The sequence below is a fragment of the Gobio gobio genome (assembly GCF_949357685.1).
Source record: "Gobio gobio genome assembly, chromosome: 20".
Classification (NCBI taxonomy): Eukaryota; Metazoa; Chordata; class Actinopteri; order Cypriniformes; family Gobionidae; genus Gobio; species Gobio gobio.
In genome coordinates this window covers 34,049,616-34,193,794 of record NC_137113.1, presented here as the reverse complement: position 1 = coordinate 34,193,794, position 144,179 = coordinate 34,049,616, and the positions used below count along the sequence as shown (strand labels likewise).

The 144,179-nt window shown below is 40.1% G+C and overlaps 1 protein-coding gene across 1 annotated transcript; it reads left to right on the top strand.

Annotated features, from left to right (window-relative positions):
- Positions 1-41,841: 41,841 nt before the first annotated feature.
- grid1b (glutamate receptor, ionotropic, delta 1b) lies at positions 41,842-142,816 on the top strand (the record flags this gene model as incomplete). The annotated part of the gene is made up of 11 exons (XM_079846317.1): positions 41,842-41,925; positions 48,148-48,201; positions 72,554-72,727; positions 94,384-94,545; positions 96,551-96,670; positions 122,137-122,238; positions 122,834-123,031; positions 125,555-125,885; positions 127,953-128,091; positions 138,623-138,818; positions 142,754-142,816. The coding sequence occupies 11 exons, from the start codon at positions 41,842-41,844 to the stop codon at positions 142,814-142,816; spliced, it is 1,623 nt and encodes a 540-aa protein (XP_079702443.1).
- Positions 142,817-144,179: the final 1,363 nt, after the last annotated feature.

The following is a 144,179-nucleotide window of genomic DNA, read 5'->3' as shown; positions in this document are numbered from 1 at the left end:
TTCAGTGATATAAATGGAAACGGAGTGAGTGCATGTCTAATACAAAAGTATGCATCTGTCAAGGTTTGTGTGACGGGCCCCGCTGTCCCCAGAATGGCATGCATACACTCACACACACACAGACACAGGAGTGGCACAGCTAAAACAGAGAGACGTGACATGCAATGAAAAGTGTCCATGAGTTTTTAATGCCGTTATGATTCACATTTCAAGGGCTCTTTTAACTCTTTCCCTGCTATTGACAAAAATTTGAGCTTTCTGTGTTTTTACTGTTATACACTATGACACATTCTGAAAGAGTACTGAATCTCTTGATCAAAAGACATGAGAAGGAGAAACAGAAGCAGAAGCAGAAGCAAGCAATAGCATATGTAAGCAGACGCATATGTAAAATAACGTGATCATCAACATTAACTCTTTCCCCGCCAGCGTTTTTAAAAAACGGTGTCAGCCACCGGGATTTTCACAAAAATGTAATGGCCCATAGAATATTTTGTTGTATGAATAACTGAGCATGTAATATATGAAAAGAAAGAGCTGACCCTCTGCTTTTAAACAAACAAAAAAAAAAAAAAAAAAAAAAAAAAACTTTTATTCTAGCTTCATGAATTTGCTTTTTTTCAACACTAAATATGGGTAAGTTTCATAAAAAAAGCTTCATTTTGAACAAAAAGCTGAGAAAATCACCCATCACGAGTGATGATTAAACAGAGATGGAGTCTGATCACATCCGATCGCTTGTTTTTTTGCGACTCGTCCTGGGTCTACAAAATTCTGTGTTTGGTGGGGGAGCATTTTCTCACAAATAACGGAAAATGCTGTGTTTGGCGGGGTAAGAGTTAAACAGCATATAAAGCCAAACTGCCTAACATTACCGAATTAAATGCATGCATTAAGCTAGAGTAAAAACAGAGGGTCTGTTCCTTTTTTTGATAAATTGCATGTTCAGATACAACAAAATATTCTGGGGGCCATGAAAAAATGATCAAAAATGCTGGCGGTGGCTGGCAACTTCTATATAAACATGGGTTTCAATAGGGTGGGGGCTTATGCTTTGAGAATTGGATAGTTGGATAGTTAAGTGGCCTCTATATAAGGGTCAATGTTTTGCTGGTTTAGATGAGCAATAAGGCACATTTCAAATCACATGCGGATGGTGTATGCAACTGCCGTTGAGATAAATGGGGATGTTTATGGTTATCATGAGAGCATTAGAGGGCTTGGTGACAGTGGACAAGGAAAGACAGTGAAAAATCATATATTTTGATGATTACAAAAACGTATTTTATCACAATATACCTGGGATAGATATTTTTTTCCCCTTTACCCATTGTAGCAACTCATAATGTAATAACTGCACAAAATGTAATAAGTATTACACTATAATTGTAATAAAATGTCCGTAATTAAATAATTTTCTCAATTATTACATTATGAGAAATGTATTACATTATAAACTCACCAAAAACATAATTGTCATAATTGTAATAGCTATATATATATATATATATATATATATATATATATATATATATATATATATATATATATATATATATATATATATATATATATATATATATATATATATATATATATATATATATAATTTTTATATATATATAATTTTTATATATATATATATATATATATATATATATATATATAATTTTTATATATATATATATATATATATATATATATATATATATATATAAATATAAATATATAATTTTTATTTTATTAAACAAAGCATTGGTAATTCTTTACATAAAAATGCAGTCTTAACCTGCCTACAATATCCACCAGAGTACTGATACTACTGCTACTACTAGTAGTCAAGTCAAGTCACTTTTATTTATATAGCGCTTTTTACAATGCCGATTGTTTCAAAGCAGCTTCACAGTGTTAATCAGGAAAATAATATGGGTTATTTTAATGCAACAGAATTTGATTCGGCTCTGCAGCCGCTCTGGAGAATACAGTGATGTCATCCAGCTTAGTTCAGTTATCATATAGTGTCAATGCGGGCAGATCAGTAATATAGTTGAATATTTAGTGTCCCCCACTGAGCAAGCCAACTACTACTACTACTACTACTACTACTATTTAAATCTGTTGCATTTCGCAGGTAGTTGACTGGGATTCGTTTTCTAAAAATGTACTGTAAAGGAATAGTAATTTTTGCTTATGTTTTAAAAGCTATTACAATATGACAATATGACAATATTTTAGGGGAGTTCATAATGTAATACATTTCTCATATTGTAAATTTTTTTATTATATTATGAGGTCAAGATTTTATTATGTTTTGAAAAAAAATATTACATTAAGAACATTGTATTACAATAATAATGTAATAATTATATTATGTGCAGTTATTACATTATGAGTTGCTACACTCATTTAAGGCTATTTCATGCCTTCTGACTTATTTACACTGTTAACGAGTTGGATTCTCATGCTAAACATGGCCAAAATTTAAAAAACTGAGTTGGACGTATGACAGAGTATTTCTGTGGCAAATACACAAATCAGTTTCATTAAAAAAAAAATGGAGTATGGCCCAGATAAGCGTGTGCGCACATCAACCAGAGCGAGAAACAAGAGCACGTCCATCATTGAGCTTCGATCGGGTTACGGAAGCCGTCGGCAGCGCTGGCATTTTGCTTTTAGACCATGAATTCAACAATGTCACTAAAATAAGTGTGTCTCTGGTTGTGAGGGAAAGATAACCTTGTTCAGCTTCCCAAATAACCCAGCATTAAAGAGACAGTGGATGCAGTTTTTTCCGGAGCAGCAACAGAGTTCTGCAAGTGTGTTTGTTTGTTCCCGATCATGAGTCGAAACCTATGAGTGAAATTGCATCAAATGTCTGTTTTGTTGGCAGTCGTGCGTAAGTGCATATAATGTAAACAACACAAACGTATATTGAATAGAAAGTTCCCTTTCGAGGGAACTCGCACTGCATCGAGACGACACTTTGGGGATGCTCCCTTAGCATCAGCGAATCTGAAACCAGAATGCCAACTAGGCCAATCCGATTGGCATGCGTGATGACGTAACCGTGACGGCATACCCGGAAGTATAAAAGGTGAGCTGGAACGTAATGTCAGCAGTTAATGCTCTTCAGCATAGCGCTCTGTGTCAAAACTGTCTGTCTATTTATTGTTGTACGTCAGTGAAAGTGTGTGATTGAAATGGAGTGTGAAAAAGTGAGAGAGTTCAAGCAGTGTGTGCATCCTTGCCCTCGCTACATGTCGGGCTCGGATACACACCTGGGCGTTCAGCATGCTCGAGCGGCTCTCGAGGGAGCCGCTTGTGAGCATTGCGAGAAGCTGACGCTCAGGGTGCCCCGCTCTCGGCTGGCCGTGCTCGATGAGGCCGGCCAGCCTCGTGAGCCCCGTGGATCGGTCCCGCATCCGCCGAGGCGGTGCGGCGAGGCTGGTCATGGGGCTCACGGATGGACTGTCAGCGGGACTGGGACTGCTGAGGCATCTTCCCAGTCTTTGTCTGACAGTTCAGATGTTCTCCTTCCCGGTGTGGAAACCCGCGCTGCGGCTTCTTCCCCCGGGGCGGAGGACCCGATGTGTGAGCGGTCTGATTCTGAGGAATTAGACGTGCTCAGCATCGAGGCAGTCGAAGTTATAAGCACTTCTTAAATATGCAAGATTCCATCTCGCGATTGCTGAAAAAAAGGCAGCGCGCAGGTTATGGGTCTGCAATTAAAGTGAACACACGCGATCGGTGTGCATGAGATACTGGCCGTATAGTACGATAAATCAGTATTGTCTGATATGGCTGCATTTAAGTCTGAGGATTTAAATGAGATATGATCTGACTCTGTGGAGTTAGATATTCAGCCTGTCATTCAGACCATGTTTCAACGTATTGTGTGACACTGTTTGGCTTTTTTTCTCGAGGGATGAAAGCCAGTTGTATTATGTCGGCTTGAACCACGTTGCTGAGGCAACGCAGGGTCTTTGAGTCCGTATAAATACAAATAGAACAGTGTCGTCTGATTAAGTTCGGCTACATTTAATTCTAAGGAATTAAATAAATATAATCTGACTTTGAGGAGTTAGATATTCAGCCTATCATTCAGACTATGTTTCACCTTATTGTGGCTGCATTTAATTCTGAGGAATTAAATTAAAATATTATCTGACTTTGAGAAAGAAAAAAGAGTTAGATATATTTTTATTCAGCCTGTTATTCAGATCAGGTTGCACGGGTTTGGTGATTATGATGGCATTTAATTCCGAGGAATTGAGTGTCATGTTATCCGACTTTGATAAGTTGGATACTTTAATTCTGTCACCCAAGCGTGTTTAACTTTTGAACTGGATATTCATCTAAGATGGAGCCCTTCTGAAGTTGATGACGTTCTCGCCGCCTTGTGGCCTGCGGGACACATCAGTTTCAGGCAATTGCTAATCGCAGTGTCCGCTCTAGTGTTGTGGCCCTGTTGAGCTGCTCCCTTAGATGAGGCCCCTGCTGGCCAGCCCCCTCTCCCGGGTAGGAGGGATCGAGGTTGTCTCCCCTGTGGAGTTTTCGGGAATCGATGCTGTGTTCCCGCCGTCTAGTACGCTTCGGGCCACATCGTTTCCCCGTGCACGCGTGCTGCACCAGCCGCCTCTAGCAAGACTTGCGGTGGTCCAGCAAACGCGTACGCACACCGAAAATCTTCCTCGATTTCGCACTGCCGGTTAGCCGCTTCAGGGGGTCGGGGAGGAGGCTCGGTTGACACCCGAGACCGGCCTCGAGAGGATGTATGTCCCGGGGGTCCAAAATCAGGGAGCAGACATCCTGCCGAGGCAGGGGCTGAGGCCCGGGGAGTGGCGACTCCACCCAGAGGTGGTGGAGGCCATATGCAAGAGGTTCGGCCCAGTGGAAGTGGATTATTTGCATCTCGAGAGACGTCCCACTGCCCACTGTGGTTTTACCTCACGCATCCAGCCCCACTAAGGGGGTTGGATGCCATGGTTCAGACGTGGCCGAGGCTGTGTCTGTGAGCATTTCCCCCGATTGCTCTGCTCCCGGGAGTCCTGGAGAGGGTCAGGCGACAGGGGGTCAGTCTACTTCTGGTAGCACCCCGTTGGCCGACTCGAGTCTGGTTCTCGGAAATCATAGCTCTGCTAGCAGGTCACCCGTGAGAGATTCCTCTGAGGAGGGATCTCCTATCTCAGGCTACGGATACGATATTTTACCCCCGCCCGGAGATTTGGAACCTATGGGTCTGGCCCCTGAGGGGACCAGGTACATAGAGGCTGGGCTATCGGCAGAGGTGATAGAGACCTTGCTCAGTTCTAGGGCTCCGTCTACGAGGAGACTGTACAGCCTCAAGTGGAATGTATTTTCCACTTAGTGCAAGGAGCGTGAGGTGAACCCAGTTAACTGCCCAGTGGCTTCAGTGCTGGAGTTCCTCCAAGATCGCTTCTCTGCAGGGCTTACCCCGTCCACACTCAAGGTGTACGTGGCTGCCATTGCGGCTTTCCACACTCCTATGGGATATGGGCCTCTGGGTAGGCACCAGCTGGTTGTACAATTCCTCCGTGGAGCTCGGAGGATGAGGCCTGCGGCTCATTCCAGAGTTCCAACCTGGGACCTGGCAGTGGTTCTCGAAGGCTTGGCTGAGGCCCCCTTCGAGCCATTGGAGTCAGCTGAACCTAAGACCTGACCCTTAAAGTGGCTTTTCTCCTCACCATTACCTCTCTCAGGAGAGTGGGAGATCTCCAGGCCTTGGCTGTAACGCCAACCTGCCTGGAGTTTGTCCCGGGAGGAGTAAAAGCCATCTTACACCCTAGGCCGGGCTACGTGCCTAAGGTGCCATCAAGGGTGATCAGGTCTTTGGTTCTGCAGGCATTCCATCCTCCGCCTCACGTGACAGCGGAAGAGGGGAGACTTCACCTACTCTGCCCGGTTAGGGCGCTCAGAGTTTATTTGGCGAAGTCTGCACAGTGGAGGAGATCACAACAACTGTTGGTGTGTTTTGGCTCACCTAAGAAGGGATTGCCTGCGTCTACTCAGACAATCAGTAATTGGATTGTCTAGGCGATTACCATGGCCTACCAGGTGCGCAGTTTGCCTTCACCTGTGGCCGTGAGGGCTCATTCCACCAGAGGCATGGCCTCTTCGGTGGCCCTTCTTTCTGGGGTCCCCTTGCAGGATATCTGCGAGGCGGCCGGGTGGACTACCACGCACACATTTATCAGGTTCTATAGCCTGGATCTCCCTACAACGCCTGGTGCTAGGGTGCTCCAGTCCTAGCTGTGCCCGGTCTCCGGCTTCACACTAGGGCAGGCGCTACCCTTCGGTGTGGCCTAGTTGGGATTCGTTCCCCAAAGTGTCGTCTCGATGCAGTGCGAGTTCCCTCGAAAGGGAACTGCTCGGGTTATGTATATAACCCTTGTTCCCTGAGAAGGGGAACGAGCACTGCATCCCGACGCCACACCTCGGCGTGCCTGGAGCGCATGCTTCAGAGCAATTACTGCTGACATTACGTTCCAGCTCCCCTTTTATACTTCCGGATATGCCGTCACGGTTACGTCATCACGCACGCCAATCGGATTGGCCTAGTTGGCATTCTGGTTTCAGATTCGCTGATGCTAAGGGAGCATCCCCAAAGTGTCGTCTCGATGCAGTGCTCGTTCCCTTTCTCAGGGAACAAGGGTTATATACATAACCCGAGCAGTTATCCAGGGAGGGGTATTGCCAATGTATCATGCATGTGTGTGCGTGCTCTTTCTTTAGCTCCGCCCACTGCACTCCTGATAAAACTAAAGACTCTTCGGAGATATGAGCAATAAAGGATGCAATACTACTCTATACTAATAAGAATCTATGCTTCTTACCACAAGTCGAGAGTTGTAGTTACAACCACACAAGTTTGCAATGCTGTTTGAGATTTTTTGTTTGAGCTATGGTTTTGGGGTAAACAGAATTATTGAACTACTGTATGTTGGTAACAACGTAACCTGTGTTAGCTAATGCAGCTTTTGGGAAATGCACTCTAGATCATTCAAAACATTTTGTAATAACTACAAGGTTGTTTGATGCTTTTTATTTAATTGCACAACCGGGAAAAAGCCTGATGCAGGACAAAAAAACGAAGAACAAAACAGGAAATGTGTAAGTCTGAATTACTAAGAAACTCAAAAAAGTCCAGATGGCAGTTGCAACAGTAACCATTAAAGCAACGTTTATAAAGAGAAACGAAAACAGCAGGTGGATCTCTCTCTCTCTCTCTCTCTCTCTCTCTCTCTCTCTCTCTCTCTCTCTCTCTCTCTCTCTCTCTCTCTCTCTCCTTTTCTTTGTGCGTTATGTGAGCTTCCCATCCAGAATGATGGACATGTTACTGCAGTTTCTACTCTGCAGTGTCCCACCAAATTAAGCACCTCAGGATTGGGCCAACACCTCAAGAACGGCTGTTTTTCCAGCTGTTTCAGACGAATTGTCCATAAAAAATAATAAAAAATTAAAAGGCTAGGACTCTACAATTTATATTCTTTAAGTTTCAAAAGAATATGACTTGTTGAATAATGGACATGTTTCCAATTTTTTCAAGTTGACTTAAAAGAATTACATCACAATGCACGTCAAATTGTGCATGTAATATTTTTTATGTAACTGATTTAATAACCTGTCCTGGTCTCAGAAGAAAAATGCAACATTTAATATTACCACAACGCTTTCTTTATCCATAATTCATGCCTCAAGTGTTTTGGCACTCTAGTGAAAGCAGAACAAAAGCATAGCAAACAAAGACCAAAGCAAAAGTGTTTGATGACTAAAATCACTAACACAATAATGCTAAAGCAACATCACCAGACACATCTAATATCAGCTCACAAGTACAAAACTGATAGCTTCTAATTTGGAGGCTTTAAAATAAGTTTTCAGAAAGCAAAGAGTGTTTTCTTTCTTCTTTTTGCTACAGCTGAAAAGACTGTTGATAATAAGGTTCAGTCCAAAATGATACGCCATTGGTCAAAATAGATATTGGTTATACAGCCATAGTCTCTTTCAATCACCCAGTTAATGAATCTGTACCTAATGCAAAAAGCAAGATTGAAAAAAGGCTATAGCCTGTGTGTGTGTGTCCCATTTTGATGCAAACTTACTTGGTACTTTTTCTATCACACAGCCCTGCTGCCTGCCAATTGTTCCTATGACCTGGTTTGTTCATTTTCTCAATAATTATCAAAACAACCTTGATGAGATGGCACATAAGTCACAGCGAGAGGTCATTTGGACTGCAGTGATGATGTCATCATGCTGCCTTACTTGCAACTGCAGTACTTAGACGAAAGCTTTTACCTGCACGCTAAAAATAGACATGCATCTCCTATAATAAGGCACCCACTGCTAGCTAGCTGCTTTGCAGAATGACAGTTAGTTGTGAAAAGTAGGTGTGCTGTATGTTGTGTTGATCATGTATGCATTGAGGTGTAGTTAGTAACTTTATTCTTTAACTTCACATCAAGTCAAATTTATTTGTATAGCGCTTTTCACAATGCACATTGTTTTAAAGCATCTTTACAGCAATTTATACTGTTATATCAATAATGCCTTAGAGTAATTAGAATGGTTTGCTCGATGGTGTCTTGAAGCAGCTCCTTTGTCCTTTCAACATAAAACATACATTTTATTTTGAAATGTATGCTCAGTTCCCATTGTTTCTGTGCTCCCTTCCTGTGTTTGGTTTAGTGTTGTAGTCAAGACCACCTAATCCGAGACCAAGTCGAGACCAAGACCAATGTATGTTGAGACCAAGACAAGACCAAGGCGGGACGAGACCAAGTCAAGACCAAAACTAGACCAGCACTCCTTAATTTCATAAAGATCCATATGACTGTCTGAGAAATGACTTAATTTTAATCAATAATTAGAATAAGACACTATATAGAGCTGTTACCAATCCAATGAAATCATTAAGAACAAAATTCATCTTTGCACTGCAGATAATTTTTTTTATTTAATTTTTTTATGTTTGTATAAAATCAATATCATGTTTGCAGTCATGCTCAGATTTGTGAAAACGGCTCTCTTGCACTTGTGATATTGCTTAATTATTTCACATGTTATAATATAAAAATCCAGATCTCATACAAGTACTTTGTTTGCAACAATAGCATGAATTTTGTGAGAATTTGTATTAATTGTGGTGAATTTTTGGACACAAACCCTCATTAATTTCTGAACCGGCACAATAAATCAATCAATTTAGAAATAAGTTATTTATCTGGAAGGGGGGCTTCTATGATATTAGACTGTGTAGCCTATAATAAAAGATAATGAATTTCAAAACCTGAACCAAACCTATTTTTATTCAAAGATCAACAGTCTGTCATTATTCTTTAGTCTGCCACAAAAAAAATACATTAAAATCATGAACTCAAATGTCATTGTGAAAAAAAACAAAAAAAACAATGACTGTTGTAAGTAACAGTGCGTAAATCAGACCTTTCTGTATAGCCTAACGCTAATAAGCTTAAACGAAAATAACAAAATAATTTGTGAAGTATTTTTTGTACACAGTGCCGCGAACAATCAATCACTCCTTTACGCGTGCATCACTGTCCTCCTCGCGGCTGCAGCAACTTGCGCTCTCTTCATCAAGGCTTAAAACAAAAAGGGGACAAAAAGGTTGTATTGTCTTTACTTTCATCGCTTAAGGCTGTGGCAATCCATGGATACTTCCCCACCCGCTCCTCCCGGTACCTGCAGAGGCGTTTTTGCTTTTTAGCAGCATGTTGGGGTTCCGGTAAACTACACCAGCCATGCCAACGGAATGAATGAAAATTAGCTTATCAATGCATATCTAAATTCGCGCCTAGCCAGTATTTTTTTTTTAACTTAGAAAAAAATGCTGCAGCCAATGAGCAGCCGGCGGGGGCTGGTTACAGGACGACTCAACCTCCGTTCGCAGACAGTTTTTAATGTTTATCAGACAATAACTACTCAAGATTTTGCTTTAGTACAATTTTCGGGACAATTAGGGCCAGATTCGGGATTCGGGACAACAGTTTAGATTTCGGGACGTCTGGTCACCCTACCGGCAACTATAGTTGCCGCGGTGTATAGTTGTCATTTTCCTTTTGTAAGTATCTTTCTAGATAGTATCCATATTTTATATCTCAATGACATGCAAGAAAACAACCAAATAAAGGATTTCAAAAAAGGTATTAACTTTCTTCCTGTCACATGAGACTGCCAACTTCCTACCCCTACTTCCAGGAAGTATAACGAAGGCAAACCCCCCCAACGAAAGGTCATTTTCATGTTTTACTAAGTATTTTTTGTTGACATATATATATATATATATATATATATATATATATATATATATATATATATATATATATATATATATATATATATATATATATATACATAATCGTTAAGGTCTCTAGAATCATCCAAACAAATCAATTCTTACAAGAGATATTTAGTTTTTTGTACACTTAGTCAAAAGTCCAAGGGGCAACTATAGTTAGCCGGTGGGCAAATGACTTGTAAGTACATATAATGGGGAAATGGGGTAGACTGTGTTAATAGGTTAATAAATCAAGATTTTTGGTCTTGTTTAGTGCTTTTTGCTTTCATAATATCCCACCTAAAACATAACTGAACCCTTTAACTGATAGACCTTAATTCGATAGGGAATAATATCATATTTTATGATATTATTTCTTGTAAGGGCCAAAATATTCAGGACCCTTCATCCAGTTTGGAATGGATGTGTTTCATTCTAATCGGTCAAGGACCCTAATTCTTTTTATGACTAGTAGCTTATGATTCCATTATAATGTGGAAATTAATGAGTTTACATTTACATTATTATATGAAATCACCTACAGTCAGCCATTGAGTTACTTTGTTCTGCACTATGTTCCACCACTTTAAGACAAATGTATTTGTTGTTTGTTGTATTTTCATATTCAACAGATTATAAAATAGATGCAGCTTTTTTGAGTTTGCATCGAATGTTCTTCGACTTTTAAACATAATACATTTGTTTGTGATTGTTTGTGTAAAGACTGATCTGTTGAAAGCAGTTATTTTGAGTTAGATGCCAAATTTTCTCATCCTAGTCAAATGTGACATTGAAGGGGTGCATACAACATATTTGCCCACCGGCAACTATGTTGCCGCACATTCAAATACGATTTTCAAGAAAAAAAACTAAAACTTGGGGAAAATAAATGCAGAACACGTTCACATAGGACACTATTAACATGACTATTTCCATGAAACCATTCAGAAAAATTTGGGCACAAATGGGTTAAGACTGGTCTCAATACCAAGACCGGTCTCTAGTACTACAACACTAGTTTGATTACTGTTTCCCTTGTTGTCTTGCCTGCCTTGTTTGTTGCCATAGTTATCCTCATTAGACTAATAATCACAGATACCTGTCCCTTATCCGCCCTTTGTTAACCGGTCTCTTTAAACCTCTGTGCTTCAGTTATTATTTGTCGGTCGTTGATCCTGTATGTGTGTTCCTATTGTTGCTCTCCTGCCTTCTCTGTGTGGATTATACTCTTGTTCTTGGATTGGATTATCTGCATTTGTGTTTCTCAAATAAACTTTTGCTTGCATGTGGATTATTGCTCTCTGCTTCGTACTTGCTCACACGTTATAAGGAAGAGCACAAAGCACTTGGCGTGTGATCCTTACCAATAACATGAGTTTTAGTAGGGGATGAAACCCCTTGTTTTTGAGCCACCACTGGAAGGGCCTCATGTGCAGCATGTCCAACAGTATTACTTTTGGCGGCTGTGGCCATAAGACTCAGAAGTACCTGGCATTGTTAGATGGAAATCTCCTGGCCTTACCTTAGACTGCTTACTATTATAGTACAAATGGAATCCACCTGAGCAGAGAACAGTTGTGCCTGCATTGTGGTTGAATCCCAAGCAATCTGACTTGGAGACAGCACACCACTCTTGTGATTCAACCTCAATCATAAATGCTTGATTATGAGTAAGGTTGACATATTGATGCTGAACCACCATCTCTTGTGACCGTAAATGTAATTTAGTACACAGATGCCCACACTTGAAGTTTGGCTAAATGGATGAACTCAATACAGGTAATCCCCCTCCCCCCAAAAGTAAACCTCTGGAATTTCCTGGGCAGAATTTCTATGTGAAAATATGCGTCCTTCAAGACTATCGTGACAAACCAATCCTCGGATTGGATTTGAGACACTATAAGCTTTAGCGTAAAAATCTTGAACCTGTAAGTCAGCAGAGTTCCCCTTCTTAGGGAACTGGATTCTATAGACATTCGAGGCAACATCAATATCGAGAATAGGACGAAACCCCCGTCTGTTTTGGGTACTAAAAAATACCGGCTGTAAAATCCTGATTCTCTTGCTGGGAGGGGAACACACTCTTATGGCCCCTTAAGAGTTGAAAAGCAAGTCCATGCCAGGAACGGAAGAAATCGCAGAGCTATAGTCTCCATATCCAGAACGGGACCCTCAGAGTCTGTAGAGAGAGCAGGAGAAAGGGCTGGACCCATCTCAGACTTCTCTAACAGCTCCATCTGTGAGCCCGATGATCTCGGCAGACATGGGACCCAAGCCACTTAGAGTGCAGAGACAAAGTCAAGAGCTGATCGAGTGTGCTCAGCTCCCAAACAAAGAACACAACTCATGTCCGTCGTCCCCAGGAATAGATTGGGAGCATATGAGACACATCTCCTAAACTTCTTTGACATTTTTTTTTTCTCAACTCCATCTCTAATCAGACAGAGACAGACAGTTTTGCACACACAGTGATAGACAAAACTGCTTCTGAAGACAAGAAGCTGGTGACGCTCTCGCACATCTTATTCATAGACTTGATTATGCATGACGTTGCATCACCCGACTTCATCCTTGGCCAATGGTGTGGCATGTACTACATGTAACTCAGACACACCGGCTCATACTGAAGCCGTTCCCATAGCACCAACACCATGGCGCAACGTCAATGTTCCCTCAAAAGGGAACCCATATGCATGGCTGTGACTTAAAGAGTAGTCAGTGCTGGACAATATTCATGAAGTGCTTCATCTTTGGTTGTGTGAGAAAGTGAGAGACTGAAACAGAAAGAGCAATTTAACTCCCAAATGCCTCAGAAGCATCACTCTCTTTGCCATCGCAAGGAGGGCTTTCCTCTCCTATTCAAAAAGAAGTAATTGCATCATTTTTCAAGAAGGGCCCCCGCCTGGGACATAAGCTGGCCACATTAATCATACTAATGGAGAAGTAAGTGATCTGAAATATAAGCTTTAATCATGTTTTCCTGCACCCTCATAATTCAAGCCATTCAGTTTTGTAGCTCTGTACACATAAAGAAGAAAGCTATAAGACAATTATTTGTGAGTAAAACTAAAGGGATAAATCCCATAAAGAAATGTTTGGCTCAAATTTAATTATGCTAAAATCAACAATTATATTATATTATATGAATTATATTATATTATATTATATTATATTATATTATATTATATGAATTATATTATATTATATTATATTATATTATATTATATTATATTATATTATATTATATTATTTTATATTATTTTATATTATATGAATTATATTATATATTATATTATATATTATATTACATTACATTATATTATATTATATTATATTATATTATATTATATTATATTATATATTATATTATATTATATTATATTATATTATATTATATTATATTATATTATATTATATTATATTATATTATATTATATTATATTATATTATATTATATTAATTATATTATATTGTACAAAGCAAATACTAATGGTCCTAAAATAGCTTTCTATGCAATTTATAATTTATAATTTATTTCCTTCAATTTTATGGTGACAAACCACCTGGACCTGTTTTTGGCAATTTTCACGAGATTCACCCAATAGCTTTTGTTTCTCTACTTTTGTATTCAATTGAACACTTGAAATGACAAGCAATGCATGTTTGAATTAAGAGTCTAGCTGTCAAACTAGATGAAGATAACAGTGATAACTGGTGTGGATTTGATATCCAACAGCCTGCCTCCTGAGGTTCTGGACCACAGAATAATGATGTGTTTATTTTGTCTAATATAGATACGGGCCAGTGCACAAAGCAGCACTCTGCAGAGAGCCTTAACACTACCCACAAACCCGTTTTGTTTTTCTTTGTTGACCTGATTCGCTCACCCCTAGCCCCTTTCCCAGCGGCCTTGACCCAAACCTGCTCTGAGCTGCTCTCTAATCAATCATTAAAGCCAGATCGCAGTATCATTTGATATTGCTCTGCATGTGTGCTTTCTGTAGTGTTTCTTCCCCTTAGTTCAATTGTATCTTAAGCAGGGAGTCAGAAGTCAGACTGACCTGGTTCGTTGAGGAAAAAATGTGTTCTATTACTTGTCTAAGATATAAAACGTGTGTGATGTGTAAAAATTATGAGTTAATGAGTAAAAACATTGGAATGACTAGACCCATATATGAGTACTAGAGCCTAGGATATGAGTACTTGGAGATGGGTTCTGTTACTTAGATGTGTTGGTTAGGTTATCAGTCATTTTACATTTACATTACAGTTATATTCCATTCATGAGGTATAATTAAAATAAAATATCAGCTATCCGATATTCTGTTACTTTCGGTTCTGTCAAATAAACGTGAATTTCTCAGTCCAGGTAACATGGAGATTGGAAAACAATTAAACATTGTTCATTTACAGGGTTTTTCCTCTACTAACTACTTTTTAATAAGTGTGTGGATGACCGTGTTTGTCCACCACCAAAGACAGAAGACCCTGTTTTACATATACTGATTTAAAACCCTGATTTACATTTACTATCAATAATACAAAGCGGATTGAAAATCTGCAAAGTTACTCTTGATGAAAAGATGACTTTTTTTGACCCACTTACATCTTTAAATAACATTTCATAATTACTTCTAATTACTAAAATATGGTTAAAGTGTACTGCCAAATGTTCTGAACTAATTTATCTAAACGAAAATAATTTACACTAATATTATTCTATAAAATCTTGTCATGTATCAAAATATTTTTGTAATTTCTAATTGCAAAGTTGCAATTCAGTACATGTAAACTATATTAACTTAAAATGTAATATCAAATAAAACACAATAAATCAAATAAATTGTCTCCTCGGATCACTTTGCCCCCAAATTAATTTTCTGTAAATTTTTAAAAAGTAAAGTGTTCATCGGAGTGGTCCAAGACCTTAGGACTTTTGTCGCACTTGAACTTAGAATACACACAACAAAAATGACTGGATTTGAGGAGTTTATGTGGTTGTAATAAAAATATTAACAAATCTTTCCCTTGCGGGTCAATTTGACCCCCATTGGAATACATAGGAAATGAGGGTAAATTGGGACTTTTTTTTGGTCATATTAGAAACAAATTTACACAAATAAAGTTTTTTATTTTATTTATTTTTATATAAAAATCAATCACTAGCAATGCAGACTGGACACAAATACGAAGTGGTTAGATATGAACACATTTACAATGCAAATCAACCACCCACCATCCCGCTGCCAAGGACTTTTGACATTTACATTTACATTTAGTCATTTAGCAGACGCTTTTATCCAAAGCGACTTACAAATGAGGGCAATAGAAGCAGCTAGAGCAGTCCAAGGGCAACAATATCAACAATATGCAAGTGCTGTAACAAGTCTCAGTTAATCTAGCACAGAACAGAATTGTTTTTTGTTTTTGTTTTTTAATAAATAAATTAGACAGACAGACAATGAATAGAATGATAAGTGCTATTCTCGATCGGTCAAGTGTTGCTGGAAAAGATGTGTCTTTAGACGTTTTTTGAAAATGGCTACAGACTCGGCCGCACGAATTGAGATAGGCAGGTCATTCCACCAGGTGGGAATGGTCCAGGAAAAGGTCTGTGACAGCGATTTCATGCCTCTCTGGTATGGCACCACAAGGCGTCATTCACTGGCAGAACGCAAGTTCCTGGAGGGTGTGTAAGTCTGAACGAGAGAGTTTAGGCATATTGGTGCAGAGACAGTGGATGTTTTGAAGGCGAGCACCAGTGCCTTAAATTTAATGCGAGCGGCTATTGGTAGCCAGTGCAGACTGATGAGCAGAGGCGTGACGTGTGCTCTTTTCGGCTCACTAAAGACCAACCTTGCCGCTGCATTCTGGATCATTTGCAAGGGTTTGATAGTGCATGCCGGAAGGCCCGCTAGAAGAGCATTGCAGTAGTCCAGTCTGGAGAGAACAAGAGCTTGTACCAGGAGTTGTGTGGCATGATCTGATAGGAAGGGTCTAATCTTCCTAATGTTGAATAGTGCAAATCTGCAGGACCGGGTTGTTGCAGTAATGTGGTCAGTGAATTTTAGCTGATCAATCACAACCCCAAGGTTCCTGGCTGTCCTGGACGGAGTTATGGTTGATGATCCTTGCTGAATGGAGAGATTGTGATGCAGTGCTGGTTTGGCTGAGACCACAAGCAGTTCTGTCTTTGCAAGGTTGAGTTGTAGGTGATGTTCCTTCATCCATGCTGAAATGTCTGTTAGGCAGGCAGCGATACGAACACCAACCGATGGATCATCAGGTTGAAATGAGATCAGGTTGATTGAGTGTCGTCGGCATAGCAGTGATAGGAAAAGCCATGTTTCTGAATGACCGATCCCAATGATGACATGTAGATGGAGAAGAGAAGTGGTCCAAGCACTGAGCCCTGGGGAACGCCAGTGGCTAGATGATGTGACTTAGACACTTCACCACTCCATGACACCCTGAAGGACCTACCTGAGAGGTAAGACTTGAACCACTGGAGAGCGGTTCCTGAGATGCCCATCTTCATGAGAGTTGACAGGAGGATCTGGTGATTAAATGTGTCAAAAGCAGCAGACAAATCCAGTAAGTGTCTCAAGTGTCTTTGCAATGAAAGGTAGAAGGGATACCGGTCTGTAGTTTTCTAAAAGTGCTGGGTTTAGAGAGGGTTTTTTAAGCAGTGGGGTTACCCGATCCAGTTTAAATGCTGTGGGGAAAGTCCCGGTGTGAAGAGAGGTGTTGACCATGTGAGTGATTGCAGGAGTAACAGAAGAAGAAATGGCCTGAAGGAGGTGAGTGGGCATAGGATCAAGCGGACATGTAGTGGGATGATTGGAAAGGATGAGTTTGGAGACATCTGCTTCGGAGAGCAGAGAGAAGGAGGGGAGCGTGTGTGTGATGGTCGTTGAGATGTGTGTGTCGGTTTGTGGTGTGGAGAATTGGCTGCTGATGGAGGAGGTTTTGTTTGTGAAAAATGATGCAAAGTCATCAGCTGTAAGAGTTGACGAAGGAGGGGGGGGGGGGGAGAGGACAAAGGAGCGAAGAGAATGTTTTGAAAAGTGCACGAGAGTTGGAGCAGTTGTTGATCTTTGTTTACAGCAGACTGGCAGTTCCACAGACCAATTGGAATTGACATTAATGTAGCAGAGGAAATAGGTACACTTCGCAGATTATTAGGATTACGGCGCCTAGAATGTGAGCGTGATTTACGGGTGTATGTGGTAATAGTAGCAATTTGGAAGCACATAGTGAATACGGGTCAGAGAAACAAAAAGATGAAAACAATGAAAACACAAAAGTGGACAAAGTAGAAAGAAAGCTATTAAGTGCCTTGTCGTGTCCTTGCTCGAGTGGAGTCGCGCAGAGTAGAGTCGAATGGTCTTTACACTCTTCGGTCTTCACACGAGGAGGCTGAACGCTCCCGCTGACGCTCCCTCACCAGCGTAAACGAGCGTATTAAATAGATGCTAATCACTACATTCAGAACAGGTGAGGACGCTTTTGTAATTCGCCCAGACAATCAAGGTAACAGCCTGTCAATGGCTCAGCTCAAAAGCGAAACTATCAATCACTAGTGCGAATATCCCGCAATAATATTTCAGTGCGTTCGGCAAAAACAGCACTGCTTATAATTCAAATACAATTATCTTAACCAGTAAAATTATAAATCCACAAAATAACTACAGAATCGAAATGTATCCACTTGATAGCGTGTAATACGCTGAGCAAATCCAGCAAACTGAGTAATTAGAAAAAACACTTACATACGGCTTCAATGCGTTCCTTCACTCTCTGCGCGCTTCTCCTCCTTTTGAGAAGTTTTTGCATGTAATGAGGAGTTATTTTGTATTTAAGTTAAAGAATGTGTAACTGTACTTCTTTAGATCATGGCAAATGATTATTAAAACATAATGACTTAAAATGTTCATTAAAGTAAAACTTGTATTTTGACATTATTACAAAGTGCACTTTTTGAATGTACTTAAGTGCAATAATAAATATACTCATGTACATTTCAGGAGGCAGTGCACACTTCAGTGGCCTGTTGTTTAATTAATTATATATTACCTGCAAGCACAGAAAAATAAATAAATAAATAAATAAATAATAAGCACCATGCGGGTATGAGGTATATTTTCCATGTTTTGGTTTTGATGTGTACCTGAGGCTGGGAACATGAACAAACACACTATGTGCCCAGTCCAAAAGGATTTATTTCAGTTCAAATATCATTTATTGTAATAACCCATAAGACAAGCATAATTGGATCTTGAAATTAAAGGAAATAATAATATCCATATTGTAAACGATATGTGAACAAGATTGTATGGATTTTCTTTTTTTTTTTTTTTTGGTATGACATTTTTTGTTACTTTCTTTTTTGATAGTTTTGATAAATGTTACATTTTGTATTTTTGATTTGTTTATTTACTCATCCATTTTGTTGTGAGTGCGAGCCATGCTCTTCTGATTGGCTGTGATTTGTGATTGATTTTTTTGTATCTTTTACCTGGACCCATGGATTCATGAGGCCCACGAGCCCCCCACAACAAGAGGCCTACTCTTGGCAGTGATCTCAAATGAGGGGGGCACTGTCTCTGGCCCCTCCTGAAACAAGATTTTTGGTGCATATCTATGGACACAGGATCGATGGCCTGTCCTTTTGGATAATTGATAGCATTCTTATCGCTAATAATCCTATCCAGTAGTTTAATGGAGGTCTCCTTTGAAAGGAACCATCGCGAGTCCTTGAGCTGCCAGATACATGATGATGATGAATCTGTGTCCCACAGTCAGTTTCCAGGGGTTAGCATACATTCAAACAAACCAATTCATACGCAAATGTGTCCTCCACACACTTCGGAAGAGAATTTGTATCACTGTGAATTATATTGTTGCCATCCAAGACTGATGGCATATACCTGGATGAACACTGTTCTATCTGCATACTGTAATTGAGGTCAGTCCCCATCTCTCATACACATTTTTTTTTGCCAACCATTTTAACGCATCAGTTGCAGCTGTTCAGTAAGTTGAGTGTTAACTCACTCTCCTGTTGTCTCTATCCGTGTTGTTTCTCTTCTCGTTTGCATTTTAGGCATCCTCTTCCGAGAGATCCGTTTTGTTGTTTATAAAATGCCAGGGCTGGTAACTTTCCAATCAAAACTTGAAACGATTCCAGGGGGAGTCTGTCCTATCTTTGGCCTCTTTGAACACCATCCACAGTGGTGCATGCATTAAGAGTTGGAGCGGAAAAATAATGGATTGCGACAAAGCAATAAATCTCTGATAGTTGAAGTGGAAATAAGCTTGTTTTTGAAAGATAGGCCACAGGTATATTACACAATATTATTCTAAATTCAGTAGTATAAGTTTATTCCTGTATGTAATGACAATCCTTAAGGTAACTTTGTGTTATTGCAGAGAGAGAAAAGTTCATTACTAGAAAGAGATAAACTTAAAAGTGATTACTCCAGGGAACTCTGCTCATTCAAACCCACTCCAGAAGTTGTGGCAAAGCTATCAGATGAACTTTAGCATTTATAAAGTCTTGTTCATACTCGTTCTGTAAAAGTACTGTTTGTGTCCCAAATGTCCCCATTAGTGTGTATATACTGGTTGTAGGTGAAAATATATATATGTGTATATAATTTATAAGTTAAAACTTAAAAGTCATATATTTCAAGGAGAATCAGGAGAAGTGATTGGATACGTATGTGTTCATTTTGATCGGCACCTCAGGAATCATCAACATCGAAGTATGGGTATGATTTTCCCCTCCCATACACAAACAGCAGGCTAATCATAAACATCATTCTGTTTCTGTCATTCCAGACCCCTTTGATAGCCCCTTCTATCAAACACTACACAAACCATGCAGGTGTCTGAGGGAGGGACAGGGTATACACACGTCAACTCTGGTGACAAAACACTTTCGCGATTTCATATTAGAAAGAGCAATATGTTAACAGGGTGACAAAATTCCACTGAATGTGAAATTCAATCAACTTGTTTGACTGAAAGGACAGAGGAATTTTGTTTTCCTATTCTGAAAATAATTGTATTCAACAGATCTATGGAAGCAAAAGATAAGAAAAGATACTAAGAACTCTAATTAAATTTTTCGTTCCAATGTTTAATTCTATTGAAATATAAATCCTAGTGGTGACTACAAGGGTGTGTGTGTGTGTGTGTATTTCAAGAGTGCTTCACATGTTGCTGCAAATATGGTTATAGTGGGATTCATAACCTCAGGCTTTACATGCTTCACATCTAATATGTAATAACAATATAACTATACAAACCTTCATCCAGCTACAAGAATTAAGGACCTTCAGAAACTGAAAACAAGGCCAAGTGGTCTGAGAACGCTTATTTAGCTCATGAAGAATTTGTTGATCTGGAGGGAGTTTGTGTAGGGATGTCTACAAAGCTCACCATTCAAGACACTTTCTCTCTCTTGTGGCATACTGATGAGTGACAATGCCATGTACTGCTGTAGAAGTTTATCTCAAAAGCAATAGTGGTCAACAGTTTTTTTACCCCCAATTATAACTATAACTATAACTAACCATTTTCTCTATAGAGAACTTTTTTATAAGATACATCTTCAACCTAAACTCAGTGGAGTGTGTTAAACACATTTTCTTTTGTTAACGCTATCGGTTAGGTTTGTGGTAGGGTTTAGGGTAGAAAATAAAAAAATTTCATATCAACAGAAAAAATATACCAGGATAACGGCTTCTCTTGAGACTTCACAGCTTCAGAGCGGTCACAGTTAATGATATGCTAAAGCCCGCCGACACATTGATGTTATTGGTTACAAGGTAGTTTTTGACATTAGAAACAACAGCAATTTCAAAACCACATTTTTGAGACTGCCTTTAGATCACTGCAGTTTTAAAGAGAAAATACTCAGCAATGGTGTTGACTTATGAACACATTGCACATGGTTTGTCTTCAAGCATATTAAAAACACCAGATAGACATATAAACAACATTAAAACTTACTCAAACATGTAGAAATAACTCATACACGCAATTGCTCTCTCAGTATTGTACTTACTGTGCTATTTAATTTATATCTGATTAAGAACGAGCAGAAATCTTTAAGAAATGTAATGACCCATAGACAAATAACTGAAGATATTATATGTTATGTCAGAACAATAGTCTTGCGGGCAGTTCTGTGATTCATGCCGCAGTTTAAAAAGTGCTGTCATTTCCCACACAATACATATCTGAACTACTGCGTTGACGCTCATACTCACGCTATCGAATTATCTCACCACCCAGACGTTAGGCCTTATTTATCAATCTAACGTAAAAACGAAAGCAAAAATCATTTTACGATGGGGTTCACGTGTGATTCATGAATCATACGTATGCTGCCATCATACAAATAATCCTGCCATGATAAATGTGGCAGCTGAAAACAATCATAATTTAAATATCTCGCCCCTGTAAATTCACAGTTTAGAAGCCTTGCCCCTCGAGCTTACGAAACGTAACCTGGCCAAGAAGATAAAGCAATCTCATGAAAGAGAAATTGATCTTACACCAAAAACACCCGCTAATCTCATAATTGCAAACATGAACATTTATTATTATATTTATATGTATATTAAATACCGGTAAATAAAACTAAACATTTACAAACATTATAGAAACACTATAGCACTATTTAATTTCCTCTCACTCCATATAACAGTACAAGAATGAAAATAAACAGTACAAGAATGAAAAATAAGTAGCTATAAAAATATAAATATTAAAATATAAAATAAAATACAAATTAGATAATAAGTTAGTCATATGGCATTTATTATAAACAACACGCCAAGCCAAAATGAATGTATTTAAAGCAAAAATGAAACGGCATTGGGCTCATCTCTCTAATTCGGCAAGAATCCAAATATGCTTCCATATTTGCCATGAAACGTTAAGGCCTGTATACAACGGGACGAATATCGCGCGCACTTATCGCCAGCGTTTTTAGTGACATTTTTCATTTTTAAACGTCGGCGATAAACGCGCGCGAAAATCGTCCCGGTGTGAACAGGCCTTTAGGTTGCTAAACTATTATTCATTATGTAAATAAGGCTTTGTACTTTAGTTTAATGATGAAAAGCTGAAATGTCAAATTAGCAACGCTAGAAGTTTATGCTGCTATTTGTGCATGTAAAGCTTTAATTTGACTTTCTAATCTTAATGGATAATGGTCGACTAATGAGCTTTGATTGTCAGTCAAGAAAATAATCTAAATGATCAAACTGCTCAATTCTCCACCAGATTTGCTATGCAGCATGCAAGATTAAGCTAACTCAAAAACTTGCGTACACATAGCCATATATATATATATATATATATATATATATATATATATATATATATATATATATATATATATATATATATATATATATATATATATATATATATATTAGTGCTGGGAATCGATTAAAAATGAACTAATTAATCGAATATTTTCTGTAATTAATCGCGATTAATCAAAAGTTTTTAATATTTTAAGTTTTTAATATTTTGATATTGTAATCATTTCAGTTACTCTCCAAATTAATGTTGAAACAATTTAAAGACAGTATATTTTAAATATGTGTTGTAATGGCATGAATTTTATGAATGAAGGCCAGTATCACTGATACTAAAGTCTCTATGAAACATTAATGACGTTACATTACAGTATAACTGAAAGCTCCCAATTTCAACATTTATTAGGCTTTAAAAAACAGCTTTTAATTTAAGTGAACTTAAAACAATCTTTACATAACCCCATTATAATAAATGTTATTTTTACCTATGGCCTTCCCAGTTAGACATATACAGAAATGTAATAGTTATCAAACACCTTTCTTAACTGCATAAATAATAAATGAAATATAGATTAATCATCATTAAAGCTACAATTTTCTCTGTTCCCGTTGTTCTTTGATGAACATTAATGACAGGCATCATCGGTGCTCCTGTCACTTTAAGAACAGCCGCTGACGAACATGACGCGGATCTGACACGCTGTCCCGCGCATCTCTCTTTAAGTTAATTTAAGACGTTATTTAACTAATTTAAGACTCCTATGAGAATACTCAAAATTCTCTGTGTTGTTGTTATTGTTTGTTCAAGAGCAAAAGAGAACTCGATGTGAGCATCCGTCTCACACGTCGTGTGTGTGTGTGTGTCAGAATGTCCCTCGATTAGCTGACATGAGACGCAGCCACACAGACAGGACATTGACATACATGTTCTCTTGTGTCTTGACGCGCTTGGAAGCATTTACATGAATAAGAGCGTGAGCATATAATGTAATGCTAGGAAAAATGGATATAAAAACGGAGGCTGCGTTATTTGCGTTAAATATTTTTAATGCATTAAGCTGAAAAAATTAATTGCCCACGTTAACGCGTTAATTTGCCCAGCCCTAATATATATTTATACATATATATATATATATATGTATATTTATATATATATATATATATATATATATGAGACAGCGTTTTTTTGATGCCATCAAGCGTTTCCCTATCAGCCCTACTACTGGCTACTGAGGAATTCTCATGAAAGAATCGCTCAATAATTGATCTCTCTGCCACTCACAATTCCTCTTTTTTCAAACATAAACTACCTCATCTCTCTCAAAGAATATTCTTTTCACTATCACAGTTATCCAGGTTTCCTGTAGGGGGAAGAATAGTCTGCCAACAGTATTTTAGTTCACTGCGACAACGAAACAACCATGCTCTGCATTTATAGGAAGCTTTCAAGAACTATATGTCCAAACGACTCCATATTCATATTCATATTTAATCAGTGGCTGCCCCATTCGGATTTTCAGTCACCGGGTGCCCCCATGCCATTTGGAGATAGCCAAGTCTCATCGCCCAGCCCCTTCGAAAGTACTGGTTGAGCTCTCCTGGCCAAATGCAGTTTGGACTCGTGCTTCAGGCAACCTGAGTTTGAGTCCTGGCTCGAGGTTCAGACTTCTCAAGCCAAAATCAAAGCTCATTCACAAAATTTTAACCTCTAGATTTTCTATAGACCTATCCATGGCCTCCGGCTCCAGCAACAGATGCTAGCATGAGGCTGCCTCCACTAGCATCGCAGGCCCTGTCCTCACTGCTTTTTCATCCTGCTATCTCTAACCGCCTTCCCTATCTGAAGCCCCAAGCTCCAGTAACATATGCTAACATGAGGCTGCATCCATTAGCATCGCAGGCCAAGTCCTCACTGCCTTTTCCTCCCGCTATCTGTAACTCTCTTCCCTACCGGTGGCCATCAGCTTTAGCAGTAGCCTCTAGCGTAAGGATGCCTCCGCAGGCAGCGCAAACCCAGATGCCATTTTCCCCCCACCCCTCAACTTCCTTCCTTCGCTACTTTCCCTGCTCCTTCCCCGGGCCCAGGGGCAGACGTAAGAGTGAGGGTGCCTCCATAAATAACCACAGCCCTGCTCTCCCTCCTAACACTATGTTCCAATCCCAGTACCTTACTATTCAGAGCTGATCTTCCCATAAATCACCCCCTTAAACCTCTTCTCAACACATCACTTGACTCCATCCTAAAAACTGCTACCCCTAGAACCCTCCAATCATACCTGTCACCTTGGAGATCTTTTAAGACCATTTCCCAATTTTTCACTGCTTGGCATCCCTTTATGTTATTTTAACAGCATCAATGGCCTCCAAGTTGGTTCCATTAGAGGCTATTTAAGCAGAATCAAATTATTTCATAAATTAGTTTATGGCACAACCTCTCCTGATAAAAACAATCCTCAAACTTCCCTTATCATCAAGGGTATTCAAAAAACCCTTAACTCTGGGCATACTCACGAAATGTATCTCCAGCCCTTGCTTAGGCTATCACTCTAGAAATACCGGCCACACTTGACGCAATGTTCATCTAAGCCTCCTTCGGTTTTCTCAGCTGCTCCGAACTCACCATATCGTCCAAATTTAACCTGAAAGTACATCCTACAATTTTGGATTTATCAGTTTTAGACAGTGAAACCATTTCTTATTTCATCAAACAAAGTAACTGATCAAGCTAAAAAAGGCCATTTCATTTACATATTCAATCCCCCGTCACCTATCCAACCGTACCATTGTATTTTATCTTACTTATACTTCAGAAGCTCACAGGCCAAATCCCCATCCAACCCACTCTTTGTGGATGACTCCAACCAATCTGTCACACGTTTTTTGGTTCCTGAAACACTTCAAGTAAATTTTTTCAGCCATTCATTTCGTATAGGGCCAGTAACTATAGCAGGCCAAAAAGGTCTGTCCCAACAGCAGATTCAAGCGTTCGATCGATGTCGTCCGAAGCTTTTAAGAGCTATATCAGGTCCAGCAGTTTTCATATTAGAAAAGCCCAAGAAACCACACCTCATAAGTTAAAAAAAATTATTGGATGTTGGATACTGCGCAGGTGGTAAGAACCACTTGTGCCACATTTTGAATCACAGACGGGGCTCTCCTGTCAGACGCTGCATGGGCGGTCAGGAATTTGAAGTCTCGTGCACCCGTCCAGCCTCTGGCAGAGATCTTCATCCCATGCCGTGAGCTGCTGGCTCCTGTTGGATGTTGAGAACTCCCGGTCGAGTGACCAAGCTCCTCCTCAATAATGTCACTCATTTAACTTGCAGCACAATTTTTTTTGGGGGGGTTCTTCGTTTAATCTGTCTCCTGGTGGCTGTCCTATGCTTATTTGCCTTTTTTGGGGGGAGAAGTACACTGGGTTCAGTGTTCAGTTAATCAACTCAATTAGCGCGACAGGAAGTATACAACAGACTTAACTCTGTCTCACAAGAGTTTTCCAGCATCCCTCCACCAACCCCTCTCCTCACTCATAACTATTTCTATCCCAGACTGGGCTGGGGAGAGTATTCTGGGTTCAAACCAATTTCCGAGCTCAGAGCCCTCCCCTTAGACAGCACACAAAATACGCATAACCTTTACTATATATGATTATATGTAAGTGTGAACTTGTGAAATGGATGTTAGGACTCTGTGTAAGCCACAGTAATAACGACTCAAGGTTTTCTCAATGTCTGAGTTGTGTCTGAGAATTACAATAGGAGTTTTTTTCTTTCTTTGTCAATGATAGCTATTGAATTCACTAACAATAGTTACATTATCTCGCTAGCTGGCTGCTGATTCCCTTACTTGACATGCATTGCACTGGCTGGTCAGTAGTATCATAGCTACCTTAAAGGTCCCATGGCATGACATTTTCATTTTATGAGGTTTTTCAACATTAATATGAGTTCCCCTAGCCTGAATTTTGTCCCCGAGTGGCTAGAAATTTTGATCGGTGTAAACCGAGTTCTGGCTGTCTTTCTCTGCCTTTGAGAAAATGACAGCTCAGAAGAACTGATCTTGAATTTTCCTGTTATGACATCATGACAGGAACGGATACCTCCCTTTCCTCTGCCCAGAGAATTTGGCACACCCATGTGAGCACCATATTTGTTTGTCCTCGAGAGATCATGGCTTGTGAACGAGTGAATGCTGGCAGTTTCTCAGTATTTGGATGTACAAATGAAAACAGTCTTTTTTCAGTTCCTTCTTATCTGTGATCAGTGATTTCTGATGTGTAGCTAATTATTCAAGTTCACACAGAACTTTATTATTCGTGCACACGCTGTGGGTTCTCTCTCTCCCGTCAGAATGGTGTTTTCGTATTTTCTATCTTGTGAGTCAGTGTTTTTGTACGTCCTCGTCGCGTCTATCTGTTCTAAAATGTGCATACAGTCAACATCGGCAGGGTCACATCCTTAGAGATAAACCTCACGCACGCCGAAGCTCGGGCTGCACTGACCGGTCAGCCTTCAACATCACCGACCCCCACTACTGCATCTCGCCCACAGCGGAGGCGCCATGATACGGGAAGGGGGGTAAGCATGAGGGTATCCGGGCTAGGCTAGCCAGCTATCACCACAATAAACTGGATTACATTCGATTACTGCGCTGTTGTGTCTTTGTTTGCGCTGTGGACTCAATTCGCGTCACTGAAACTTTTCATATGATAGGAAAATATCTAAAAATAATGCTATAATCAACACTTACTCATAACTCGTTCATCTCGACAGCTGTAATGGTACATTACATGTGTTACAAAGTTGGTAGAATAAGGAGGAAGACGGGCTCGGCGTGACTGGGACTGTGTTTATTCAGAACTCTCAGATACAAACAAAATAAACTTGCGCTGACAGCATTCTCACAATTCAATAGTTACAAACACTATAACTTTTGTTAGCAATAGCTCTGTCTCTGGTCCACGATGTCCGGTTCGCAAACGAATCATTCTTTTGAACCGGTTCTTTTTAGTGAACCGGTCGAACCAGTTCACCAAATCGGACTGAATCGTTCTAAACGGTTCGCGTCTCGAGTCAGCGCTGATCCATAATTTACTAAAGTTACTTTCTGACATGAGTGACAGTCCCTCCGACTAGAAATAAACGAATAACCTGAAGTATATGCTAGTAACTACAACAGTTCACTGAACTGAGACGTGCTGAGAGAACTGAAGAGAAGTGAACTCGGGTCCATCCGTCTCTCTGGCAGGCTCGTGCCTCGTAGACCTTGTTAAACCACGCCCCCTCCACTACAAGATCTAATACTCATTTCAAATGCAAAGATGTCAGCCAATCACAACAGTGGGCATTTTTACTGAAGTCTCACAGCGGACACGCCCCTTGAAACAGGGCATTCAGCCAGAGGGCAAACATCAGTATAGAAAAAATGCCTTTTATTTCTAAATTATGACATTTTATGATGTAAAAATCATACTAACAATATAAGTACACCTCAGAATACATTATAAAATATAATAAAAAATCCATGCCACGGGACCTTTAATATTTTAATGGAAATTAAGTAACAGTTGTCTGCAATTATTACAGTGGGGAGAACAAGTATTTGATACACTGCCGATCTTGCAGGTTTTTCTACTCACAAAGCATGTAGAGGTCTGTAATTTTTATCATAGGTACACTTCAACTATGAGAGACGGAATCTCTCAGAATCAAGAAAATCACATTGTATGATTTTTAAATGATTCATTTGCATTTTATTGCATGACATAAGTATTTGATCACCTACCAACCAGTAAAAATTCCGGCTCTTACAGACCTTTTAGTTTTTCTTTAAGAAGCCCTCCTGTTCTCTACTCATTACCTGTATTAACAGCACCTGTTTGAAATTGTTACCTGTATAAAAGACACCTGTCCACACACTCAATCAAACAGACTCCAACCTCTCCACAATGGCCAAGACCAGAGAGCTGTGTAAAATTGTAGACCTGCACAAGGCTGGGATGGGCTACAGGACAATATGCAAGCAGTGTGGTGAGAAGGCAACAACTGTTGGCGCAATTATTAGAAAATGGAAGAAGTTCAAGATGGCGGTCAATCTCCCTCGGTCTGGGGCACCATACAAGATCTCACCTCGTGGAGCATCAATGATCATGAGGTAGGTGAGGGATCAGCCCAGAACTACAAGGCAGGACCTGGTCAATGACCTGAAGAGAGCTGGGACCACAGTCTCAAAGAAAACCATTAGTAACACACTACGCCGTCATGGATTAAAATCCTGCAGCGCACGCATGTTCCCCCTGCTCAAGCCAGCACATGTCCAGGCCCGGCTGAAGTTTGCCAATGACCATCTGAATGATCCAGAGGAGGAATGGGAGAAGGTCATGTGGTCTGATGAGACAAAAATAGAGCTTTTTGGTCTAAACTCCACTCCCAAGAACACCATCCCAACCGTGAAGCATGGAGGTGGAAACATGATTCTTTGGGGATGCTTTTCTGCAAAGGGGACATCATTCTTTGTACAATACGACTGCACCGTATTGAGGGAAGGATGGATGAGGCCATGTATCGTGAGATCTTGGCCAACAACCTCCTTCCCTCAGTAAGAGCATTGAAGATGGGTCGTGGCTGGGTCTTCCAGCATAACAACGACCCGAAACACACAGCCAGGGCAACTAAGGAGTGGCTCCGTAAGAAGCATCTCAAGGTCCTGGAGTGGCCTAGCCAGTCTCCAGGCCTGAACCCAATAGAAGATCTTTGGAGGGAGCTGAAAGTCTGCATTGCCCAGCAACAGCCTCGAAACCTGAAGGATCTGGAGAAGGTCTGAATGGAGAAGTGGGCCAAAATCCCTGCTGCAGTGTGTGCAAACCTGGTCAAGAACTACCGGAAACGTATGATCTCTGTAATTGCAAACAAAGGTTTCTGTACCAAATATTAAGTTCTGCTTTTCTGATGTATCAAATACATATGTAATAAAGTGCAAATTAATTACTTGTAAATCATACAATGTGATTCACTCACAGCTGAAGTGTGCCTATGATAAAAATTACAGACCTCTACATTCTTTGTAAGTAGGAAAACGTCTCGGTTACGTATGGTAACCCTCGTTCCCTGAAGGAGGGAACGGAGACGTACGTCGGAGACGTACGTACCGACGAATTGGGATCACTTCTGGGAGCCCCTATCAGCTTTGAGCTATCTAGAACCGGCCAATGAACAATTGGCGTGCGAGATTTGCATCTTGCACTCCGCCCCGCGCCGCGGGTATAAACAGGAAGCGAGAGCGAATGCACGCTGTTTTTCACTGAGGAGCCAAACGTAGTGGCTCAACCTGCAGTGATGGTACAGCAACTGTGGCGACGGGACGTACGTCTCCGTTCCCTCCTTCAGGGAACGAGGGTTACCATACATAACCGAGACGTTCCCATTCAGTTGGTCACGTTCGTCGTACGTCGGACGTACCGACGAATTGGGATCCCTATGGAAAACGCCATAGTTACTATCACTTCCAGCGCCCAGCGATGAGCCCCTCAGACCCCGATCTGATGCGGGCGGGAAAGTTCACGCAGGGAGAGTCCAAGCTGCTGTTCCACAAGACCCATTCAGCTGACTGTATTGGATAACGCTGGGAAAGCGTGCCTGAGAAGGCCGCTGCAGAAGCCACATCATGCCCAGAGGGAGTTAACATGTGGAGAATACACGTATGGGCTGGCCGTGGGCAGCACAACATACGGAAGTTCCAGGGGTGGCCCCGGCCAATTAGTGGAGTTGGACAACACGTACCTGGGACGGCAGAGGAGACTCTGCCGAGGGAAAGACACAGGCTCGCTGTAGGGAGCCGTACCGTGGAAGAAAACACATATGGGACCGCCGTGGGGGTCACTACATATGGAACCCTGCCTAACACAAGTTCCACCAATGCATACGAGTGTTAGACCTGGCGTCGAACGCTCCACCACGTCCGACTGCCGCGGGTTGCGGAGGACTCAACAGGGTTCGCCGTTCCGGGGAACTCGACTGGAGCAAAATAAGCACACGCATCCGTCTACCATAGGGGAGGGAATGGCGTAGCAAGCCGACACTAGAACAGGCACTTCGGTGTTACTGACTATGGGAAGTGAGCACACAGGAAGATACCGGCTCCACACGGAGGCTATAGAATCTAGCGAACGTGTTAGGTGTCGTCCAGCCAGCAGCTCTACAAATATCTGTTAGCGAGGCGCCACGAGCCAGCGCCCAGGAAGAGGCAACACCCCTAGTGGAGTGGGCTCTTAACCCGAGCAGGCAGGGCATGTCTTGGGACTGATAAGCCAAGACGATGGCATCCACTATCCAGTGGGCCATCCTCTGCTTGGAAACAGCCTTTCCCTTCTGCTGTCCTCCGTAACAGACGAAGAGCTGCTCTGAGGTCCTGAAGCTTTGCGTTCTGTCCACGTAAGTCCGGAGAGCACGGACGGGACAGATAAAAGCTAGGGCTGGGTCTGCCTCCTCCGAAGGCAGCGCTTGCAGGCTCACCACTTGGTCCCGGAAGGGAGTAGTGGGAACCTTGGGCACATATCCAGGCCGGGGTCTCATGATCACATGAGAGTTACCGGGCCCGAATTCAGGCACGATTCGTCGACCGAAAATGCCTGCAGGTCCCCTACCATCTTGATGGAGGCCAACGCAGTCAGGAGTATTGTCTTTAACGACAGAACTTTCAACTCAGCTGACTGCAGAGGCTCAAAGGGTTCTCTCTGTAGTGCAGTTAGCACCAGAGTTAAGTCCCAAGAGGGTATGGAGGGAGGACGAGGCGGATTTAATCTCCTCGTTCCCCTAAGGAACCTGACGACCAGATCTAGCTTACCTAGAGATTTCCCATCTACGAGCTCATGATTAGCTGTGATAGCGGCGACATAAACTTTGAGGGTGGAGGGAGACAGCCTTCGCTCCAACCCATCTTGTAGAAAGGTAAGCACACATCCGATCGAACACCTTCAGGGGTCTTCCTGGCGAGAAGAGCACCAATCGACGAAGAGGTTCCACTTCAACGCATAGAGGCGCCTCGTAGAGGGGGCTCTAGAGGAAGTAATGGTGTCAACTACCGCTTGCGGTAGGACACCTAGAACCTCCGCGTCCCATCCAGGGACCAGACATGGAGTTTCCAGAGGTCTGGACGCGGGTGCCATAGGGTGCCCCGTCTCTGAGTCAGGAGGTCCTGTCTCAGAGGAATGGGCCAGGGAGGTGCTGTCGCAAGGAGCACTAGTTCCGGGAACCAAGTCCGGTTGGGCCAATACGGAGCGACCAACAGGACCTGCTCCTCGTCCTCCCTGACTTTGCACAGTGTCTGCGCAAGAAGGCTCACTGGGGGAAATGCATACTTGCGTTCTTCCCGGGGCCAGCTGAGGAACAGGGCATCCGACCCGAGGGTCCCCTCGGTCAAGGAATAAAACCACTGACAGTGGGTCGTCTCTGGGGAGGCAAACAGGTCTACCTGTGCGGCCCCGAAACGACTCCAGATTAGCTGAACCGCCTGGGGATGGAGTCGCCATTCTCCCGGAAGCACCTGCTGACGTGACAGCTCGTCGGCCTCACGATTGAGCAGGCCCGGAATATGAACGGCACGAAGCAACCTCAAATGCTTCTGACTCCATAAGAGGAGATGGCGGGCGAGTTGCGACATGCGACGGGAGCGGAGACCACCCTGTTTGTTGATGTACGCTACGGCCGCAGTGTTGTCCGTCCGGACCAGAACGTGCTTGCCTCTGAGCGGCACTTTGAAGCGGCTGAGTGCAAGACGAACTGCTAACAACTCGAGGCAATTGATATGTCAAATTGCCTCGATATGTCAAATGTGACAAATAAAACTCTTGAATCTTGAATGTCATTGCAGTTGAGGCCCCGTCCACAGACCCGAAACTGCAAGCCCGTTGTACGTGGCACCCCAACCCGTGGAATAGGCATCCGTGGAGACAACGGAGTGCCTGGACACTTGTTCTAGGGGAACTCCCGCCCGGAGAAACAAAGGGTCCGACCACGGGCCGAAGGTTTGGTGGCATCTCTGAGTCACTTGGACGCGGAGGGAACCGCTGTGCCACGCCCATCTCGGGACTCGATCGTGTAGCCAGCGTTGAAGCGGTCTCATATGAACTAACCCGAGTGGCGTTACTGCGGCTGCGGATGCCATATGCCCCAGGAGCCTCTGAAAATGTTTCAGTGGTACCGCTGTCCTGCCTTTGAACGAATTCAAGCAGTTCAACACTGACTGGACGCGCTCGGTGAGGCGCGCTGTCATGGCGACCGAGTCTATCTCCATACCGAGAAAAGAGATCCTCTGTGTGGGACAGAGTTTGCTCTTCTCCCAGTTGACCCGAAGTCCCAACTGGCTGAGGTGACTGAGCACCTTGTCCCTGTGTTCGCACAACTGCTCTCGCGACTGGGCAAGGATCAGCCATTCGGATGCGAACGCCATGCTCTCTCATGGGAGCAATGGCCGCCTCCGCAACCTTCGTAAAGACGTGGGGCGACAGGGACAGGCCGAAGGGTAAGACGCGGTACTGATATGCCCGTCCCTCGAACGCGAAGCGCAGAAAGGGCTGGTGTCGAGGGAGAATCGAGACATGAAAGTACGCGTCCTTCAGGTCGATCGCTGCAAACCAATCTCGGGGACGGATGCACCTGAAGATGCGCTTCTGCGTTAACATCGTGAACGGCAGCCTGTGAAGGGACCGGTTCAGGAATCGCAGGTCCAAGATCGGTCGTAACCCGCCGCCTTTCTTGGGTACAATGAAGTACGGGCTGTAGAACCCGGACCTCATATCGGCTTGAGGGACCGGCTCTATCGCGTCCTTCGCCAGTAGGACAGCGATCTCCGCCCTGAGCACGGGGGCGTCCGCCTCCACTACAGTCGTGAAGTGAACGCCCCTGAACTTGGGGGGACACCAGGCGAACTGAATCGCATAGCCGAGTCTGATGGTACGGAGGAGCCACCGAGACGGGCTGGGAAGCGCTAGCCAGGCTCCCAGACTCCGAGCAAGGTGGATCATCGGCACCACAGACGTACCCGCAGCGGGGCAGTGAGGGGGAATGCAGGGATCCGGCTTGGACGGCATGGGAGCGGCCCGAAGCGGGATCTGAGTGTGCTGTGCAACACTTACCTGCATCCGCGGAGGGGACGTGCGAGTGTGGGGAGGCGCTTGTGTGCGTCCCGACAGTCGGCGTCCCCTGCTGGCGAAGGGAGAGGTACTTGAGGCTGGCGAGGCATGGGAGCGTCGACCACCGCCAAGCGTACTCTCTTGGCACCCAGAGATATTGGAAACTGCTCTTTTGGCACTGGGGCCAGCGGCGGAACAGACAAACAAAAGATTCTCCCCCCGCCCTCCTCCGGGGGAGGGAGTGGTGCTGCAGCCATCTCCCGTAGAGCAGTTTCCTCCATCTCTGGGCGGCCCGTCTCAGGGTCGCTTGCGACGACGCTTGCCACCTGGCTTGGCAGCGGCCTGAGCGGGCTGGACATCCTTCCCACGGCCGGCCCCACGCCGTCGGCTGTTGTTAGGCTGCTGCGGTGCCTTGGCGGAGGCGGCGGCGGGTGGACGTCCTCGGCGGCAAGTAGCCGGAGGCGTTGCCACCGGCGGCGGGGTGGAGGCAGCAGCGGGCCGCCGGGGCAGGATGTGTTTGATCGCCTCCGTCTGCTTCTGGGCGGCCGAGAACTGTTGGGCGAAGCTCTCGACCGCGTCGCCGAATAACCCAGCTGACGAGATGGGAGAGTCCAGGAACCGATATTTATCGGTCTCCCTCATATCAGCCAGGTTAAGCCAGAGATGCCGCTCCTGGACCACAAGTGTGGATATCGCCTGACCAATGTCTAGAATCGCCGGTTCTTTCCGTTCTTGCTGATAGCAGCGACATACTCAATATTTTGTTGAGAGTCGTCTTCATCTGCCGTTTGGCTCCGAAGTGAATGACAGCGTGCATTCGCTCTCGCTTCCTGTTTATACCCGCGCCGCGGGGCGGAGCGTAAGATGCAAATCTCGCACGCCAATTGTTCATTGGCCGGTTCTAGATAGCTCGAAGCTGATAGGGGCTCCCAGAAGTGATCCCAATTCGTCGGTACGTCCGACGTACGTCAAACGTGACCGACTGAATGGGAACCTGCAAAATCGGCAGTGTATCAAATACTTGTTCTCCCCACTGTATGTTTTTTTGGAAGTAGAATCAACCATCACATCTTCACCACATCTTACTCCATGCATGTTTCTCATTTCTGATATTTTAAATCATTCTTGCTTATTTTCTTTGCATCTTAGCTCTTCCCTCCAATGATGCCATGGAAGAATGCAAGGAAAGGAAACGAGGAATACTAAAGCTTATTAAATTAAATTAAGCAAGAAAAAATATATTTTGTGGTTTACACAAGGAGGTTTACAAGGAGATCATAAAAAGAGACTCCTATGTCACTTGTGAATCCTCTTCAGCGAAAGAATGAAGTTTGATTAATGCCACTGGCACACACCCTGGGAGGTCTGAAAGGCAGAATCCCTGACAGCTGATGTTAGTATGTGGCTTACAAACCTAGGGTATACTAGTGTCTGCTTTCTACTTGAGTGGAACCCGTTTTTGTTTTGGGTGTGGTTGCAGTGAGATTATGGGACCCCTTCATTTTTAAGACTGTTCTGCTTCCAGTTCATAAACTGTAAAATAATATATAATAATATGTAATATATATATATATATATATATGTAAAATTTTGTATTTTAATATTTAGTATTTTACAGTATTTTTTGTTTAAATTTTACAGTAAAATACTGGCAGCAGAGTCACCAGCTGTCTATAGCAAAGTTTACTTTAATTTCAGCCATTTACTGTAAAACAAAATACATGCAGTACTTAAGATTATTTTAATTTACAATACACTAAGAAATGGTGAAGACACAGCTCTAGGTCAAAAAGGAACTCCAAAATAGGTTGAAAATCAAAATCACACAGGAAATTACTAGTAAAAAGACAGGCTACAGTAATATACTAATAAAAAGGTGAACATTTATTTATAAGCAAGAACACCAAAAACAGACAAAAATATAGTAAAATCAACATGAACATTTTTAAGAAAAATTGCAGAAAAGAATACACACTCATACTCTGTTATACAGTTCATACAGTTAAGGCGTTTCAAAAGTTCAACTTAATAATCAATAAAGTTTAAGAACAAATTTGACCAGTTATTTTGTTTATTTTCAAAACCATCAGGCTGAGCGGCAACAAGAAATACACGATCAGGAAGCCTTAATAAACACTCAAATTTAGGAATATATTATGTATTACAGTGAATTGACAGGATTTTACCCTCTCCATTTAATGCATTTATAATCACTCACTTCACTCTCACTCCTGGCTTGTTCAGTTCCAGCTCATCAGTCACCGTTCAACAACTGATTTGGATGTGAGAGTAAACAATCCAACTAAAACCTCCAGTTTTAAAAGAAGGCGATCCTTGCTCTAGTCAGTTTCCTTGAGGTGTCATAAGGGCCGCGAACACAAACAAAAATTTTTGTTTCTTCCTGCTCACAGCTCACCACAGTCACCAGCCCAGTTTTAAAAGAACACGCTTCTCGCTGGCTGCAGTCAGTTTCAACGTTTCCTCTTCACTTTGATTAGTTTTCTTCTATTTTCCACATATATTCCTGTCATGTGCACCGCAAACACAGACAAGAAGCTTGAATTCAAATTCAAACTCCTGTAAAACACCCATTCAGTGCCATTATGCTATTACTTAAAAAAATGCACCAGCCCACTATGCATTTCATACTACAGTATAAAACTGTATACAGAAATGCAGTAGATTACTGTTGAAAATGGACTGTAAATTAAAAGCAGCTTAGCATGAAAAATATTGCCCATAATGTATTGTTTTCTACAGTAAATTGTGGTTTTATTTGGAAAACCATTTCTTAGAACCTTGTGGCCCCCATACTCTGTTGTTCTCTCTCTATTTTGAGGTGAGGCAGCAGCCTACTGAAGGAGTGGTCGCTATGAGATAATGCGACCCCTTCAATTTTGGCTTCCCTGCTGAGGGATGATCAGTTAACCGAAGGCAGTTATGCGACCCCTTTGTGGTGATTGCCCTCCCTCCAGCAGGAGGTGCAAGCAGTTGGCCTCTCAGTAACCATAGCAACCATTGCCGGGATGGCTATGATGTGGATGTTAGCAGGATTATCAACGGACAGGTGCCTGCACTCTCTATCGCGTCTATAGCGCTTCAATGAGCAGTGCTTAGGCAGAATTTTATTTATTTTTCTCCAGTTTCTGGAGTTTAAGTCATGCAGGTGCATTAAATCCCCGGCAATAAAGATACTCTTACTTTGTATGTATCTTTATTATTTTCTCAGGGTTTGGAGCTGACAAATGAGAATTGTTATTATTATTATTAGCGTGGTGGCCATATTGGGACAAGGCTATGGTGTGGCCATGGAATGACATGTAAAATATTTGATTGATATTTTCTCACACAGTGAAAGCAGAGCCAATCAACTTCAAACCAAAGTCAATGTATTGAGTCACTGTCCATTGAGGTGGATGATGTGTCATTGAATGAGGCATATCTTCCATTAAACCAAAACAAAAAAAAAGCGCTGTATCGTTAAAATCTACTTGGTGACATAATCCACAAAAAGCCACCACAAAATCCTCAATGATGACTGCTTTGGCTCATTTTAATGTCTAGCTTTCTGTCACAATATCCACTGATGGCGAGTAATTTAGAATACATGTGCAGTAAATACAAAATAAATGACAAACTTGAGGACTAGAACGTGACTTGAATTGAACAGACTTGACAACTCACCAACAGCAGGGACAAACAAAGCTAAACAAAATAAAATTGGAATATTTGTGACTAACAAGACACAAACTGACCAAAATGCCAAACCAAAATCTACTGCATAGATTTATTTTTTCCAGATATTCTCATTATACATTGATAAAGAAAATTAAATTAAAGTAATAAAACCAAATGTGATGTTGGGTTTTACAAACAGGCAAAGTTTAATTAATATTTCCATGTCTGCACAAGTTGTATGTCCTGTCTATTTTCACATTGTGACTCCCAGAGGATCAGAGGGCTTGTTTTACATTAGATTAATATTCTAAAAGTTTTTTTTTATAAGACTAAAACATGAAAGTCCTCCTCCAGATTCTACTGTCAAATGCGTTTTCAATATTTGCTTGACATTTGAGTAGAAGGTCAGGCTTATTATGTCAGCGTGTAATGAACAGAAATGGAAGGACATGGACTTAGTAAGGGAGAAAATAGTGTCGACCAAAATTTGCATTTTTCTCTAGTCTTAAAACAAGACCTTACATTATGACGGAGACATAATGCTCATTATTGTGGTGGATTACAGTGTTTTAAGATGATACATGATACTAATGTTTTTAAAAATTATATTGTTTGACACTGTGTACAAGTTTGTGTGGTAATCACAATCATATCAAAGTATAATCAGTGTTCACACAGTCATGTAAAATGTGGAAATATTAGAGAATTTTATAGCAATTTATACATTTTTTACATTGTTGCTTTGCTCTAAAAAAGGAGTCAAGGCGAAAGCAAGGTAGCTGTTACATATTGTATAGAATTATGTTGCATAGGCCTGGCCTATGAATTGTAAACGAGGGTTTACAGTATGGGGCTTGAATGATTGATTCTGATGGTGGACAAATGTTCTAAGGTGCGCAATTATTTTTCAGGAAACGCTAAAGTAGTTCCAGGCAGATCTTGACTGCATTACAGTTCACCAAATTATTTCAGTTATTTCAAATATCTGCCTACAAAAGCAAAAGAACCGAAAGACATCGACTAAGCAAATAAATATGACAAACAATAGGATAAAAATAACAAACAATTCCCATGTTTGTCCCCACAAAAATATGATTATCTATGAAAATTGTACTCTCTCCCATTCAAATGCACAAACATACAGGACACATACAGCATTAACTTTTGCTCCGAGCAAGATGATGCATGGTAAACCTTGGATTTTAATACAGTACAGTACGATATAATAATAGGGTCTTGTGTGTATTGTACTATTTATTGTATATTCAAATCCTTTTCTGCTAATAATACCAGATATGTGTTCATGCTTAATATTTCTTGCATAATATTACGTACATACAGAAATCTATTTTGTGTTAGTTCAGTTATCTGTGACGACAATGCCATAGACACTCATCATAATGATTTCTGTGTCACTTATCCTGCTTGAAAAGATTATAAACAATAGGAGCATGCTAAAAACATGCTAGTGACATTCGAACATGCTAGTGACCTGCCTAGGAACATTCTAACAACACCAAGTAATGCCTAGCAGCATGTAATAAATTATTGCATGTGTCTATCAATTTGACAAACATGCAGAACATGATCAAATGTGTCAAAATGTCCAAAACTATGTAGCTAACTTGTCCTGCTGGCCCAGCATAATAACAATATCTAGCAACATGTTAAAATGTTAATAGCATGGTGAGCCTCACAATGACTAGGCACAATGGGAACATATTAAAACATGTTAGTAGGCCTACTTAACAATGCCTGGAACTATGTCAAATGTCTGTCATGCAGCGTTAAATTCTAAGTAAGAGAGGGATCCAATTACAGCCAGGGGCGCCACTAAGGGGGGGGGAGTTAGGACAATTCTAAGGGCCCACACACTTTTGGGGCCCCCAGAGATTGGTTTTATTAGTAGTAACAGTACTAGTAGTAATGTAATAGAAATTATAAATGTATAATCTACCAAATGAGTCACAAATATAACAAAATTATGGCTTATTTCTGCATTTCCGGCAAAATCCAGCAAAACGCTCCACTCATGAACCGCTCACATTTGCTCAAATCCCACTCCGACATGAAATTTCTCTGTACTGGAGGCTACTATAATTGTTGTAGCCATTAAGAAAATGTATTGTTTTATATTTATGTTTAAATATTATAATGTTATTTTTTATGTCTATGTTGATTATGAAAAGTGAACAGCATGAGTGAGAAAGGACACATCATAAGATGCGCAATTCCAGGAGACATGGAGTGGGTCAGACATGACTGTGACCACTTCATTAAGTTTTGTTTTGGATAAATTGTATCTTAATTTTAATCAATGTTTCATCAGCCAATCAGGACATTCTGGGTTGAGCAAGCAGAGCTTGATTGGTCAGTATTATTAAATTGCAGACTAAGATTTTGGATAGCTAGGTTGGTGCGGTAGGGGGCCCAACATCATATTCTTTCATAGGGCCCAAAATTGCTAGCGGCGCCCCTGATTACAGCAGTCTTTGGCCTTGTCAATTAATGAAATAGATAAAATGATCCTGCCAGAACAATTGCATGATAATGTTATGATGTCTGTTCCACCTGTATAATTTGTGAGCTTTATGAGGGTTTTTACACATGCGCAATAAGGTGAATTGAGCATTTTCAGATGTTTCAGTGTGGACGAGAAACTTTTGGAAAACGTTTGAAAATGCTAGTGTGGACGGAGTGTTTTGAAACTAAAACGCTGTTTTTTTTTTAAATATCTGGAAACATGTTCAATCACGTTAGCAATTAGCTAACAATGCCTAGTAGCATAATAACTACACCTAGCAACACAAAAAAATATTAACAACATGCTAACAACTACTCAGCAACATGATAAAATGTTATTAATGTCTAGAAAACATTCTAAATCATCATTGCCTAGAAATGTGCTAAATCATCAATGTCTAGAAACATGTAAGAAAATCCTACTGTGGCTATCAATTTATCATTGTGTATGAAGTGCTGACAGCAACCTCAAATTTCAGATAACTTTTTCTTCAGCACTGTCACAGACCAGGGTATTCCAGAAAGCAAGGTTATCTGACCATCAAACATACTCTGAACTCTTGGTTGATTAACCCAATCCTTGCTTACTCAAGGCATGCTGGTTCCAAAAACGCGTCCGGGAGTAAGTTCAGCCAACCCAAAGTATGTTCACAGTTAACACACAAGACATTTTAATTTTTCCTGATAATCTTTCATCACTGTGAATAAGAACTATATTGTTTGTTTGATAATTATATCATAAAAAGAAAGACTGAATAACAGTATGTGCTTGCAACAGGCTATACAATTTAATTTTTTTATGTTTAGTCATTTGTTTCCACATTGCTTAAAGGTAAGATATATCATGTAGAAAAAAATGTATGAATGCAGATTTTAGCAAGGTTCAAGATAGTGATAGAAAGAAGAAGACAAGATCAGCTTTACTGAGACTCGTGGTAAATTTTATTCACAAAATATAGATCCAACAAAACATAAATCCACGCCACTGGCGCTTCCAACTGCTCAATCCTTCTCAAAGTTCACTCAAGTGCTCTCTAGAGCTTTCTCTGTCTCTCCCGTTCTGCCACAAGTTTGCATTCAGTCTCCCTCTCACTCGCTCTCTCTCTCTTCACGGCCATTACTGAAACAAGACACAGGTGTTTGTCATTTGCTCTTGGTACCCCCCCCCCCCCCCCCCCCACATGCCCCCACCGCCCTACTCAGACCGGAGAGGTGTCCATCCTGCAGCCCCCTGAAACGTGGCTGAAACGTGGCCGGTGCCCCGAACAAGCTGAAAGGAACCATTACAAATTGGTATAATCCAAACGGCGTTGTGAAAGCATTTCGATAAAGGCGATGAGAGGATCTGCCAGTACCCTTTTATTAAATCCAGTGTCAAGCAGTTCGGCAACCATTGGATATGCGTTGGATTTCGACACATCATTAACTTTGTGGTAATCCACACAGAAACAAACAGAGTCGTCGGTTTTACGTACTAAGACTACCGGGCTTGCCCAATCACTGTTGGATTCTTCTATTATCCCCATATCGAGCATCGCCTCTAATTCAATCTGAACCACTTTCTTTTTATGTTCAGGTAATCTATATGACCGGCTGCGCACCACTACACCCAGCTCGGTCTCAATATGGTGCTGAATGAGATTTGTTCGACCAGAAAGGGGTGAGAACACGTCAGCAAATTCTGCCTGCAACTTGGCTACATCAGTGTTCGGGGACGGCAAAATATGATCTCCTTCCGGGGCCAGAGTGAGAGATTGAGGGTTGGTACTCACTTCTGGCCCGAGATCTTCTTCTGCTCTAATCACCATTACCAGCATTACTGATTCTGCCTTGCTCCATTTTTTTAGGAGGTTATGGTGGTAAATTTGACGTGCTCCACCTCTATCCGTTCGAACTACCTCATAATTGAGATCCCCAACTCGCTGTGTGACCTCAAAGTGATTTGGAACTCAATGTGGGGAGCAACACAAGGAATTTATCCCCCGGTGTAAATGCTCTCAGTTTGGTTCCCCTGTTTTACAGCTGGGTCTGTTTGTGCTAAGCATGCAATAAATTCTCCATCGAGAGCCGCCCCAAAGTGTGGATTTTTGTTCTCAGGTCCAGGACACACTGAATTTCATTCTGACTTTCCAAAGGTCCTTCCTCCTGAGTTTCCTTCAGGACATCTAATACCCCCAGGACTAACGTGCATAAAGAATCTTGAAGGGGGAAAACCCTGTGGAGGCTTGCATGATCTCGCGTTTAGCAAATAAGAGGGATTCATGCCATTTATCCATTTAATCCATTTAATTTTGGCGTCTTCATGAACAAACTTACAAATAATGTTTTTTAATGTGCGATTAAACCGTTCCACCAGTCTGTCTGTTTGTGGGTGATAGACGCTGGTACAAAACTATTTAATGGCCAATAATTTGTAGAGTTCACATAAAGTACATGACATAAACGCTGTGCCTTGATCAGTGAGGATCTCTTTCGGGATCCCCACTCGAGAGATTAAGCGGAACCATGACATTTTTTGCGGATATGTTGCAGAGTGCCACTACTTCTGGGTATTGAGTTGCATTGTCCACTATGACTAATGCAAAAACGATGCCCCCGTGCGGAACATTCTAATGGCCCGATGATGCCAATGCCAATTCTTTCAAAGGGGACCTGCATTAACGGAAGGGGGGCGCAAAGGCACTTTTGGGGAGGCCGGCAGATTTACCAGCTGACATTCACGATAAGACGTGCACCACCTACGCACGTTCTCGTGAATGCCTGGCTAAAAAAAAAAACGGGCCATGAGATGATTTAAAGTTGTAGCCTGTCCTAAATGTCCAGCCATGGGATTACAATGAGCCACCTGGAAAAGCATTTCCTGACGGCTTTTTGGTACCAATAACTGGGTTGTATTTTGTTTTGTTTGAGCATCTTGGGTCACTCGATACAACCAATCTTTTACAATTGCAAAATATGGATAAGAGAGCAGATTATTAGGCTGGAGAGGTTGACCGTCGATGGAATGGACCTGTTCAAATGCATGTTTTAGTGACCCATCCTGAGACTGCTCCTGGGGAAAATCATCGCGCTCAGGGAGGATCAGCCTCTCAATTGCACTCTGCTCCCCTGGTTCAGATCTCAGTGGTCCTGGTTCAGCCTCTCCCACCCGCATGGCTGCCCTCCTCTCCTGCTTTTTCTTTCCATCCCCACATAAATACCCAACAGCCATTTGCAGAGGACCTTCTCCGAGTCCCGGAGATGTTGAGCCATCACGAAGGGCAGGCTACTTTCGCCCAGCTCCAGCAATTAAAATCGCTGCCGATGTTGCTCTGGGCTTCGGCCGACTCGCTGTAAAATGGCCTTTTTCAGGTCGTCAAACACCAGGAGGTTCTGGACAGTGTAGCAAATTAGCTCTGAGGGGAAATATTAATAATTATTCATAACTCATTATGATTAATTATGAATATTTGAATCAGTTAAATAGATTAACTTGATGTAGCTACATTAACATTACAATCATTCAATCAGTTCGTCCTAAGGATGTTCAGTATTGATTATTAATTTGATTCTTAGAAAAGGATATTTTTCGTGGCCACTGAAAAATAATTATTTCTTTGAACTTACCTAAGCACTTAGAACGCATAGCAAGATCGATCATTTAAGGGACAATATGTTTGCAGGCACGGAGTCAGGACCAACATATATTGTGCACAAACTTTAATAACTAAATCACGGAACAAGACTTCAACTCACAGAAGACATACATAACACAATACATGCATGATAAGAGGTAAGGTTAAAGTGGATGGAAGGAAAAGGGTCAGAACAGATGGATGAGGTTATGCAGAAAGTCTAAACCTTTGGAAGAACCACCATTAATAAACTTATTTGTCTGAACAAAGAGTTTACAGTTTTACTAACTACACAGCGATTTCTGTTTTGTACTTTACTTGCATTTAGCCTGAGTTGTAGCAGACCGTCCGAGGAAACAAATTGCAGGAGAAAGTTTGTTGGTTCCGTCCGATGGCATTGAAGTGGCCTTCAAGTTCTTCTGCATCGATTGAAGAAGAAATTATGAACTTGCAAGGTTGCTTCGACTCCTTGGAGGAAGTTGCACATGGCGTGCAGAGTTTGGACCTTCTGGTCCCTGGCCTTGTGAGGCCTTTGGCTCGGTGTGTGTGGAGGCCTGCCATGTGGGCACACTGCTAGGCGGCAGCCCACAGATACAGTGTGTCGTGTCCGCGAAGCAGGAGAAGAGAGAGAGAGAGAAAAGAGTGCATCGCTCCTTAAGAAGTCTGCATGAGGTCACCACCTCCTGAGGTAGACTTGACCAATGAGATTGTTGGGATTTCCATGCGGGAAGTTCCTTTGGAGATTTTATGGCTCTTTGTTTCAAACATGAAATCAAAAGGGTATGGGCCCATTTATACTCTAGTTAATGCAACAAACACATATTGCCTCATACGAGAACATGACATACATGAAAGTGTAAGTCGTGAAGCAAGCATTAATTTGATAGGAGACACGACATATATGAGGTTACATGAAATAGTAAGTTGTTCATAAGACATTCATAAGTGACATACAATGCAACGGACACTTTACAAGACAGTTATGTGTGTATAAGGTCCTAGGGTGCTTGTTTATTTATAGACGGTTTGTCTATAACTTGAGGCAAAAGTGTGTTTTTTACAGGCTTTGTGTCTTTCCCCTGTGGACCTTCCATGTGGCCACATTCTATCGGGTCGTAAAACGTCTTATCAGTTTTGTTTCCAGGGTAACCGAGGATCCTTCTCTGTTGTGTTGAGGGAAGGTCTGTTACTAAGCAAAAAGTATTTAAGACATATTTGTTAAATGTAACAGGCAGTTATGTGTCTGATTTGCCTCAGTCACTACAACAGGCAGTTGTTGGACTCCACTAGACCCCTGGAGCTGTGCTGTGGTATCTGGCACCAAGATGTTAGCAGCAGATCCTTTAAGTCCTGGGTGGAGCCACCATGGATCAGACTTGTTTGTTCAGCACATCCCACAGATGCTCGATTGGATTGAGATCTGGAGAATTTGGAAGCTAAGTCAACACCTCAAATTCGTTGTGCTCCTCAAACGATTCCTGAACCATTTTTGCTTTGTGGCAGGATGTATTATCCTGCTGAAAGAGACCACAGCCACCAGGAAATACCGTTTTCATTACCATTTACTCACTCTCATGTGGTTCCAAAACTATATATGTCCGAAAAACACTGAGACATACATATGTAAGGGGCCTAAAATGAACACTTGTCAAGCGCCAAATGTGAGTAAAAATTGGCATTGGCGAGTACGCCAGTTGGCCGGTAACAATTATTTGAATTCTATCAATGCAATGTTGTGACAACATGAATTTGAACAAACCTGACTGACGCTCTGTACGGTTGACGGGTCAGTTCTGGATCATCACAAAAGTTTAAGTTTTTCCAATTAAGCACTGGAACACGCGAAAGGGAATTTGTTACTCATGTGCTGTGTGTGAAGTTTAAACATCCAAAGTGCGTGCCCTGAAAGGCGCAGCTCAGACAGTGCACGAATTTGTGCTCTCTTTCATGCCTTCCTGCACTTGAATGGACAAATTCACTCAAAATTAAAAATGCCTGTCTCTGCAAGTATCCTAGTAAACATAGTCGGTTATGACTTAGGTGAATGCAAACACAAAACGCAGGATCCATGCATGCATCTTAAAAGTAACAGCATCCTAATAATCCTACTACTGTCTGCGTTTTTTAATGTTAATCAAACAACAAAAGACAAAGAAAAAAATCACTCACTGCTCTTGAATTTTAAAAAGGATATGACAACTATGCAGTGTTATTTATTTGATTTATCTTTCTTTATTAAATTCCAGTACCTGAAAACTATTAGACCAGCCTGAAGAGCACTCTTTTAAAAAAAAAAAAATCATTTACACAGAGAATTGTGAATTTCCATTTTTGTGTCATGGCTGGTAAAATATATTTTTGACCGTTAAATGTTCTTAAGTCACCGGCCATTGGCAGGTGTGTCAAAATGCAGGGTCCTGCATTCATACATAGATACATGAGGATAAATGTCTCTCTTTCTATCTATTCTATATGATGTTTTATTAACAAAGTTCGGGAGGAGCACGTTCAGATAATTAAACCTAATTATGCACAAGTGGAGCTCATTCAGATAATCAACTTAACGAGATGAGATGTGTATACAGCAGACTTATACCTCTGTTCATTTGACAGTTTATCAGTATCCCTCCACCATCCCATTCAACTCAAGCTTAGATTTACCCCCTGGGACTACTAGTGCTAGGAAGAGGAGTATGGTAAACGAGATGCCTAAATTTATGTTGGTGGAGGGATGCAAAAACAGCTAATGCCAGAAGAAGGTAGGTGGCTGCTTATATGCTTTGGCAGCTACTTGAAAGATTAGATGGGTTCACTCCTCCCAAACTTGCGTTTGTGAACTTCACTAATTGAAAGATTAAATGGGTTCACTCCTCCCGAAATTACGTTGTGAACTTCACTAAGATAGTTCACTTGAAGGAGTGAATGAAAACGAGTGAGCGAATTCGGACAGCTGCTGAGCGTACATCGGCTGTACACTCGATATTGCAGTGCAATGTGGGATTGAATGAGTGCACTCAATAACGTCCACTATGGTTTTGGACACCACTACAAATGGCTTTCCCCTCAAATAATGCCCTTTTTGAGGGTATAGGGGGTGATTTCGGATTCAGCCTTTGATTTAATAATATCTTATTGGATGTCAACACAATCAATAATACAATGCAATCTAGTTCTAGACTATTCCTATCACATCGGGGGAATACTTTGGGTTCAGGCCAAAATTCAGACAAGCCAAATACGCATAATCTTTACTCTATTTAATTTGATGTAAGCGTGAACTTGTGAACTACTTGTTTTGAACCTACGCAAAATATGTAGTTTCATTATAGACTTCCAAATATTTAATGTATTTGCTTAAATAATAATGCAAAATATGTGTTCTTTATTTGTATAATGGTTTATATTCATTTTGATATATATTTTCAAAGCTGGCTAATCTCGGATCATCATGTTACAAGTTTCTGCATATTTTGTGTATTGCACATATTTCATGTTGCTCTTTATACTATGATGTTGCACACATTGCACTTTAACTGTACATGAATTTGCATATTTTACCTGATAACGTGTTTTTTCCTAATTGCATTAAGCTTTTTAGACAACACTAAACCATGCCAAAGACAACAACAACATACTTTGCTCATAAACACTACCGTGCCATCAGTTTGTTTCATGGCTGAATTCATAGCTGAATATGATATTTGACAGGCTGTCTGTTCCATAGCAACTTTAATTGAAAGTAATGTATTCTGTGCTGTCATACATGCTAAATACACAAAGAAAGAATGTGATAAATGTGACAAGAGAGTTGCCTGAGATTTAAAGTCAAATTGAAGCAACCCAACAGCCTGTATTGTGAGAAAGCACAATGCTCTGCATAAACACAGTCAACACTTATATGTATATCCATAATCTCTAGAAGACAAAACGCAGCATAACATTTTTAATTGTACAATTACAGTCCTTGCAAGTCAGTGCTATATTCACAATCCTCAAACACATTTTAGTACGAGTTTTCCTAAACCCGCAACCAAAAATGAATGGTCTGCCTAAAGCATTTATTAATCTTAATTAAAATCTCAACACTAACATCTTCAAAATCAAAAGTTGTAGTTATATAGTCAAATATGCTCTTGAAAATGGACATGGTTTGCATTGATTAATGACACTGATAGTTGCAAAAATTTATGTATGAGAGAAGTGAGAAAATCCATTTTTGATTCATTAGGAAATATTTCAGGTATATGTTAAACAATTTGTCTTAAAGGAGAAAAAAGAAAACTATATAACAGTTGCATATTGTATAAAATTATGTTGCATAGGCCTGGTCTATGAATTGGGCATGAGGAATGATAATAACTATTACTGTACACATTTCACTGCAAGTTGTATTCTATAGCTGTGTATAAAATATAGGAAATCCTCTCACTTGGTTCATTTTTAATGAAATGGCCTCACACGTTGCCTGAGCAGCTTAGACTAAAAGTTTACTCCAGCCACAAACCGCTCACGTTATTTTTTTTTTCTCTGTTTGTTTCTCTATAGGCTGTGGAGACTAACCTGGCCTCCAAAGACAGTCACTGGGTGTTTGTGAATGAGGTAAGGGAAGGTTTATATTATCTTTTTCATGTTCAAGTGCTTTCTTATTTTAACTGCACTCTCTTTCTGACTTAACTTTATTTTGTTTGTGTTTGCATTCAGTAATAGATTATTTTGGCTCATGGCAGTATGGAATTAACTACAATATGTAAACATACAGCAGGAATTATGCAGATCAGCCACAAAATCAATGAAATTGGCATGGAACAATTTCCAATTTTTACAGTTGATTAAGTACTAGGTTGTGCAAGGTAGAACAGCTGAGTATCAGACAGAGGCGGTTCTAGGATTTTCATTTTAGGGGGGCTTAGCCCCCAGTGAGGGTATTTTAGGGTCCAAATTGCGCTATTAACTAGTAGCTTCCTAACATGCATATCCATAGGATGGCTGTTTATTAATACTTATAAAGCAATACTTATAAAGCTCCCCCAAGAAAATGTTTATTTCTCTGATCTACATATGTGCATTTTAAGATGTTCTGAACGCCCAAAAATTTGATAACAATAGCTTGAAAACCATGTAACTGGTCAGTAGATTATTTGTCTTTCTTATCTCCACAACTCTCTTTTTCTCTGTTTTTATCTTGCCCAGTATCTTCCCCTTCTAATGCTGAGCTTTGACTGATATAGCTTTTCCATTTTCATCAGTGAAGAAAGTAGACATATGGTTTACATATTAACCTACTGATATTTATGTTTTATGAATACTTTTCTTAGACACGTTAATTTACTGTTTATTAAAGTTTTAAGTTTATTAAATTAATTCACAATATAAACATTCATTATTAATTTCATGCCTAATCTGAAGAAAACGGCTTTGTTAATATTTCTTGTTTGTTAATTACATTATGAATCACGTTACATAGGCCTATTGTCAATTCAAAATGGCGAAATAAGACAAGTTTATTCATTTGCCTGAATATTTTTGTCTTTGTTTACCATTTCTGACTTAAAGAAGCAGCTGTCTTAGCTTACATTTCTCTCACTTGACGTTGAGTTGCGCAGCTAAAATTCGCGCTTAGCCTCAGCAGATTCTGTGTGAACATAAAGCCCGCCTACTCTGATTTAATTGGTTTTCTCAAATATTTTGACGTTGATGAGAGGTGACAGACCAATGAGGCTCAGATCAACGCACACACCTCTGCTTCTGACGTGCGCTCTGCTCGGCGTCGCTGCGGATTGAAGAACACGCAGTCTAAAAAACGGGACGAAGCCTCCCGCCAGTTTCACATGTTATAAAGATTAATCACATATTTTTTAGGGGGACTGGGGCAGAAGTTTAGTGGCCCCATTAAAAAAGGTCTAGAACCGCCCCTGGTATCCAGTATACTTTTTTAGGGCTGAACAACATCACTTCACAACTCTGGCCCTGAATCAGCTCTGAAAAACATAAGTGCACTTGACTGTACAGTGCATCAGGATATACAGTATGCTGGTTGTAATATTATTCTCTATCATTTTATGAATAACTGCAGCCATTATCAATGGAAAATATACACAAACATTAATACAATTATATTTATGGCTTTCTTTCCACACAGACAGTAATGCATTGCACTGAAGAAATAAAACTACAAAACAAAAGGCATCAATCTACTATACATTTACAGTTGTCCAACTCTGTATCATAATTTAATGTGTCTAGTGTCCATATTCTGGGTATAGGTAGCCTAAAATATTCATATTTTTATTTTCTGAGACTTAACCCTCTGGGGTCTGAGGTGTTTTTTGGGGGACCTTGGAAGTGTTTTGACATGCCCTGACATTTGTGCTTATTTATGTTATTTATAACATTTTCATGGCAAGTCTGAATAATCTGTATTCAGCACAGACTCTACGTGCTACAATAATATGCGGCATGTACTGTATGTAAAAGTTTGTAGTTTTGAGAAAATTACGTGTAATAATTTCACTTTTGGGCCCAAACAAGGGACGCCAATTATGTAGTGATTTTACCTTCGTCCATCCAAGGACGTTAAGTAAGGTAGTGATTGGTACTCACGTCATCGCTGACGTTGGGATTTTTGGATCACACGTCACTTAAGGTGTGGTTATGAGTACATCAGATGACCACCTTCCCCCTCTCTTAGTTTGGGACACTAGTCAAGGTCTTTTACCATGGCTCTATGAGAACACTCCAAACAGGAGGCTGTTCAATCATTTTAGATTGAATGTAAAGTGGGGAGAGTTGGTCAGCTGATTTATCTGAAAGATTGGGGAGATTTCTAACTTGTAGAGCCTTTTCTGTATTATCAGCACAAGTAAGACACAATTGTAATAAAATAGATGTTATTAACAAAAGATAAACAAGAATAACTAACACAACTACAAAATGAATACAATGAATGATAAAGGAATAAAGTGCATAAGATACATAAAATACATGTGATTAAGTTGAGTGTGGCTATGGAAGAGTTGCGTTATGGAAAGGTAAACTGTTGTTTCTCTGAAAGTAAGGTGAAGAACCTTATTATGCATTAAACAAATAAACGAAAGATTATTTGTTATTAACTAGCATCAGTTAAATTACCTCTAATGTAAATTAGAAAATCATATACTGATAATATACAACAATGCCAAGGTTTCTGGAAAGAGGTTTGGTTCAGTGATATTTACGTTCCACTTGGTTGAGTAAGCAGTCCGATGGAGGTGACTTCTTCCACAGGTTGTGCTGGGTGACAGTGCAGTGGGAAAGGAGCAGGAATCCGTTTCAACAGTCTTGAACACGAAGATATGTGGGATGCTGATCTCCTGGAGCACCAAAGGGTCCTAAAATCTGAAACACGCAGATGAGTCCCTGAAGTAGGTGCAGAAGGTCCTTAATCTGGAACACGCAGATGAAAGAACCTCGAAGTGAAGATTTGCTCTCCTGAGCTTAACCTTGTTGCAAATGTCTCTGTGTGTCTTCTGACTCTGTGGGTCAGACACTCAGGACTTGGTCAATCCGCTTTGGTCTCTCTGGCATGGAGACTCGGGACGTGCTGTAGTCGTCTCGCTGGACTAAAACTCTGAACGTAGTGGTTGTTAATGTCTCTTTCCTCACAGGCTGGAGGCTCAGAACGTGGTCGTATCTGTTGCTACCTCACAAGCTGTAGACTCAGATCCTTGGATCTTTTGTTGTCTCTCTGGATGAACCAGAGGCTGTGTCACAGTCTCATCCTTGCTGGGGAGACTCAGAACTTGTTGAACTGTTTATCTCTCTCAAGGAGAAATTCAGAACATTACAGTGTATCTGTTATGTCTCTCTTAGTAGTGGGAAGTTCGGGTCATTTTACTGACTCGGATCTTTGAGTCTCGTTCAGCAAAATGAACGAATCTTTTTTCGAGTCATTTCGAGTCATTTCGTTCATTTCAGAAAAATATAATTAAAATGACATGTTAAATAGCCCAACCCATCTAGTACTTATGAAAATGTTGATTACATTTGTAAAACTAAATAAAAATAAACTATAGGGTACTGCAACCAAAGCCAAATGATAAGAAACTGAAACGTTTAATTAATTGATTAGTTGTTGGGTCAGGCTATTGCAGTCTAACTCTGTTAGTTCACCTCACCTCCTGATCCAGGACATTTCTTTCTTTTGCAACTTCATATTTATCACGTTTGTTCTCCGCCTCTCATGTCTTCGAACTCCTCGAGACGTTAGTTGTCGACTCGTCTGTGTCTGACTCTGATCTGGGGCCGGGCCATGTGACACAGGTCCGGGAACAGAATGATTAGTTCATCTTTCGAGTCTCGAGTCTCGAGTTCGGGTTTGAGTCTTTCGTTCTTCCTTTCAGTCCCATAGAGTCTATGCTCTCAGTAGCGGAAACAGAAAAGATTCGTTCTTTCGAGTTCGGGTTTGAGTCTTTCGTTCTTCCTGTCAGTCCCATAGAGTCTATGCTGTCAGTAACGGAAACAGAAAAGATTAGTTCTTTCGAGTCTTTCGGGTTTGACGTTTGAGTCAATCGTTCTTTTGTCACGTGTGACTTCTCACGGTATTGAACACTAGTTCACAACCTTTTTACTAACAAGCACGTAGTTATTTTTTTTTTACTTTTTATATAATTCTCAGTTAATATCAGACATAAACAAATATGGGAAATATATTTACTATTCAAGTCTAATATCACAAATTCAAGTCAATTAGACTATTACTAAGTTTGAATCATATAGCACAAACACACACACGCATAGATAGATAGATAGATAGATAGATAGATAGATAGATAGATAGATAGATAGATAGATAGATAGATAGATAGATAGATAGATAGATAGATAGATAGATAGATAGATAGATAGATAGATAGATAGATAGATAGATAGATAGATAGATAGATAGATAGATAGATAGATAGATAGATAGATAGATAGATAGATTGTAAATTTGATGGCTTTCTTCTTTTGTCAGGGGGATTGGCGTCACAACGGCTTTGTTTCCATGTGGACCATTAAAGAACGTTACACACACGTCTCCCGGAAGTCCTGCAGAATTCAACCAATCAAATTATGTCTTTGAAACTCCTCAAGTGTTTTCCATTTTGTGTGGCATATGCTTCAGACATTCAGACTCTTTCGGACCCTGAGCCGAAGGGGTGGTGGGCCAATTGCTTAAGACTTGCAAGCATCACTGTTTTAAACCTAAAATCACAGATTTACTAAGAACCAAAATAAAGGGTAGGAGTTTACTTGCATAATGTAACAAATTGGAGGTGGGATTCTCACGAGAGACAGGGAACATGAGAAAGATGAACAGTTTTGAAAGTGTGTGGTGCATAATGTAGGCTTCTTTTCTTTTATCTTTCCGTTACAACAGATGCGTATTTAGTGTGAATATTAAAAAGCAGTAATCCTCAATAGACCCCATTATAGATCAGTTCAGTCATTTATTTGCGAGTGCTATCAAGTTTGCATGAATCTATAGTAAATCGAGGTGTTTATTATGTTATATAGTTAATTGTTTAGTCATTATATTTTCATTAAAGCAGTATCATGAATAATGGATGCCTGAATATACAGACAAACTAATAAAAGAGTGTAGGAAGAGACTAGCATTTTTAAGTAGGAAGTGTAAATGGTATAGTGGATAAAATCAGCATAAAAAACATCATTAAATGATGCAGTTTTATCAACCCTATGAGAAAAGGCCAGTTTAAAAGGCTGTGTACATAAACAAATGCTTCAAATACAGCAGATTGCACATGCTGGGGAGAACAATTCCCACTTATTGCAGCCATCATAACCAGCACAAAAACATCATCACATGCCAAAAACATGCCAATCATCTTTGATGCATGTTAAAGGCAAATTGGTGTAAATAAATGGCAGCTGGTGTTTAATCGATCACGTGATTGAAATTTCATTGGGTAACTAAATCTGCGAGTTGTGGAAGATTTAGTTTAAGTTAATTGTGAAGGATGATGCCTTCTTGTTAAGCATGCTGTGAAGCACCACATGCTACTGTTACATATTGACATCTCATCCTGCTGACTATACAATGCATAGGTGTGACTGAAATTGAATAAGAAAACACCAAGTTACATTGTTTTCTCTATTCTTATTGCATATCATCTTATAAGCGATGAGTGTAAAACATGACACTAAACTAATATGCTTAAAGGGTTGGTTCACCCAAAAATCAATTAGTCACCCTCATGTCGTTCCAAACCCATAATCTTCAGAAAACAAATTAATATATTTTGGTTTACCATTGGCCAAAACTGTTATGCGAGCACCAAAACGCATGCGTATGATGCTGACGCAGGAGCTGGCCATTGTAAACTGCGTAGAAGACTGACACAGACGTGAAGAAATTGTTGAATAAAGAAATTATTTTTGTTTGTTTTTTTGCGCACAAAAAGGATACTCGTCGTTTCATAAAATTAAGGTTGAACCGCTGTAGTCACATGGACGATTTTAACAATATCTTTTCTACCTTTCTGGGCCTTGAAAGTGTTATTTAAATAGTTGTCTATGGAGGGGCTTCAGTGCTCTCGGATTTCAACAAAAATATCTTAATTTGTGTTTCGAAGATGAACGACAGTCTTACGAGTTTGGAGCGACATGAGGGTGCATAATTAATGACAGAAATTTCACTTTTGGGTGAACTAGCCCTTTAAGAAAATTATTTTCGAACTGTTGCTAGGTCAAAGACAAAAGGGTGTTTTCAAGCATCAAAAAACAAAAATGTAATACAAATTTTAATTTCTTTTTTTCAGTATATTAGAATGTGTCCTGTTTACATTTTATTTGTATTTTTTTCTCTAAGATCATACTTTTTTTACCACAATTTACAGAAGCAGCCACTAAAATGTCATTCATTGTAAAAATGTGACGAGTATATTCAGTTTTGGTATTGTGATATTGTCATTGTTCACATTATTGCATTTTTTAAGTATTAGTTTGTATCACTTGTAATAATTATATTTATATTTATGAATATTTAATAATATTCAATATTTAATAGTAAATGACAACAGAAGCAAATATAGCTGCAAGCAGCAATTGCCAGGCCAAGCAAAAAGAAGACAATAAAACATGACAGCATGGCTGGGAGTGTCAGACCAACTGCAACAATGAGCCATTAAAGACCTATTAAGATCATTTTAGGTAAAATAGCTGTAAAATTATAAATACAGTCAATAATAATGATTTAATGGTTTATCACTTTCGATCAATAGGTGGCACAGTTACGAAATTGATGTGGTGTAGTCAGAATAAGGGAACAATGACATGCAAAGTTTGGTGTCAATATGCTGTCAATATGTCATTGCAGAAATATAGCCTCAAGAGGACTTATCATTATAAGTATTTAAATAATACGTTTTGTAATGATACACCAATGCATTCGTAAAGTAGGCTATAGCATTAGCATTTTATATCATAATACTGCATTGTAGTCAATGGGAATTTCATGTTTTGTTCTATAATAGCACCATTAAGAGGCACAATCCCACAAAAATTTTTATGTGTCCTCGGAGTGAGCCCATACATGTGTGTGTCAATTTTGTTGAAAATATCTCATTTCATTTTGGAGTTATAGACATTTATGTGAAAAAACACGTAAAAAAGACACCTGACTTTGATTGGATTTTACTCCCCCTTACTATCAATATTTCGACATTTGGGCATTAGTATGAAGCTATCAACCTATGTTTTCGAACTTCTGACGCTGGTTTCGTCTCGATCAGAGTAGTGGTTTTGAAGATATCAGCTAACTTTTTTTAAGCGCTAAATTACAACGCTGCACAAACCATACACTGAAACCTGGCAAGTCTGGTATCGTTGGACTCAGCAACAATTCAGGAGTCTAAGGAGATGACTCTCATGAAAATAAGTCAACCACACCCAAAGTTATAATTTTACATTTACATTTAGTCATTTAGCAGAGGCTGTTATCCAAAGCGACTTACAAATGAGTGCAATAGAAGCAACTAGGACAGTAAAGGGCAACAATATGCAAGTGCTGTAACAAGTCTTAATTAATCTAGAACAGAACACATAGGGCTTTTTATTTTTATTATTTTTTTTAAAAATTTTATTAAATAGACAAACAGAAAATTAATAGAGTGATAAGTGCTATTCTTGATTGGTCAGGTGCTGCTGGAAAAGTTGTGTTTTTAGATGTTTCTTGAAAATGGCTACAGACTCGGCTGATCGAATTGAGATAGGCAGGTCATTCCACCAGGTGGGAACGGTACAGGAAAAGGTCCGTGAGAGTGATTTCATGTCTCTTTGGGATGGCACCACAAGGCATCGTTCATTTACAGAACATAAGCTCCAGGAGGGTGTGCAAGTCTGAACAAGCGAGTTTAGGTATAATGGTGCAGAGCCAGTGGTTGCTTTGTAGGCGAGCACCAGTGCCTTGAATTTGATGCGAGCGGCTATTGGTAGCCAGTGCAGACTGATGAAGAGAGGCGTGACGTGAGCTCTATTCGGCTCGTTAAAGACCACCCTCGCCGCTGCATTCTGGATCAGTTGCAAGGGTTTGATAGTGCATGCCTGAAAGGCCCGCTAGAAGAGCATTACAGTAGGCCGGTCTGGAGAGAACAAGAGCTTGGACCAGGAGTTGTGTGGCCTGCTCTGATAGGAAGGGTCGAATCTTCCTAATGTTGTATAACACAAATCTGCAGGACCGGGTTGTTGCAGTAATGTGGTCAGTGAATTTTAGCTGATCATTAATCACAACTCCAAGGTTCCTGGCTGTCCTGGACAAAGTTATGGTTGAGGGCCTTTCCCCTCTGGGCCTTTCCCCTCTGGCTCTCAGCGAAGGCGGTCGCATTCTCTCCTCTCTCCTCTCGTCTCCTTACTCCCTCCTCTCCTGCTTGCTTCTCTCGTCTCGTCTAGTCTACTGTCTTAAACTTTGGGAGACTCTCCACGCACTGCTCTCGAACTAAAAATTATGGATTTGATCAACTGGTCTCTCAACGCAATTGACACCATCTTCTCGACGAGAAGCTTGGGTTCGGGGGAACCTGACTGCCCTGCCGGAACGTTTGCTGCTGGCTACACGATGGACGCGTGGGAGAGGTGGCATGTTGTGTGTCTAGCGGCACTTTCCGTAGAGGACATTGAAGACATCTACCTATTCGGATTCATGGTAACAGGGTTTCTGCTGATTGGATCAGGCATTGCCCTGGGATATCGAAAAATTCAGAAAGCGGTGACAGCTGTTCAAAGCTCCACAAGGCTGCCCGTCATGATTGAAGCAGTGGGCAGAGCGGTCATCTCCCAAACTGGGACTACTAACCGCAACATGGATAACATCATGGAGTTGCAACGCAAGATGGATATCATCACGGAAAAGCTCACTGCTTTGCAAAATGGTTTCAGAGACCAGAACGAACTAAGAGAGTAGTCATAAATTGTGGCTACTCGCTCCCAGACCAAACAAATTCCAATCTTATCTGCTTTCGGCTCCCTCAACCAGCACGGCCTTGGCCAAGGCCGCTGCTGAGACAACAACTCCTCCAGAAGAGCACTGCAGGAAGACGCTCTTGCATTCATCCCCCAACCACCTGCTGACTCGGACTGGGATCTGATCAAGGTTGTCTCCATAACAACGGGAGCACCGAGATTATGGTGCCAGGCGTGACTCTTCAGGCCTACACAAACATGCACATGAACTTTACAGACACACACACACTTATGCACACACCCATCTCTCACCTTCGCCGCTTTGTACCCCCAGTCTGACAAGCGGGTCTGTGACCAGCGCCTAAGATGGCTGCAGGACCGGGACGCCTGGCTGTGCTGGGACACCTCAACCCCCACAATTCCTCTCCCCTGTTGCAAGTCGTGTTTCATGTCGTAATGTGTGCTTATGTTGCTGAGATGTTTTTTTACTGTTCTCAAACTGTGCTCCCGTAGGAGCATAGTCTGGGGGTTGTTTTTTTTTTCATCTCCTCACCCCTACCTACCTATCCTCATGTTATGCTGTATTTTCTGTCCAACTTAAGATGGCGCCGCAGAATGGCGACTCGGTGTGACTCGCACAACACCAAATACATTTCACTGCCAGCTGTATACTTGTATATAACTGTGTATGTGACAAATAAAACTCTTTGACTTTCACTTTGACTTTGACTTTGATGATCCTAGCTGAATGGAGAAGTTGTGGTTAAGTACTGGGTTGGCTGAGACCACAAGCAGTTCTGTCTTTGCAAGGTTACGTTTCAGGTGATGTTCCTTTATCCAGAAAGAAATGTCTGTTAGGCAGGCAGCGATACGAACACCGATCGTAGGATCATCTGGTTGAAATGAGAAGTAGAGTTGAGTGTCGTCGGCATTGCAATGATAGGAAAAGCCATGTTTCTGAATGACAGATCCTAGTGATGACATGTAGATGGAGAAGAGAAGTGGTCCAAGCACTGAGCCCTGGGGAACTCCAGTAGCTAGATGATGTGACTTAGACACGTTACCTCTCCATGACACCCTGAAGGACCTACCTGAGAGATGAGACTTGAACCACTGGAGAGCAGTTCCTGAGATGCCCACCTTCACGAGAGTTGACAGGAGGATCTGGTGGTTAACTGTGTCAAAAGCAGCAGAAAAATCCAGTAAGATAAGTACTGTGGATTTGGAAGCTGCTCTTGCCTGTCGCAGTGCCTCCGTAACCGAGAGCAGGGCAGTCTCATTTGAGTGGCTGCTTTTGAAGACGGATTGTTTGTTGTCCAGGAGGTTGTTCTGTTCAAGAAACATAGAGAGCTGGTTGAACACAACTCGCTCAAGTGTCTTTGCAATAAAAGGCAGAAGGGATACCGGTCGGTAGTTTTCTAAAAGTGCTGGTTTCAGAGAGGGTTTCTTAAGCAGTGGGGTTACCCGAGCCTGCTTAAATGCTGTGGGGAAGGTCCCAGTGTGAAGAGAGGTGTTGACAATGTGAGTGAGTGCAGGAGTAACTGAAGAAGAAATGGCCTGAAGGAGGTGTGTGGAGATAGGATCAAGCGGACAGGTAGTGGGGTGATTGGAAAGGCTGAGTTTGGAGACTTCAGCTTCAGAGAGCAGAGAGAAAGAGGTTAGCGTGTGTATGATGGTTGTTCGAGATGTGCGTGTTGGTTTGTGGTGTGGAGAATTGGCTGCTGATGGAGGAGGTTTTGTTTGTGAAGAATGATGCAAAATTGCCAGCTGTAAGAGCTGATGAAGGAGGAGGACAAAGGAGCGAAGAGACAGTTTTGAAAAGTGCTCAAGGGTCAGAGGAATTGGTGATTTTGTTGTGATAGTATTTGGTCTTAGCAGTGGAGATATTTGCAGAGAAAGAAGCGAGAAGAGACTTAACTGATAAAGGGTAAGGTCAGTAGCGTTATTAGTTTTGCGCCACTTCTTCTCTGCCGCCCGCAGTCCAGAACGATGTTCGCAGAGAACATCAGACAGCCAGGGGGCGGTGCAGGCTGGCCAGGATGAAACGGGACAGAAGTTGTCTAAGCAAGATGTTAGAGCAGAACAAAGAGTGTCAGTAGCACTGTTACTGTCTAGTGCTGAGAACTAAGCAGGTGGAGAGAGTGAGGATGAAACCATAGTGGATAGACGAGAGGGAGAGAGCGAGCGTAGATTACGCCGAAAGGTGATCTGGGGAGGAGTGTGTGTTGTATCAGGAATCAGTATGAGGTTAAGAGTGATGAGAAAGTGGTCTGAGGTGTGCAATGGAGTAACTAAATTGTTGTCTGTGGAGCAGTAGCGTGTGTAGATAAGGTCCAAATGGTTACCTGATTTGTGAGTAACTGTAGTAGATACTCGCTTAAGGTCAAATGAGGTCAGAAGAGCGGTGAAGTCTACAGCCTGGGATTTATCAAGGTGAATGTTGAAGTCACCGAGCAGTACCAGAGGAGTGCCATCCTCAGGGAAGTGAGAGACTAGCATATCCAATTCCTCCAAGAAGTTACCTAGTTAACCTGGAGGGAGATAAATAACTACAACATGGATTTTAGCAGGGTGAGTGATAGTGATTGAGTGTGATTCAAATGAACTGTTGCCAGATAGAGAAGGAATGGGCTCAAATTTCCAATCATTTGAGATGAGCAAAGCAGTACCTCCAACCCTCCCAATTGGGCGAGGGGTGTGTGAAAATGTGAAATTAGTAGAGAGGGCCGCAGGAGTGGCAGTATCCTCTGGTTTGATCCAGGTCTCAGTTAGGGCCATGAGACTGAGATGTGAATGAGTGGAGATAGATAAAATAAAGTCTGCTTTGTTTACAGCAGACTGGCAATTCCAGATACCAATTGGAATGGACATTAATGTAGCAGAGGAAATAGGTAAACAACGCAGGTTATTAGGTTTACGTTGTCTTGAATGTACGTTGTCTTGAGCGGGATTTATGGGTGTTAGTAGAAATAGTAGAGATTTGAAAGCACATAGTGAATACGGGTCAGAAAAATAGATGGAAAACAACAAGCTAAACACAAAAGTGTCAGAGAGAAGAGAAAGCTATACTAGATAGATAGATAGATAGATAGATAGATAGATAGATAGATAGATAGACAGACAGACAGACAGACAGACAGACAGACAGACAGACAGACAGACAGACAGACAGACAGACAGACATAAACACACTTCTAAACCTTGTGGAAAGCCTTCCCAGAAGAGTTGAAGCTGGTATAGCTGCAAAGGGTGGGTCAACTTCATATTAAATCCTACGGCTTAAGAATGGGATGTCATTAAAGTTCATGTGCATGGGGCAGGCATCCCAAAACTTTTGGCAATATAGTATACACCAATCAGGCATAACATTATTTCCTAAGATTGTTTTTTGTCCCCCTTTTGCTGCCAAAACAGCCCTGACCCGTCGAGGCATGGACTCCACTAGACCCCTGAAGTTGTGCTGTGGTATCTAGCACCAAGATGTTAGCAGCAGATCCTTTAAGTCCTGTAAGTTGCGAGGTGGGGCCTCCATGGATCAGACTTGTTTGTTCAGCACATCCCACAGATGCTTGATTGGATTAAGATCTGGGGAATGTGGAGGCCAAGTGAACACCTCAAACTCGTTGTGCTCTTCAAACAATTCCTGAACCATTTTGCTTTGTGGCAGTGAGCGTTATCCTGCTGAAAGAGGCCACAGCCACCAGGGAATACCATTTCCATGAAAGGTCTGCAACGATGCTTAGGTAGGTGGTACATGTCAAAGTAACATCCACATGGATGGCAGGACCCAAGGTTTCCCAGCAGAACATTGCCCAGAGTATCACACTGTCTCCGCCGGCTTGCCTTCTTCCCATAGTGCATTCTGGTACCATGTGTTCCCTAGGTAAGCAACACACCCGGCCAGCCACATGATATGAAAAAAAGAACATGATTCTTCAGACCAGGCCACCTTTTTCCATTGCTCCATGGTCCAGATCTGATGCTCACGTGCCCACTGCTGGCGCTTTCGGTGGTGAACAGGGCTTAGCATGGGGCACACTGACTGGTCTGCGGCTATGCAGCCCTGTACTCAACAAACTGCGAGGCACTGTGTATTCTGACACCTTTCTCTCAGAACCAGCATTAACTTGAGCTACAGTAGCTCGTCTGCTTGATCGGACCACACAGGCCAGCCTTCGCTCCCAGGTTAGACTTGCATAACTTCATCCATCTGTACTGACCCGGTTCTTCTAACCACTTTAACTTTACCTTGTACCATGTATGTTTTGTGTATGTATGTTTCATGTCTATTTAATCTTGTCCGTGATTTAGTTATTAAAGTTTGTGCACAATATATGTTGGGTTCTGACTCCCTGCCTGCAAACAAATTTTCCCTTAAAGGGTAACTAAACCCTAAACCAACTTTTTTTAGTTGATGATCTGTAATACTGGGGCTTTATTAATGCTGTTCATTGATTCGAGTAAATGTTTTGACATTTGAGTATAAAGTGTTTTAATTCTATAAAATATGGTGTAAAACCGCCAAAGTGCTGCCCTCTTAAGGTTGAACGGTGGCTACTGCAGTTGAATTTTCCTATTGGACATTGTGGTACATCGTGACGTAGGATGGTACTTCCAACGGCTCACTATCCGCGCCCCTGGCACGAGTGCACCACGCCCTCAGAAATGTTTCCCCCAATCACATGATGAGAACGGCTTCACTCCAGTATGAACTGTCATATTACATGAAGTGGAAACATTATGAATGAAACTCACTTGACACTTGCTTTAACATTGTATTGAAGAAAATACGGTTAAATAATGCAGTTGTCAGTACACGTCAGGCTTTTCTTGCGATATTTTTGCTGCCCGTCATATGTACAGATAATTTTCATACATGAGACGCGCTTTCAAACCCTGACACGCAAGTGGTTGCCGCGGACGCGGTAATGAACAACAATACTGTAACGTGCTGGCGTATATAGTCTAACTTATTTGAGGAAATCTGTTTATAATAGGCTTTTAGGTCTGAACTTATTGGTCCTGCGCTGCTGCGCTGATTCAGTGAATTTGAATGAAAATACATTGTATGTATATCAGATATCTGATCTATTTTTAGTGGCATTCAGTGTAAAAGGATTTGACTGTTCATAGATTAGGTCAGTTCTCTTGCGCTGCTGCTTCACTAGCATCGTCGGCATCGAGAGTTAACGCAGTTTGAGCCAGCAGCTCGCATTGATAAGGCTCTGGGTCTGTGTCTACAGACAATTCACCCTCCTCCAATTCAGGTGAAGGTAGGAGAAATGACCGCTCTGTTGCAAAGCTGGCGTCACTCCAGTCATTCTCCATCTCTGCGACTCGCGAGTCCGACAGCTATCAATCAATCCTTCACTGCGGGTCTCAGGTGCACGCCCTCCGCTCAGCCCCGCCCTCGGTTCGTCCCCTCTGTCTCCGCTGGGCTCTGCCCACTTTTCCAGTATTTTTCAAAATTTGCCTGTGGGTGGAGTTAAGCTCTGAGCAGGGGTTTAGTTACCCTTTAAATGATCGATCTTGTTATGCGCTCTAAGCGCTTATGTAAATACAAAGGAAGAATTATTTTTCTGTGGCCATGAAAAATATCCTTTTCCTAGAATTAATTAATAATCAATACTGATTGATTGATTGTAATGTTAATGTAGCTATATCAAGTTAATCTATTTAACTGATTCAAATATTCATAATTAATCATACTGAATAATCATAATGAGTTATGAATAATTATTAATATTTCCCCTTTGATGTAAATTTGCTACATGAGTCAAAGACGAGCCACTCATGCCCAGCTTGCCACTTGGTATTAAGACTTTTAATTGTCTTTTCTTGGTTTCCTTCATTGATTGGCAGGTCTTTCCTTTTATCAGTGGGGTTAGTTACCCTAGGAAAGTATCACCACATTATAAGGTTTTTATAATCTTTGCTATTGCAAACAAGCGTGCCGTTATTTGTTGGGTAGTGATGTGTGTGTTCAAATAAGCCAGATATGCGATATTCTGCACAATATGCTGTATTTAATATATGACTCAGATGACTCACGAGTTGAGTATTTGCACTAAATCTGCAGATTTGACTTACACGAACTTCCCTAGCAAAGTGAGTGAACATAATATGTAACCCGCCAAATTGGCTAGTGATTTGACAGTGTTACCCACCACAGTGAATTTTTACCCACATTTGGCAGGTTGGCGGGTGTTAATTTCAAAACCTGGACATTACCTTGATACACTCATATCCGTCTAATAACAAATTACTTCCTAAATTGTAACATTAAAACAAGCATTTCCTGTAAAGCTGATTTGAAAAAAATATATATTGTGAAAAACGCTATACAAAAATGCTATTCTCCTTTTCAAGTCAGAATGTCAGACACATTTGAGGGATCAGTTTAGTGCTGACTTAGGATATGTATTTTTTCAGACGATTCAGTCTGATTTGATGAAGTGGTTCAACTGGTTTACTGACCAGAACCGGTTAAAAAGAACAGTTTGTTCATGAACCCAACATCGTTACTGGTTAGAATAGTCATAACAATGTTTCACTTTTATTTTGTACTTGCTGAGCTTGATGACCATTAAACTATACCACGCAATAACTGTGAATTACTTTATACTTGTATTAGTCCAATCTGACACAATCTCAAGGCAATTTGTTTTACAAATTGGTGACTTGTTATGAGTTTGTATGAGCCCCTTCGTACCTTACATTTGCTTACACTCTGACGGTTATGGGTTGGACCTTCATGTTTTTTCTTTATTTCTTTTTTTATATTGTACATTTTTGTATGAATCACATCATACAAATTAATATGAAATCGCCACCTTGTAAAATAGTTCCCATCTGGATTTCATGTAAAAATATTTTGCCATTAGAAAGGTCACTGTCCAGGTTTTTCATTATTTTACTAATAAATGAGATTGTGTCTATTAATTCCAGTTCTGACCAGAAATCAGAGAATTTGTAAAGATTTGTGCATCTCTGTACTGTACAAAGCTAAGAAAAGTTCCATGTGTTGATATCGCATTAATCCAAATGTACACATGCTTAAATAGAAATAATTTTGGTATCACACAGCGCAGTCTGGTCTTATTCCATACATATACATATTCCATACTGTTTTTTGTTGTTGTTGTATTTTGGGGGGGTCTATAAGCTTGTGGTCATAAATTTCTCCAGTCAAATTTCTACAGTACCAGTCACAACCCACTGCAGAAGGCAGTGCTTTCTCCCCAGATGTTTGAAACAGCAGACTGTGAAATTACAAGGAGCATCCCAAACCCATCAGTGCAGAGAGAACACTAGTTGGCTTTTAGCGTAAACATACATCCTTTGAACCAAGAGTCACATGGGGAACATAAGAGGACATACATTGAAATGGGAAAAGGATGTTAGATGTAAGGTCTCTTTTTGTCCTAGCTGTTTTTCTACTCTTGCAGCAGATATATAGTGCTTTTGAAAATAGATACATTTTCCATCCTCTCTACATCTGTCTCACCATTTCATCTACCTGTGAAAGTTTTCAGGCTGGACTATGAATAATGGCTGAGCAGCATCTTGATGATAAATATTTCAGTAACAGAGCTGTTTTGCCTAATTTATTTACAAAGCACCTGCCATCTTAACTTTGCAAGTTATCACTCTACATGTAAAAAGCTACAAACAAATAGTATATTGTCTCATGAGAAATTAAATGCACAGATAACCGTATTATTACAAAGATCTCCTTTGTAATGAAAACATGCTTTTTATTATTATTTCTTGCTGCTTAAGCACATTTTGTCATTGTCAAATGTCTATGACAATTCTACATGTACATGCATTGGTTCTTATGGTATGTTTTGGTTATCACTCACAAAACATCCAATATCATGCATTTCACTAGGCCTATACTGATGCTAAAAGTGTCCATTAATGCTGACATGTCTGGTAACCCTATTGTTTTCAGTAAACCATTTGGCATCAAATGGTATACATTTATTTTCTGAAAATATCTGTATAATTTTGCTGGCTGAAATAAGGCCATTCGGCCACGGAAACCCATTCCATGAAGCTCTCTATGCACTGTTCTTGAGCTAATCTGAAGGCCACATGAAGTTTGGAGGTCTGTAGCAATTGACTCTGCAGAAAGTTGGGCACTGTGCGCCTCAGCATGCGCTGACCCAGCTCTCTGATTTTATGTGGCCTACCACTTCATGGCTGAGATACCGTTGTTCCCAGTTGCTTCCATTTTGTTATAATACTACTAACAGTTGACCATGGAATATTTAGTAATGAGGAAATTACACAAATTGACATTGCACAGGTGGCAACCACTCAAGTTACCATGCTTGAATTAACTGAGCTCCTGAGAGTGACCCACTCTTTCACAAATGTTTGTAGAAGCAGTCTGCATGCCTACGTGCCATGGAAGTTTTTGGAACGCCTGAATTCAATGATTTGGAGGGGTGTCCCAAATATGTTTGGCAATGTAGTGCATATTGGTCATACATTAAGTCCTACATTTAATCAGCTGTTTATATATGTAAAAATTGAAGATGTATTTTTTTCAGAGAGATATAGTTTCTTGAGCACCTACTCCATAAACCTAACCACATCTCAACAGATAAAACATATAAAATGCATAACAGGAAGATGAAAATAAATCACAATAATGTATTATATATAAAACAAATATAAACAACCATATGGCCGCTATTACAAATGATTTATGCTGCAGAATGTGTTTTGCTTTCCACTGTGCTGCTTTTTAATTGTTTATATATGTACACATGAGCTAGATGGAAGTCTTTGATAGTTGCGCTTGCATGTTTTGCAGCATCTCACTGATGGGGGCTGTGTAGGTTGACCTCCCACTGCCTGTTCTCTTTTCTGGGGTATTTGTGCCATTCTTGTGTATCGCCTGAGGATGTAATGGTCTGGTTGCTCTTCTGAAGATGAAAGGACTTTGATTGGGAGGATAACCTGTAATTACTGGCATAGGCAAATCTCTTTTGGTGAAGTTCTTACACTTCTTCCATCTACTGTTCTGTACTGAAGCACAGTAGGCTGTCTGTCTTTCCTGTCTGTGCCTATACCTTCCCACTGTCCCAGGCTCACATGGCGAACTGCCTCAATTTTCCTGCTGACATGCGGTCAGTGTCTACCAGGACTGTGAGTGTGAGTTGAGCTCTGCCTTTCACTGAAACTATGGACATCTCATGCTGTTGTCTTACTTGGAAATAAGATTTTGTCATAGTGTCCTCAGGGAGGTATGTCAAGGTAAAATTGTCATCTTTATGGTACAACTCAATGTTGTTTCCTGGGATCTGAGGATTAAAAAGCATGCTAGGAAGCTCAGGTATAGGGAGCGGATAGTTTTAGGAGAATCACTCACAGTTATGCCACTTGGTGACCTCTGCCTCTACCTATTTCACTCTTCCTCACTCTATTTTGTTGTTCTTTTTCAGCTTATTCGTAGTCTCACAAGAACTCTGAGAATTTATCTTATCTGTCTGTACTGAACTGCCAGGTTCATCTTCATCTCTTTTGGATAAAACTGAGCATGCTTTTAGTGCCACTCACTGGAGGTTTCACCTAGAAATTGATGCAAAATATGCAAGAAATGTTTTTTTATTCATTTATTTTGTTTTTTTGTTTTTTTTTATGATCTAGAGCTCCTTGGTCAACCGATATGTTAGTCTAGCTGCACTAGCTAAGTTTTACTGGTAAACAGCATGGCTATTTATTATATACTCTATAGTGGTTAGCTTTTTTTATTTTTTCCAACAGAGACAAAAGTCTCTTACTAGTTAATATGCATTTTGAATAATGTGGCTATATAATGCATGTGCTTGTATTGTGTATGTGGGTGTGCAATGTATTGTATATCACTATGTAATGCGACCTTGAGCTATGGAAAGGCGCTATATAAATACAACTACTTCTTCTTCTACTATGTATTTGCCTCCTCTTCCCTTTCTCTCCATCTGACTCTCGTTAGCAGTTTGATTACATCAGCAGTTTCAGCATGTTCAGTAAAGTAATATTTTATGTGGCTACATTGGTGAAATGACAAAGAAATACACATTCTGAGACATAAAATGAAATTAATAACTGGGAATTTTATTAACATTAAAATGTCCTTCTCTCATTCTCACCTCAAAATTTTGGGTAGGCAGTGCCTCCCCTGACGAGCTGCATTCCTGTTAGTCTGATATCATTTTAGCATGTTTCTTCTAAACAGCACAGAGGGTTTCGCTGTGGTTTTGTAGACCAGTATGAAGATTTATTTGACATTTAAATGATATGTTCACCGATTATGTTCACAAGGTCGAACATACTATACTGTTACAAACAGAGGAAGTTTCGAATTCTTGTCGAACAATACCTTTGCCTAAAATTTCTAGACTCAAATTGTCAGAGGGATTCAATCTTTCTTCTCCTATTGAAAACCATTTCCATTGCCTTTAAATGGCTTGCCATTATATAGATTTTATTTAAATAACCCAATTTGTTGTAATAATACCCATCTTACCCATCCCAGCATTCCAGATACTGCTTGGAAATTGCTTGTATATTGATTGTTTAATATTATTCTCAGAATCCCTCTTTCCTCAATGTCCTGTGCTTTAAAAGAATGATGCCATTTTCTTTTGTTTCTTCCTTTTTATTATCTCTCTGTCTTGAGGCCTTTTTAAAAGACAATTGTAACTCAACATAAAAAAAACTTGTAAAATGTAAAAGAATACAAAATAAAAATACATATTCAGCTGCCTGGATGTATGATGTTCACATAGGCAACTCTAATAGCATTTTATTTTACAGTGTCCATGCATATGATACATGAACTTATTGTAGTAATAACAGTAAATCATGCATAATTACATGCAACTAACCGAAACCAAATCCTAACCCTATACAGCAAGTAAATATTAAATGTGTAATATAATTCGTTCAAACATTATGGACCATGGCGAGAAGACTTTGGAATAAAATGAGAAATCAAAAGAGGACCAGTATCAACATGGCTTTTTCAAGATGACAAGAGCTTTGCAACAAATTTCGACTTGACAGAGATGCCATTCTTGCATGTGCTTTATTAGACATGTGAGCAAATGTACATAAAACGAATCAATGTTATGTAGCTCAACACGATTAAATATTAGAAAATCATCAGTAGGATGTTCTAATGTTGTTGTAGCTTACTGCTAGTCTCATACAGCCAACAAACTAACACACAGAATAACCTTATAACTTTCAACACACTCAAATGCAGTTTAGATAATGTAGACCAAGTGAAACATTTCCTCACAATTTGAATTAGTCAAATAAACTGACCTGTCTGAAACATAGTAATTCAGCACTTGCAGGTAGTTCGGTAGAAATAATGTCCTCGCGTCTTTATCCCCAGGGACTCGTGTGTGTGGCACTGATATCTGTCTCTTATTAGTAATCGCACCATGTTAAAAAACATGAATGCATTCACTGATCCATACAGGACACATACAACATTATTTCCCCATAAACATTATTAGATCCATCGGTATGACGACAAGCTCCATGATTCCACGCTCATTCACTGCCTCATCAATCTACGCCTTTGTTACTGTTTTAACCCTTTGCCTGTCACCCCCCACCCCCTTGGCAAGAGGGGCATTTTGACATACCCAAAATGAAAGGCTGCTGCTCATAAGTCATTCTGAATAGACACATAACCAATATTTAGAAAGCCAACACGAGAGTTTACAGTTCAAGACTCAGAATAGGTTGTTTGCACGTGACGTCACTGCTGAGGCTCGAAATGTAGATGGAGTGCAGGAAGCGATTTTCTACATGGGAATCTCTATAGGAATTACTAACACAAACTCAAAATGCCTATGTTTTGTGTGGTTTATTGTTGCTCAAATCGATCAAACCGAGGAAACCACAAAGAGCTTTTATCGTTTACATAACTTTTATCACTTTTTTACTTTAACTCGCTGCTGCTTCAGCTATATGGTAGAAATAAAAATGTGTTCAACAAGCTGATAGAAGTCGATCTATTTCTTTGTTGGAAAGGTGTCAATGTAACTGAAGCTTACTGTTGTCATTGTAAATATTCACTTTCCCATATGGCCATGCAGGAGAATCTGAGAGGATCACATTCAGCGGACAGACACAGAAACAGTATTATTTTTAAAATATTTATTTAAACAAATTACAACCAAAATCACATCTATGGAAGCTTGTGAAAAGTGGCTGTGGGCAAGTTTTGTTAATTCACAAGCCGAGTGAGAATCATACCAGATAAACCAAATAAAATACAGACCTTTCAAAAGCATTGGGATTTTTTATTGAGTGACTGGCAGTGGGTTTAATCAGTGACATTATGACTAGATTTGCTATCCAGTGTCTTACCGTCACCTCCTCAACCTGTGCTTTTACCATAGACCGTAAATAGTAGGGTTTTACATGTAGAAAAGCGTATAACATTGCACTGTTTTCCACCTGAACGATGGTGTGAGTTCATATGAAAATAGTCCATGCAGCATGAATGACCTACAATGGTGAAATTTCACAATTACGAGTTGACAGAAAATCAAAATAACCTAAACTCACAAGCAGAAAGGCAGCGCAATATAAACAAATCAGACCAGAACTCAACACGGCGTGACAGCAGCTTCACATTCTCTATATCAGCCGTCTAGAGGGCTGGCAAGTCTTGCAGTAGAAAAATGTGTCCTCTTCATAACATAAGGATCATGTCCAACATTTGTTGTGATTTTCTGTTTATAGCTTTCTAAACCAGCACAATATGGACTTTCCTCCATCTCGTCCATTCTGTTTTTCACTTCCTGCCCTCCATTTGAATTTTGCGGGCGGCAGTGGATCAGTGGTTCATGTAGGTTGTCTAGAAACTGGAAGGTTAGTGGTTCAATCCCCGGTTCCACCTGACCAAGTGCCGAGGTGTCCATGAGCAAGACACCTAACCCCAGCTGCTCCCGACGAGCTGGATGGCACATTGCATGGCTGACACCATCGTTGGTGTGTGAATGAGTGTATGAATGGGTGAATGTGAGACAAAATGTAAAGCGCTTTGGATGGCCGTAGGTCTTTTAAAAGCGCTATATAAATGCAGTCCATTTACCATTGCAAACAACCTATTACTCAGACAGTTGTTAATATGGAGATATATAGGCTAAAACATAAAGACGAAAATTTTAAATATTAAGAATATATTTTTAAATGTATAAAAATATTATGTGAATGTAGTATAACAACTTATAACCACAACTAAAGTGAAACCACAAGTGTGGTCATGCTTCATTTCAAATCTGAGGATATCTCAAAAATTATGAATTCTACTAAGCATTTTGTCAGACCATTAAGAGAAGGCTAAGATAAGATGCTAATCAAATGCTATTGACCTGCAAACACCCATTGCAGTCTTTTGTCTAATGTCTGGCGTGGAGAACCGCTTAATTAATACTCTGTTGTTCTTAAGCGACAAATATTTTACACCTTTGTAGGTATGAGACTTAATCCTGATTATTATTTTATCGTTATTCTTTTGTTTGTATTCAGCCATTATAGCCTTTATTCTGGCATGATGGCTTGCCCATTAACAGCACTTTACAGTAATCCACGTTATCTATAGTCTTTCTAGAAAACAAACAAACTAAAAGCATATCATTGGAACCTTATGTGAATTATTGTAACAAAATAGATTGTGAAATATATATCAAGCTACATAACACAATTTAAAATATTAGAATTACACTTTCACTCAAAACTCACTTTTAAGGAACATTGAGTGTTTAAATTACCTTCCTGTTAAAACATGTTGTATTTAGCATTTTATATGGAGCTCATCGCTACACCTGCTTAGTATTTATCATGTAAACATTATTGATATAAAAATAGCATGAAATCACACTCAAAACATATGCCATAGTTATTGTGTGTTTATTAGCTTTTTATTTTACGTGTAGAATTGGTTTGTTCTTCACTGAGCACAGGACTAGGAAGTAAACAGAGGACAGCGTCATGCATGAGGGCAGGATTGAGTCACGTAAGATGATTGACAGCTCAAGACATCTAATGAACGTGTGATGACTCATATCTGACGCAAATCAGGAAGAGGAGAGCTCGCTGTGAACACATTCGTATCTCTTCAGATCGGATAATCCAGTGGGAAATTAATAGAAATGGTGTTCTATATGATGAAATATTTTGCAAACGTGATAAATCAATATTTTTCCAAACATGCGCACTTTTGAACTAAGAGCCATAGCAAACGCTGTTCTTTGCAGCTGTGTGAACACACCTGAACTGCAGCAGACGAGAGGGAATTAATTTGCGTGTGACATTCGATTAAAAATATCGTTCATTACAGATTGATTATGTTGCACTCCTGACATAAATTAAGAAATGAATGTCCCTGCAACCCAGTTTTATCAGAAACAGTGGTCAAATATCGAAGCTGGAGTCTTTAATCTTTGGAATGATACTCAGTTTGTCCAGATGAAGATGTGTGTGATGTTTTAATGAGCAGTGAATTTTGAACAACAGTAATCTGGGGACGTCGGCGATCCTTGACCCTAAAAGGGTTAAAGAGGTTAGCGACCCCTAGTGGCAAAAAAATACATATTGTAGCTTTAATTGATATTACCCAGTACTTAAATGTAAAATTACACTGTAACAAGGACACCTTAAAATAAAGTAGCAGCTCCTTCTAAGCATCCTGAGTGAAATGGAAATGTATAAGTGACTGATAGGAAAAACTCTAAATTGGCACATAAGACTTGACTCACAATTGATGTGAATTGAGTTTGATGTTAGCATGCTGCTAAGCTAACAGTAATAACAATCAAACCATAATAGCACATTCAAAAGATTTAATTTAATTACAATGAACATCAGTTACGGCTCGTTAGATCTAGCATTCTGCCCGCAGACACAGAGATCAAGTAGTGTGTTAGATTACATTTATTTGAATGAACAAATTAAAGCATTTATTTGAATTAATTAGAGAGAGAGAGAGAGAGAGAGAGAGAGAGAGAGAGATGCATACCTGCGTCTGTTCAGCGTCTGTCTCCATTAACAATGAAGCTGCATGAGTTTAATTACTTCAAAATAACGATGTAAACCCCCTCGTTGCTGAGAAATATAATGTAGTGATTCAGTAGCAAAGCTATTTTATTACTAAAAGTTGCGGAGCAACGTTGCTAAGTTTCTGTGCTCCTGAATGTTTTTGTGTGTGCGCAGCGTGATCTCCGCTCTGTGTACATGTGACGTAGGCCTATGCGTGTGTGCACTTCAATGAAAACTGCGCATTAATATAGAACAGTGATTCAACTGACTTGGAACTATACCTGTGCATTAAATGATTTTATTGCACACCTTCCGGGCAATCAGAATCGAGTATTCAGACAGACCCTGGCATAATATAAAATATTTGACTGAAATTTGAATGTAATCAAGTTTCTATTTATTCATAAATACTCATGATTATTCTTTGCATTCTGTCTCTGTGTGAGTGTAGGAGATCAGTGACAGTGAGATTATGGAGTTGGCCCACAGCTCCTTGGGAAGGATGACCGTCGTCAGGCAGATTTTCCCTCTCTGGAGAGACAGCAGTGTGAGCTGTATGAGGAACAACCACCGCATCTCCTCACTGCTCTGCGACCCTCAGGAGGGCTACTTGCAGTCGCTGGAGGTCAGTAACCATAGAAACAGCATCATCGCCATGTAGAGGATGGTATTATCAAACTCATTAAACCCAGGACAAGAGAGGTTAAGATCATGGATTTTTAACATTTACAGACAAAGGGACCTCAGAGTCTCTCACAGAGTTTGTTTGTTTGTTTATTTATTTTCAACTTGCTCCTATGTGGGGTTTTCATTCAATGATTTTAGTTTAAGTTTATTTAAAAGTGCTTTCCTACTGGTCGATATGTTTAAAGGAATTCAATAATTAAAGGATTTGAATGTATTTAAGTGAATAAAGAAAAAAGAGCAACAGTAAAAGAACAAGATCTTGTAAACAATTTGAACTGTTTGCAAATAATATTTTTGTAACACTTTACTTAAAGCCCTTATGTATAATTGTCACAATTCACCATTGTGAGTGCCTGTGATTACCAGCAGAGGGCACTCCACCCCTGACTGTCACTCATTGATAGACTACATTACCCATAATCCTTTGCCCGGAATCATTAGCACTCACTGTTTACACCTGTGTCTCATTTCCCTGTTCACTTCACCCTATAATAGCCTGGTTATCTCAGTCAGTCATTTAATGAATGACTGATTCTTGTAAGTCTTGACGCAAAGTCTTGTTTTGTGTAACACTGCATTTCTGAGCGTTTTCCCTGGTTTCATGTCTCTTGGTCTTGGATTACTTGCCCGTTTCGTGGATTACCCTTTTGCTTATCTCTCCTGTTTTGTTTGCCTGATTGGACTGATTACCTGTTATGACCTCTTGCCTGTTTTTGACTACGTTTGTGGATTATTCTAAAATAAAGCTGCGTTTGGATCTTCTACCTTTGTCTCTCGGAGCAGTACGTTACAATAATGCATTATAAAGGTATTCATAATGTATGTTATAATGCATTATATATTTTCATAAATAATTGTAACCAAAGTTAAAATGGATTATAAAATTTGCAGATTCTGAAATTGGTTGTTCGTTGTGTGTTTGAATGCACTATGCTTTGTGTGTTCAATGATTAGATAAGTATTAGCTATAATATATTATAACTGTGGTTACAGTTATTCATGAGACCATACCATGCATTATAAGGGGCATTACAAGGCATACATAATGCATTCAAATTACATTTATAATGCATAATACATAAAGGCTTTAAGTAAAGTCTTACCAATATGTTTATTTTAAAATTTGCATTGCATGAATCATATCATCCTGTATTTTCTATTAAAAATTTTGAAATTTAACAGAATGTTGAGTAGTTGCATCACAGGATACTATTTTACTGATGCTTTTTAACATTTCATCTTTAAAAAACATTGTCTTACCTCACACTATTTCACTGTTGAAAACTGAATTATCATGCTGGAATTTATGTCGGTATGTGAACAGTACACCCTGCCTTATTAGATTTGATTGGCCATCTCAATCATTTTGAAATTGATTAGCACTGTTAGACCGCTGAGGCAGCCCAGCCTAAATATGTAACTTTTAAAACTTAAAAGTGTATATGGTACCCCCTAAATGTATATGGTGGTTACAGCCCTGTTTATATGTATGCAAACCTGCTTATTGTTTCCAATCGTTTTCCTTCTCTGCTGTGATGTCTACATTCCCGCTTATCGAAACCCCTTGAACCCACATGAACAATAGTTTCATAGTAGGAAACAGATGGCTGAGCTTTGCACCGCACATACTCTGGAGGCTTACTTCTCAATTATTCATGAAAACGAGGGTTAAATGTTCTTTGATGTTTATTCACCTTGACAAGCAAACCACTAGTTCACAGCGGTGACAAACCTGTCAGCTTTTCGTCTGCAAATTTGCAGTGTCAACACAAGCACTCACCTTTGTGTTCTTTTCCCTGTCACTCAGAAACTAGCAATCACTGGAGTCTCCCGCGCAAGCTTTTGCTAATACCTCCAATATGCCTTAACTGATGGTCAATCGCAGTAGAGTGTGACAAATGTCTTCCTGCATGGACCTGTCAGCTCAACTACTGTGGCCGCAATTCACTGATCAGGAAGTGCGGTTGTTCGTACAGTAAGGACAGGTGCTATGTTTTATACATCAACTGGAATGATGACTGACACCTAGCAGCTTGTAGCACTCAGCAGATGTCATACTTGGATGGTAAATGGCCATGAAAGTTTGATTTGAATCCGATGGGTCGTGGACAGATGAGACTTCCTGACGCACAGTCAGCAGTCAGTGTGCATGGAGTGAGAATGCATCATTGTGTCTTACAGCTATTCTTAATTAAATTTTTTATAAAAAATAATAAATAAAACAGTAAAAAGATTGCTAGTAACATGTCTGACAAGGTCATGAAAACTTAGTAAATCACCTTGCATAATTCATTTTAAATACTCTTCTCCCATGAATTTTGCATCTGAAAGGGAAAGTCCTACAAATTCATATGCAATAAGGTCAGCCGCAAAAATAACTGTCCACGCCTTTTCAGCACAAATTTTTCACTGTGTCGTTAGCATAGCTTTTATTTTATTATAGTTTCAACCAAAATTTGAATACTTGCCAATATAGCTGAGTATCAGGAGCACACAGTTGGGGACAGGGCAAAAAAGGAATCCTTATGAATAATAGTATAAACAAAAAACATAATATATTACAAAAAATGTTTTATGTGTTTTAAAAAATGCCTGTAATAAGGTATTAACGGTTTATTATTGTGTCATAATAATATGAAACGTCTTTATGGTTCCACTTCATATTAAGTGTATTTAAAAGGGACCTAATATGCCCTTTTTTATGGTCTTTATTTTGTTTTTAGGGTCTACTAGAATAGGTTTTCATGCTTGAATGTTAAAAAAACACATAATTCTTCACATATTTTACATAGTTGCAGCACCTCTCCTCCCAGTCTGTCAGTAATGCTCTGTTTTGTTCCAGCCTCTATGAAGCCCCTCTTTTCGAATTGCACAATGTGCTCTGATTGGTCAGCTGGACCAGTGTGTTTTGACTAGCATGTTTCCGAAATCTCACACCCCTTACCATAACTGCAAGTTTCAACACACTACTAAAGTAACTCAACCAGGTCTCGCCCCTTTTTTGTGTATGCCTTAGGGAAAAAATAAGGAATACTGGGAAATGTACGTTCCCGGAAGATACAAAGAAAAAAATGATAATAATTTGATACAATAGCATTTGAGCATTTGATACAATGTTCTTACTGTGTTCATGTTAATCCCTAGAGGACTGCACTGTTTTGGGGCCCTTTAGAAGTTTTGACATGCTCTGACATTTTAGCTTTTTTCAGTTGCTTATAAATATATTAATGGGAAAAGTGTCATTATACTGTATTCAGCGCAAACTGGGCTACCATAATATGTTAGCAACATGTATGTACATGCTTGTATTTTTGAGATAACTAGTATAAATAGTTTTTGAAAAAAACTACAAATTTAAGACACTCAAATAAGCCCACAAAACACTCAATAGATATGTGTCTGCACAACTTTTGACTACTGGGTGTTGTTGCAGAGTTTTAGCTTCAAACTGATGTGAGAATCATTGTGCCTACTCATTCACATAAAACAATACTGTATATTGATACAAATTTTGTAAGACACTTTTTCTTTATAAAGCCTGTATGCGAAGAAGCGTGAATGATCATGAATAATTCTGTTATTTATACCTGAGAGAATAAAAGACCCGCATAATGAGCTGCATAATGAATGAGTCAGGTATGTGAGTCAGGTATGTGACTGAGGGGAACTCTTTACAAAATGTACTAAATAAATATATTTGTATATATTTGTAGTTTATTTAGAATATAGTTAACAAGATAAAGTGAGAGCCAAAGGCACATTACAAAGGCCTACTATATTGTAAATTATCAAAATATTTGACATTGAAAGAAGTCTCATGGTAAAATAAACAGTAATATTGTGACATTGAACACAATTCAGTATTCAGTAAATAAAAATAACTGAATAATTGCTAATGATGAATTTATAAGTAAAATATTTGGGATTTAAAGCAACATAATGCAATGCAATTATGATTTCAAAGAGTGTAGGTTGAATTCAGGTTGATTGGGACACTTGTTTCCCAGTCATTTCAATGAAAAAAATAATTTCTGAATCATTTGATTGTGTAAACTATCCGATACACACAATACTCAAATATAATTTCGAGTTTCAGTTCATTTATGAGACGCGCTGTGCAATGTATGATCCTATAATAAGCTATAGGCTATTATAGGATCCAGTGTAATAGCCTATTATAGGCTATTGTCTGCTACACTTGCTTCTTATTTATTAAATCCAGGCAATTGGCTGATTAAACACTGATTAAAATTAAGATACAATTTATACAAAACGAAATTCACTTTAAAGAAAGGCTTTCTTCAAAAATAAAAACTTAATGTGGTCAAAATCATGTCTGACCCACTCCATGTCTCCCGACATATTGCGCATTTTATGATGTGTCCTTTCATACTCATACTGTGAACTTTTCATAATCAACATGATTAAATTAATAACATTAGGCTATAATAGTTAACCTGATAACCTGCACGAGGATGTGCACGCACTGAAGCTTTCTTTGTTTAAATTAGCTCAAGTTACTGTCAGATGTAAGTAATTACCTTGACAAACTATACATCATTAAAAAGATCTAAAACTCAAGCTTCCATTTTTTACCTCTGTTTTATTCTCAAAGTCTTGTAGTGACCGTAAGGTTAACAGGTTAAACAATAATATGAATCAAAATATGTTTCTAATGACTACAAGAAGTATTGTATACAAAACGTTTGACTGGTACTGTATTTATAGCATCTGAACAGAAATTTGCGAACAAAAGCTTTATTGATGTGACAGGCTATTTTGCAGTTAACACTTCATAATCTGTCCAAAACAGGCCAAAGAAATCTTTTCTAAAAAAGTATTACGTCTATGACATTTTATGTAGTGTATTTGATATATTATAGAGCCTGTACACTGCATGAAAAGTGGGATTTTCGTCAGTATGTGACACTGTAGATTGCCGTGAAACTTCAGGTTTACGACTGTGCACGGCAATTTGCAGGCAACACCGAAAACTGCCGTAAATTGTCGGAAATTGACGTGGGCCTTGCTTGGCAGTTTTCCCCCCATGGCCCCCCCTCCCCTTAATTCTAGGGGAGGCTTTATCATGTAAATGAACATGCTGTGAGCTACACAAATGCAAATCAGAGTAGCAGCAGGGGGAGTTTTATCTAGGTTCTGAATTTTTTTGACTAAAACAAGTTTAAAGTTTAAGTTAAAATGTTAACTTAAATTTAAGTTAAATGTACTCGTTTTAGTACACATTACTAAATTTTTAGGGCAACCAGTTTGCTCCAATTTTTTAAGTAGATTCAACTTGTCCGGGCTCACAGTGTAGATTAATTACTCTGTATGTCATTAGCAATAACCAATGTTATGTAAAAAAAATAAAAAAATACAGGACAGCAGTTCATGTCTTCAACCTTTAGAGAGGTTATGTGATGCAACAAGATAATGAACCAAAGCACACAAATAAATCAAGTAAAGCATACAGTTTACATACCAAAATTAATTTTTCCACCCTGCACTGTGAATTATTTTTTAAATGGCTATTAATAATAAATGTGAAAAGTACAAGTTTGTGTGTTTATAGTTAAGTCAGATTGTGTTTTTCTGTAATTGTCATTTAAATTGAGCTCACACCACATTTTATGAATTATCAATGCAGATTTTCAAGAGGTGGTTTCCTGGACAGGGTTTAAATTATGCCAAGAGTAGGCCTTAATCTATTTAATCGTGAGTTAAAAAATTGTTGCCTGGAACAAAGATTAAGCACAGATTACTAACACCTGGACTATGAGTCCTGAACTAAAATAAACTGGATTCATTTACAGTTTTATCTAATTGCTTACACACAATTTCTGAAAATATGGCTCCATTTCTTGTAACTCTACACACAAAACATCAGACATCTCTTGCAAAAGCAACACTTTGTGCAAAACTATTTTAACTATTTCCAAAAATGTTGTTTTTGCATATATCTAACTACACAATGCACAACTGAGGAATTTACAGTTGAACTGAAATCAACTGAACTGAATCAACACTGAAGTCACTTGAGCTGAATATTGACACTATATTGGCTTGTTAGAGCCGGTTTACAGCAGAATTTGTTTTGAACTTGTTACTGAAGCTGCTATGAAACAATATATTTTGTTGTATGCATATTCTTTCTTTCTCAAACCTTAGTTTTGATTTCTAAGTGATCAATTTATGTATGTGTTTTCACACATGATCATTGGCTGTATGGGTCCTCAGTAAATGAATGTGGCATTTAAATGGCAAAAGTTATTCTTGTCTGTATAACTTATGGCTTCCTAAAGACACGTTTATGGGTAAATAAAATATTAATAATATAAATAAAATGAATATCAAAACATATTTTAAATATAATGAAGTCATTTTATTATAGCACTCATCAGATGTTCCTGGAAACAAAACAGAGACAGAACAGTATAAACAAACTATACAACAAACTAAACACCAAATTACAAAAACATTATTATGTGAAAGTGAATAAAGTGGTGTGTGTTTTCAGTTATAAATATGTGCTGTGTAAATTAGCCTATACTTTTAGAAATTATATATAGCCTAACTTTAAAAAACAAACAATAACCCATATAGATAAATTATAATAATTGTATAATATTAAGCATTTACTTAATATACATTGTAACATTAGGCTACTTTACTCTAGCACAGTAGTCAGGTAAGCAATTAATTAATATCTTATATTAATATGTATGTAGCCGAGGCTACATCTAAAGGTAAGTCTGCTTTAAAAAAAAAAATATTACACTTCGACATGTACAGAATGTGCGCGTTAAGAAACACGTTCAAATGTGTCTTCTTAACATGTTAAAACTGTGCGTGAAGCGGAAAACAGGGCGTGTTGAAGGTTGAAACGATCATAAGTCACGCGTTTCGTATAAAGAGATTTGGCCCCGGGCGCGTTCCATATCAGAGCCCTAGTCCAATGGGGTGCGAGGTCGAGGTCATGGCCATGACGCGTAGAAGACGAGCTTTAAACTATTTTTTTATGTTTTTTGCTGCTTTCCTTTTTCGTGATCAACAATGACAGGACACCGTCTTCAACTCAATCTCTGCATGGACGCGACGAACTTTTTGGACTCATTTTCAGGAGGCTGTCTTCATAACTCTGAGGCAAACTGCAGTCGCTATGAACCACAGCATGGGTAATGTAACGTTACGATATAAAGAATATGCTTTTATTCAGCTGTATAAGGAAATGGATGCGTTAATAGATCCGAGCTGAAAACTGCACATTTTGTTTACACAGACTATCCTCGCCTCATAACGAAGCCGTGAGCTCTTATCTGCTTGGAGAGATTTCCGCGAGTCCAGATTTAACCGCTGATCACGACGAAATTGTGTGTAAGTAACTTCTAATGTGTTTCTCATTCCTTGTTTAATTTTACCGTGACTGTTTTTATTAATACCAGTCTCATGTAATTGTTTTCCAGCTGCCTGTAAGACGTATTATGAATCGACACGCCGGAGCTTCAGATACAAACAACCTGAACTTACATAGCAGGCGGAAACTGCGAAGTTTAGCTCGGAGTCGATCAAGAAGAAAAAGGGTAAGATTTATTATATTAGATCCGTTTTTTGTCAATGTGAGTATTTTTCAGGTTGCTTATTGTCTTTATGGATTGTATTACAGTTGCTGGAAGCGAGAGTGTGCTGGATGAGGTGGACGTTTGGAAGTCCGCGACCATTGAACTCATGTCTGACGAGGAAGACGGCTTTGTTGACGGGGTGTCTGGATGGATTGTGCGGCCACCGCGCTCTCGCAGCCTGGAGCTCGACGAACTTTACATTACATTACGAGACATTACTGCTGCACTGTACATAGTTGTGTGTTTAACAATAAAGCTCTTTCTTTGAGTAAACCGCTGTGTTTTATAAATTAAGCCCTTTCTTTGAATGAACAGCTGTATGCTTATAAATGAAGCCCCTTGTTTGAATAAACGGCACGGTCCGTATAATTTGCCCATATATTCCTTGATGGTATGAATACTTCATAGCACAATAACATTAATATGAAACAAATTATTACAACATAAATTATATATTTATTATTATTATTGGGGTTTGCATTTATAATGAGCCAGGGGGACCAATAATGATTGGTTTGCAGTGATCTGCCAACCAATCACGAGGGATTTTTCTTTTTTAAATGTAGTGGCTTCAGCCAATAGTGAGTGAGTAAATTCAAGTCTGGCCGTTGACTCTCTGGTTTCGCTGCTATTCATATGCAAATTAGAGGCGTCGCACCTCCGCGCGGTCTCTCAGCGGGGGGCTCTCCACCTACGTCATGGTTCGTTTACGACAATTTGTGGCACAGACGAACGCGACGTTCGCTGCCTCTAAATTGTCGAAAGCTGCCGAAAATTAGGGAGATTTCCAGCAGTATACAGGCGTTTATGGGGTCGAAAATCCCACTTTTCATGCAGTGGTAAATGTTAATCTGCAGTTTAATACGTCCCACAGACACATGGAGGATTCATACTGAAACTGTCTTTTTACGATTTAGTATTCACAGACACTAACACAATAAACTTACCTCACAATCATCCGCTGAATCCATTGCTCTTATAAATAAAGGTTAATTATTTCAGGATTATTCCTCACCAGTCACCACGTCTCAAAACGATGTAAAGTACATGCACTAAACTTGATGTGTTTATTCGAGTTGATGTGGGCATTAACTCGCATGGATCGCGTCAGTATTTGACTTTCAAAAGAATGTACACTCTGTGGGCGTGGCTGCATTAGCGGATAATGAAGAGGCTGGCGAATGACTGATATCTCTCTCTTTTCAAACAGATTACATAAACAGAGAATATTTGTTTTTTATTTGATTTACATTATTTAAAACATGACATTTCAAAGTTTCTTTAGACATGTGATGTGATCTACGAAAACCCATCACATGGTGCTTTTGATACCATATGAAAGCTGGGGTCAAGCCCTATTCAAATATATTTTATTTCTTTCATGAAACAAAAGTTATGGTTATCTGAAGTCGGCTGATCGCTATGATTTTTAGAAACGGAATTTTGAGAAAAAATTAAATAACGGTCACCCCCTTTTTCCGCATAGACATGAAAATGCACTATCCAAACTTAAATGGCTGTAATTCAAGCATGCTTTGGAATATAGACCTAAGGTTGATCTTGTTTTAAAGAAGACTATTAAAGAAGAATATTGTAGATGTCAAATAAATTATGAAAGTAAAATAGGAAAAAGCCAGAAATATGAACAAGTTTTGTTCAAAGTTTTAGGTAGATATATCCAAAAATGAGCTTTCAGGAAGATATGAAAATATGAAAATAAGAATTTATAAGCTGTATTTCTACACAAGGGGACTAGCTAATGTCACTCTGTAGAGAACAGCAACTTAGTAAGTAGTGAAATACATTTTCTATTGTTTATCATGGGCAGCAGTGATGGGGTAGTTACTCAAAAAAAGTAATTAGTTACTAGTTACTAGTTACATCTATAAATTGTAATGAGATTACTTTACTAGTTACTGTATTTGAAAAGTAACTTCACTACTTATTACTTTACTTTCCCATTTCTTAATTTATCGTGTAGATATATGGAAAAATATCATTTGGCTCAGTGTTTCCCCAAACAAACAAAAAGGACTACTGTCAAATAAAGATAAAGAAAATAATAAGAACAAATGATTTAAATACAAGCAGCAGCACAAATAAATACTATTGAGCAAAGACACTAATAAAATAAACAATGCTTTTCAGGTTTTTCAGGTACGTCTAACATTCGTTTTCAGGTACAGAAATTGATCAAATGTAAAATAACATTGCATATTTGACTGTATAAATTAAAGATTAATCCTATTAAGCTTACAAAATCTATTCAATCAAGAGCAGTGAGTGATGTCCTTGTCTTTTGTTGTTTGACATTAAACAGACAGCAGTAAAGGCTACTGCCCCTTTAAGACCTAATCCTACTGCCCCTTTAAGACCTAATTCTACTGCCCCTTTAATGCTCGGATATGCGTCGTTTTAAGGCATATACAGACTATGTCTGCTAGGATACTCATCAAGATGGGCATGTTGACATAGTTTTTGTGTGAGTTTGTCCGTTCAAGAGCAAAACTTGAAAGAGAACTCAATATTTGCGCACTGTGAGACGTGTGCGCGCTTTCTGATGAGTGCACAGACACAAAATCTTCTCACAGCGCGCGTAACTTCTCATTTGTGATGACGGCGAAAATTAGTGGTCGTATTCAAACATACTGCAGCACTCACATGAATTGAACAAAGTTTACAAAGAGAGAATTTGAAGGACTTTTACACGGCACCCCTGCTCTTGTCAGACGGCACCTCGGTTGGGAAACACTGCTCTATGGCAACGGTGCACGCAGCACTTAAACATATCAGATTTTTACACACAGGCAAATGCGGGCTTTAGTAACGCAGGAAAGCGCGTTCCTATAGTCTAGTAAAGTAGTGTAGTTACCAATATTTTTAGTGTAATGCGTTACTTTACTTCGTTACCCAAAAAAGTAATATCGTTACTGTAATCCGTTATTTTGTAACTCGTTACCCCCAACACTGATGGGCAGTCTCTGAACTTGTTATCACCCGTTGTATGTTTAGATCGCACAGCTAGTGTACGTTTAGAATAGCAAGCACAGCGCACCATAGCTAAACTAACTCCTCTTCAGTAACTTCTCCATCATCCGATCCTTCATCTCTGGATGTGAAATAATCCTTTGTATGATCGGGCACTGACATCACCAGGATTAAGCTGATTGAGGCGAGCGAGATCATAAAAGTGATCAGTTACTTCAGACTCTGTTGTTCTCTTGTGCTCCGAGTCCACCATCTCACGATACAATAACGTTGTATCAAATAAACTTTGTGTGCCGTAGATTACATAGGACTGGCGGGAAATGTTCTTTGATTCACCTTTATTCTACATGTAATGGGTTTATTTTGATGGGTGAACTGTCTTTGTGGTGTTAAGAGAGCGAAAACTATGGCAGTGTTTTTTTGTTTGTTTTTTTGCACCTCCGCCAGGCATGATCTAAAACATTAGGGAAAGACGCAGTCTTTTCAGCTTGCCACTATAAATCACTATTTTTCTGCACTTAACAAGTGAATTTTGCCAATATATTTTTAGAAATGATAGACAAGATGTTGAAAACCCAATTTTGACAAAAAATGGTCATTCAACCTATTCTTTGACTTTGCTGAAAACGTTCCAGCGCGACATCCGATGGGTTTTCCCAGATCGCATCACATATGTCTCATGTTTGTGTGACAAGTATTCACTAAGTTACAGTTAATTGTCTGAAGAGTATCAGATTGGACTTATTTGACAAAGAGGGCAGATCGCGCATCGTATTTGTTTTCTTTATTTTGCAAAAAGCAAAAAAATTTTGGTTTTTATTGTGAGTATACACAAATAAAAGTAGATAATTAACAGATTATAATGATGTATAACACTTGCCTGAATGATAAAAATCGACAGAGTTATCTAAGTCTCTTTGGCACTGATAAGAAAAAATCGCCGGCCGGATCTGCGACCTCTAGGGGTTAATGTATGTAAGTTGTTGAAGACATCTATTATAAAAAAAGAATCATCAGTATTTCAGTGGGCAACACATACGCACCTATTTTGTAGATTGATCCAAAAGTTAATTCAGTGCGGTTACTTCCAAAACTGCATCTATCTTTTTTTTGGTGATCTTAAGAAGATTTAATCTTAATTGTCAAATAGGACAAAAGGAAATATACTTTTCTCAGGGATTCATAACAAGAAACATCTAGCCTATCTACACCAATCAGGCATAACATTAGGACCACCTTCCTAATATTGTGTTGGCTTTTGCTGCCAAAACAGCCCTGACCCGTCGAGGCATGGACTCCACTATATAGTCCTTCCAGTTTTTCGCGATTCCGCGATCGCTGAATACAATGCAAAATCAACAAAATGTCGCATTTTTTAGCGATCCTGCATATTTCGTAATTTCACAGCAAAATAAATTGCAAAATAATATTTTAATGACAAATATAAATTATATTATCTAATTGACCTCTCTCTAATTTATTTAAAGCTTTATTGCATTGTTTTCATGAGCTTACAGACGTGCTTACACAGTATGGTCTGTGTGAAAGCGAAAGCGAGTCTTTCTCAACTGCCGCCTCTCATAAGTGCCAAGGACCGGGCGAAGTGATTACTTAAGATGGATGAATGACCAAACAAAAGTATGATATGCCGGATAGCACTAAAAAAAAAAGAGTTTATAAAAGTGCTGTAGCTATACCGCAAACTCAATTCGCTACTGACACACGGACCGATGTCAGACTGGCTGCGGATTTTGTGCATGCGTTTGCCGCCTGTCAGCGCTCGAAATGGGTTCTATTTCTAAGCTCATTGCCCTTTGTACGATCAAATACACACATTATTATGCCTAAATGTCCATCTTGGCGGTTATGTCTTGAGTGAACAAGTTTGGAACGTGTCTGTCAGTTTTGAATATGTGCATTACTGTAGGTCTTAAAGTGAAAGCAACTAATATAGCCCATACACACTCCTGTATGTGTCGTTAATGTTAATCAAACAACAACAACAACAGGGGGAAAACAAACAGTAGCCTATTCAAACTTAAAGCACTTTTTGTATCTGTATCTTTATGTTGTACTATTTACTGGTCTTATTGTCATTCGTTTATTAGTCCTTATTTAATTTCTGACTGTTTACTTGATTATTAATTGCTTGAAGATTTTGGTAATATTCCCCACCCTAAGTTATCATGTTATTAAAGCTAGACAGTACAGCACTGGACTAGCCTTTTTTAGTAAGATACCAAAATAAACAAGATTTGTGCATTTTGTTTGTTCTATTGTCATGTATGACTATTGTGCATCTAACATAATACATAATATGGTAAATGTATTATCCTAATTATTTAAAAAAACATTGCAAATTTTTAGCAAACTTTTGGAAATTACCACCACAAAATCATTGCCCAAAGCATAACATTGCCTCCGATGGTTTGCATTCTTCCCATAGTGCATCCTGGTGCCATGTGTTCCCCAGGTAAGCGACTCACACGCGCCCTGCCATCCATGTCATTCATCAGACCAGGCCACCTTCTTCCATTGCTTCGTGGTCCAGTTCTGATGCTCATGTGCCCACTGTTGGTGCTTTCGGTGGTGGACAGGGGTCAGCAAGGGCACCCTGACTGGTCTGTGGTTATGCAGCTCCATATCCAACAATCTGTGAGGCACTGTGTATTCTGACACCTTTCCATCAGAAACAGCATTAACATCTTGAGCAATTTGAGCCGCAGTAGCTTGTCTGTTTGATCGGACCACACAGGCCAGCCTTCGCTCCCCACGTGCATCAGTGAGCCTTGGTCGCCCATGACCCTGTCGCCGGTTCACCACTGTTCCTTCCCTGGACCACTTTTGATAGATACTGACCAATGCAGACTGGGAACACCCCACAAGAGCTGTGGTTTTGGAGATGCTCTGACCCAGTCGTCTAGCCATCACAATTTCGCTCAAATCCTTACGCTTGCCCATTTTTCCTGCTTCTAAGACATCAACTTTGAGGACAAAATGTTCACTTGATGCCTAATACATCCCACCCACTAACAGGTGCCGTGTTGAAGAGATAATCAGTGTTATTCACTTCACCTGTCAGTAGTCATAATATTATGCCTGGTCGGTGTATGAAATAATTTGCGATTAGAATTACAAATCCACAATAAATCCAATTATAGCTGCAGGTGCAGGTGAAAAAGGAGAAATGAATTCTGATCTGGCTGACCGTTCTCCTCAGGGTGTAGTTAAGACTGCCTGCGTCAAACATACATCAATCAGCCAGCATCTTTACAGCTCTTTAGTTTGTCTCTGTAAATACATCTGTGTAGGGGAACTATGATGTGACTATTTGTCCAACCCATTCTCACTCCCAAGGCGTTAAAATTTGAAGCATGGTCAAGCGCCTTCTGCGTCACAATTAAGACGCTAGGCCTCATTTTTTGACGCACTGGGTACTCCATTCATTTCATTGAGGAACCTTTGACGTCATAAACAGACGCGTTGGGCATGGGAAAGGTTATCCCAGCATAATTTTATTTACATTTATTTGCACTATTTAGACACGTTTGAACATGTAACCCAACCCCATCCCATCCCTAAACCTACCCATTTAGTGTATTATATGATATAAAACGTCTCGGTTACGTATGGTAACCCTCGTTCCCTGAAGGAGGGAACGGAGACGTACGTCGGTAATACCGACGAATTGGGATCACTTCAGAGAGCCCCTATCAGCTTCGAGAACTTAAGAACAGGCCAATGAACAACGCTCCGCCCCGCGCCGCGGGTATAAACAGGAAGCGAGAGCATCGCACTGACGTTTTTCACTGAGGAGCCGAACCAGTGACTCGGCCATGCAGTGATGGAAGGAACTGTGGCGACGGGATGTACGTCTCCGTTCCCTCCTTCAGGGAACGAGGGTTACCATACGTAACCGAGACGTTCCCTTTCAGTCGGTCACTACGACGTACGTCGGTAATACCGACGAATTGGGATCCCTATGGAAAGCGCCACAGTTACTACCACTACCAGCGCGCAGCGAGAGCCCCTCAGACCCCGTTCTGAAGCGGGCGGGGAGATTCACGCCAGGAGAGTCACACTGCTGTTCCGCAAGACCCATTCAGCAGACTGATTGGATAACGCTGGGAAAGCGCGCCCGAAGGACGCTGCGGGAGCCACATCATGCCCAGAGGGAGTTACCATGTGGAAAGAAACGTATGGGCTGGCCGTGGGCAGCTCGACATACGAAAGTCCCAGGGGTGGCCCCGGCCTAATGCAGGCGGGGGACGACACCGTACTGAGACGGCAGAGGAACTCTGCCAAGGGAAAGACACGAGCTCGCCGTAGGGAGCTGTACCGTGGAGAATACACGTATGGGACCGCCGTAGGGGTCACGACATTCGGAACCCAGTCTGACACAAGTTCCACCAATGCATACGAGTGCCAGACCTGGCGTTGGATGCTCCGCAAAATCCGACTGCCGAGGGGTGCGGAGGACTCAACAGGGTTCGCCAATCCTGGGGAACTCGACTGGAGAAATAAGCGCACGTATCCGTTCCAGAGGAAGGGAATGGCGCAGCAAGCCGACACTAGAACGGGCACTTCAGTGAAGCTGACTATGGGAAGCGAGCACACGAGAAGCCACCGGCTCTACATGTAGGCTATAAAACCTAGCGAACATGTTAGGTGTCGCCCAGCCCGCAGCTCTACAAATGTCTGTCAGCGAGGCGCCACGAGCCAGCGCCCAGGAAGAAGCTACACCCCTGGTGGAGTGAGCTCTAACCCCGAGCGGGCAGGGCACGTCTTGGGATTCATACGCCAAGACGATGGCATCCACTATCCAGTGGGCCATCCTCTGCTTGGAGACAGCCTTTCCCTTCTGCTGTCCTCCGTAACAGACGAAGAGCTGCTCTGAGGTCCTAAAGCTTTGCGTTCTGTCAACATAGACGCGCAGAGCGCGAACTGGACAGAGAAAAGCCAGGGCTGGGTCTGCCTCCTCCGAAGGCAGCGCTTGCAGGCTCACCACTTGGTCCCGGAATGGAGTAGTGGGAACCTTGGGCACGTATCCAGGCCGGGGTCTCAGGGTCACCTGAGAGTCACCCGGCCCGAATTCCGGGCACGATTCGTCGACCGAAAATGCCTGCAGGTCCCCTACCCTCTTAACTGAGGCCAATGCAATCAGCAGGATTGTCTTTAGAGACAAGATCTTAAGCTCTACTGACTGTAAAGGCTCGAAGGGCGCCCTCTGCAGTGCGGTCAGCACCAGAGTCAAGTCCCAAGAGGGTATAGAGGAGGGGCGAGGAGGATTTAGTCTCCTCGCTCCCCTTAGGAACCTGACGATCAGATCGTGTTTGCCTAAGGACTCACCGTTAACGAGGTCATGGCTTGCGGCGATAGCGGCAACATATACCTTGAGGGTGGAGGGAGACAGCCTTCGCTCCAACCCATCTTGAAGGAAAGAAAGCACAGATCCGACCGAACACTTCCGGGGGTCTTCTCGGCGAGAAGAACACCAATCGACGAACAGGTTCCACTTCAACGCATATAGCCGTCTCGTAGAGGGGGCTCTGGCGGAAGCGATGGTGTCGACTACCGCTTGCGGTAGGTCACCTAGAACCTCCGCGTCCCGTCCAGGGACCAGACATGGAGTTTCCCCAGTACGGAGCTACCAAGAGGAGATGCTCCTCGTCCTCCCTGACCTTGCACAGTGTCTGTGCAAGAAGGCTCACTGGGGGAAACGCATACTTGCGCAGAGCCCGGGGCCAGCTGTGTGCCAGTGCATCCATGCCGAGGGTCCCCTCGGTCAGGGAATAAAACAACTAGCAGTGGGTCGTGTCGTGGGCGGCAAACAGATCGATCTGTGCGGCCCCAAAGTGACTCCAAATCAGCTGGACCACCTGGGGGTGGAGTCGCCACTCTCCGGGGAGCACTGGCAACCGTGACAGCTCGTCGGCCGCACGATTGAGCAGGCCCAGAATGTGAATAACACGAAGGGACCTCAGATGCTTCTGACTCAAAGCGTATAAACGGTCTGTGTCGAGGGAGAATCGAGACATGAAAGTACGCGTCCTTCAGGTCGATCGCTGCAAACCAATCCTGGGGACGGATGCACCTGAAGATGCGTTTCTGCGTTAGCATTCGGAACGGCATCCTGTGGAGGGAGCGGTTCAGGTAATGCAGGTCCAGGATCGGTCGTAACCCGCCGCCTTTCTTGGGTACAATGAAGTACGGGCTGTAGAACCCGGACTTCATATCGGCTGGAGGGACCGGCTCTATCGCGTCCTTCGCCAATAGGACAGCAATCTCCGCCTGAAGCACCGGGGCGCCCTCCTTCGGTATAGATGTGAAGTGGACACCCCTGAACTTCGGGGGACGCCGGGCAAACGGAATCGCATAGCCGAGTCTGATGGTGCGGATGATCCAGCGAGACGGGCTGGGGAGCGCTAGCCAGGCCCCCAGAGACCGAGCAAGCGGGATCATCGGCACCACGGACGTACCCGGAGCGGGGCAGCGCAGCGGAACGCAGGGGCCCCAGGACGACATGGGAGTGGTCCGTGCAGGGGTCTGGGTCTGACACACGACCTGCATCCGCTGAGGGGACGGGCGAGCGTGGGGAGGCACATTGTGTGCGTCCGCACAACCGACGCCCCCTGTTGGCGAGGAGAGAGGTGTCTGAGGGGTACGAGGCATGGTAGCGTCGCATGCCGCCAGACGCGCTCTCTTGGCACCCAGAGATGTTGGAAACTGCTCTTTTATTGAAAATTTGGGTGCCACTGGCACTGAGGCCAGTGGCGGAACAGACATACAAATAGTGTTCCCCCGGCCCTCCACCGGGGGAAGGAGTGGTGCTGCAGCCATCTCCCGAAGAGCAGTTTCCTCCATCTCTGGGCGGCCCATCTCAGGGTCTCTTCCGACGGTGCTTGCCACCTGGCTTGGCAGCGGCCTGAGCGGGCTGGACGTTCTTCCTGCGACCGGCTCCACGCCCACGGCCGGTGGAAGGCTGCTGCTGGGCTGGGTGGAGGCAGCAGTGGGCCGCCGGTGCAGGATATGTTTAATGGCCTCCGTCTGCTTCTGGGCGGCCGAGAATTGCTGGGCGAAATTCTCGACCGCGTTGCCGAACAACCCGGCCGACGATATGGGCAGGAACCGGTTCTTGTCAATCTCCCTCATGTCGGCCAGGTTGAGGCAGAGATACCGTTCCTGGACCACTAAGGTGGACATCGCCTGACCCACGGAACGGGCGTTAACTTTCGTCGCCCGGAGGGCAAGGTCCATCGCCGCCCGGAGCTCCCGGAGGAGCTCTGGGTCAGACCTACCCTCGTGCATGTCCATGAGTGCCTGGGCTTGGTGCACCTGAAGCAACGCCATGGCATGCAAGGCAGACGCGGCCTGTCCGCAGGATCTGTAGGCCTTCGCAGTCAGACTGGACTAAAACCTACAGGCTTTGGACGGGAGACGAGGATCACCACGCCACTCGGAGGCGGTCGCCGGACGCAGCTGCATCGCGACGGCGCGTTCGACTGGCGGGATCCTCTCGTAACCCTTGGCCTGTCCACCGTCAAGGGTAGTGAGGAGGGAGGAGCCTCCAGGTCTGTTTCTGGCACTAAAGGGTGTCGTCCACGACCTGGAAAGCTCCTCATGCACCTCCGGGAAGAATGGCACTGGGGCGGGACGCTGAGAACCAGCGTGACCCCCCCCCCCAGGAACCAATCATCCAACCTAGAAGGTTCGGGACGTGGTGGAGGGTTCCACACAAGCCCAATCTTTTCGGCGGCCCGGGAAAGCATAGCCGTCAACTCGGGGTCCGACTCAACCGTTGCCACTCTCCCAGAGGGAGGCAGTACAGCTGAGTCTTCATCCTCCGAGGACTGGAACTCCCCCTCCGATGCTGCAATCGACATCTGCTCATCTGCGGGCGCTCCGAAAGAGATGACTGGGCGCCCGTGGGCGGGACCAGCGATCTCTTCCGGTTGCGCCACCGGCAGCGGTGCTTGAGAGGGTTCAGGGACCTGCGTAGGGACACTAGGCGGGTTTGTCCTGAACGTAATCCTCAGATCACCCCGGCCATCCGTCGAAGTAGGTCTATCCTGGTTAGGGATAGCTCTAGATCGAGGTATGGGGAGGGGGACTCCGCCTTCCCGGAGGTAGGTGAGTCTAGACCTAAGCACCACAATAGTCATGTTCCCGCAGTAAGAACACGAGCTATTCACAAACGCTGCCTCAGCGTGCTGTAAGCCCAGGCACGTGATGCAGTGAGTGTGGCCGTCAGCGGGCGAGAGGGAATGACCGCATCCAGAAACGCACGGGTGGAATGACATCTTGAGAAAGACGCAGTCACACCCGTGTTGCTCTTTTTGTGAGGAAACGCTCTTTTAGAGAGTGCTGAAGCACCCAGGGAAACCGCGGCAACACACAGGGGATAGTGCAGCCTGTGTTTGCACTCAAAAATGGAACGCCCACCGAAACCAACAGGTTTGCTGTGATAACAGCAGTTGTTCCTCTGCAGCTGAGTTCGCGGTCCCGCTGGAGAGTGCCGTCACACCAACACAACGATCCTCTTCCTCTTCTCAGTTCTCTGACAGTCGCTGAATTAAATCAGGAAAGCAGTCTGTAGACTTCAAACGCCGTTCGGCTCCGAAGTGAATGACGTCAGTGCGATGCTCTCGCTTCCTGTTTATACCCGTGGCGCGGGGCGGAGCGCGAGATGCAAATCTCGCGCCAATTGTTCATTGGCCTGTTCTTAAGTTCTCGAAGCTGATAGGGGCTCTCTGAAGTGATCCCAATTCGTCGGTATTACCGACGTACGTTGTAGTGACCGACTGAAAGGGAACACAGGACATAACAGGCAGATACGACTGCAGGCACAATTTATTCAAAAAGTACAAATATTCCAAGTGTTCCGAGGACAAACGATTGATTTGTGTGAAGAAAATCCCCAAAAGCGATCACCGTCTCCATCAGCTGAATATCATGCACACATTCAAATTTCAAAAATTGCCGCCCGAAGAAACGTTACGTCAGATTTCATAGTGAAATTGCATTGACTCTCGTATGTCTCGTGACCAATTCTGTAACTACATCAGCTTTGATAGTAAAATGTCATTGGCTCTTGTGTGTCTTGTGACCGATTGCATCATGCTCACGAGTTGTGTGTATCATCTGAATGAGATATGAATGAATGAGTGCGTGCATTCACAGAGCGCCTGGATGGATCATCATTTCAGCGATTAAAACAGAAGATGAATGTGTATTTAAACTGGGTCATTTATGGAGTAGAAATGTGAAAATAGTTTTGAATTTGGTGCCTTCTAGACTGAGAAAAGACAGAAAATGTATTTTTGTCTCATGTGGATGAAAGACAACAGCTCTTAGAATGCACTTGCTTAGCTGCCCTACGAGGCCACTCCCTACACCGCCCCCACCATCGTTTTGATCTTCATAAAAATACAATAATTTCGTTCAGTTAGTGAATAAACAGTTCAATTAAAAACTGAACGTGTCTTTTCAATAAAGTGTGAGTGAGCCGAACGAAAGTCACGGGACAAACGCAGCAGGAGTCAGATTTCATTTCATTTTCACGAGAGCGAAGTAAGGGCTGAGCAGAGCTGAGGTAAGCGCGGCATTCATTCTCAATGCGTGTCCAGTCTGGTGCGTTTTCAGATCGCATATTCACTTTGCTCCCCACCGCTCAGTTATTAATGCCCGATCCGAGCGGTCGTGCGCATTTACATTCTGTGAGTGAGATCCCTCGTTGTGGGCGGGTTGATAACATGCGGAACTAGCTCCTTCTACTGGCTGTAGTTTTTAGCCTCTGGCCACAAAATGACGATACTTGCGTCATCGGATGATTTTTTCCAGAAAAAAAATGCATAATTATCTCGCCTCAGGGGGATATGAGGGGGAAAAGTACCATAATTTGAATATACTACCGGGTTTCTACTGATACAAAGCTTAACCCTTTAAGATCAACTCTGTTTTTTACATGAAGATATCATATCGTATGACTTCAGAAGACTTGGAATGCAACATGAGTTAATACTTTACTGTACTGTTTGGGTCAGTTTTTTGCAATAAATAATGCCTGTGACTGCACTTTTATTTGTACATGTTTTATATTGTTTAAAAGAGGGTAGGTTTAGGGTAGGAGTGGGGTTAGTTGTTCCAAAATATAAAAGTAGTCTATAAATATTCATAAAATCATGTCTGTCTGCTTTTACAAATGCGAAGAATTAAACGCGTCTTGATTTGACGCATTGGGCAAACAACTGAAATCTATGGAGTACTCTGCGCGTCGATATAGTGACATGTCAGATATGTGGACACTAGGGCTGGGTTGACAATATTGATTTCTAATTTTTTATGGATCTTCTTTTTGATGAACCAAGACATTATTTATAACATCCAGTTACGCCTTGATACTTTTTGTTACTTTTGATATGAAACAAAGTCTGAGCTTTCAAATCCTGTCAAATGTATTATGAAATTCAAACAATAAATGCTGTTTTCATTATTTTTAATGTGGCGTGACAAATCGTTGTTGCCGCCTCAGTTCAAGCAGCCATGAGGAGCCCACGTGAACCAATCATCTCTTTTTCTTCTAGTTATAGCACAAAATAAACATGAATGAATGTCAGAAGGTATATTGAAAGAAACATTACAACTTGCCACATGTATGCACTATATTATGTTCATTATATTTTTACTTAAACTGTTTGCCTACATTGTGTAATGTATGTCTAAAACAGTTTAAATGTTTATACTTCAACAACAAATTGGAGTAGAAACAATGTAATCAAAAAGAAACTGCTTAGGTGCAGTGTAAATGTTTATATGCAACTCAGTTTTTATTTGTTGATTTAGACAGTTTTTATTATAAAATGTGATTAAATAATTGATTATTAAAGAAATTTTCTGGCTAAATGAAATCTTTCATTTCAGTGTTTCGTTTACAAATAATGTTAATGTATCAATAATAGTATTATATTTTTGGTTGCTTTGATTCCAGGTGTCCAATCTGTACCTTTATGACAGCGTGTTGATGTTGGCCAACGCATTCTACCGCAAATTAGAAGACCGGAAGTGGCACAGCATGGCCAGCCTCAACTGCATCAGGAAGTCAACCAAGCCCTGGAATGGAGGCTGGTCCATGCTGGAGACGATCCAAAAGGTACGATATGTTTGATGTCAAGAATTTTTCAGAGACTCTGTTTTGCTGCTTGTCACAGTGTTGGGGGAATCTAGCCTGTAAGACTAAAAGAGGCAAGATAGCGAGAATTTGAATAAAAGCAACTGTGACAAGATGATAGTTTCTATTGCTTTACATCAAGTCCCAGACATATGGCTTTTTGAAATGCAAATTGCTTTCATCTAAGTTGTTTCCTGCCTTCCCCTCTCACTGCTACAATCACATTTGTCTTGAACACTAGCACAGCGGTCAAGCTGAGATAGCTGTTGGTTGTCCTCACACAGAACTCTCTTAAGGGCCACTGAAGGCTGCACAATAGCTGGTGTGGTGGCCGCAGCGGCTGATGTCTCATCTTACGAGCTCATGTCTCTGTGAGCTCTCAGGGGCAGCAAGCGGTCTAGTGTGTTCCTCAATTTCATGCCTTTTTAACTTTATACAAACCACAAAGAAATGCAAGAAACCTTTAATCGGCCCTGAGAGGGACGCACCATGGATAGATTTGTCTCGGAACCTTCCTGTAGGCCTTTCATGGTGATGCTTTTTAAGTGTTGAGCGACCCCTACACCACTCTAAACAGGTGGCCCAGTTAGACTAGTGAAGGAAACATTAAGAATTCTTTTCAAGATAAATTTAGTTCAGAAAAGGCTAGTAAACATATAAAGGTTTCATTTTAATATTGTTTATATACTATTATAGTTTATTAATATTTCGAATTTGCTTTTATTTTCATTTTATTTTCATTTTTAATTAGTTTAATTGTTTATGCTTTTATTATGTGTACCCAGCTATTAGATGACTGGTTTATTGTTTTTGCTGATTAATCTGTGCCAATCAGTGTTTCGTGATTACATTTAATTTGACATATACTTCACTTGATATTGTAATCACAATTATTATTTTTGATTGATGTTGTGTGTATGGCTACACATCCAAAACCAACTGAGAACTGTGGACTACTTTTATTAGTGGTTTAATCAAGAACCAATTATTTTGTTTAATGTGCTTCAATGTTATGTTTATGCTTTGTTTATTATAATTCAAGCATTCCAATTTGATCATTTAGCTTACATGCAGTGTATCCACCCTAAAGAAAAAAAAGGAAATATGGTTTTCAAATGATAAAGTACATGTTTCATACTTGGTTTACTGTAGGCGTATATCTACATTGAGCTTTTAAATATGCCTATTTCAATGTGTGTGAAATTTGAAGTTTGGTGAACTCTGACCTGTGAATTTGTATGACACGTCGTCAATAGGAGATTAATATGTCAAAAGGTTACTTCTCGATGGATTTAAAGATCACAAACTTTAAAGCTGAAGGTTAGCAGTATTGCTGGAAAGAAGAGTATGGTATATTATGATTTATTTAAAATAAAACTAAACATTATGTTATATTCTGCCTATTCACATACACTGTACATTCTAACAAGTTGACCCTGCCGCCGGTTCACCACTGTTCCTTCCTTGGACCACTTTTGATAGATACTGACCATGCAGACCAGGAACACCCCACAAGAGCTGCAGTTTTGGAGATGTTCTGACCCAGTCGTCTAGCCATCACAATTTGGCCCTTGTCAAACTCGCTCGAATCCTTACGCTTACGATTTTTCCTGCTTCTAACACATCAACTTCGAGGACAAAATGTTCACTTGCTGCCTAATATATCCCACCCGCTAGAAGGTGCCGTGATGAAGAGATAATCAGTGTTTATTCACTTCACCTTCATAATGTGAATATCAACCTGATCGGTGAGCACGCAGTACTGGTCCAATTAGGCGAGGTTCGGTAACGCCAACTGAGCCAAATCTTTCGCCCACTGGCCCCAAACCATTCCTATTCTAAAGCCCAAGAAAGCTTAAAGGTTTAAAATTGCAATTGGTAAAGTTCAATGTATAAAAGGGAACATCACATTGCTCTTTGATCTGGATCAGTTCTTTTAACTGTGTCGCTTTATTGTTTATTGATTCAGACAGTCTTGTTCCCACAGGGCCGTATAACTGGTCTCACCGGAATTATGGACTTCATGGACAATGGATCAAATTCCCACGTTCAGTTTGAGATTTTGGGAACCAGCTTCAGCGAGACGTTTGGAAAAGACATAAAGCGCGTAAGTTAAATTGCCCGGGCTTTCATTTCTAGTACCTGGTGTAAAAGCTGTCTTTTGATATGATGTCTGGTTATTTTTTCATTACCAGTAACCTTAGGTAAAATGAAAACCGAAATCGATTTCCCTGCAATTTGTCTATGATGAACATGGAGGGCGAGTAATCTGCTTTTCTGAAAGACTCTGCCATTGAGAACAACTTGACTTAATATCATCTGTGCAGATTGTGTATCCAGACTGCCATTTTGACCCCTCACCTTGTTTTCAACTTTCTAAGAGGCAAGAAAAACCAGCAGTCGAGCTTCAGTAGGCTTGACATGCCAGGCCAAACATGTTGTAAATCAAATGTTATGACTATGTGCACTACCTATTGTGCATGTCATAAAGTGTTTCCTACACACAGTCAATTCAATTCCATGTCTACTACTAGATGGTTAATCTAGCCTACAGTTGGATATTTTAATTAGCTTTTGCTGTACTTTTTCCTAGAACAATCCCAAGTCATTTTCATTACGGACATACTGTCCTCTTTTCTCTTTATAGCTGTATTTGCTGATTTTTGTGCTCTGTTTTTGTTGCCATAAACTGTTTGGGTCCATCCATCATTTAAAAGAAAGAGTAATATAAATTACAGGAGAGGAAACAGTCTGCTGGTAATGAAGATTTAATCACCCTGCATCCCAACCTGAATTATGAACCCACTGTATCACATTATAGCCATTAGGATCCACAGTGCCACAGCCATTTACTCCCTGCCCGCACACACACCGGCTCCCCCTCATACAAAGCACATTTATTAGCTATAATGAAAGGAAAGGACAGCTAATGGTACGTCAAGTGTACTCAGTCCTGTTGTTGTTCATTATTAGAGCACCAGCTTTAGTCTTCTAAGCAGTGCCGCCCAAGAAGAGATTAATGTAGCCAACTGCATTTCCACCCTGCTATGGAGACAAACAGCGAGCCGTGCTGTTAATTTGACATATGTCATGGTTTGAAAGCAGAGGCAAATACATTTCCTGGCTAAACGAGAAACCCTTTGGAGGTTAAAGAAGGCCGGAAAGTTTCAAGTGATTTCTTCAGTGGTACCCTATTTGCTTTTGTCTTTTCTTAGTGTTTAGTCTCTCTGTCTCTCTAAATAGCTTTTATCTGACTGCTTCTATATATTAGCTCTGAATGAAAATCTTGTGAGCTGCCTACCAAGACAGACCAACATTTGTGCAGCATTCACTAACATGACTAACACTCTTTCTACACTGGATGTGAACGACATGTCATATCACATAAAAATTAAAAAGAACCCATTGTAATCAATAATGCTGTCTTCAATGTAGGAACAGCATTAGATGGATACCCAGTTCTGTTTCTAACATACATTTGTGTACTTCCAACAACAGGACAAATGGATGAGGGAAGAATTATCATTGAGGTTATCTTGAAAATGTGCTTTGACATATCTAGTGTAGATAGGCTTAAGCTGTTGCAATGTATTGTAAACAGGTTGTAAGGCTATTCCAAATTGTACCTCATTTTGGCAGTCACATCTGACCCTTCACAGTTGAGGAAATTCCACAATGAATTGCAACAAGCTCAGAGAACAAAAATCCATCAAGATGGATTAAACAAGATATGTACATAGATTATAGGGAGACTGGGGATGGTTGTAAACCAACCATTTTTTTGTGTGCTATTTATCATTTTCCCACATATGTCGGCTACAAATCTACACCCGAAGGGAGTTAAAACCATAATGTGGGTGGGTTATAACTAGGGTTGGGTACCGAACTCTGTACTTTTAAGGGCACCGTCCTAATTAAGTTGGTACTACGAAGACCGATTCACTTGAAATCAATCAGCCCCATGTTTCGGTATACCTAAGAATACATTTAGTGACTAGTGTCTGTGAAAATTATACCGCAAAAAGACTATTTAAATACAAATGAATGGCGCAGACACACAGTTTAATTTACCTCACACACACACACATTGAATTGTGCGTGACGGTTGCGTGTTTCCATCTCTGCCGTCTCATACTAGGACATGAATGCATGAACATCATCTGCAGAGCCGCTCTGAGAAATCACTGTTTAATTTGAGAAAAACTGCAGTCATATCATAAACACACAGAAACTCAAAGGTCTTCACGGCAACCCATCAAAATAAATGTTCACATGACAAATATATTTGTAGAATTTCAGATACGTCTCAATGTAATAATAATAAATGATCAAAACTTAATTTTTTTAAAGATATAAATCAAATTTTTTCTTCAATGTTTTCATTTTAACAGTATACAGCTCAGTTGTGCAGCACTTTGTTTGACAAAAAAGTTTGTATTATTAAATTAAAAGATACATTTAATTACTGTTTTATGCCTTCATTCGATTACCAGAAAATACACAGCACAGAATTTGTGGGAAATCTTTTAATAGAAATGAAATGAAAAAAAATATATATATATATATTAAAATTGTTGTTTTTATGAATTCAATTAAGCTAGTAGCTTACGAACTATTTACTGGTAAATATTACAGTATACAAACATCACAGACATTGGCAGACAGTGACAAAGGCAGCTCTGGCATAATGTCAATAAAACTTTTATAAATGACTTACAGTTACAGTGCAGAAAAAAGGTACCTTTGGGTACCGGTACCGGTTAAAAAGTGAACGGTACCCAACCCTAGTTGTAACACTGTTATTTGTTATTTCATTTTACTGTCTTATGATGGTGATTTTGTGTAATAGTGAAACTAAAATATTGGTTTAAGCATATTACTGTATTGTCATTTGCTTTGCAACATTCTAACACATTTGCTATGCTATATCAGTCATTTATTTGAGTCCATTAGAAAGAAGCTGTCTAATTAGACAGTAAATGCATTACGTTTTGAAACAGAGCTGTTATTTTCATTTGATTCTTCTTCTTTCCATGCACCACACCATTACAGGTAAGGCACATGGCAGAAAGTTTTGACGCATATCGACCCGAGGTTTAATTTTGCCTATTGGGCGGCAGTGGCTCAGTGGTTCATGTAGGTTGTCTACAAACCGGAAGGTTGGTGGTTCGATCCCCGGTTCCACCTGACCAAGTGTCGAGGTGTCCATGAGCAAGACACCTAACCCCAGCTGCTCCCGACGAGCTGGATGGCGCCTTGCATGGCTGACACTGCCGTCGGTGTGTGAATGGGTGAATGTGAGGCAAAAATGTAAAGCGCTTTGGATGGCCGTAGGTCTGTTAAAAGCGCTATATAAATGCAGTCCATTTACCATTTTGCCGAACTCGCTCGACTCACTTTTCCCATCACATATCGGATCGGAAAGGCATTTTTTAATCAATAAAAATGAAAAAAATGAAAATATTTGAAAAGTGGAAATAAAGCGTCTAATGTGTATTTAATAATAAAGTCTTTATCGGTTAGCGGTAGGTAAACAGACATGCTCTGAATTGAAACGGTAAAAGTGAGTGGGTCCAATATCATTGGTCTTAAAAAGTGGGTGGGTCTTGCCTACGCCCATGATCCTGTAGTATGTTATTCCCTGATAACAACCGCTAAAAACTTTTAACACAGGCACATCTTAACACAGGCGCATCCGGATAACGGAACTCGGGGCTTCACACTTACTAAGAAAGTTTTTTCCTCGTGGGAGTTTTGCGTTTGGTGAGCTAATAAAATATTATATAATAATAATAATAATAATAAAACTCAGTCAAATCAATATTTTGTGAACAGTTATTTAATTATGTCATCTGGTATCGAGGACTCGCTCTGTCTTGTTTCATACAAACGCAGCTGCCTCCATTTTGCGACTATTGTTTTGTACACAGTAATTTATAATATAAGATAACCAACAGGTACAATTTTAAAACAGTTTTTATCTCAGATCAATAACCTTTATCCCCATAATAATTTATGTAGCGAAATACAGTGTAATAAGTAATATGACTGTACCGTATCCCTAATATCCGTATAGTTAACTACTCTCTCTGCGGAAGAGCTAAAATATTTCGACTCAGATCAATATTTCATGTAAGGAATAATTGACTCCGGGCCGTTGAATTATTAGAATAATAATGCACACCCGAGGTGGTGATGCGGTCACGACGCGAAGCGGATCTTGATGTGGGTCTGGCTTGTCAGGCTAACATGCAGAGGTATTTAGTTCCTGAATTTTATCAGCTGTTTGAACGAGTAATTTTAATGACTCAATGACTCATTTATTAAGGCAGTGACTTGATGCCTCCTATTGGTGGTTATAGTTTGATATTTAAAGTATAATTTCAACATTTCTTAAAACCTCTTATAGCATTATTTATGAAATTGTAATTGCAGTGGAAATACATCTAAATGCTGCTGGTAACAGTCTATAGTGTCCTATTGTTCTAATTTAATTTATTGGTTCAAATGTAAGAATTTATCAAAAGGTGATGCATACATCTAATAAGGTTGGAAAAACTTAAAATGCCCTTCCATTTAAGGCTGCAAATAAGAAGGTTTATTTTTGTCACTGCTGTGAACTATCCACCTCACAGAATAGACTATGAAAAGCTTGTGAGCTGTCCACGATAAGCCCAAACCAGTCAAAGATACCAGCACAAAAACACACTCAGCAAAATGTTGTATAATTATTGTTATCGACAAAATCCCAGAAAATATTGAGATCTTGTGCAAATATTGCACAGCCTAATCTCGATATAGCAAAGCCCAGATAAGCTTCTGAAGCTCTGGCTTGGTCCCAGTCACATATCAGGCCAGGCTTTGCCACCAAACAAAAGTGTAGCTAGCATCTGTTCTTGCTATTAAATTAACAAGCTATTAGATGTCCTGGTACCATGAATACACAAATGGTCCTGTGAAATGTCACTCAGCATCATGGACCAGGACATGGAATGTTACTGACTTCACTTGAACTACATTCACCTAAATATAAGTATTTTATAAATATGATCATTTCAATTTCTTAAATATGCTGTATAAATATGACTATTAGTTTCCTGTTTTAATCCTAAAACATTATAGAGTGACAGTGTCTTGTCTGTTTTGGTTTGGTTTCATGTTCAGGTTCTTTTATTTTGAAATTCTCGTAGCCATGTTTCCTGTTTGTCATGTGATTCACTTGCCATCATGTGACTATGTCTTGTGCTTCACCAGTCTTGTGTATCATGAGGCTTGTTCGAGACGAACTACACTAGCCTGCCACCGGCTGGCAATATCTGCCGGTTGCAGGCGGGTGAGGAGTACAGAGACGGCCATCAGGTCGGACACTTTGTGCTTTCTGTAGTGTGCTGAACCAATGTCATTCATGGCAGACCACACGATTTTTTCCAAATATAAGCAATAGGTTAACCAGAACATTTTCTTCCAAACTGTTACTTTTAAACAATAAGAATATATAATTGTATAATATATATTCTTATTGCATTAATTTTGTTAATGTTTTGTTTGAATATCATATAATCAATATCACACGTCGTCCTTGTCATCACAGAATCTGACCAATGAGAATAAATTGTGTCGTCATCGAGGCTTTCGTGCCTCTGACCTAGGCGGCTTATCTCGTTTTGCTCTCGCGGTACTTTGATGGAACGTGATCGGAAGACGGTTGCAGCGGCGATCAAAGTCGGACACATTTTCTAACCAGAATGCATTGCTTTTGTCAGGCGGTAGCCAATCTTTTCAGCGCCGCATGAAGTCGAACAAGCCTATGTTCTTATAGAGTAGGGGTAGGGAACGTTGATCCTGGGGGGTCACTCTCTTGCAGAGTTTAGCTCCAACCCTGAAAAAAAACTCTCACCTGCCTGTTATGTTATGTTAGTAATCCTGAAGACCTTGATTAGCTTCAGGTGTTTTTGATTAGGGTTGGAGCTAAACTTTGCAAGAGAGTGGCCCTCCTGGTTCAAGGTTCCCCACCCGTTATAGAGAGTATGCATGTGACGTCACTGCCGGCCAGGGTGACTGTGGTGACGCCCATTGAGTGGCAAAATGACTGAGCAGCAGCATTGGTTTACAGCATGAATGCCGCGGAAAACACAAAACACAGCTAAAATGGGAAATAGCTTTGAGATTGACTGTACAAATAGATTTGACAAGAAATCAGAGGTATATTTTACAGACTGCCGAAAGCTACAGAAAAGAGAAGCAAATAGATCGCTCCAATTCATAGAAACAACAGGACTCCAGGCAGCGATATGTGAATTTGCAGATATCATTTGTCAATATTTTGAATTGTATGGTAAAATCATACCCTATATATTGTATTGTTATATATTGTATTCACAACTCATAAATTAAATATGTGCCATCTTATAAATAAACAAGCGTTTAAATAAGCGTTTAAATAAACACTGACAAAAACTATACAAGTTTTAGGGCTGGACGATATATATAACATTGATATATACATGATTTAAACCTACCTATATTGTATTTATATAAATAGTTCACAGGCAAATTTGCTTTATGTATTTCGCCGGTGTCAAAACCAGGCACATATAAATGTCAGAATTTTTTTTCCTGGATGCATGTCAATATCCATGCATCACTGGATCTTTGGTATGTTGTAAGAAACACTATGTCGAGTCTAACCTTTAGTTAAAACTGATAATTGTTTGTTTTACTCACGTTTCCCCTATTAACTCCAGTCATACAGCTGCTCTTTTACCACTTGGTATGGCTGAGGGGGCGTGTTCCGGCGGGAAAGTGACGTCAATGTATACCCTCTATTGGTTGATTGTGTTGATTGTTTACAGGTGTGTCTTGTTAAGTCATTAGTCATTAGACTTGTTAAGTCATTAAGTCATTATGTTTAGCACTCATGTTTGCCCTGTCTGGTTGTCGTGTATTGAAGTTTGTATGCTGTTCCATGTTTCCAATAGTGGTGTGCAGAGCGAGACTTCGTGGAACACTGAAAGAGTTGAAGCAAATGTGCCAAATTGTGTTGAGGCTTCGAAAAAATTTGACACCTATTAGCGATGGGATAAACAAAGCATTCGAAACGCAATATGCTGTGACCCCCTACTGGTCAATGTAAAAAAAACTCAGGCCATGCATGAAAACACCTTTTACCAGTAGCGTACCGTGGGGTTTCAGTCAGGTCCTTCACTAACGATTAACACACCCCACGCCGCTGCCATAACAACACCACACACACCGATACATACAAAATACAATCATGCACTGTATGCACTACATCAGCGGGGGGTAGCGCCGACACATCGCTGGGCCTCTGGGGCGTTCTATCGCTACACATCAAAATTTGATTGGCTGATAACCCACGTAAGTCAAAGTTATGATCCAATGGAAAATGGCAGCTTCAACGGAAGGCTAGCTATTCTACTAGTGCTGGTCTACGGAGCTGTGATGCATTTAGATCAGGGGTGTCCAAAGTCCAGCCCGCGGGCCAAATGAGGCCCGGGGATGAATTTCAAACGGCCCGCAGTGCGTCTATTAAAATGTATTATATGTGGCCCGCCACGGATCATTTACAAATCATGCAGTTTCACGATGTCGCCGCAAGGTGGCAGTACTAGACTTTAGGCCAGGGAAACGGCGCCCAAAAGCAGAACGAAACAGCGCTACTGCTTGTGCTCTGCGCAACTCGCGAGCTCTGACTCTGAACAAATGTGTTTACCTGCTGAGAGTCTCGACCACGCGGCCACTAAACAGCCTTCCGAAGCCCGTGAGAAGCGTTCGAGTTCAGCGCTGAGGTCTCCGGTACTGAATCTCTCTGTGATTTGATTTAATTTAAATCCAGTTAAATAGCGCTGACTTAATAAACAACACTAACGTGCAAATCAGCTGAGCCGATTCAAAATCATTTTCAAACAACAATTCGCATTTCGAATGTATCACGGATTTACTGTGGTAACACCTGTAACCGTGGTCATTTGTCAGAAATGTAGGTTAATATCTAATTTTATTTAATTTGTAATGTAGACATGTATTAAATGAGTAATAAAGGCCAAATTGCAGACTATTTTTTTGTCATAAACTTGCAGTTTTGTGCATTTGTATTTATGTCTACAGACTAAATACCATTCTATATATATATATATATATATATATATATATATAATGTATGTATTACTTTTTTGCCTTGTGTGCACTGCAAAAAATGCTGTCATTTAGTATTTATGTCCTGTTTCTAGTTTAAATATATCTAAATATATCTAAAAATTCTTAAATCAAGATGTTACGAGATAAGTTAAATGACATTAGATATTTTTTCTTGTTTTCTGGAAAATAAAATTTAATTGAAGTGAGTTTTTGTTTAAAACAAGCAAATATATCTGCCAATGGGGTAAGAAAAATAATGTTTCTGTTTTGAATCTTTAAGGAAGATTATTTTTCTAATCCATTGGCAGATAATTTAGTTTGTTTCAAGCAAAAACTCAATTCATGTTTATTTTTTCCCCCAGGAATCAAGAAAAAATATGTAATTTTCCTTAGTAAAAGCATCTTGATTTAAGAACTTTTTGATATTTGGACTGGAAAAAAGACAGAAATACCAAGTCAGAAAAGCATGTTTTGTAGTGTGGTTTTACCTGTGGTGATCTAAATAGAGCATTTATTAAATTTAAATAAGAATAGAGTTCTAACTCCATAATAATATTAAAATTTCACCCATTAAAACTTTTTGGTTGATGAAAGTTTTACAGATATTGTTAAATATCTCTCTCTCTCTCTCTCTCTCTCTCTCTCTCTCTCTCTCTCTCTCTCTCTCTCTCTCTCTCTCTCTCTCTCTCTCTCTCTCTCTCTCTCTCTCTCTCTCTTCTCTCTCTTCTCTCTCTCTCTCTCTCTCTTATATATATATATATATATATATATTAGAAAAGGGACCGGCCCCCGGGTATGTCCACAACATCGAATCCGGCCCCCTTTAAACAAAGTTTGGACACCCCTGGTTTAGATGATGAAAATAGCCTCACAAAAAATAACCACATTCTTTCTGGAAATATAATTGTAACGTACTGAAATAGACAGTAATTGAATTTAGAAACATTCAGACACACATTCATTTAATTGTGAAAAAAATATTTTTCATTTTGACAAGGCCAGCAGAGAAGTCCCTGATGGCCCTGACACACCACTGCCTTTTACAAACCCATTGCAAATATTTTACTAAAAGTCAAATCAATCAAATGCAATTAACTAATCATTTAATAAGATTAAATACCAAGTGTCTTTATAATATGTGTTCTTTTATCAATTTTCAGGGCATATTTTGTTTGTTCCATGGATGGCTCAGCTAAATAAGACACTATTAACTACTGTTATTCTTTTTAACTATACTAATGTCTCATTAAAATGTCTACAAACGTATAAAACTCATCAGAGATCAGGTAAAACCCATATACACTTGTTCAATGGTAGTTTCTGAGCTTCATGAAGCAGTGGGGGGTTTTTTCGAAAGCGCCCATTACTAGTTTCCATATGCCAGGGCTGTTCAAGTTTTGTTCATGATTTGTTTCAAGTTTTGGATTTTGTTTATACTTGTTTAATGTTTTTGGATCTTTAGGCACTGTAAAATAAACTGCACTTGGGTTCTCGTCCCATCATCTTCGTCTGCTTCCAAGTCAGCACTTTTACAGAGGGTGGGGATGAACACTGTTCTGTAGCCTTTATGCTATTACTTGATTACTTGTTTTAGCTTTGAATGGCAGCACTGACTCAGCACTTTAAAATGACAAGAAAAAAGGCCTGTCCCACTAAATCTTGCCGTCTTGGTATAGTTATAGTCTGTCTTAGTCATAGTCTAGAATTTTAAATTCTCATTTTATACAACACAGACTGGCAAAAACCAATGGATGTCCACACATTCCTGTTTGCTTTTACCCAGCCATTTATTATTTAAAAACTTTTATCCCAAAGTCATCGAGGTCTCCACAAATAGATAAATGCTTGTCTAGTCCGGGGTCAAGACTGATAAGACATCAAATAGAAGATGAAGGATATGCTTTTGTTTGTTCTTTGAGTCTCTTGAGCCCCTGGATAAGACGGCCATCTATCAAGTCTTCAATTTCATTTGTCATCTAAGAGAAAACTTTAGCAGAAAGCTGAAAAAACTGACAGTATTTGATGAATTGGTGGCCTCCTCATCCTCGTCTGTGCTCTTTCAGATCATCACTCTAAGCAGAGCTGTGACAGACAGACAGGGTGAAGCGTCACCAGACACTTGTGTTTAACACTGCTGTCTACAGGAAGCACCCAAGTATTTTCAGTCATATGTTGGGTAAAGCTCATATGCTGGGAAAAAGCTTAATGACTCATTTGCTATACAGCCAATTGAACATCACCAAACAATGACTGTTGCTGTGTCAGTGTTTGGATAGCACCACAATGTTTACACTTTTCAGGATAATCATCATATTAATGACTTATATTTGTCTCTGCACATTAAGGGGTATGTTTTCACATTGAAATAATTATGTGATTATGTGTAATGAAAATAATGTAAATCAAATTTTATTCCGCTGATTTTGCACCGAATCCAGATTTTTGGGGTTCGGCCGAATACCGAATCCACATGTTAAGATTCTGCCGAATTCGAAACCGAATCCTACTCCCATCCTCAGTCCATTATCACAGTAAACACATTAATGAAGTAAACAACATCCACAGCAGTGTATTTTTCATGTTATTTTAACAGTAAGAAAAAAAAAAGAATAGGCAACATTATTCCAGGATGACTGCCCTTCCTTTGCTGTACATGAAGTTGCTGCATTTTGGCTGCTGTCTGTAGATTCCCTCGTGCACAACTTGTATTCTTTCGGATTTTTCATACGCAAATGTTTTAACAGTGGCTATTGTTTAGGGTCCTTGCCACCACAAGATAAATCGGCATTGCAAACTTGAACATGTAGCTTGACTTGAATCACCTTCTTTTGACTGAAAATACTGCCAAACAACAAGGTTTCTGTTCACGAGTTACATTTTCTCTTTCTCACAGCCTGCATTCGAACGGTCCACTTAAGCCGCGTTTCCACGAGGGTCTAAATGAAGTTCCGGGTAAATATTTCCCCCTCCAAAAGTCCCTGCTCGCGAGGTAAACACTAGTAAACACCTTCCCGTAATCAAGGCCGGCGTCATTACGTCGACCAGCGTAGCGCGCGTAGTGCAAGCATAGGGTTCGGTTCGGTGAAAAAAAATTCTAATGTTCGGCAGAAACCGAACCCCGTCAAAAAACCCAATATTCGTCCAAATCCGAATTTCCTAGTTTCGGTGCATCCCTAATTGTGACATTGGTTATTTCTTAATGCCATTTTGAACTCTTTTCATTGGTTGTGCAGTTCGCAAATGCCTGTAATAACACAACTCGCACATCTTTTTAAACTTCGCTCAGAAATGGAGCAATGGCTCGTGGTACCACCACAGAGAGGCACGAAATCACTCTCCAGAATGTTTTCGTTCACTGTTCCTTGCTGGTGGAACAATCTCCCCACCTCCATCTGGAATGCTGAATCACTAACAACATTCAAAAGACAGCTGAAAACTCATCTCTTCCGTGAGCACTTAACCTCATCTAAAAAAAAAAAAAAAATCCCTAATATTTCCTCTATTCCCTCCCTATTCTAGTTTATACTACTCTAAACAATGTCCTAAACTTAGTATTTCGAGCACGTTTCGTGATTATTCGCCTCTTCATGACGAATCGCTTCCTGTATTCCTCAGTTGTAAGTCCAGTGTCTCATTTTTTTAACCGCAAAAATGCATTCTGTGTGAATGACCCTTACTCTGTTTTGCCACAGTGAAAGTTTGAGAGGTCTCTCAAATTACCTGGCTCTGATACAAGATTATCTCTCCTTTTTTGGTCCTTATCCTGCACTGATTCACCTTCCTTTTTTCTGTGCTTTCTTCCATCTCGTAATGGTAAACAGACTCTGTTCTGATCTTGCGTTAGGTTAAGTTGCGCTGCATTCCGATTGCACAGTAGGCTACAGTTCACGTCGCATCTTTTGCACGCTCAAGTTCGTCATTTTAAATGTAGATGGCTAGACGCGGGCACATTTTTTTCCAAGCGCGTGTGTGCCACAACGAGATGAAAAATCAATTTATCCATTGCTGAAACGTCCTCGTTTTCATAGAGAAGGCAGCTCATGATTGCTTAGCAGCATCAGAAACCATGGGAGCGCACGTTCCCGATCGCTTTTTTGAAAGGAAAAGAAAGTGGCTAGGCCTGCATTTCCATGCATTTTAGATGGGACATGTGAGCGGCCCTTTAGGGGGATGGTAGAAAAATCATACTTGATGCAGTTTAGAAATCGTACGTGCTCACATTGCGATTTTATCACAATTTCAATTAATCGCACAGCTCTAGTTCAAACTGTGTGATTTTGGCCACGATTTGACCGTCTATGACAAATGTTAAGAATCCTAAAATCAGTCTATGATCACTAGTTTGACGCCGACAGCTGATTAATGACCATTGCGATAAAAATTTACCTGCAGTGTCAGAAGATTTGACGAACCGGCCTGCGGTGTGACCTCTCCTACGACAACCATCAAAAAACAAAGCACTAAACCTGATAACGCAATTATTGAGACAACAACAAACCACCGCTTGCTCCACACACATGCTCGCCACCATTTTAATCCTGCATGAAAAGCAGCTCACAGTCACCGAACGTGTCATGGATTGAAGTAACACTCTAGACAAGACTTAGTCATCTTGCGTGCATCCCGTTTGAACGCGTCTTGACTGCCATACAGTCTGGCATGAATGATAACTGAGATCCTATAGATACTCTAACACCCGGTTTCACAGGCCTAGTCCCAGACTAAAAGGCAAGTTTGAATAGGGATGAAACGGTTTGGAAATTTAACATCGCGATTATAGTGACCCAAATTATCATGGTTATCAATATTATCACGGTTTTGTTCAAATGAGATGAAAGTGTTCAAAAAGAACAGATGCACACACTTAAAACATTTCAATAAGTTTTATATTTAGAAATCAACAAGCAACTAATAACTAAAGCAGCTCTATGCACTTTTTTAAGATAGATTTTATTCTGTGGGATTTCCTTCCTTATAATGGCCGTTGTCAATAGCAACGCATAATGCATAAATAATAATAATTTGTCGTAAATATAATCTCTAATATTATCTCTGTATATATATTCTCAAGCAATATTCTCATCAGTGTTCAGCAATGATGCATTTAAATCAGCATATTTTGTGTAAGAGCCCAAACAGTATCCTAGTGAAATAATGCATATCCATATTTCCATATGATTTGACAGTTTATTTTATTAAATATCAAAAGGTGTGCATCATACCTGACACCTAAATGATCACTTTACAGTCAGTTTTATGACTGTCATAAAATGCTAGTGAAGTTTGAAACGTGTATAACGTTACCAATGTTGTATGTAACTTTAGAGACGGTCCCTAAATTCGCCAGCGTTATGCCAGTCATATCAGACGCGCTGTGGCTCTGCTGTGTTTTTTAAACCATTTTCGCTGCTGAAATAGAACAAAAACAGTCAATCACTGTATGATGAATGAATCTCCTGCGTACATCGCACGTTTATCTCTGCTTTGAATGTAGATTTCAGCGAGTGAGAGTGCGCTCTGAACATAATTCTAATCTGAACGCCTCTGATTATGAGATTCATAAATTAAATAGAAACACGTGTGAGAGGTTATAATGCGCAACGCGATTATAACAGATGGCTTTTGAGAAGACTATTATAAGTTCAACAGCCAAAGTGGCTATAGTGTGCAGCCAAAATAACGTTACACCCGCAAATGGCGGTTGTTAATGTCAATTATTATCCCTTAAATGTCACCCTAGTCTGGTTCGCTTCACGTTATTTCCCAGACGTAGTTTTGGTATTGAGGTCAAAGTCCACTTGCCTTGCGTTCGTAGTTTTGAAGTGTTCCCCCCTATTACAGCGACTTTCTTCTGGCATGTTCTGCAGACAGGGTGACCATCTTCGATTAAGTTTCCCTCAGGACTTTTGTAAAAGCCAAAATATGACCACGCCTCAGATTTGGTCCTTTTAGAAGGCTGAAAAATCTCCTGGTGCTGTCACTGCCTTCTGTCATTTATTCTCATTCAGAAACAGCGGTGCTGCTTCTGCGCCAGACTGACGCTGACTGGACAAGACTTACCGCAAGTTTTCACAATCGTGATAATCACACGCGGTTTTAATGATAATTAAATTTTATACGATATTACTAACCGTCACTAAATTTTATCGTGGTTTATCGTGAAACCGGTAATCGTTTCATCCCTAAGTTTGAACTGTTTTAACTGAAAGCAAGGTGCACTATTTTGTCTCAAGATGCCCCCCAGCATTTTGTTTTTTGTTTTTTTTCTAAGGCATGTTTATACAACTTACTAAGCCTACTTAAATGTCCTAAATGTATTAAGGCCTAATCCTGGCTTAATATAAGCACTGTCTGTGAAATCAGTAATAAGACTTTTACTCAAGTGGTATTAGAATTGGTGACTTTTGCTGTAAGGTATCTGTACTTTACTTAAAGGCACCATATGTAATTTTCTCTGCTAGAGGTCACTTAGGGATGTTTTATTAACAAATTTTGGGAGGAGCACGTTCAGACAATTAAACAATTAAACACAAGTGGAGCGCGTTCAGATAATTAAACCTAATTTAACACGAATGGAGCACATTACGCTAATCAATTTAATCAACGATAGGAGGTGTATTGTTGGGGTAACAGCTTAGGACCCAGGACCAGTAGTGAAAAATGAAGACCAAGAGTCAGGGCCCGTATTCATAAAGAATCTTAAAGCAAAGAGTAGCTCCTAGTGACAAAATTCTAAGAAAATTCTTAGAAATGTGGGCGTTTACTCTTAAAATTAACAAAAAAATCCTAGTAAAGAAAAAAGTTATTCAGAAAGAATCTTAACCCTTAAAAGAGGTCTTAAGGTCAAATTTGTTAGGAGCACGGACGAGGACTTTTAAGAGGCTTAAGAGTTTCTTTAGCAGCGGAGAAAATGGCAGAAAGACGAAGAGGGAGAAGAAATGTGTTGAAGACAATGGATGACAGTGACTTAATAAGACGCTATAGATTAGATCGTGCAGGGATCATGTTTGTTGCATTAAACCCAACTTTCAAACCACCAATTAAATAGACATGCCAGCAATCAGTGGAATTGGAAAGAGTGGAACAACGTTTATAATTCTAAGCCAATCAAATACCTTATAGGAAATTAACAGCATGGTAAATAATAAAAGGATTTATATACATATATATAATGTGTGTGTGAGTGAGAGAGAATGGTAAAATAGGACAATTTGCGCTTGTAATTTCAAAGTGAAGGCTTAGAATAGACCCTATACTTAAAAGCGCTCCTTTTTTCCCCTTTTTGGACAACCAACCAATCACAGTCTTCAAAAGACTGTGTCATACGTAGCAACGGGGTCAGCCCCGCCTCTTCACTAAGATAAAAGTTTTTGTATTTCCTTGCTCAGAGTTGCTCTCAGATCAGTCCCGCATAGCTCTTAAGCTAAGACTCCTACGTAAAAGTTTTTAAGCTAAATTAGGAGTTTTCTGAGAGGACTCTTAGAATCTTTATGAATACGGGCCCAGGAGTGTAATTAATAAAGAAAAATTTACTGAAGAATAGTTTGCAGTTTCATCAGCAGAAGCCAGCTTCAAGTCTCACAAGGAGTTCCTAGGCTACGCTCCCTCTACCAACCTCCCTGCCTCCGTCTATCGTACATACAATTTCTGAACAGTTATACTGTTTTCAAGGTCTAGCCACGTCATTACTGCAAGTTGAATGATTCTAATTGGCTCAGCAAAAATGCACAGTCACGGTAAATTTCCACACAAGGATAGAAAGCAGAGCATATCACTAAACTAGGTAGACTAGTTGTCGCCCCATCACTAGAATTAGATCATTGTTGACCTTGGAGGTTGCAGAAAGGCGACTTCAGGTCTGGTGTCGTGTGCAGAAAATGTCCATCTTCAATATTGGGCCTGAACAGATCATGCAACGCACACACACAAAAGCTCCCTAGAATCACAGCTCTCCCAAGGTTGGAGTTGGTGAGATCTGGTCCCAACCAGAGAAAGTTTTCCAAAACATATTGATAACGTGCTTTTCTGGGTTCGGGCCCAAAATTCAGAGCCCGGAGCCCTCCCCGGATAGCACGCCAAATACGTATAATCTTTACTCTATTTAATTTGATGTAAGTGTGAACTCATGAATTCAAAACAAAGGTGCAAGTTGATGACTTGATTTTGCAGAATCATGGGAGTTGTTGTCTTTACCTCTACAGTTGGTGGAAAAGAATCCGAATGGACTCGGGCAGAAATCATATTCATGGATGAGCTAATGTATTATAGATTTATTAACGTTACTGTAGTATGAAGCAGGGTGGGGCTGAGTTAAGCTATATGACAATGATTAGTTTTCTGTCGATGAATGTATCCAAACAGTTGCTCACCTGTCTAATAAAACACATAATATATTAAAGCGTCTTTGGTGTTTCCATGGTTTCTACAAAAATTTGAAACCGGAAATTGAGGGTAACGTGTGTATGATGCCATTGATAGCGATGCACGGACATGGTCCGTGTCCTTGTTAAAATTGCTTTTTTCCCTGGATTTAAACAGTCTTCATTTAGGATAATGTAAGTACACACATTAATCTAATATATAACATAATTCTAGTGGTTTTTGGAAATGTTAATCCAAATATCTTACATATTGTGCCTTTAAGTAGGGTTTTCAGGTCTTTACACCTCTGCCAACACCACCCCACACACTAACAGAGGCTTCCATTTGTTTTTATTTATGTCTGTTTAGAATGATGCTCAGTAAGAAAATTAGAAACTTCATAAATTGTTCAACATTACAAGTTTTTCCCTGTGCCACTGCTGTAGGGCTGTTTGTGTACATACTGTAATGAAGAAATACCTTATCGCTAAGGATGCCAAGTACTGGCAAAAAAAAATATATATATATATATTTTAAAAATGAGGATTCTGGGTCCCGGAGGCAAGTGATGGCACAGTTTTGCAGCCATTAGATGCATTTTGTAATTTGATCCAGTGCCACCACCTGGAACCAGGCCAGCGTGGTACTTGTCCTCATGGACAAGTAATGAAGAGAAAATGCTGTGCCTCCTAAAAAGACATCCCTGCTACTTTACACATGCATGGAAATGTTTTGAATATGTTCTCCAGCAGATTGTCATCTACTTCATTTGTGTAAAACAAATTAGATATGTTTACAACTAATGCAAATACCTCAAAGAAGAACTCTTACAGAACACGTGCATCACATTGAAATGAGCTTAGTCCTCGTTGTTAAATGATGTGATTAAACCTCATTATCATGCGTTTCTTCGAGTAAATTAATGATTAATGAGATTAGTGTTCCAAATCAGGTCATTAAATGTAGCGTCATTGATATTGACAACTAATCGCCACTTACAGTATCAATGTGGATTGTGTATATTGAGTATTATAAATCAGCCATGTTAGTGTGTTAATGAATCATAATTGAATTTAATTGAATAATTCTCAGCTCTGTTTAATTTAATAATTCCCAACATCCCCACACAAGACAACTGTATGTTTTCTTATGCAATCCATCATATTGAGAGTGGGGCACATAATAAGACATTATTAAGAAGGTTGTGTTTTTCAAACTTTAAATTTGACGAAAATGGACCTACTTTTCACCACCCAATCAATTTTGAATATTGAATTGAATATACTTTATTGTCTCATTTCTGGGAAATTCATCTTGGACACCATGGGCCCTATTTTAACGATCTGAAACGCAAGTGTCAACGCGCGAAGCGCAAGTAACTTTGTGGGCGGGTCTCGGCGCTGTTGCTATTTTCCTTGCGGGATAAATGGCTCTTGCGCCCGGCGCAAATCTAAAATGGGTTGGTCTGAAGTAGCTTCATTATTCATAGGTGTGGTTTGGGCGTAACGTGAATAAACCAATCCGAGCGTCATCCAACATTCCCTTTAAAAGCAGGTGCGCAAGTTCCATTATGGATTGCTATTATTATGGCGTATTTACCAGGCGCACGCCAGGAGCGGTTCACAGCCGAGGAGACTGATGTTCTTGTAAGAGCAGTGAAAGACAGAGAAGTGAAGTTGTAATGTTGTACATTATGGTAAAGGTGATTTCACAGTCTTTTTTTTTCAGTCTTTCAGTTTTTCAGTCGATTTTTTTTCCTGGTTCTTGACGGACAAACCAATTTGTCAGATGTCCTTATATACATATATGTCTTGCCACTATTGGGCAAACAGGTCTTATCCTTAATTATTACAATTAGCCTGAATCATTTGTAAGCTAGATTTATGCCTATTTTTTCACATCTTCGTGGCACACCACAATGATTTCCGTCATCTCATGTGTTAATATTTTTTTAGTGTAACAATTTATGATTTGCAAAAATAACTGTTGCATCTGTGTAGGTTACATGAGCAAAGTGTATGCGCGTTGTGCACGCTATACATTATGGTCAAGCATGCGCCCTTAAAATAGCATAATGAACAACGCGCAACGCGCCACTGACTTTAGACTAGGTTTTTTCTGGTCAGTGGCGCAATTGTTTAATGGAACAGCAAAATAGCACCAGGGATTGTTTGCGCCGGAACACGCCTCCTTTTTTGCGCTGAACCGCCCAGGTAGCGCAAGTTCATTCACTAGTTTAGCGACGTGATTCTGAGGAGGGAAAAGCGCGCCTTGCGCGGGTGCAAAATAGGAATGACACATGCGTCGGTGTACAAAGTCAATTGCGCTGGGTGCAAGATAGGGCCCCATGACTGTAACATGTGAGGCAGGGATGAAACTGAGTGAGAATTCAAGTGCAGCATGAATGATTTAATAACAAACAACACACAGAAAGTCAGAGAACAAGGGTATCCAAAACAGGCAGGAGCATGACGACAAGAACACACATACAGGAGTACAACGACCAACAAACAACAATTGAAGCACAGAGGTATATATACACAAAGGGAAACAAGGATAACAAGATAACAAGGGGGAGTGGCTAATAGGCAACACCTGGGGGAAACTAATCATGATGAAAAACTAACACATGGCACAAGGCAGGAAATAACAAAAGAGTCCATAAACACACCGGGAATTTTAGACAATGACGGTAACAACATTAGACATACATAACACAGTATAAAACACACAATAAATTACTAATAGCCAACAAACCATATATATATATATATATATATATATATATATATATATATATATATATATATATATATATATATATATATATATATATATATATATATATATATATATATATATAATACAGTATACCAATTTGGCATCTCATTTTTGCAATTCTCTATTGAATAGTTTAACCGCAGTTGGCACAAAATAATTTTTGTAGCAATTTGATTTGCACATCAAAATCCTCAATTGTCTCCCTGAGGGTAACATCTTAAAATTATCTTGTAAAATGTGAGTGTCATCAGCAACAATTTTCCTAGCTTGTCTTAAAAATAGACACCTCATACAGCTCCTGTATAGGTTGTTTCTCTTCCCACCCTACAATTTTTAGAGCAGTACCCAGCAAGCAATTTTGCACTTAAAAGACGTCTAATAGCCGTCCAAACACAGCCCTGACGTCTAGACTAAATTAAGGCAAAGTTTGAGCTGTCAGTGAAAATTTTATAGACATCTAACCGTAGCCCAAGAATAGACTAGTCATCTAGAGCAGATGAAATATTTTTTTCAGCCAAGTACCCCCTAACCAGCGCAAAGCATTTTTGGTTGAAAAAAAAAAGACTTAAAACAGAGCACTGTGCCATCAGTATCTGATTTATTAAACTTTGGAACAGATAAGCACATACAAAATTCAAACATTTGAAAAAAAATTACTATTTCGAAATTTTTTAATGATAATAATCCATGACTAAATGTATTGCAAATATTTCTCATCACTAAAATGTAGTGATTCAAACTAATGTAGTGAAAACAGTGACTATATTTCTGAAATGGAAACCGGGGACATTTCCTATTTGAGTGGTCAAAATATCACTCAAATCTCATTTGTTATTATATTTTAATTAAAAAACAGGGACAATACATTTTTTTATGTTTTTTGTTGTTGTTGTGGAGTCCTATTATATTAGTATATTATTATTAACATTAATAAGTATGATTTATTTTGATTATTAGGATTTAGGTATTCTGGATATCATACAATAAAAAAAACCACAAAAAACAAACAAACAATGAAAACAGTTATTGGTAAGCTAACCATTGTAAATAGCCTAAGCAGTTCAAAACAATATTGTAACATGACTTAACAAAAACACATTAAAAAAAATAAAACATAAATATGATAAATAAAACTATTCAACAAATATTATAACATTTTATAATTTTATTCAAGTTATACTATATAAATTACTTTTTTTACTTCAAAAGTTTTGTTACGTTTATGCTTGAAAATAATTCTTACTGTCCTTAATTGGTCTTGTTATTTAGCATTTTAGGATTATTTTAAGCAGAAAGTATGTATTCTGCACATGTATTGGTTGCAAGTGTAATTGTTTGGGTTTAGGGTTAAGGTTTTTATATTTAAGTTATAGTTCAGATGTGTGGTAGCCTAATCACTGCATTGTGACTGCGGAACTTTTGGGGACAAAACAATCCCGCACCTTGTTGAAGCTCTGTTATAAAGCACATACAATATTACTTTAAATTAAAAACGAATAGTTAGTATGTTACTACCTTGAAAGCGACAATGAGGTTTCTTTTAATATTTGACGATAATGGTGCTCTGTCTGCTCTCGACTCGGTACGTTCTTCATGAAGTAGAAGAGGCGCGGCGCGGCGCTCGCGAGACCAAGTAGAGTCAGCGTAGCAGCTGTATGTTGGTTGGACACTTTTTTCCAATATATCTGCGGGTTGTTTGCAACGAGCTGTAAAACGGGGACATTTCCGGGGACAACTCCAGTCGGGAACAGAACATTACAAAACCGGGACTGTCCCCTGGAAACGGGGACGTGGTCACCCTATTGTTGATCCAAGTGATTGACAGGTGATGCCAGGCGGCATATGACAGGTTGGGTCAAACCATCCTGGTATGGGGGAGACTCTGGGTTTTTAGGATAATTAATTTTAATGGCCTACTGAATATAAAATTCATTTTATGAACTTATACTTATATTTTCCTGAAATATTTATTAAATCATTATTTTTAAAGGATTTTTGCACTGATGCTTCTTTTTAAATATATGTAGGCTATATTTTAAAATCTCACGTACCCCCTGGAGTGCCTTCACGTACCCCCAGGGGTACGCGTACCCCCATTTGAGAACCACTGATCTAGAACATGAACACCTTGTCACTGTTGACTTTGCTTATATGATGGAATATCATACCTCTTGCAAGTTATTTTGACATAAACGACATGTAACCAATTTCAAGGTTATTTTCGATAGAAGTGGGTTACTCATAGCTGGAATATATCGGGTTTGTAGTTAATCTAGACAATGAAATGATGGCTATTGCTTACTGGGTATAGCAAGTTTTGATTAACAGTTAGGTTTCCATACCATGCTGTAATACCATATCTTATCAAACTCTCCAAAACAGACTAATAAAAACAGAAACAAAATATTTTGATGTACCCCAAATACTTTTAACCTTTGCAAAAAATATAGCATCTGCTGGAATCTAAAACACAGACTGTTAATGTGAGAAGATCAACAAAACAAATTATCTATATAAACACCAATGTATTTATACAATGAAACCTGTTCAATAATATTACCATGTATTGTTACAGGACTATGATCCCCCACAGATCTGGGGTCGAATATAATTTCAACAGTCTTTGTTTCATTTAAAGCAGCACTAGGTAACTTTTCAACCTTCATAATATATTTTCAAAACTCTTGTGATGATACATCGACTTACAATAGGTTGAATGACACGTCTGCCATAGCCTGACGGGGTCTGTATCGTTTTTAATCGTACTTTTAAACTTCGGGTTTCGGGTAGTAACCCGAGAAAAAAAAGAACTACAAAATTCGACTGCTTTACAGCATATACGTCACTTCCACCACCACCCCCACTTCCTTAAATTCGGACGTGTGAGCCAAACTATCATTTGTTTGCCAAATGTTATAGTCATGGCCGAAGCAGCACAGAAAAATAAGAAAGCAAAGGTTTTGTCGGAGGAAAGCAAAAAGAGGAAACGAGAAAGTGATGGGATTAAAGGCAGGACGAGGATCAACATTGGGCCAGCGTTTGCTCGTTGGCGTGAGCTGGAGGAGGAGGGGCTACATTCTTGCAAGAAAATACGTAATACATACAAAATCATATTTTAGGATACCTAACATGTCTGTGATATTGGTTTATTTGTCTTTCCTCAAGCTATAATGCAAATCGATTTTTCAAATTTGCAGATTCATCTAGCTTGATATTATAATATCGACGATATATGGTTATTACCTACCACTCAAACATTGAACTGAAGTATCATATAGATTCTGTAAAACGGGAACCAATAGACTAGGCTACAATAATGACGCTGGCTTGTGAACGTGAGCATCGCGATCATTTGGCGTTTGAAAAAAATAAAACCCATGAAATTATATTCATACGACATGCTGAAACATATGCCACTGTACCTGGGATGAAGACATTTCACACGCGACGCAAGCAGAACACCTGCATGTGAACTCCGGCAGTGTTCAGGGCTATCATGGTTGTCATGTCAACAAATGCACATGCGATGCATCCGCTGATGTAGAATGACAGTTTACGACAGTAGTAGAGGACAATACTGTTTCACAACTGTAGGGGGAGCCCGAGAGCAAAAGTTACCTAGTGCTGCTTTAAAATCAATAAATTATCATCACACTATCCTACAAATCTAGCAACTTCTGAAAAGTACTGCGAAGGTGTAGTGTTCCAGTTCAATAACATCAATACTGCTGGGTCATCCGAGAATTTATTTGTATTTTTTTTTTTATTATTCCTGGCATGAAACACACTCGTTAGTATATAACATAAACAAAATGGGTGATCTAACATACCCCTGCGAAGTACCCATATTAGTGGTTTTCAACTCAGCATTAGAGTTGCTAACCCTGACTTGTTGTGTACATTTTGTTAAAATGTTGATACAAAAGGGGTTCACTTTCAACTCTGTCAGCTTGTATTAAATGCTGAACTAAAATCTATAAAAAATAAACGTGCATATGCTTGGGTATCTTCTAAATGTCTATTCACCAAAATGTGTGATACAGTTCAGGGTGTCCTCAGTGCCCCGTCCAGCCTTATATAACTAACTGAAACGGGTCAATGGATAATTTAACCTCACCTTTAAAACATTTACTACAAATCTTTCAAAACATTTCATTACATTTGAAGTCAAAGCCACAGGTCTAAAATCACAATTCTCAACTGGGCAATTTTTATTGGGACCTGGCTTAATTATAGATTTTTTTCAACAAGGAATGAATGCTGTGCAGATCTAAAGATCTCTGAAATATAGGACAGAATGCTGGAGTTAGTGTACTGGCACAAGTTTTTAGCAAAAAGGCAGAGATTTTATCAGGGCCCATTATTTTTTTTAGTGCATATACCTCTAAATAGCGAACAAACTACAGTTCGTTTTCTTCTCAACAACTGTGTTCACACATAAGTTAATATAGCCTGTTATTGGCATCCTCAATGTCCATTTCATGAAACAGTTCCCAGTCCGAAGCTCCAGCTTTAGTTGTTTGTGAACACAATCAGTTATACAGCTGGATGCTTTAGTGGTGTTCCCGCTCGGCGGAACATATGCTGCACAAATCATGATATTTCCAAATTCTCGTGGAAGATAAAAAGGCCTGAAAAGGTGATAAACAAAGTAGTTCCACATCTGGACTGCACAATGACTCTCTCATCGTATACAGGCTGCACCATCCATCTCTGATGTAGACACAGATGCCACTGCCTCTTGTCTTCCCCGAAGTTTTGTCCATGTTTGCTCAAATTAGAGACAATCCTTCAAGTTCAGCCAATGAGTTGGGGATGTCAGGGTGCAGCCAGTTCTCTGTAAACACCATTAAGCAGGAGTCACAATACTCATAACAAATCCTTGAGTTTACACACAGTTCCTCTATTTTTGTTCCTCAAAGACCGTGCGTTGCTTCGAATCATAGACAGCAGTGGTGGTTTATTGCCCCAATTCCGGAGATGTTGTCGAATTCCTCCTCTGTTTCCTCTTCTCTGGGGTCACCCCAAATGAAGACGCTGCCTCCTGACAACCATAGGTATGTCCGTGAGTAGCGTCGTACTTGCAGGCCTCAACGAGCGCAACTCCTCTCTGTTATAGTAGATTGGTAGAACGCCAAAAGTGCGTGCAGGTGTCACTCGATTCAAAGCGAAAATTTCCCTTCCAATCAGTACCAGCAACAAAAAATGTGCCAGTATTGTATTCATTGTAATAAAACACAACTTAAATTAAAACTGCAAGCAGCGATGAAAGGCTTTAGGAAAACAGCACGGTGGACAATATGCATTTAACCCTTGTGTGGTGTTCATATTTTTGTTATTCAGCCAGTGTTCGTGGGTCTGGTGGACCCGCTGCATTTTTTGGGTTTTTAATTCAACACAATCAAAAATGTTATGTTAAAATACTCAACAGATGTTTACTTCATCCCAATTACAAGCAATATAAAAAGCATATATGGTTAATATTTTCTCTTTACCTTTTGACATTTCCTGTTGCCTGCAGGTGGCGCTATGATTGTAACTGAATATTGGCATGTAGATGTCTTCAGGCAGGACTCTAATAAAATGTGAAGTTTGGGGCAGATCGGACATTGAATGCCTGACTTACAACCACTTCCTGTTTCATGGCGAAACATCAAACTTTGTCAGACCGCCACGGACACGCCCTCCACAGAAAACTCAAGATCTTCACAATTTAATGTTGCAGAGGCATTTAGATTAGACTGACCAAATATGAAAATGTTCTGATTAACTCTCTGGAAATGGAAAAAACTTCAACAATTTTGCAGACAAAATTCTAAATATCTTGGGTTTTCAGATTTTGCACCCAGGGACTTTTTTGTAGGTATTGGGCTGTTACATGTGTCTACCGAATTTCATACTTGTACGTGAAACGTACCGCGAGCAACGCTTAATTGAAATTTTGTAGGTGGCGCTATCGAGCCATTTTGCCACATCTATGACGTAACCCATATCAGACGTTAATTTTCACCACTTCTGAAGCGTGTGCAAAGTTTCATGAGTTTTTGAGCATGTCTAGGCATACACGTGTCCGAGTCGCTAGGAGAGCAGCGTCACCGGAAGTCCCGATGGATCATATTTATTTATTTGTTTGTTTGTTTGTTTGTTTGATATGAATATGCTGTTTCACTTGAAAATATGTCTTATGGTAAGCATTTACAATGTCCAAAAAATGTTGAAGATGGATGGAAAAAATGTTGACCTGCATCTGTTTTGTTTTTCTTTGTCCTGCAGTTAGCAACATGGGATTCTGTCCATGGCCTCAATGGAAGTCTAAAGGAGAGTCGTATTGAGAATGGAATGCAGGGGGTTACTGTGAAAGTAGTGACGTTGTTGGTAATACTTACTTTTATCATTTTAACTTTTTTAAATACTGTATGTGTGTTTGTGGGTGTTGATGTATAATTAATTGATTAATTAATCATTAAGTTTTTTTCATGGTCAATACTTAGGTACTAGATAATATTGTACTTATCAGAAGGCTACACAGAATCTGCAATTTTCCATGGAATTGGAACATTTCTAATTTCTTGCTTATTTGCTTACAATTTATTTAGGCTAATATGATCATGCCTACAGTCACAAATAAAAGTCTCTCAGCTCTGTTTAAAACTGCCATAAAAATGTTTTATTTTATTTTATCTTTTTATATTGTTCATTGTTCTCCATTCTTAAATATTGTCAATAGAAATGTTGAAGTTTAAAAATATATTTGTTATTCGGCTGTTATATATTTTACAGGCATGGTTTGGGTAAGCATTATGCTTCTAATGTGCTTATTCCTTATGATCCAATTGTAATCATTCTCCCATGCCATCAAGCATCTACTACAGAAAGGTTCTCCAGAGAGCCATAGAAAGTCTTGAAGCAAGTTTTACTAGCCATTTGAAATTTGTCTGTACTTTTTGGTAATCAATATTCCTTTTCAAAGGAGGATCCATTTGTGATGGTGGCCGAGAACATCCTCGGACAACCCAAAAGATATAAAGGGTTCTCAATTGATGTCCTGGACGCCTTAGCCAAGATCCTAGGATTTAAGTACGATGTCTACCAGGTGTCAGACAGCAAATATGGTTCTCAGCTGACCAATGGTACTTGGAATGGAATGATTGGGGAACTCATAAACAAGGCAAGTGCTGTAAACATAGCTGTATTTACATGTCAAAAGCCATTAAAAGTTACTAAACTAATACTTGCCTATACTATTTGATCAAATTATCCTGCTGAAAAGGTCACCAGCATATAGTATATTTTGTCCTGTATGCTAGTGTGTTGATTTGTTCTGGGTATGGTCATGAGTAGTTGAGAAGTTGATCAGTCAAGAAAACACAATAATTGTGTGACTTGAACTTTTAAGTCTGAGATTGGTTGCTGTGGCATTTGGGCCAGTGCCTTGTAGGTTATTGTTGAGGCATGAACTGTACAGTGCAACTTTCAAACCACTCAGCACTTGGACAGGGATTAGAGGGTTCATATAGCTAAATGGAGCAAGATATGTTTGACAAGAAAAATGCAGGACGCTGAAAGAGAGAGATGCTGAAAAAAAAAGCAAGAGGTGAAGAAGCGGTCAAAGTTTTGTCTTGGTTTTAAGTAAACTACACTCTAAAAAACACTGTTTTCAACCCGAGGGCTGGGTAAGAGACACTGGGGACAGAACACATGTTGGGTTAATTTAACCCAGCATAATGGGTTGATTTAAAGGGATAGTTCATCCAAAAATGAAAATGACCCCATGATTTACTCAGCCTCAAGCCATCCTTGGTGTATATGACATTCTTCTTTCAGACGTATACAATTGGAGTTATATTGAAAAATGTCCTGGCTTTTCCAAGCATTATAATGGCAGTAAATAGCAGCCCAAAATGGAAGCCCAGAAAAGTGTATTAATCGATTATAAAAGTAATCCACACGGTTTATAGAGGCCTACTGAAGTGAATCGATGGGGTTTTGTAAGAAAAATATCCATATTTAACACATTATAAAGTAAAATATCTAGCTTCCGACAGACCCGCTTCCGTATTCAACTTATGAAAAAAACGTAACTGATGTGATGACGTCGGACGTAGCATAAGTGTTTTGAACTGCAAGAGGCGCTACACTTTTTTCGTGAGGTGAATACGGAAGGCGCTCTGCCGGAAGCTGGATATTTTACTTTATAATTTGTTAAATATGGATATTTTTCTTACAAAACCCCATCGATTCATGTCAGAAGGCCATTATTAACCTCCCAGAGCCGTATGGATTACTTTTATAATGGATGGATGCACTTTTTTGGCCTTCAAATTTTGAGCTGCCATTCACTGCCATTATAATGCTTGGATTAGCCAGGAAAAAGCAAAAATCCGCAATAAATAACTCAATCCCTGGGTTGTTATGTCTGACCCAGGATCTGGGTAACACAAAAACTACCTAAAAACTGAAAACATAACCCCAAAAAATTACCCAAAAGGCTCAACCCAGGATTTGGGGGAAAAAACTATTTTGTAGAGTGTACAAAAAGGAGAAAGTGTCCAACTTCATTGACCTCCATAAAATAAAACAAAAAATCCTTGTCTCATCCCCTGTGTACCACAGTGTTACACTTTTTTGGCTAACCTTGAAGGCTTGCCTTATCCACCTTATTTTTCAGTTCAGAGCGGGCACGGCCATTTGTAATTTTAATGTATCTGGCTTCCGGTGTCATTTACTTACAGTTATTTTTAGCTGTACAAAATAGCTCGTTATGCTGCTTGATATTGCAAACTGGTATTTCTTACCACTTTATTTTAATGTATTGTCTTAATTAAACACAGTTTATTGCACTTTGATATATTCTTCTTGTTACTTCCCTATAGCAGCTAATAAGTTGGAAGTCTTGCACATTCACAGAAAACACCTTAAGCCCGGGATACACTGCACGATTTTAACAATCCTATAAGATCATTACAAATCACACTGTGCGACATTGATCTATTAAACTTGGGTACGACATGCATGTTAGACTGTACGATGATGACACCTATTGACTCCTAGGCAACGAATCAAGTTTCTTTAGAAGGTCAGAAGACGCAGGTCGTAGCAGCAAACACGTGCGGTGATTATGCTGAATTTCTGACACTGTCAGAAAATTGTCATCTAGGCTATCTTTTGTCGAAAGACTGTGACAAAGGCCATCTTTAAACCTCTCTAACTGTATGACATAGGACCAACGATTAGGAGCCACGATCACAGAAATCGTCACGATTGTTTCACGATGGCAATCTTTCGTCTGGAACAGGCTTTACTTCTGCGTTGAAAAATAAGGTGGATAGCGGCTCTGGTAATAATCCTGACGACCTTGATTAGCTGGTGTTTAATTAGGATTGGTGCTAAATTTAGCAGGATAGTGGCCCTTTAGGAGCAGGATTGGACAGGGCATAAATATACCAAATATTAGGTTATGCTTAACATAAATTAATGACAAATTCCAGCTAGGTAATAAAATAAACATAATTCAAGATACATTCTCTGAAAAGTCTTAAAATAGTTAGCAATTTTGCTTGCTTTAAGGATCTTTAGATATCTTTAGAAAAAAAAGTATAAAAGAAAAAACAACTGATTAGGAAAATAAATTGTGCATTTTTGTAAGGCCCATTTTTTACCTGAAGAGTAAATTAAAATCTTGTCTTTACAGAGAGCTGATTTGGCAGTTTCTGCCATTACTATAACACCAGAGCGAGAGAATGTGGTGGACTTCAGCAAACGCTACATGGACTACTCTGTAGGGATCCTACATCGCAAACCTGAGGAAAAGATCAACATTTTTTCCCTGTTTGCCCCTTTTGACTTGGCTGTGTGGGCCTGTATCGCAGCTGCCATTCCCGTGGTGGGCGTTCTGATCTTCCTGCTAACACGTATGCAGATGCTTCGCTCCCAGAATCCTCCAGGAGCCCATCACGCTTCATCCATGTCTAACTCATTGCATAGTGCTATATGGATTGTCTATGGTGCCTTTGTACAACAAGGTACTTTAATAAATTCCTCTCCCACGTGCCCATTCAATGTATATATGTATGTATGTATATATGTCACTGTAGGAATTTTTCTTAAGGTGTGCCTTTAGCCCCATTGTACCCTATAAGCAGAGCCGGCGGCAGAAACAAATCAATGGACGGGCATTTAATATTCTTGGGGGGGCCTAATTATGACATCCAATACATTTTTCTATAGGACAACAACCAACTATTGCTACAACAGTTTCACGGCGATTTCAATATCCTAACTACAATTAGCCTATTGCCCACTCATTTTTCGGTTACTGAAGATATCATGTTACAGTTATAGCCTTGGTCTGCATTGTTCCGTGAACACAGCATGCTATAAGCCAACTTCCTAATAACAGCCTAATAGTCACAAATCTCAGGTTAAGTATTAAATCAACCATGCATAATCAACTAAGACACACTCACACACATATAGCATATCAGTAGCTGCGTTTCCATTACAGATTTGCGCAGCTGTTTTGCGCTATTATCTAAATATAAATAAAAAACTATTTCGAAATATTTTCAATTCACAATTTCAATTTGCGCAATTTGAAAGGTAATGTAAACACGGCTAGTGTCAAATGCATAATTTACACCACAGCTGGTGCAACTTAAGAAGAGTAATAAAACCAACTGCCCTACTCACGTTCTTAATACAGCTGAAGTTGACGTTTTTGGGAGTGGAATCTCATAAAAAAAACATAGCTTGGATCATGACTGGTGCTGCTAGCCGAGGCTCCACCACCTTCTGTCGTTGTAGCAGGTGTTTCAGGCGCACAGGTGTCAGTTTCTTCCCTCCAGAAGCTGACGATTTGAAAAAGCTTCGTATATCCATATTTTAATATTTTCACTTTCACGATTAATTTAAATTTAACCTAGCTAGCTAGCTTAGGCAAAACCGAGCGCACGTCACTTCGCTATAACTTTACCGAGATGCTGCCGTTAGAGCGGGTCAGCGGGAAACCCCTTTTTTGTAAACAATCAGTCAAACATCGCGGGTGTTTTTTTAAATAAGATTATGAGTCAAATATTACACTTAAATACACACATCGATATATATATATATATATATATATATATATATATATATATATATATATATATATATATATATATATATATATATATATATAATACTACACGTAAATTATTATTATTTTTTAAATCATTTTTAAATGTAAATTTGATGGAGGGGGGCACAGGAGCTCTGTGGGCGGGCCCGGCCCCCTAAGGCCCGCCCATAGCGCCGGGAGTGCCTATAAGTATGGAACAACATGGCAGTGGAAAAAAAGGGTGAACTGTCCATTTAATGTTTTAAAAACAGTTGTACATAGTGTTTTATGGACCATGTTAAATTGTAATAGTTGGGATATACCTTTTTAATCAGCGATACCTAGCCTTGCATAGTCAAAATCAGAATACATAGAACATGCCAAGAAGTGTTAAACACCAAAACAGTGTAAAGTTTCTTAGAATAAGGCATACACTGGTTATTATCCAAGAGACAAAATGGAATAAATGGCTACCTCAGCAACTAGCATGCTAAACCCCCAGCTGCCTCTATTCTTGGCTTAACCTACTGCCTACCAACCATTTTAAACCTAACAGCTATTAAATCTGGGCTGTTTATATCTCATAATTATGTAGCTTGCCACCATATGAAATTTACAGTAGATTGTACAAAACAAAATATATATTTTGCAGCAGTTTACACAGTCTTAAACATGAGGAATTAGCAAGTCTGATGGCATGTTAATTATGGTAGGATTTCTGGCGTATTCCATTGACTAAGGTTAATAATGTGAAACTCTGTGTTTCACAGATTATTCACGTCTATGATACCATATGATAATCTTTTAATACCCTTTGTTAGACATCTGCTGCTATCTAATTGTGGTACGCCTCCATTTTATGAGCATAGAATCAGGATTATGTAAACACTTTTATAAAAAGATTGTTAAGATTTAAAGGTTAAGAATTTTTTTTTTTCAAATACTTTTACACATTCTAAAGACTGACATCCTTTTTTTGTTTTGTTTGTCACAGGTGGAGATTCCGTGGTGGGGTCTGTGGCATTGAGGATAGTTATGGGCAGTTGGTGGTTGTTCACATTGATTGTGTGTTCGTCTTACACTGCTAACCTGGCTGCGTTCCTAACTGTGTCCCGCATGGACAACACTATAAGGTAAATGACCATTTCACAAATAGTCAACTACTCAATGCACCATATGCTACAGAGTTGATCAATGTCTATTAAAGGTTTTTTTTAATACTGTATTTGTCCCTGTAATTAGTGCATCCTTATGTTCAGCTTCACACATAATTTGGCCACATGGCAGGAAATACAGCTAATAAAGGCTATTTCAACTATTTAATCTTAGAAGTTTGTAGGTATGCTGTCTCTGTCTGAGGTTGACAATAATATTTCATGATGGTAAGAACTGTAGAAGTTGTAACTAGGCCTTCATGTTCCCTTTAGAAGGAAGGGAGGTAAATAAATGTATTAGTATGGATGGAAAGAGGCTAAACGTAGTAATTAAAGGTGCATTGTGTAGTATTTATGAGGATCGAATGACAGCAATGCAATATAATATACATAACTATGTTTTCAGTGGTGTATAAAGACCTTACATAATGAACTGTTATGTTTTTATTACCTTAGAATGAGCCATTTCTATCTTCATACACCGCGGCTCCCCTTATAGTGAAATCACAATTTTGCGCCGTCATGTTTCTACCGTAGCCCTAAACGGACAAAATTCTCTACAGAGCGCTAGTCTCTCTCGGCTCTCTCTGATGACTACATTTTTGTCCTGTGTCGTCTAGATGCAAGCTGAAATTCACACACTGCACCTTTTAGTTTTTTCTAAATTAGATGTATGCTTGTCACCTAAAGGCCGATTCACACCACACCAACAGATGGCCACCAATGCGGACAATCACCAGATTATAGTATTTCATTTCTCAGACATTCTGAACATGTTCAATCTGAAAAATTACGTGGCAACCAACAGCAACAAACTGACACACGTATCTAACACCAACTAAAAACCGACAAAGTGTCTGTTGCCATTGGTCAGCAGTATTTGAATAAGCTATTTCCCATATCAGATGTAAATGTGGTCCACAATACAAAGCAATAGCTGGTGTCTCTCGCTCCAATCCCATGGCTCTTGGCCCCTTCCTGCTTCAGACCATACAATATACAGTCCCTAGCCAAAAAAAAGACACACACTCTAATATTTCGTTGGAACGCCTTTTGCTTTGATTGCGGCACGCATTTGCTGTGCCATCATTTCGATAAGCTTGTGCAATGTCACAATATTTATTTTCATCCAGACTTGCAATAATTCATGCTGCCATTTCTCCAGTATTGTATATCTCAAAGATTATGGGTTTAAGGTCTGGATTCTTAGGTGGCCAATCCATGTGTGAAAAAGATGTCTCATGTTCTTTACATGTAATTTGAGCCCCCTGAATCCTGGCATTGTCATCTTGGTATATGCCTGTGCCATCTTCATTTCTTTCTTGAAGAGGATGGTTCACCACTATCCTTCCAGGTTTTAAAAATGTGTTGGACCGTTCTTAACCCAATTTTAGTAGTTTCAGCAATTTCTTTGCTTGATGCAGGCCAATAATTTGACCCTTCTGAAACAGAGCAACATATTTTCCACTAGTCACTGTATCACTTAGGGTTAAATAACTTGTTGCCAGCTAAAACATATTAAATACTACAGTTATTATACAGTGGAAGGCTCTTATTTGCTGATTTTAATCCAGGTGCTTATGATAAACAAAGCGTTAATGTGGACGCTAATATAAATATTCGTATAGCTATCTTTATACTTATCTTTCTTGGTGTAAAGAGGACTTTAGAGGTTTAGAATTGTGTATTGTTGGTTGTTATATTTATTAGGTCCGTAATAAATATAACAAGTGCTGCAAAATAGCAATTAGCTGGAAAGGTTTGTTCACAAGACTATATGCAAATGAGCACTTCATTTGAGCAAACTAAGTAGACTTTTACTAGAAATGTTATAAGATATTTAAGAGTTTATAATAGAGTTGGTAATAATAGTAATAATAATAATTAATTATTATTATTGACCTTTCTTGTTCAGTGCCAGCATGTAATCTGTGTTCTCCCTTACCAGTGTTGTGCTAGTTTGCTTTCACATCTGTAAATGTTATCTAGCGCTCAGGTATGATACAGGTATTTACCCAGCCTGTGTGCCTCTGGTGTTTGATTGCATTTGATTATGGTAATGCTGAGCAAACTGTGTCTCGTCAAAGTGTGAACAGTCCTCTGCTCTCAGACAAACATATCTGGATGTTCAGTTTTGCTAGTTATGGTGGAAGCCAAATGTGACACATACATGTTACTCCTAGCTCCTAGCTAATGTCTGCTATTATTAGTATTATATAATAATAATAATAATAATAATAATAATTATTATTATTATTATTATTATTATTATTATTATTAATATACACCGATCAGGCATAACATTATGACCACCGACAGATGAAGTGAATGACACTGAACACTGATTATCTCTTCATCACGGCACCTGTTAGTTGGTGGGATATATTAGGCAGCAACTGGACATTTTATCCTCAAAGTTGATGTGTCAGAAGCAGGAAAAATGGTGTAAGGATTTGTGCGAGTTTGACAAGGGCCAAATTGTGATGACTAGATCAGAGCATCTCCAAAATTGCAGCTCTTGTGGGGTGTTCCCGGTCTGCAGTGGTCAGTATCTATCAAAAATTGTCCAAGGAAGGAACAGTGGTGAACTGGCGACAGGGTCATGGGCGGCCAAGGCTCGTTGATGCTCATGGGGAGCGATGGCTGGCCCATGTTGTCCGATCAAACAGATGAGCTACTGCAGCTCAAATTGCTCAAGAAGTTAATTCTGGTTCTGATAGAATGGTGTCAGAATACACAGTGCATCGCGTATGGGGCTGCATATCCGCAGAACAGTCTGGGGGCCAATGCTGACCCCTGTCCACCAACGAAAGTGCCAACTATGGGCACGTGAGCATCGAACTGGACCACAGAGCAATGGAAGAAGGTGGCCTGGTCTGATGAATCACATTTTCTTTTACATCATGTGGATAGCCGGGTGCATGTGCGTCGCTTACCTGGGAAACACGTCACCAGGATGCACTATGGGAAGAAGGCAAGCCGGAGGAGGCAGTGTGATGCTTTGGGCAATGTTCTGCTGGGAAACCTTGGGTCCAACCATCCATGTGGATGTTACTTTGACACATACCACCTACCTAAACATTGTTGCAGACCATGTACACTCTTTCATGGAAACGGTATTCCCTGGTGGCTGTGGCTTCTTTCAGCAGGATAATGCACCCTGCCACAAAGCAAAAATGTTCAGGGATGGTTTGAGGAGCATAACAACGATTATGAGGTGTTGACTTGGCCTCCAAATTCCCCAGGTCTCAATCCAATCTGGATATGCTGAACAAACAAGTCCGATCCAAGGAGGCCCCACCACGCAACTTACATGACTTAAAGGATCTGCTGCTAACATCTTGGTGCCAGATACCACAGCACTTCCTTCAAGGGTCTAGTGGAGTCCATGCCTCGACGGGGTTTTGTGAACCGTGCCACCCCATATATATATATATATATATATATATATATATATATATATATATATATATATATATATATATATATATATATATATATATTTCCTAGTGTTGAAAAACAATGTTAATTTGTGTGACAATTACAAACTGTTTATGCATTTCTAGGTCACACTTACATTACTCATTATTTGCCCCACTTGTCCTTATTCTGCCTCACTATTATGACAACACCAAAGATAGGAATCATATCAATTGTATTTTAGTTTTGATAAAGATTGTACTGCTTTCCATGTGGTTGAAGCATGTGTGTGTTGAGTGAGCAGACAGTGATTTTTTGGGACAACATTTTAGGAGAGAGCACTCAATATGCCTGCTTGCCTGTGCCTCTGCACAGGCTTTACACACTCTGCATGTTCACACAGTTGTCCAGTTGTGGATTGTATGGGGCATTTCCTCTGAGGTAAAAGAGGTGGTGCATCCTCAAAAAAAAGTAGTACAGTACAAAAATAAAACACAAATATTACAGAACATAACAGAAAAGTGTATAAATCACTATTTATTTAAGTGACACTGTTCAATAGCGACATCAGTGGTTAAAGTTACAACAGCATTTCTCTTGCCACTCCTGAACCCATTGAGTTTTAACAAAACTTCCTAAAGTGTGCTGGTGGAGGTAATTGAGAATGAATGGAGACAAATCATTTGAGAGCAGGCAATGCCACCATTGCATTATGATTTTATAATGTTCGGCAGCAGAGTCTCTACTGTAAGTTATCTGCTTTAAGAACAGCGCCATTATTACCTCGCTAGTGAGAAGGTCATGTAGCTTTTAAATTGTTAAACTATTTTACTGATAAAATCTTCAGAGCAGCACTGACAACATGTTTCTGTGTAAGTGTATGTCCGTATGTGTGTTGTTTGGGAAACAGTTTAAGACCCAGGACCAGTAGTGAAAAATGAAGACCAAGAGTCAGGAGTGCAATTAATTAAAGAAAAATTTACTGAAGAATAGTTTGCAGTTTCATCAGCAGAAGCCAGCTTCAAGTCTCACAAGGAGTTCGTAGGCCACGCTTCCTCTACCAGCCTATCGTACATACAATTTCTCAACAGTTATGCTGTTTTCAAGGTCTAGCCACGTCATTACTGCAAGGTGGATGATTCAGATTGGCTCAGAGAAAATGAACAGTCATGGTAAATTTTCACACATTGTCAGTTAATCAGATTCACGTGTACATATATCACTAAAATAAAAGAAGAAACAAAAGAAGCAAAATCATAACTGGAAAGAATCATTAAAAATCATTATAATATTATAGAAAGATAAAAATTGATTAAGGCTTTGATTATAAATTGAATTAGGATATATCAATTATATTGAAGCGGCAGTGGATTTCAGAATCCCCTTTCAGTGTTTTAGAGGGAGAGAGAGTGGGAGAAAGAGAGTATGTGCTTTCTGTGCATAATAAAACAATTTTGTCACAAAAAAACATGATTTTTTTTGTTGTTGTTGTTTTTATCCTATTGTTTAGTATATTTATTTGCTTGGTAAGTGTCGTTGTGGGTTTTGGTTATTTTGCTGTTGTAAGGACCTTTGAAATAACTGAAATCATTTGGCGAAGTGATATGTAACTATAATTCGGTCAAGGCTTGAACTACTTTAGCCGTGCGTTTCCCTGAAAATAATTGCACACCTTGGAACGTTTGTCAATCAGATTCAAACATTCAACAACCCTGTAGTATAATACTGTACAAATTCTAAAATAACATTTTAATAAGTGGCCACTGTGGATTAAACAACAGCTATAACTGTTATGTAAAGCTATTGAGAGGGGTCCACAAGGTCCATTAGTTACACAACTGCTGTCAAGTCTCAATCTCCAAGAGCGTTAAACAAGTAGTCAATATGTGCAGTTTTGCACGTTTTCTGCAGCCATCAGGGCCAGACGATCCATTAGGGGACATAGGTTGACCAGCTAGGTCTCCAACTCTTGGAGGGTGCCAATTTACTAATACAATTTCAGTATTTGTCTTGTGTGATCCTAGGGCTTCAGTTTATGGTAGAGTAATGAGACACCAAATACATTTAAAATGAAATCAAAATTACATTCATATGTGCATCTCTTAGTGTTTCTGCAAAGTGCGCCCAATAGGATCCACAGAGTGGCTGTGCAGATGGATGTATCTCCAGGGTTAGACTTTATTTCGATAGTCCACTTTAGACATTCTACTAAATATAACTTTTTAACTACACGCAAGCTAACTCTCATTAATGTGCCACTACTTTATCATTTAACTCTCATTATAGTATTACTAGACTGATAGAGTTAGAGTCTACTAACTTAGAGTTAGTAGAATAAGTTGACGTGTACTTGCAAAGTTACTTATAGTCAGTTGAATGTCTATTGAGGGACCATCAAAATAAAGCGTTATCAGATATTAAACAGACAGACTGGTAGTTGCATTTAGTTGCAAAGTTACTTATAGTTAGCCTGACAAGCCAAACCCACATCAAGATGTTGGGTCTGAGAACACACCATTGGCAGGGCTCAATCCGAGGGGAGGGATAATTGGTTGTCTTTCAAATTCCCTCTGCACGCAATTGGAAGCACTACAACCAACCAGACCAAAGAAGAAGGTGAAGCGGAGCTAGTTGATAAGATTAAACTTCTGCCGTTTCCGGTCGACAAAACTCTGAACACATCTTCCTTTTTTAAGAATGACTTCAGTCCCGTTCTTTTCTCAAAGAAAAGCTTAACTCTGAGTCTTCCAGAGTCACGGCTAAAGCCGATTCGAAAGATCGCTGTTCTCCAGCTTCTTTGTTTTCAAGTAGCATGTGGAACTGCCGCAACTCTGTTGTCATTATGTTAATCCCGCCCACCAACTCTATACACGATGTGATTGGCCTGACTAGAGCTCGCAAGCCAACGGAGAGTTGCTAGGTGCCCTGGCTGCAAATTATATTTGCTGCTGCTAGGGTGCGTCTAGATTTCTAGGCTAACTTTTAGTTAGTAGAATGTCTAAATTGGACTAATTAAATAAAGTGTTACCCTCTCTCTTGCAGTGTAAACAAAATATATTTTGAAGCTTGCAGTTTTGAAATTTTTATTATTTTAAAGCAAGAAACTTAAAGAGTGTTCAACAGAAAATTCCCAGAACAAGCTACTTTTTTTCTAGGGGGTTAACTGATCTATATAAATGACTGGATTGCTCATGACGTCATAAAAAGTAAAGCCAGCGCACCGCCATATTGGTGTTCCCTAGTAAGCTCACGCATTCTATTGAATGAATAGGAAATATGATTTTACTGAGAAAACATTGCCTAAGGAGACACCGTTTTTATATCTAAAATCTCCCTGTACATTCTTCCAACACAAACGTCCTAAGCATGTAAATGGTTATTCGTTTATAGTCACGAATTTCCCCAGCTGATTAAAAAGTTACATTCATTTTCATTACAGTAGTGAACATCAGCTCGGCGGGCAGACGAGACACTTCAGCGTATGTATTTCAACTGTCAAAGCGCGCATTTTGAAATCGGAATAAAGATTTATGCCTTGTAACCTGAAATCGCCTTGTACTGTTGTGTTTATGACTTTATTTATTTATGTTGTGCTGTAGTATTGTTTTTATTCATACAGTATGCTAACTGCAAATGTTTCAACAATGATTTTGTTAACAGCATGCATTTTGAAGCAGTTCATTATTTAAACGATGTTTAAATAAATATGTAATTCAACAACATGGCATACAAAACACTTATATGAAATACTTATACTTATATAACACTTGGAATATATGGAAACTCATATGGAAACTGTAAACGGCACAAATTTGCGCTGTCTTTTTCAGAGTCTGAAATAAACTTTGCTCAATCATACTTTATTACTTTATTACTAAAATAATACTTTATTTCCGAGATGATGCATGGCAAACTTTGAATTGTAATACAATAAAGTGCAATATAGAGGCTTGTATTAATATTGTATAAGCTATTCAAATCAATTTCTGCAGCTAAACACAGATATACATTAATAATTAATATTTCCTCCATAATTGCATACATAAAGAAATACGTTTGTGTTAGTTCAGTTACGTTACCTGTGTCAGCAGTGTGCAGTAGACACACCCACATTAACAATTTCAATATATGACTCATCCTCTCCAAAAAGACCATAAACATTACAGATAACATCTGAAGTAACTATTAATTTACATACATATATCGTAAAGCTAATCCTGTGACCCTGAGACGCTGCAAATCGTGTGATTTTAGGTCAATGTTTTGGCTGTACGTCAATGATGCCCTCTGCTGGTAGGGAATAGTAAGATGGCCGCTCGAGCACTTCCGGTGGCTTCACCTGCCTGACGGCGGTGAAGCAATCCAGTCATTTATATAGATCAGTGGTTAACACCATAAAACGATACCTAATGCACCTAATGGTATAACATATACAGCTTTACAGCCAAGCAAGCTGAGGCAATAATGTTGTCCTTAACTCTTTCCCCACCATTTGCCAGCCACCGCCAGGGTTTTTTGATAGTTTTCACAAAAATGTAATGGCCCATATAATATTTTGTTGTATGAATATCTGAGCATGCAATATATCAAAAGAAAGAGCAGACCCTCTGCTTTTAAACACAGTCCTATAGCTCGTCCTGGGTTGACATTTCATTCAGTAACATTAGGAAGTTTTGATTTATTTGATGTTTAAAGTTGATGATCACGTTATTTTACTTATGCCATCTGCTTACAAACGATCGTTTGTTTTATTGCGTCTCCTTTGCCTGTGTTTTGATCAGGAGATTCTGAACTCATTCAGAAAATACTTAATAGCACTCCATAACCTATAACAGTGAAAACCCGGAAACCAAGAAAATTCGGTGTTTGGCGGGGAAAGAGTTAAAGGGTTAGTTCACCCAAAAATGAAAATTCTGTCATTAATTACTTACCCTCATGTCATTCGACACCCGTAAGACCTCCGTTCATCTTCGGAACAAAAATGAAGATATTTTAGTTGAAATCTGATGGCTCTGAAAGGCCTCCATTGGCACAATGGCACGGTTCACTCTCAAGACCCTTAAAAGGTACTAAAGACGTCGTTACAAAGTCCATCTCTCTACAGTGGTTCTAAAATAACTTTATAAATCGGCGAGAATAGTTTTTGTGCGCAAAAAAAACCTTAATAACGACTTATATAGTGATGACGATTTCAAAACAAGGCATCATGAAGCGTCATTTTTGGGTGAACTAACCCTTTAACAATAATAATAATATATAACAATAATATTAAAAAGCACATTTATGACACTGAAATGAACATACAGTTGTTGTATAACAGCTTTAAGTATTTTCCTGATATACTTGCAGTAGACTGACAAGCAAACCACCATTAAAGAGTGAAGCGTTTTCTTTCACTGGCTTATGTTTCATTGGCGGGCCTGACAGCTCCATTAGCAGAACATATGGCACAACATCTCACATAACTTACAGAGTTGTCTTTGGACTTTAAAGTTAGCTCTTGCCAAGTTAGGTCCCTGTCCTGTTGATGTATGAATCCTATGCTACCATTACCATGATAAATTAATAAATTCAAACTTGGAGAAATTAAACTGAGTAAGTTTAGGTTGAGTCAGTCGAGCCAATGATATTGCTTTTTATTATGTTTTAAACAATTTATATAACAGTAGGCCATGAATTTTAAATTTGGCTTCAGTGTGACACTTGCCTTTATGATACACAGTTTCATAATTAATAGGACATCTCACGTTACAGAGCCTAAAGTTACAATCAAATTATAGTAACAAAGAAGATTTGAAATTGACATTTCAAAGACAAACTTAATCACAAAAGCCCCCATCAAAAGCATAGCATGATACTGATTGCATTAGCCAGCCTCGTTAAAACAGAAAGCCTATTTTAGGCAATCGACAAGAAAGAACACTTGCAGAAAGGTATATAGCCTACTTATGATAATTTCAAGTGAAAATTTGCTTTTAGCTTTTTATAAATTTGCCAAAAACACGGTCATGCAGAACACTGCATAACTCAAGTAATAACTCACCACATACATGAGGAAAAAAAAAAACTAATCTAAACTTTGGGCCCTTTCATACACCTGGAGCAATGCGACGCCAGACACGACACAAGTGTTTTTTGCTAGTTTTAGGCTGACACAGTTATCATTTTCACATCCAGTGCCACGTTGTTTAAATAGCAAAAGGACTCGCGCTGATCTCTTCGGCCATGGGCCTGCTGGTCTGAAAACGAGGTGTGTTCAGGCGCATTGTTGGGGCATTGCTACTTTGAGGCAACTGAAATCGACTGCGCCATTGACCAACAAAAACCTGGTCTAAAGTCAATAGCATAACATTTTTTGTGTTGTTTAAAGGGGCGCGTTAGTAATATGCGCCTATAGGCGGGTGCACAGCGCATGTGCACTCTGCTTATTACACACACAGGGACACGCAGCACCACACAAACATTTTAAAATATTAAATATAAAATAATTCCTCTCTGGAGAAGCGTTCAGTCTTTCCGCTTGCAAATTCTGCCGTGTAAATATCGAATCCTCCATGGTGCAAGCACCACTGTCTTTTAAAGGGAATGGGAGATGAGACTCTGATTGGTTTAATGCACGTTACGCCCCTTAAACTAAACCTCTCTACTGAACCGTCGGACTCGCACATTCATCATGTTTGAGGTTTTTGTTTTTTACTTTTTATCCACTTTTGTAGTTCTAATCGAATCCACGTCCAACTTGCAATGGGTTGTGGGCAATATCAGCCATTAGAGTGTGTGTCGATCGGCATTTCGAATTCTAACCGGAAATAGTAGACCATCCGGGTATCTTGGGAATACTCTTTTCAACATACTGTGATTTGGAACATACTAATTCTATTTTCGAATACTATTTAGGATGGATAGTATACGAATTGGGACGCAGCATCTGAGTATATAAGCCCTGAATTGCCCCATGTCATTTGTTCGTTATCGTCAACATTGATATTAAGTGGTTGTGTTTCTATTATTTCCTAAAAAAACACTAGCAATACATTTACTTCAATAAATCTAAACTATTTTTTCCTGATCTTTTCTATCTACCCAACAGAACGTTTCAGGATCTTGCAAGGCAGATGGACTTTACCTACGGCACTGTTAGGGATTCAGCAGTGTATGATTACTTCAGAGCCAAAGGCACAAACCCATTGGAGCAGGACAGCACATATGCAGAGCTGTGGAGGACCATCAGCAAAAACAATGGACAGGACTTCTCAGTTTCTAGCCCTTCTGAAGGCATACGCAAGGTATGACCATTGATCACCTATTGGCTGTCTGAACGAATTATGGGAACAGAAAGACGTTGTGAGGACTGAGTTTTTGGTGTAATTTTCTGATCTTTTGGCATAATCTTTTGTTATAATAATTTCAACGTTACTAATCTATTATTTACATCTGAATTCAGTCTATTACAATAAGATTTCTGCAAGTCAGTTGCTGTCATCAAATATTGAATGTACAATGGTGAACATAAATCCACTTTAACTCTTCTTCCCCACAGTGATGTATGGTGTTGATGGCCAGAGCAAATACCATGAATTCTAGAATATTCTGAGCTCTGGATATTGATTCACCAGAGAATGAACTGATCCAAAAGTATTAGACACAATTATGCAGTGAGCTTTTTAGAGGACGAGTGGCATGTCTGTAAATGTGTACATTTTAGCATCTTGTTTGCCTGCAATGAAGGATTGCATATGGTAAAGAGGGGATTTGTAGGACCCCCTTATAAAAAAAGAAATATAGTTAATTTTACTTATGAACTTATTAATAAGATCATGTAATAAGTAAAGTTCAAGTTTATTTATATACTATTAGTATACTTGTATGTGTTTCAATACTTCTTGGGACTAAATAGGCCCACTTTTTGGTTTATAAAAGTATACTTTTAAGTAACAGCAGTGCATTTTGAATACACATCTATTGTTTCTTTAGTATTGCAACTATACTACAAGTGAACTTTATGTATACTGTTATTTTCCTTTGGTTTACTTCTAGCCAACTTTTTAGTTTATGAAAGTACACTTTGAAGAATACTCTCAGAAAACTTTAACGTTTATACATTTTTATACTGCAACTATACTTGTAAGTTGTATTTAAGTAAACTTAACATCATACATATAGGCCTGGTTTTACAGACAGGGCTTAGATTAAGTCAGGATTAGGCCTTAGTTCAATTAGGGCATTTAAGTAGCTTTTATAAATGTACCTTAGAAAAAAACATTACTGGTGTGCATCTTGAGACAAAACACCATGACATTGACATATTAAGTTGCTTACAGTTAAAACAGCTCAAACATGCATTTTAGTCTGTGACTTGCTTAAGCCTTCTCTGTGAAACTGGGGGATACTTTACTATTAATATATTTGTTTGCACTTTAAGGGCCAGATTTACTAAACAGGGCAAATTAGCGTGAGAGCGCAATTTAAAAAAAACACAGATGGGAGTGGAAAGTTCTGCATGTGATCTACTGATTATGCGCAAATTAAAGAACACAGACGCAGCCAGATCATTTCCATAATGACCAACGCAATCTACCAGTTAGCGTCTGGTTTAAAGGAGAACTCCGGGAAATTTTTAAGCTAATCTTGATCGTTATACCTTTGTGAGTACTGTCTATAGAAAAAAAAAAACGATCCGGATTGGTGCTTGCAACACGGAGCTGTTACAGTTAATGCCCAGAGCTTCCACTCAGCTAAAATGGTAGTTATGGGGGCATATACATAAAGCGTGTCTTTGTGCCTCTTAACAGACACAAAATGCAATTAAAATGTCTGTCCAACATGAACAGGGCCCTTATATGACAACGAGATGTGTTTAGCCACTTAGCCATTGTTTAAATTCACCTAAATAGTGTTTTAGACGGCAAGCTGTAGTCTCTCGCTGAAGTCCCGTGGGAACTCAGTTGTAGCCGGAAAAAGGCAAATAGTCCAGGTGGGAGGAGCTGCAGAATCTCATGGTCATAAAAAGGAAGACGATGAAAATATAAATTCTTGTATTTTCGCATTCTGTTGCCACAATTTGGAACGGCACAAACGCGAACCATTTCTTCTTCACTTGTGAGCCGATCATCACTCTTCACACACACGACGCTCCTCCCACCTGGACTATTGCCTGGACTATCCGGTTCGTTTTTTTTTTCTATAGACAGTACTCACAAAGGTATAACGATCAAGATTAACTTAAAAATTCCCCCGAGTTCTCCTATAAGTGCTTGTCTGGTGCTTTTTTTGGGTGGTAAATAATGGCGCAAACACCAGTAAATTGGCGAGTGCAAACCGTAGTAAATCACCTTGCATCATTAATTTAAATACTTTCCTCCCATAAATGTTGCGTCTGAATGGCAAACGCCTACAAATGCATATGCAATAAGGTCAGCTGCAAAAATAACTGTGCGCACGCCTTTTCAGCACTAATTTTTGACTGATAGTAGTTTAATGCCAAAAGAGGGTTTGTGCTGGCACAAGCTGTTAGTAAATCTGGCTCTAAGAATACACTGAAAAAAATGGAGTAGGATTTAGAGTTTAGATTCTCTGCGCGAGTCCGAGCCTGAACTTGACCGAATATTTCCCGCCACTATCCTCGGGCCGGGCCCTTGATCAAGTATTTGTGTTTTTTTTTTAATCAATATTAGCCTAATTGGATGGAGAGAAAGCTATGCCATAATCATATTATATATATATATATATATATATATATATATATATATATATATATATATATATATATATATATATATATATATATATATATATATATATATATATATATATATATATATATATATATTAGTATAGCAAAGTAGGCATAAGTAACAAATGTGTACAAAGTTAAGTTTCTTCATTCGGATCCATTTGCGATCCATTCTAATCTGAATAAACAAACAACGCAGTTTACATGCTTCATAGGGATAGTTCACCCTGAAATGAAATTAAAGCCATCTTTTACTCCCCCTGCTGTTCCAATGCCCTATGTCCTTCTATCTTCAATGGATAGTGTTTAGGAGGCATACTATAAGGTTTTGCGAGAAAGAAACGTACTCGGTTACTTTCGTAACCTCGGTTCCCTGAGAGAGGGAACGAGTATTGCGTATGGGAAACTCCTTTTCTCGAGAATATGAAGCAAAACTTTTATTCATATAAGTATCTATGTAAAACGCAGTGCCGCTGCACAGCTGTACAACAGAGCGAGGTGCGCGCTGATTGGCCGTGCTGCATCAACTGCAGAAACCTATGGCGAGGCGGCTGAGAGAGCGAACCAATAGGGGTCGCTAGAAAAACCCGCCAAAAAGGGTCTCCTAAATTTGTATATTGAGGCTATAAAAGACCCTGCTTCGCCATAGAAATCAGGTTTTAAAAATTGACTGAAGCGATACCTGAGAAGCACAAGCACGGCGAGGAACGCAATACTCGTTCCCTCTCTCAGGGAACCGAGGTTACGAAAGTAACCGAGTACGTTCCCTTTCGAGAGGTCTCTCATATTGCGTATAGGGGAACCCAATGTAAAACGCTGTGCGTGCTGACTGACCCAACCTGGTCCGAGGTACCAGAGACACATGATAATGGGTAGTAATGAAGGCTGACGAGAGGGACTATAAAGGGAATGAAGAGGCCGGATAAAATCGGGCCATATGAACACCTGACCAGGTCGGGCCTTATGGTATAATGTAACACATGCTTGTGAAAACAATCTGTTCATGAATGAAGGGCGCAAAACTGGCCCGAGCCTAGATGGGGAGAACTCCCGCTTGTAAAGCAGGAACTTCCAAATTATAGAATCTAATAAAAGTGGACGGAGAGGCCCAGCCTGCCGCCGCACAGATATCTTCCATAAAAATGCCACATGAATGGAATTCATGCCTCTAGTGGAATGGGCTTTGATGCCTATAGGGCAAACAATATCTTTAGACTTATAAGCCAATGAGATGGCGTCCACTATCCAGTGTGACAGTCTTTGTTTCGTGACAGCACAACCTTTAGTGCGGCCACCGAAGCAAATAAAGAGCTGATCTGACTGCCTGAAAGGGGCAGAGCGCTCTAGGTATACTCTCAATGCTCTGACTGGGCAGAGCAGGCTAGCGTCTTTTTCTCCCTGCGACTTGGGCAAGGCCATCAATGAAATGACCTGTGCTCTGAAGGGAGTGGAAAGCACTTTAGGTATATACCCATGTCTCGGTTTAAGGACAACCTTGGAGTCATTAGGCCCGAACTCAAGACAGGAAGCCCTCACGGAGAGTGCGTGTAGATCACCAACCCGCTTAACTGAGGCCAGTGCCAGAAGAAATGCGGTTTTGAGTGACAGGTGCTTTATGCTCGCAGACTGAAGCGGTTCGAAGGGGGAGCCCTTCAGCCTCTAATACTGTGGCAAGGTCCCATATAGGGACTGAGGGGGGGCGAGGCGGGTTCATTCTCCTGGCCCCTTTAAGAAAGCGTACGATAAGCTCACTTTTCCCTAGTGATTGTCCCGCGACCTGAGCATGATAAGCAGCTAGGGCGGCAACATACACTTTGAGCGTGGAGGGGGAACGACCCCGGTCCATTAGCTCTTGGAGGAAGGAGAACACTTCCGCCACCTCGCACGAATGTGCGTCTAGGTTTCGTGCTGTACACCAGTTAGAAAATACTGACCATTTCAGAGCATAGAGCCGCCTGGTCGCGGGGGCTCTGGCTTCAGATATAGTATTCAGAACTCTTTCAGAGAGGTTCCCCGGTATCTGTTGATGGGCCATACATGGAGGGCCCATAGTTCGGGACTGGGATGCCAGATCTTCCCTTTCGCCTGCGTGAGGAGGTCCCTCCTCAGTGGAATAGGCCATGGGGCTGTGTCTGACAGCTGAATTAGCTTGGAGAACCAAATCTGGTTCCTCCATAGCGGGGCTATTAAAAGCACTGTGGAAACTGTCTATCTGATCTTTTTGATGGCCTGTGGCAGCATCGCAATCGGGGGAAAGGCATAAGGAGGGAGTCTGGGCCAAACGTGGGTCAGCGCATCCCTGCGTTTGGAGAAAAATATTGGGCATTGAGCATTGTCTTCTGAGGCGAAGAGGTCTACTTCCGCTTTGCCGAAGGTGCTCCAAATCAACTGAATCGATTGTGGGTGTAGGGACCATTCCCCTGGGGGAATGCCGCCCCTGGATAACATATCCGGGCCCTGATTCAGGATACCTGGAAGGAAGGAAGACAGCCTTTCTATTTCTTCCTCTGTTGGTCCACCGAATGAGACGGAACAGGCTTCCTGTTCTTCCTGGGTGAACATGACCGGCGATGGCGAGGCATGCGGGGAATCGCCCGGCGTGCAGCCGCTCAAACGCTCAGGTGGCCTCTGGTCGCGACGCTTCTTCCTGCGTGGTCCCAGAGGCGTGGGCGGGGCGGGAATCAGGTCGAAGGTGGCGAGACGAGCCCTCAGGGTCTGTGGCGACATCTCATCGCACATGGGGCAGTCGCCCCGAGAGAGCGCGATCTGCGTGTGGTCCCGTCCAAGACACGCCACACAGATAATGTGGCGGTCGCCGCCGAGGAGAGGGGCTCTGCACGAGCCGCAGTTGGTGCGAGACATTTGGAACAACGCTCGCTGCTCTTTTTGTGAAGTGAGGGTTGCAGCGTCAACA